The 144179-nt window shown below is 41.5% G+C and overlaps 2 protein-coding genes, 1 long non-coding RNA gene and 1 pseudogene across 3 annotated transcripts; 3 read left to right on the top strand and 1 right to left on the bottom strand.

The window, feature by feature from the left end:
- The first annotated feature begins 8456 nt into the window (after window positions 1-8456).
- Window positions 8457-22483, top strand: LOC119618252 (pregnancy-specific beta-1-glycoprotein 7-like; annotated as a pseudogene).
- On the bottom strand, window positions 15576-96627 carry LOC103247067 (uncharacterized). The gene is made up of 5 exons (XR_012093153.1): window positions 96571-96627; window positions 94231-94494; window positions 91965-92152; window positions 37282-37426; window positions 15576-15775 (listed from the first exon to the last, which is right to left on the bottom strand). It is a non-coding gene; the product is annotated as an uncharacterized lncRNA (long non-coding RNA).
- LOC103247065 (pregnancy-specific beta-1-glycoprotein 5-like) lies at window positions 53468-74959 on the top strand. The gene is made up of 5 exons (XM_073016367.1): window positions 53468-54016; window positions 55228-55587; window positions 65802-66056; window positions 71037-71120; window positions 72991-74959. The coding sequence occupies exons 1-4, from the start codon at window positions 53953-53955 to the stop codon at window positions 71078-71080; spliced, it is 723 nt and encodes a 240-aa protein (XP_072872468.1). The 5' UTR covers window positions 53468-53952; the 3' UTR covers window positions 71081-71120; window positions 72991-74959.
- Window positions 96628-98697: 2070 nt separating the features above from the next.
- On the top strand, window positions 98698-111756 carry LOC140711845 (pregnancy-specific beta-1-glycoprotein 2-like). The gene is made up of 4 exons (XM_073016370.1): window positions 98698-98895; window positions 100136-100495; window positions 106136-106414; window positions 111324-111756. Exons 1-4 carry the CDS (start codon window positions 98832-98834, stop codon window positions 111614-111616), a joined length of 996 nt encoding a protein of 331 aa, XP_072872471.1. The 5' UTR covers window positions 98698-98831; the 3' UTR covers window positions 111617-111756.
- The last annotated feature ends 32423 nt before the right edge of the window (window positions 111757-144179 follow it).

The raw sequence follows: 144179 nt of genomic DNA on the forward strand, positions 1-144179 counted from the left end.
CTGTAAAATGAATGCCTGTACAGACCTTATCCAAATCCCCTCTATGTTCTGACTAATGTTCTTTTTCTGGGCCAGGATCCAATCTAGTATCACATATTGCTCTTCATTGTACTGTTCTTTCAGTCTTCTTTAATCTGGGGAAGTTAGGATTTACCTTTAAGAGCTTCACAATTTTGAAGAGTATTGGTTACTTATTTTGTAGCAGACCCTCATTTTGGACTTTTCTAATATTTTCTCACAATTAAACTCAGGTTATACAGTTTGTAGAAGAATACCACAGGGATGATGCTGCACCTTCTCCATCCATTATATTAGAATGCCCTAATATGTCGTTATCTTTGACTACTGGAGACGTTAACTTTGATCACTGGGTTAAAGTTCCTCCACTGCAAAATGACCCTTTTCCTTGAAAGCATTTTTAAACAACCAATTCCTGGGTGTTGATCACTGGGTTAAAGTTCCTCCACTGCAAAATGACCTTTTCCTTGAAAGCATTTTTAAACAACCAATTCCTGGGCTACACCACACATCAGCCAAATCAGATAGACTTGAGGGATGGTACAGGCATTGATAGGGTTTAAATGCTCTAAAAGTGACTGTAATCAATATCTGGAAATGCAAACATATGGCTTGGACAGTGAAGATTAGAATCCTGAAAATCAGCAAGGAGACCATTCCTAAGGCTTCTCTTAAAAAAAAAAAAAATCTAATTCTAAACAAAAGCAAATCCATCTGGATTTTGGCATGGACATATGGTTCAGACATTGAGAAAAAATAGAAATCACCTGATGGGGAAAGAGATGCGTGAGTAGACTGCAGTCCAATTAAAAAAAGAAAAGGCAGAATCAGATGTGGTGACACTTGCTTGTAATTCCAGCATTTTGGGAGTGAAAGTGGGCAGATAGATCACTTGGGCCCAGAAGTTTGAGAAAAGCCTGGGATTTCACTAGCCTGGGTGAAACCCCATCTCTACAGAAACAATCACAAAAATTAGCTAAGCATGGGGGCACGTGCCTGTGATTCCAGCTACTCAGGAGGCTGAGGCAGGATGATCGCTTGAGCTCACAAGGATGAGGCTGCAGTCAATTATGATCTTGTCACTGCACTTCAGCCTGTGTGTGAGAGTGAGACACTCTTTAAATTTAAAAACAAACAAACAAACAAAAACCAGTAAAAATAATGTTCTAAGGTGAGATCTAGTACAAAAACTGCGTCTTATTCTGTGATGTTTAGATGCTATAATTAAAATAGAACATGGAGGTGTTTCCATATGAATAGCTGACAGATTCTATACTTTTTATGCAGCTGAATCATATTCTATTGTGTAGATATAAGGTAATCTGTTGAACTAGCATCCTGCTGGTGAAAGTCTAGGTTGTTCCCAACATTTTGCTGTTAAACAAACAATACAGTGAATAACCCTGATTAGGTGTCATTTTTCATGACTGGTAGTGTGATAAATTTTTCCCAGTAAAGTTTGGGAGGCAAAAATATGTATTTTCAAAATTTTGACATGCATTAAGAAATTTTTCTCTCCAAGGTTTGTACATATTTTTAAGTTCCAAGAAAAGTAGGGGAGGGTAATATCACCTCAGCTGCTCTCACACAAAAGTCCTGAGTGACAGGACCTTTAGGGACACAGGCACACGGTCATATCTCTGGTGCCCACACAGGGCAGGGGCATCTGGATCCTGGGAAGCTCCAGGAAAGGTGAAGATCCCCTCTAGAGGACACCCTACTAAGGATCAGAAAGGGGCCAGGGAGTCAAGAGATTACGGCACATCTTAAACTATGGGAAAGTTCAAGTGGAGGGTATTAAGGTTCAAGGAGAAAGCTGAGGTGAGACAGTGGTAGAGACTGATGGAGGGAGAAGGTAAAAAGCCTCAGGGAAGCTAGGGAAGGGACATGAGGGCTCTCCACTCCTCCTCAGCATTGAACTTTGTAGTGGTCATGCTGGTGGGGCTCTGTGAACTCTAGAATGTTCAACACTATCTGGGGACTCTACCCACTCAAGGCCAGCAGGACTCCCTCCCCCAGCTCTGACAACCAGCAATGTCTCCAAACTTTGCCAAATGCTTTTCCCAATGAAAAATTTGCCCCAGGCAGAAGCATTAAACTCCACTAATCTATAAAAGCAAATCACCACTAAAATCCATCACCTCTTGGTAGAAGAATTACAAGTGTGAGAGGGGTAAAATGGAGGTCTTCAATATCTACTGAAATGACTTTTATTAATCAGTAATTTGATGTCCCAGAAGGCATGTTTAGAGGTGATGCCACATGGCTGCCTGTACCTCACAGCAGAAAGGGTGTGGGTTTTCCAAGGGTTTTAACCATAAACTGTAAATGTCTGTAATTGTGAAAGGGAATGACACCCACTGGGTTACATTAAAAAATTGATGTAGGGAATTCTGTAGATATTGGGAGAAAAAAATACACAATGAAAACCCAAACCCCTTTCTGATTCTTTCACCATCTTAGGGCCATCTTGTCTATCTATGAATGGTAGCATAGAGATTTTTGTATATTTTCAAAATGGTATACTGTTGGATGATTTTTAAAATAGGAATAAATCCCAAAGTGGATGAGGTAACTGGACACTGCTGGAGTCTCACTTTTGACCAGGAGAGCTGACAACATCCTGCTCCCCCTGGCCTGGACACTGTCTGACTCAGGGGCATAAATGCTCTCTTATTATGGAGAAAGAAGATATTTTGAATATTCTCATCATTTAACCTTTCACCTCTCACACCCGTTGACCTCTGAAACCTCTTCCCCACTCCTGAATTTCATTCTCAATTTGCTGACCTGCATTTCTGTCCCTCATCCATTCCAACATGAGGTGGGTCCAGATGGTGGCTTCTGCCCATGGTTTTGAAAAAAAAAAAAACACAAAACAACAAACAAACAAAAACAATAAAAAAGACTTTCAAAATTGCTTTGCCTGAATCTTCCTTAAACGGACCTCTGCCTGCAGCACCATGATCATACCAGCAGAATTTAGACACATTTTCTGGTAATCAGATGCTTTCCATCTCTCATTAGGAAATGTGACTCTCTCCACCCTGCATAAAGATTTCCCAGTAGAAATCAACACAGAGAAACTGCCTGTGTGTTCCCAAAGGAAAAGGATTCTATAAGAACATGTGAAAGCTGCAATTATAGAAAAGACCACGTAAAACATACATTATGTAGATGATTCTCACCATTCCATTAAGAGATACATTGTAAAACATGACATTAATAATTATTCTAGAAGAATAAAGCATGCATACTGTTTTCTTAAGTTAATTTTAATAAGGTGGTTCCTCCCATGTGCCCAGGCTGGGTCTCTGAACAAAATTCTCCATCTTCAGGGGCAATGCCTGAGAGGATGACATGGACTTAGGCCTGATATGCAGGCATTTCTGTCCACCCTGTCCCTGCTTCAGGACAGTACCAGCCCAGGGCCTAAATCTCCTGCTAAAGAGTTGAGAGAGAAAATGGAATATCCAAAGTCTCTTACCTTTTTCCAGTCCACTTGAATGGGTACCAGTGCAGTCCACTTGCCCCTGAGGACACCTCCTGCTGGTTTTTGGCTTTTAAGAGTCAGACCTAACTGGTTTCTCTGGGTCCCAGCTGCTTTCACTCTGCTGAGCCCTGCTCTTTCCCATGGGGGTCGCTCCCCTTCTAGGCATGTCCTCCAGCTCAGCTGACAGGTCAGCCAAACCAGAACCAAGAGAATCAACAAAGATTTCAATATCTAGTGTGTCCAGCAGAAATCTAAACTGCACAAAAAAATAAAGAAGTAGAGAGGCACACAGCTCCCCTGACAACATTGTGTCCCAAAGCAATGTCTTCTGTGCCTCTCATTAAGGAGCTCACTCTCTCTCACCACATAAGCAAGTGCTTCCAGGGTCTCTCAATTCCTCAACGGGAGGCAACACACATTTCAACCCAGTACTTCAGCAAACGAAGTGGAGATAATTTTCCTACTTGTGATAAAGTTCCTGAAAAGATCCCTAGACTGCAAAATTCTCCTCCGAAATACAACAGAAAAAGCTTTTCAATTGCAAAACGTTGACTTCCTTGTTTTTAAAAAAGTACCCATGAAAAAGCCCAAACAATTTTGCGAAAATAAATTTCAGAACTTGAACTTTCTTATTTGAAATCTCACAAAACTTTATAAGTACTAAAAACAGAAGCTGCTGGCATGAGAATACAAATAGGGATCAAAGGGATAGAATTGAGAGTTCACAAATAAACCTTCACCCTTATTGTTCATTTCTCTTGAATAAGGGTGTCAAGATAATTTAATGGAGGAACAATCATCCTCTCAAATAATGGTGCAGAAACAACTAGATAACCACATACAAAGCAATAAACTTAGAGAACTATACTTCTAACCATATCAAACAATTATCTTAAAGTGGATGAGAGAGTTAATTATAACATCTATAACCACAAAAACGTCTTAGAAAAAGACATAGGGGTAAAAGTTAATGACCTCAAATGTGCAATGGATTCTCAGGTATGACCCAAATGCATGAGAAAAAAAAAGGAAAAATAGATAAATCAGGCTAAAGACGCAAGCCTTTTGTGCATCAAAGTATATTATCAAGAAAATAAAAAGACCAATCACAGAATGACACATAACAGTTGCAAATCACATAGACAATGGTTTCATGCCCAGAATATATAAAGAACTGCTACAACTCAATAACAAAGAGACAAACCTCCCAATTTATATAAATGGGCAAAGGACGCAAATAGACATTTCTTCAAAGAAGATATGCAAATCATCAAGAGGGACACGAAAAGAAACTCAACATCATTAGTCATTAGGAAAATACAAAGTCAAAGCCACAATGGAATCCCACACTAAACCTACAAATATGGCTACCATTCATTTCAAACGTTAAATAACAAGTGAAAGCCTTATGTAGAATTTGGAATCCTCATACATTGCTGGTGAGATTATAAAAATGTGCAGCCACTAGGAGAAATAGTTGTGCTGTTCCTCAAGAAGCTAATCATAGAATTCTCATGTGAAACAGCATCCATTCCTAGGTATATACCCAAAGAATTGAATCCAGGGACTGAAACTGGTACTCGCATGGGAATGTTGATTGTAGCATTACTCACAAAAGAGAAAATATGAAAACAATCCAAGTGTTCATCAGCACATGAATAAACAAATGTGGTCACACATACAACAGAATGTTAATCTGCCATAAACAGGAATGAAGCTCTGACATCCACTGGAAGATGCATGGACTTTGGAAACATTATGCTAAGTGAAATATGTGAGAAACTAAATAACATATATATAATTCCATTTATATGAAACATCAAGAATAGGCATATTCACAGAGAGTAGAGATGATCAAGGTCTAGGGTGGAAAATACAGGGAGTTATTATAGTTTCAAAGATACAAAGTTTCAGTTTAAAATGATAAAAATTTTCTAGGAAAAATAGTGGTGATGGTAACTTAACACTGTGTATGTGGTTAATTGCATTTGATTGCACATTTTAAGGTGGTTAAAATAGCACATTATTCACAGAACTGTGAAAAATAGATTTCTATTATTTAATTCACCCAGGCTAAGGTCTTTGTTATGGCAGCTGAAGCCCATGAATACATTATCTGACCCAGTGTTTTCCATGAAACATATCACTTTTTCAGTCAAGTTAGCTGGAAGCTCCGGTTCCCAGAAGAACTGCAGGTCCCAAAACAAGAGCTCCAGCAGGGGTTCAACGAGCACAGGTCCCACAGGGCAGCCTCGATGTCAGGCCCTGGATGGCGTGTGAGGCTATAATGATACAACCACAACGTGAAAATGTAAGTGATTTTACTACTTGCAGACACTGGGGAGCACTGGGCACACCTGGAGACCACAGATACACAGGTCAGCGAGCCCAGGCAGGGAGGAGAGAAGAGAATGGTAAGCCAATGTCTTTAGTAAGTCCAGGTGTTATCTGACAGGTTACCAGCAGGGAGCTTTAATGGATGTGTTTCAAACAAGCAGCAAACACTGGGACCAGGAGATCACGCTGTGATTGAGAAGTGGTCACTTTAAATGTAAGGGCAAATGTCAGAATATCAGTTTAAAGAAAGTAGATGGAGAGAGAGGAGCCCAGCACACCAAGCAGGAGAGATGCCTCTTAGATTTTATCGCTGGCCACCAACTGCAGTCACTTGAACCAGATACAGTATTGAAAAGTGCCATGGTGAGCAAGGCCTGCCTCTGATGTGAGACAAATAAATTTACACCTTAAAAAGTGAATGCCAAGGCAACATGACACTATGAGCCTTCATGATATCTAGGGACACCAGCAGGGTGTGGTACTGCGCCCTGGAGTCGGAATCCTGGGTTCTGGTCCCTAGGAGTGAGAAAATGAAAATGACTTGTCCCTACTCCCCTGGCATTGATCCTCCCGCCCTGCTGCTCCGTCTTCTGTTCCCAAGCCCATGTGCAGTGCTCAGCCCCAGACATCACTGCCCCCAGGGCATACACAGTGCCGCCTACTGCACACACACACAAACTCACAGAAGGTGACAAAAATCTGCGTTCGGGACATCCGATCGTGAAAGAGGGAGAACGGTGAACGTAGAGCCACAGAGACTGGGACTCACAGGACTGGAAGGTGATGGAGCCATAACATAGTATATGTGTGACCTCCTTTGAAATGTGCAGAACCTTGCTGAATAAAACACGCAGCCTGGCCTGGGATTTGGCCACCCACACTTCCCTTCCAGTCCACCAGAGGGCGGCAGAGTCCCTCCAGCCTGGACCCTTCCCAGGGGATGCCGACCTCCCTCAGCAGAACCTGTAGCCAAGCAGGGTCCACCTTCACCAGGGTCACCTCGGCCCAAGTCCTCAACGTCCTCCATGTTCCCCACACGGATTCTGTCAGCTCCTCCCTGACCTGGCGGCCACCAACCTAACACCACTCCCTCTGCAGGCAGCTCCTGCCCCACACACCTGCTCCTTCCCTGGGCTCAGGTAAAAAGACATCTCCCAGGGCAGAGCTGGTGCACGCGACGCCACACTACGCGCTTTCCCCTCGTAACCTCTCTCCATCCTCATCAACTCTTTCTGTCACTGCTCCCTAAATGCCCGCCTCTGCTCCATCTGTCCTGTTCTGTGGGGCATCCTAGGCCAAACCTAGTGCTGACACAGAATAGCGGCTGCCTGAGGGCCCACAGCCTCCCCGGGAATGAGTCAGACACCCTGTGACCTGCCTGCCCGCTGCACTCCGTGGGGCTCAGAGCGCGTGTGACGGTCACACACAGGCACTACATAGGATGTGTCCACCTACCCCCGGCTGTCCCTTGGGAAGCAGACCTCTCCTGTGTCCCTGGTGGGAGAAGTGGGTATTATTGCTCTTTGCTCCCAGAATACAACTCACCCCCACCCGCCTTCTCAGGTGTGAGCGACGTCCCTCCAGAGAGGCTCTCTGGTGACTGCCTGCTCCTCCTCTACAGAGAGTATCTTGGCCAGGTCAAAACCCTCAGGACAGACCCCTGGGTATGTCAGCACATGGAGGGCTGAGCCCATCACGAGCACGGAGTAAGTTGGGATGAATCTCTCCAACTCTGAACCCCTGCTCTGTCCCAGTCTCCCCTTCCCGTATCTCATTGAGCCATGTGCCACGGGGTTCCTGGGTAACTCCCCACTTCCTCCTGCACCAACATGGGGAAGGTGTGGTGACCACAGGACAATCAGATGGCCAGGGAAGAGAGGACACCAAAAATGGTCAGGAAGAGATGAGAAACCCATCCACCAGTCCCCAGGGTGCAATAGAGTGACTGAGAACTGTCCCTTTGACCATGGGAGTCACAGCCCCCACTAAGCAACCAGCACAGGCCTCTCCTCCCAAGAGGCATGAGAGATTCACCCTGCACACCTCCAGGAAGGACAGTTTCCTCTGGGACACCCAGGTCATGAATGTCCATCCTTGGAAGTTGCAGCCAAGCTAGACACAATTATAGAAAGGAAGGGTCCCTGTCACCAGGCAACACAGAGCTTACCCACAGCACAATGGGGTGTCCCTATAACAGGGACCTGGTGCAGCTCCAGCCTCCTGCACTGAAGGGGAGAGCCAGATGGAGATGAAAAGAGGGCAAGGGGTGCAAATGTGCACCCCGACGCAGAGCCACTGGGACAGCAGGAGGCTGAGGCCCAGAACTGTGCTTGCCCAACCTACAGGGTATGTGTGTGACTGTGTGTGTCTGTGTGCGTCTCTTTTTTGTGTATGTTTGTGGTTTTGCACATAGTGTGAAGCGAGGTTTGGTGACAAAATCACTGCTGAAAAATACAGAGGCCTCCACAATTCCCATGGACCTGACACACAGACAAAAGGAAAAAGAGAAGAAGGGACAAAGAGGCAGGACTGAGAGGGGAGGGGATAGAGAGGTGTCCTGGTCACAGACCCCGCCCATAAGCCTGAGAAGTGCTCCTGCCCCGGGAAGAGGCTCAGCACAGAAGGGGGAAGGACAGTACAACTGACAGCCCTGCTCGGAAAGATTCTGGATCACAGGTTCATCTCCACAGAGGAGAACACGCAGGCAGTACAGGCCATGGGGCCCCTCTCAGCGCCTCCCTACACACTGCACATCACCTGGAAGGAGCTTCTACTCACAGGTGAGGAGAGAACTTCGTGGGAGAGGACAGGAGGAGGAAGCAGAATGATTGGATGGGGTCTCCTGGAGAGGATGGGGTTCTAAAAAATAAAATAAGCCAGCACTTTGGGAGGCTGAGGTGGATGGATCATGAGGTCAGAAGTTCAAGACCAGTCTGGTCAACACAGTAAAGCCCTGTCTCTACTAAAAACAGAAAAAATTAACGAGTTGTGGTGGTGAGCTCCTGTAATGCTAGCTACTCAGGTGGCTGAAGCAGGAGAATTGCATGAATCTGGGAGGCAGAGGTTGCAGTGAGCCGAGATGGCGCCACTGCATGCCGGTCTGGGAGACAGTATGAGACTCCATCTCAAAAAGAAAAAAAATAAAATAAATAAAGGAAAGAAGGCTCTGTTGGAGCCTGGATTGGGGAAAATATACCAGAGAGGGACAGGGTCACAACAGAAAAATCACATTGAACTGGAATTGGTAATAGGTAGGAAAATCTCAAGTGTTCTGTTCTCCTGGTTTAGCATCACTGGCCACCATATTTTGAAAAATGATAATAATAACTATTATCGGATGACACTTCAAATGAAAATATAAGCAGGACATGAAACACTGTCCTCAGCAAAAAACCTCAATAATTGGGGAAAGAAAAAAAAAATAGCCCTGGCTGGGAGGTCCCTGGGAACCCTCACATCTGCAGGAGTCTGCAGCCTGTCCCAGGCACTGGGGTGCAACCAAGATCACTAACGTCCCTGTCCTCATAGAGCTCTTGCTCTCATGGGCAGGAAGACAAACATGCAAAGAGATCTGGAATGTGAGATTAGGTGTTGACAAGAGCTCCGGAGGGAGCAGAGCATGGAAAGGTCAGAAACGGAAGATCCAGGGTCTCTGAAGGAGGTGTCAGGAAAGAAGTTTAAGGATGCCCTGATGTGAGCAGGACCTGAGGGCAGTGTGGAGGGAGCCATGCAGACCCCTGGGGAAGAGGATTTCAAAGAGAAAAATGCCGAGGTCAGAAGGGTTGAAGAAATGGGGGTCATGCCACTGACTTTGACCCAGTAGGACATTAGGACAAAAACACAACACACACACATACAACACAAAGAGGGGTGTGTGTGTGTGTGTGTGTGTGTGTCTACAAGGCTGATGATTGAAGAGATCTTCTCAGGACCCAAGGCCCCATCTTTTTACCCCAATACATAGGTCTCAATATTGACTGATGCTCTCTCCACCTCCTAGCATCACTTTTTATCTTCTGGAACCCGCCCACCACTGCCCAAGTCACGATCGAAGCCCAGCCAACCAAAGTTTCTAAGGGGAAGGATGTTCTTCTACTTGTCCACAATTTGCCCCAGAATCTTACTGGCTACAGCTGGTACAAAGGGCAAATAATGGACCTCCAGCATTACATTGCAGCATATACAATAGACACTGAAATGATTATATTTGGGCCTGCATACAGTGGACGAGAAACAGTATATTCCAATGCATCCCTGCTGATCCAGAATGTCACCAAGAATGACACAGGATCCTACACCATTCAAATCAGAAAGCGAGGTGATAAGACTAAAGGAGTAACTGGACATTTCACCTTATACCGTGAGTGATTCCACATGATTCCTGGGTGTTGAGGGGTGGAGGTCACTTTTACTTTTCACACACAGGATGGTCAGGCCTGGACTGCCTGTGTCACTCTCTGCATTATGTCCCATGTTGGGGTTTCAGCATTTAGTGCAGGACACACACAGAGGAGACAAACTACAACAGACCAGAATTCCTTTCCTGCCTCCAGACCCTGCAGACACTTGCTGCACAGGAAGGACACTCTGATGGCGGGGGGGGGGGGGGGGGGGGGGGCGGGGAGGCTGTTCAGCAGGCGGAGATCAGTCTCAGCCAAGCACCTCATGTCCTCTTCATAAACTTGACCCTGAGAAAGACCCTGGAGAACTGAGCAGGGCTTTGCCTAAGAGGCCCCATGAGATACTCTAAGAAAAGCTCAGCCCTAGAAACCTCAACCCCAGACCCCTGTCCCTAAATCCTTACTCCAGATAAAGCTGAGGAGCCTGTGCCAGGCCTGGGTTGTGGCAGGGCTTACTGGGACCAAGGATTTACCAGCTGTCTGAGGACTGTGTCTCCTGGAGCTGCTCACCAGCCAGGGCTCAGCCCTCAGAGCCTCATTTGGGCAAGGACAAAGCTTTCTTCACCTGAGACTCAGAGTGGAGAGGACAGAAAGACAAGCTTTGTAGGCCATCAGTCAACTGCCTTGTGAGGCTTTGGACACTCCATAGAAAGTCTAATGTCCCCAGAAGCAGAAACAGAAGAGAGAAAAGGTACCTGGCAGCAGCTTGTCCACAGGGATGTGACCTAAAGGTGCTCCCTCATGGAAGTGAAAGTGAATAATAATAAATGTTGTTTGTGTGAACACCTCCACTGTGCCAAGCATTAGGTCAGATGACTGTGAAGAATTTACAATTTATTCACAGATAGCATGAAAAGCCATAGTCCATTCGCCATTTAGCTTATTTGACTGAGAGAAAACTGAGGCACAGGAAGGCACAGTCACTGAACCAGAGTCACACAAACACAAAAGGCAGATCAGGGTCACATGAGGTCTGTCTGCAGCCACAGGCCCATCCTCTCCTCCACCAGAAGTGAGGAATTACTGGGATCCAAGAGTCCCATAGTCATTTATCGGCTCAAATCCTCTCATCTTCGGCATCCAAACCTCAGAGGAGTAAAAGCAAATGTTCAGCTGATTAGTCTGTACTCCGGAACTAAATCACCTGCCTCAACTGTCAGAGTCAGTGCAAAAAATGTTCAGGCCTCCCCCTCAGATCTTAACCCCTATCACTGAAACTGAAATCCTCTGTTTACCAAAGTGTCCATGTCACTGGCATAACAGGATAAAGGACAGGACCTTGTTTTCTTTCCCCACTCACACCCTGCACCATCACAGGCCCAGTGAGAGACACACACTCAGGTGCTCTCACATAACAAATGAAGGAATTGAATGAAGAAATGAATGATCCATAACCTCTTTAGACACTGGATCTCAGATGCAGAATCCTAGGAGGTCTAGGCCACACCTTTCCCTTGTCCTTCAAAGGCTGACACCCATCTTTCATCCCCCACTACCTCTTGCCCCTAAAGACACCCCACCTCATGTAAGTCGAAATCCTTTGGCCACTGGAGGGTTTCAGGGCTCCCTGGTTCTGGACTGTGGAAATGGTGACACCTATTCCCTGGGGTCTCTGAAGTCACTGTAGCCCCCACTGTTCACTGCCATGCTGTCTCTGCCTCTCTCTGCTTCTCTGTGTCCCTCATCTTCCTCCCACTTCATTCTAACTGGCAAGCCCTGCCCTGCACAGCTTCTTCCTCCACCCCTAGCCCTTCCCCAGACAATCCCTCTAACTAGGCTGACTTGTATTCCCTTCCTGCTAACACTGTGGAATGGTCCACCTCCCAGGTAATAGGAAAGGTATAGAAATGACCTGGAGTTTCCACTCCTGCCAGGCTTCATCTCGAACCAATGTCCACAAGTCACTAAGAGAATGAGCTTCCACTGTATCCCCATCCAGGGCTGTTTCCTGTTGTGAGGCTGATCTGTGCACAAGACCGTGGGACAGGGATAGGCAGCTCCTCCATCCATTCTTATAATTCCCAGACATGTTCTTCTGGCCTCCTGCACAAACAAAACCAATTTATCCAGATGGTGATTTGCAGTAAAGAAAGATTTTAATGACTCCAAGTCTGCCAAATAGGAGGACGGAGGTATATTATTACTCAAATCAGCCTCCCTAGTGGATCAGGGGTTAGAGACTTTTTTTTTTTTAATTTTAAAATCTTTTTTTAAAATATACTTTAAGTTCTAGGGTACATGTGCACAACGTGCAGGTTTGTTACATATGTGTTTATTTGCCATGTTAGTGTGCTGCACCCATCAACTCGTCATTTACATCAGGTATAACTCTCATTGCAACCCGACCCCCAACCCCTCCCCATAATAGGCCGCCGTGTGTGATGTTCCCCTTCCCGTGTCCAAGCGATCTTATTGTTCAATTCCCACCTATGAGTGAGAACGCACGGTATTTGGTTTTCTGTTCTTGTGATAGTTTGCTGAGAATGATGGTTTCCAGTTGCATCCATGTTCCTACAAAGGACACGAACTCATCCTTTTTTATGGCTACATAGTATTCCATGGTGTATATATGTGAAATTTTCTTAATCCAGTCTGTCACTGATGGACATTTGGGTTGATTCCAAGTCTTTGCTATTGTGAATAGTGCCACAATAAGCATATGTGTGCATGTGTCTTTATAGTAGCATGATTTATAATCCTTTGGGCATATACCCAGTAATGGGATGGCTGGTTCATATGGTATTTCTAGTTCTAGATCCTTGAGGAATCGCCATGTTGTTTTCCACAATGGTTGAACTAGTTTACAATCCCACCAACTGTGTAAAAATGTTCCTATTTCCCCACATCCTCTCCAGCACCTGTTGTTTCCTGACTTTTTAATGATTGCCATTCTAACTGATGTGAGATGGTATCTCATTGTGGTTTTCATTTGCATTTCTCTGATGGCCAGTGTTGATGAGCATTTTTTCATGTGTCTGTTGGCTGTATGAATGTCTTCTTTTGAGAAATGTCTGTTTATATCATTTGCCCACTTTTTGATGGGGTTATTTGTTTTTTTCTTGTAAATTTGTTTGAGTTCTTTGTAGGTTCTGGATATTAGCTCTTTGTCAAATGAGTAGATTGTGAAAATTTTTTCCCAATCTGTAGGTTACCTGTTCACTCTGATAATAGTTTCTCTTGCTGTGCAGAAGCTCTTTAGTATAATTAGATCCCATTTGTCAGTTTTGGCTTTTGTTGCCTTTGCTTTTGGTGTTTTAGACATGAAGTCCTTGCCCATGCCTATGTCCTGAATGGCATTACCTAGGTTTTCTTCCAGGGTTTTTACGGTATTAGGTCTAACATTTAAGTCTCTAATCCATCTTGAATTAATTATTGTACAAGGAGTAAGGAAAGGATCCAGTTTCAGCTTTCTTCTTATGGCTAGCCAATTTTCCCAGCACCATTTATTAATTAGGGAATCCTTTCCCCATTTCTTGCTTTTGTCAGGTTTGTCAAAATTCAGATGGCTGTAGATCTGTGGTAGTATTTCTGAGGGATCTCTTCTGTTCCATTGCTCTATATCTCTGTTTTGGGACCAGTACCATGCTGTTTTGGTTACTGTAGCCTTGCAGTATAGTTTGAAGTCAGGTAGCGTGATGCCTCCAGCTTTGTTCTTTTGACTTAGGATTGTCTTGGCAATGCAGGCTCTTTTTGGATCCATATGAACTTTAAAGTAGTTTTTTCCAATTCTGTGAAGAAAGTCATTGGTAGCTTGATGGGGATGGCATTGAATCTATAAATGACCTTGGGCAGTATGGCCATTTTCATGATGTTGATTCTTCCTATCCATGAGCATGGTATGTTCTTCCAGTTGTTTGTGTCCTCTTTTATTTCACTGAGCAGTGGTTTGTAGTTCTCTTTGAAGAGGTCCTTTATATCTCTGGTAAGTTGGATTCCTACGTATTTTATTCTCTTGAAGCAATTGTGAATGGAAGTTCATTCATGATTTGGCTCTGTTTGTCTGTTACTGGTGTATAAGAATGCTTGTGATTTTTGCACATTAATTTTGTGTCCAGAGACTTTGCTGAAGTTGCTTATCAGCTTAAGGAGATTTTTTGCTGAGATGATGGGGTTTTCTAAATATACAATCATGTCATCTGCAAACAGAAACAATTTGACTTCTTCCTTTCCTAACTGAATACCCTTTATTTCTTTCTCTTGCCTGATTGCCCTAGCCAGAACTTCCAACACTATGTTGAATAGGAGTGGTGAGAGAGGGCATCCCTGTCTTGTGCCGGTTTTCAAAGGGAATGCTTCTAGTTTTTGCCCATTCAGTATGATATTGGCTGTGGGTTTGTCACAAATAGCACTTATTATTTTGAGATGCGTTCCATCAGTACAGAATTTATTGAGAGTTTTTAGCATGAAAAACTTTTGAATTTTGTCTAAGGCCTTCTCTGCATCTATTGAGATAATCATGTGGTTTTTTTCTTTGGTTCTGTTTATATGCTGGATTACGTTTATTGATTTGTGTAGGTTGAAGCAGCCTTGCATCCTAGTGATGAAGCCCACTTGAACAAGGTGGATAAGCTTTTTGATGTACTACTCGATTTGGTTTGCCAGTATTTTATTGAGGATTTTTGCATCGATGTTCATCAGGGATATTGGTCTAAAATTCTCTTTCTTTGTTGTGTCGCTGCCAGGCTTTGGTATCAGGATGATACTGGCCTCATAAAATGACTCAGGGAGGATTCCCTCTTTCTATTGATTGGAATAGTTTCGGAAGGAATGGTACCAGCTGTCAACATTAGACAGAGATTTTCAAGGATAGTTTCAGAGGCACAGGACTAAAAAAATCGGCACTGCTGATTGTTTGGGGATGGAATCATGGGGGAGAGGGAAATGATCTGTTTGTGCTTCAATTCGCCTCTTGGTGGGGACCACGTGACTTGCTGAGCCATTAGTCATGGGTATGGATGAGGTCAGTGGGTTGACAGAATGCAAAGAATGAGAAACATCTCAAAAGACCAATCTCAGGTTCTACAATGGTGATGTTATCTATGGCAGCAATTAGTTACAAATTCTGTACACTCTGGTCAAATGACATTTGACCAGTAAGGGACTATAGAAACTGTGCCTACATTTTAGCAGAATTCAGTTCCCTCCAATAATCTTAGTCTCATGATCTTTCACCAGTTTTACAAAGGCAATCCCTGGGCAAAAGAAGGGTATTAGTGTTATGGAGGAACTATTATCATTCTTGCTTCAAAGTTAAACCATAAACTAAATTCCTCCCATGGTTACCCTGGCCTATGTCCAGGAGTGAGTGAGGACAGCCAGCCTGAGACAAGATGCCAGATGGAATCAGCCATGCTAGTTTGCTGTCACTGTTGTAATCTTTGCACTGACTCACCAGGGTGTCAGAGGCTGGACAGGTCTGCAGTCTCCAAAGCCCATGGGCTGATTTCACCCATTTCACTCGTGACTCCATCCTCAACCTACTATGAAGCTCATATTCTCCAGTTATTTCCTAGAGACTTCTGGTTTCCTGTCAGGCATATAACAAGCTTGAAATTTGTCACTTGATTCTATCAGTAAGTAAACAGCTGAACAAACTCAAAAGTGGACAACTCATTAAAATCCCTCAGAGATGGCCAGTCACAGTGGCTCATGCCTGTAATCCCAGCACTTTGGGAGTCTGGGGTGGGTGGATTATGAGGTCAGGAGATCAAGAACATCCTGACAAACACGGTGAAACCTTGTCTCTACTAAAAATACAAACAAATTAGCCAGGCATGGTGGTGGGCGCCTGTAGTCCCAACTACACGGGAGGCTGAGGCAGGAGAATAGCATGAACCCAGGAGGTGTAGCTTACAGTGAGCCAAGATCGTGCCAGTGCACTCCAGCCTGGGCAACAGAGCGAGACTGTCTCAGAAAAATAAAACAAAATAAAAACACACAACAAAAAGCTGTTAGAGAAATGAAGAATGCTTTTGATGCTTTCTGGTAGACTGCACACAGCAGAGGAAAGAATCCCTAGCTAGAGGATATGTCAATAGAAACTTCCAAAACTGAAACAGGAAAGTTCAAAAAGAGTGGGGGGTGGGGGGAAAGTGGAACAACATATTCTACTTCATATTTAATATTTTGTATTGACTATAGCAATTTTTTAAATTTTGTAGTTGTGGGATGACTACCAAGGCTGTAACATACACGTAATGGGAATACTAGTGGTTTCGGGGACCTGTTAGAGGTGGCCAGGGGGTGCTCTCTGATGGTTTTACTGCCTGTGCCACGTACAGTTGTTTCCTCCTGATGATGCCATTTTCATAAGTTGGGGTTCTTCGTATGGGGGACACATGAGCCATTGGCGTCTCACTTAGACTCTTCCTAATTCACAGAAACCTAAACTCTAGTTGTATTTCCTGAGGTTAAGAGAAAATGAAGAAAGCATTTCACATACCTGTTTTGGGCTCTTCCCCATTTTTCCTAACTCTGCAGAGAAGTTAGAAACAGGGAATTCTTTCTATATTTACTAACATAACCCTCATCACTTCTTTTAATTCTGCATCATTCCTCCCTTTATGTAATTGACACACTGACCAGTTCTGTCCTTTTAACGACACTCTCCCTACTTAAGGACTTGCGAATTTCAAATCAGGTTTGGCATCTTTCTTTGAGCATAATGTGATTCTGCTGGAATTCACCCCACACCTAAGCCTTAATTGGGTATCAAGAGAAATACTACTAACAGCAATTGATCTTAGATGTTTGGACCATCCGTAAAAATTTCCACTTATGACAACATTTTAATGTGTCCTCCAAATTTCTTTTGGTTTTGTTACTACAGTAAGAACATAACATGATGTCTAAACTCCTGACAACTTTTTATGGGAAAATTACAGTATTACAAATTGAGCATCCCGAAACCGGAAATTCAAAATCTGAAATGCTCCCAAATCCAACACTTCTGACCACTGATGTGATGCTAAAAAGAAGTGCTCTCTGGAGCATTTTGGATTTTAAATTTCTCAGATTTGGGATGCTAACCCAGTACATCTACTGCAAATATTCCAAAAAAAAAAAAAAAAAAAAGTTAGAAATCCAAAACACCTGGTTTTAAGCTTTCTGCATAAGGAACACTTTGTCTGCATGAACTATAGGCATGAAGCTGTACAGGAGATCTCTAGATCCTCCTCATCCTGCATAACTGAAAGTGCACACCTCCAGAACAATGCCCTATTCTCCCAAACACAGCTCCTGGAAACCACTATTCTACTCTCTGATTCACTCTGGAATCCACTGAGATGAGATGTATAGAGTAGTTCAACTCATAGAATCAGAGAGAATGTCTAATGAGAGAAAGTACCTGCAAGACTTTTTCCCAAATATTGGTCTAATAGTCACCAAACACAAATGGTCCGTGAGGGCCAGACTTCCATCATCTGTTCATGTTCGCCCTTTCCATCAGTCAGTTCTGCATTTGCAAACATCCACATGTAGTTCTAGAAAGATATACGTGATCCTCCCCTGCCCTCTACAGGGGGAAGGGAACATCATGAACACAAAATAGGGAACATGGTCTTGGTCCAAATCTATCAGCTCTTGCTTGTCCCCTTCACTCTTTGTAGGTCATTCCTTGGACTCTGCTCTATCTTTAGAGGTCACTGGTTCAAGTCAGTCACTATGAGACCGCTGGGAAAACTGCCCCACCTTGTGGCTCCACTGCCTGATGACTGAACTGACCCCCAGGCTTGACTCTGGTCACCCCAGTGTTATTTCTACTGAAGTACGCAGTCCCAGGCCAGGCTTCCCAGTACACAAATGGTTTAAGGACAATGGGAAGTTCCATTATCCATCTCTAGGATGTCCTTGAAAGGGAAGCTGCAGAGAAAATATACCTTGGGGGGCAAAGAAAACTGAAACTAAGAAGATTCCAGCACTGCATTCTCCAGGTGAGGACCACAGGGCGGGCCAGGCAGGCAGTTGGAGAGGGAGGGACTCAGAGAGGCACCAGGGGCTGTGACATCTGGTCCCATGTCTTTCCATGACCCAATGCTGCTGCTCAATTCACACTTGAGAAAGTCTGTGCTTCTCCCACATACAGAAGGCAGCCTCACAATCTCTGAGCCCTCAGATTGCCATGCATCTGTCTTGTAACACACACACCTACCATGGGCTTTTAAGGACTTGGGTGGGCTGAGAAGTGGGAAATGCCATCTCTGATTGAAAAATGTCTTTGGAGGAATCAAAGGTGCCACACAGGGCAATCTTCTCTCTGTTATCTGCACAGTGGAGACTCCCAAGCCCTATATCTCCAGCAGCAGCTTAAACCCCAGGGAGGGCACGGAGACTGTGATCTTATCCTGTGATCCTGACACTCAGGACGTAAGCTACCTGTGGTGGATAAATGGTCAGAGCCTCCCTATCAGTCGCCCGTGGCAGCTGTGCGAAAACAACAGGATCCTCATGTTATATGGTGTCACAAAGGATATTGCAGGACCCTATGAATGTGAAATGAAGAACCCAGTGAGTTCCAGCCGCAGTGACCCAGTCACCCTGAATCTTCTCTGTGAGTATCTTCTGTTCCTCTGTGAGCCAGGCTGCCATCCCAAATACACATGACCAGAGACCAGGCCTCCCAGTCCCTCTCAGGTCCAAGTACAGAGACCTTTATCCCTGGACATCAAAGCTGGCCATGACTACTAAGAGTAGGCTTAGATTTGATCAAGAATTGGAGAGAAGAGGCTGCTTCTGTCAAGGGAGGCTCAGGGTCCACAGGTTATGTTGGGAGAAACAGGAGAATGTCTCAGGCTCCAGATCAGTGAACACAGCAGGGATTTGGCTGGGACTTCAGTGTTGTGACTTAGCTCACAGGGTTACTGTGGCCCTTCCACAGACCAGGATTTTCCCGTCCCTCTGACAACATCACCTGTGACTTTATTCTCTTTGCTCCAGATATCCTGGATGCCCCCACCATTTCTTCTTCATACACCTATTAGCACAGAGGGGAAGTCCTCAAGCTCTCCTGCCTCACAGACTCTCACCCACTGGCAGAGCATTTTTGGCTGATTGATGGAAAGTTCCAGCAATCAGCATAAGTGTTCATTATCCCCCAAATCACTAAAACTTATACAGGGGTCTATGTCTGTTTCATCCATAACTCAGCCACTTGTGGAACAAATCTCATAATCAAGAGTATCATAGTCCCTGGTAAGTGGATCCCTGGAGCTTTGGCAGCATGTTTTTCAGTGAAGTCTATCTGGCTATCAGGGAAGAGCCACCTGCCCTCTGCAAAGGGAGAGGGAAAATAAAAAACCCAGGACAGGGAATATGTTTCTGCTCCAAAACCAACAGCTTTTGCCTGCCCCCTTCACTCTTTCTAGTTCATTTTTTAGACTATACACTAACAGTGAACAATCTCAAAGGAAATTAAGAAAAGAATTTCCATTCACATTAGCATCAAAAGGAATAAAATATTTTGGAATAAGTTGAACCAAAAAGGTCAAAGGGTTATACCCTGAAAACTCCAAAACATTACTGAAAGAAACTAAAGACGACATCAATATATGGAAAGATTTCATTCTCACGGATTGGAAGAATCAATATTGTTAGGAAGACAATGCTAACCAAAGTGAGCTGCAGATTCAACGCAACCACTACCAGAATCCCAGTAACATTTTTTGCAGAATTACAAAAATCTGTCCTAAATCTGACCTGACAGGCTCTTATTAATGACTGCCACAACAGACACACTGAGAAAAAGATGCAACCACGAAAAGGTGGAAAATTTTGATAACATAGAAAATAGCAATCAGCCTCTCTCACATCCCGAAGCCCTCAAAAATATACAAGCACAGCGTGGCCAGTATGGAATTGACCAAAAACTAATCACCAACCTGGAAACGTGGTGAGAGAGAAAAAAAAGGTGGGGGGCAAGAATGTATTTGGCCTATCACCTCCCACTTTGACGTACGAATCTGATGCTGATAAGAAATGCACACTGGAGCATTTTAGATTTTGAATCTTTCGGATTTGGGATGCTAAACCAGTAAGTATATGACAAATAGTTCAGAATGAAAAAATGTCAGAAATCCAAAACACTTTTTATCCTAAGTCTTACGCATAAGAAATACTCAATCTGTGTGAACTATAGGCATCCAGCTCTACAGCAGATCTCTAGAACCTCCCCATCTGGCATAACTGAAACTGCACAAACATGAACAACTTCTGATTCTCCCCACTCCCAGCTCCTGGAAACCAGCAGTCTCTTCTCAGATTCACTCTGGAATCCACTTACATGAGGTCCCTAGAGTAGTCAAACCCATGGGATCAGAGAGTAGAGTGTCCAGTGAAACACAATATTTGCAAAACTTCTCCCCAAATTTGTCTCATATCCATCAAACACACATGGTCCATGAGGACCAGATTTCCTGCAGTTAATTCCCACCCTTTCCACCAGTCAGTTCTGCATTTGCAAATGTCCACATGTATTTCTGGAAAGATCCACATAGTCCTCACCTGCCCTCTGCAGAAGGAGAGGAAACTTAAAGGACCCAGAACAGGGAATATGGTTCTGTTCCAAAGACACCAGCTCTTTCCTGTCCCCTTCACTCTTTCTAGATCATTCCTTGCACTCTGCTCTATCTTTGGAGGTCACTGGCTCAAGTAAGTCATCATGAAACACCTGCAAAAAAACTGCCCCACCTTGTGTCTCCACTGCCTGATGACTGAACTGACCTCCAGGTTTGACTCTGGTCTCCCCTGTCCTCTTTCTGCTGAAACATCCAGTCTCAGGCCAGGCTGCTCAGCATCTTTAGGGTTTCAGGACAATGGGAAGTCCCATTATTACTCATCTCTAGAATGTCCTTGGAAATGGAAGCTGCAGAGAAATCACATCTAGGGGGCAAAGTAGGATGGAATTTGGAAGGGGCCCAGCAGTTGCACATTCCAGGTAAGAAACCCAAGGTGAACCAGCCAGTCAGCTGATTAGAGAGGGACTGGGAGGGGTACCGGGGCTGTGACTCCCACTCACGTGTCTGTCCATGACCCAACACTGCTGATCAATTCACACTTGAGAAAGTCTGTGCTTCCCTAAAACAGAGCAGGTGGCCTCACAGTCTTTGAGCCCTTAGATAATCATGCATCTGTCTTGTGATACACACACCAGCTATTGACTTTCAAGGACTCGGGTGGGCTGAGAGGTGGGAGATGCCAACTCTGATTGAAGGATGCCTGTGGAGGAATCAAAGGTGCCACACAGGACAAACTTCTCTCTGTTATCCACACAGCGGAGCTGCCCAGACCTTACATCACCAGCAACAACTTCAACCCCATGGAGAATAAGAATGTTGTAGCCTTAACCTGTGAACCTAAGACTCAGGGCTACACCTACGTGTGGAGGGTAAATGGTTAGAGCCTCCCGGTCAGTCCCAGGCTAAAGCAACCCGGTAAAACCAGGATCGTCATTCTACCCAATGTCACAAGAAATGACACAGGACCCTATGAATGTGAAATATGGGACTGAGTTGGTAGCATCTGCAGTGACCCAGTCACCCTGGATGTCCTTTGTATCTTTGGTTCCTCTGTGGGCCAGGCCACCAGCTAAAATCCAAACAACCAGAGCCCAGGCATCTCAGTCTCTCAGATCCAAGTACAGACATTTTATTTCTGGACACCCGAGCTGGCCATGACTCCCTGCCCTGGGGAAACCTGAGTAGGCACAGCCTTAACCAAGAATATAAGGGGAGGGGCTGCTCTTGCCATGGGAGACTTGGGGTCTACAACCTCTGATGGCAGGAATAGGTGAATACCTCAGGCCTCGTTTCAGTGAACACAGAAGGGGTTTGGCTGGGCCTTGAAGGTGTGTCTTGACTCAGAGGGACACTGTGTCCCTTTAAGAGACCAGGAGCATCCCCTTCCCTCGGATGACATCACCTGTGGATTTATTCTCTTTACTCCAGATGGTCCACAAGTCCCCAGGATTTTCTCTCCATTGACCTATTACCGTTCAGGAAAAACCCTCCAGTTGTCCTGCTTCGCGGACTCTAACCCACCGGCAGAGTATTCTTGGACGTTTAATGGGAAGTTTCTGCAATCAGGACAAAAGCTCTCTATCCCCCAAGTTACTACAAAGCATAGCGGGCTCTATGGTTGCTCTGCTCGTAACTCAGCCACTGGCAGCGAACGTTCCACATTCAAGAGGATCACAGTCGTGAGTAAGTGGATCCCTGCATCATTGTCAACAGGGTTTTAGGTGGAGTCTATCTGGCTATCAGAGAAGTCAGGAAAACATTTTTATTCCCAGCCTGTGCCCCATGGGCAGAAGCAAATCCTAAATTCTCCTCCTGAACCCTCTCAATTTGTCTCTACAGACTCTCTTCTCCTAGTTTTTCTGTTTTCTCATGGTTGACCTTGTGTCCAGCCTGAGAAACGTAGGGAGGGGGCTTTGTCATCCTTGAGCCCTATGCGGTGGAAGAGGCTTCACAGGGACAAGAAGGAGGGGCCTCAAGATCAAGTTGTTTCTTGCTGTCACTAACATATCCCTGTCCGCCACATCTTTGTTTTCTTTTACCTACTCCATGAGCTACAAGGAACATCCGAGGTTTTGAAACAAGCTCACATTTTTCCCCCAAATGAGAGGAGGAAGCCCCTTGAATGAGGGAGGAGCAGCTCAGACCGCTCCCTTCTCTGCTTCGGGCTTCTCTGGTGACTGGCCCTGCCTGACTCCACCTGGGGTGAGACCAGCATGTATGGAGAAAGAGCCCTGGTGGCCTGTCCTGAATTCGGCTAAATCGAGCTGCCAGTTGAAGTGAAGCCTAGGCTGCAGGGAGATAAGAAGAGAGGGAGCCTCGGGGCAGACTCTCGAGCTGTGTCCTGGCTCTGAAGTCACCGGCTCTATGAGGCTGTGGGCACTGCATGTAGGACACAACACAGAGGACAGTAAGTGATGCACACTTGAATAAATAGGGAGATTCACCCTGGGGCTCTGCATGGCAGGAAAGGGGCAATGAAAAAAGTGTGTATTTATAGAGTGTAAGACTACCAGGACACTTTATATATATCTAATATAAGACTTATCATTAACTATTTCTACGTGTGCCATTTAGTGTTGTGCAACCATCACACTATCCATTTCCAGAACTGTTTCCTTTTACCATATTAAACCTCTATACCCTATAAACAGTAACTCTCACTCCTTCTCCCCCTATCCCTTAGCACATACCATTCTACTTTCTGTCTCTATGTAACTGGCTATTCTATCTTTTATAAATGGAATTATAGAATAATTATCCTTTCATGTCTGGCTTATTTCAGTTAGCATAATGTCTTCAAGGTTCATCCACTTTGCACGATGTATTGGAATTTTATTCTTTGTTAAGGTTGAATAACATTTTGATATATAGATATACCTCATTGGCCTACCCACTTACCTTTTAATGGACTTTTCTGTTGTTTCCTTTTTTTGGCTATTGTGAGTAATGCTTCTCTGAACATCAATGTACAAATATTTGTTCAAATTTCCTTCCATTCTATAGGCAGTATGTCCAAAAGTGGAATTGCTGGATCGAATGGTAATTTATTGTTTAATTTTTTGAGAAACAGCCACACCACCTTTTACAGTGGCTATAACATTTCCCATTCCCATCAGTAATGCACTAGAGCTCCAATTTTTCCATCTATTTGAAAACACTTGTTGTTTTATGTTGCTGTCATTGTTGTTTATCAAAGCCATCCTAAAGTGTGTGAGGTGATGTCACATTGTGGTTTTGATTTGCATATCTCTACGTATTCATGACTCTGAGGAACTCTGCATGGGCTTATTGGATATTTGCATATATTCCTTGGAGAAAACTCTATTTTAATCCTTCGTTCGTTTTTTAATTGGGTTTTTGGATGTTTGCTGTTGTTGACTTGTAGTTTTTCATGTATTCTGGAAATTAATTTCTTATCACACTTATAATTTGCAAATATTTTTCTCATTTCATGGGTTGCCTTTTTACTTTCTTGATAATGTTCTTCAATGTATAAAAGGTTTTGATTTTTATGAAGTCCAATATATCCATTTTATTTGTTGCCTATGCTTTTGTTGTTAAAACCAAGAAATCATTGTGAAATCCAGTATCATGAAGTTTTTCTCCTGTTTTCTTCTAAGAGTTGTGTAGATTTTGCTCTTACATTTAGATCTTTGATCTATTGTGCGTTAATTTTTTTATATGATGTTAGGTAAAGGTTCCACTCATTCTTTCCCTGGGATATCCAGCTTTTCCAATATCATTTGGTGAGAACACTGTCCTTTCCCCATTGAATGATCTTGGCACACTGGATGAAAATCATTTGGCCCTATATGCAAGTATTTCTTTCTGGGCTCTCTGTCCTATCTTATTAATTTCTAAGTCCTCCGTTATGCCAGTACCACCCTGCATTGGTTACTGGGGCTTTGTAGTAAATGCTGACATCAGGAAGTGTGAGTCCTCCAGCCTCATTGTTCCTCTTCAATGTTGTTTGTCTCTTAGAGTCATAAGATTCAATATAAATTTTAGGACGGATTTTTCTTTTACTGCAAAAATGTCACTGAGATTCTGATAGGAATTGTATTGAATCTGCAGCTCATTTTGGGTGGCATTGTCCTACTGACAATAGTGAGTCTTCTAATTCATGAAATCAAAATGTCTCTCATTTTATTGATATCAACATTAAGCAATATTTTATGGATTTCAGGTATAAACATTTCACCTCTTTGGTTAAACTTATTCCTAAATATTTTATTCTTTTTGATATGAATACAAATTAAAATTTTTTTCTTAATTGCCCTTCAGATTGTTCATGGTTAGTGTGTTGAAATACGACTGATGTTTGAATGTTGATTTTGTATTGTGCAACATTACTGAATTCATTTAATTCTAATAGGTTTGTTCCATCTTTAGGATTTTCTACATATAAGTTCAAGTTATCTGCAAACAGAAATAATTTTACTCCTTTCTTCCAATTTGAATGTCTTTTTAAAAATTCTTGCCTAATTTTTCTGACTGGACCTTTCAATACTATATTGAATAGAAGTGTCAAAAGCAGCATCTTTGTCTTCTTCCTGCTCATACAGGGAAAGTTTTCAGTCTTTCTCTGTTGAGTATGATGTTTGCATTGGGTTTCTTACATATTGTCTTTATGTTGAGGTGGTTTCCTTCCATTCTTAGTTAGAATGTTTTTATTATGAAAAAAATACTGAATTTCATCAAATGCTTTTATTGATTCAATCTTATTACTCATTATAGTTCTATTCATATATTTGTGTTTTTCTAGGAATTTGTCCATTTCATCTAGGCTATCCAATTTATTGGCATACAATTCTTTACAGTACTTTCATAATCATCATTTTATTAGAAATGGTAGTAATCAGTTCACTTCATTTTCTTTTTTCTTTTTCTTTTTTTTTTTTAAGAGAGAGAGAAAGGCTCTCACTTTGTAGGCCAGCCCTGGCTGAAATACAGTGGCGTGATTATGGCTTACTGCAGCCTCAACCTCCTGGGCTCAAGCAATTCTCTTTCATCAGCCTCCCAAGATACTAGGACTACAGATGCATGCCTCCATGCCCAGCTAATTGGTTTTTAAATTTTTTTGCAGAGGGAGGGTCTCCCCAGGTTACCTATGCTGGTCAAAACACCATGCCTCAAGAAATCCTCCCTTTGTGACCTTCCAAGGTGCTAGGATTAAAAGATGACCCACCATGCTCGGACTCCATTTTCATTTCTGATTTTAGTAATTTTAATCTTCTCTCTTTTTTTCTTAGTCAGTCTAGTTAATGGTCATTAATTTTGTTGATTTTACTTTGAAGAATCAACTTTGGTTTCATTAATTTCCTCTATTCTTTTTCCATTCACCATTTTATTTTTATCCACTGTAACCCGTATTGTGTCCTTCAATCACTGTGCTTGGGTTTAGTTTGTTCTTCTTTCATATCCTGAGTATGAGAGAGCTTGTTCATACCATTCTTTTAAAGGTTTCATGCAGTCAATGAAACAAGATGCCACACACAGATGAACCAATGTCAGCTGCTATATTACTACCAGCATCATTAGCCTTGAGGTCAAATAGTTCTAGAATCAAATCTCAGATCCACCTATTACTAGCCATATGACACCAGGAGAGATTTTACACTACTCTAACCTTGTGTCTTTTCATTGGCAAAATGGAAATAATGTCTACGTGACAGGGTTACTCTGTGAATTAAATGAGGTACAGGTAAAGTATTTAGCACAGGACTTGGCACATAGGACGTGTCCCTCAACAGTACCTAGTTCCATATATATATAGAAAAAGAGGTACCACATAAAACACTAGGACATGGTTACTGACTACTTGTGGGAGAGAAAGGAGAAAAGCTAAGTGCAAAGAATCAAGACTGGTATGTTACTTTTTATCAACTGAGATGTATCCATTTCGGGATTGGACATATGAGATAATTTATCATGGAAGACACCTGTGAGGGAATGTGGGGCAGGCATAAAGGCAGTATGGGAGAACCCACAGACCCCTATGCAAAGCTGACTCCTGTGTAAAAGAAAGAGAAAGAAGTTTTAGGTATCAATGCAGTTCTAAGAGAATTTTTGAAAGGCTGATGGGGAATCCTCCAACCAGTCACCCATTAAAGTTATAGAGAGCCTGAGAGAACTAGATTTGCTCTCATGCCCTTGCTGGGAGCCTGTGGGAAGGAAGCTTTCTGTGCAAAGGAGGTGGTGAATTTGAAATGCACTGACCTGGGCCTTCTGTCAGTCAGGTCCCTGCCATAGAGACCTGGCAGAATCTCATTCATAGCTGCCACCGCAGAGACACTGAGAAAAAGATGCAATCATGAAAAGGTGAAAAGGTGGAAAGTTCTAATGACATAGAAAATAGCAATCAGCGTTTCTCACATCTGAAAATTTTCTGAAATATCTGAGTGCAGTAGAGAATTGACAGAGGACTGATCACCAACCTAGAAACATGGTAAGGGGGAAAAAAAACTGCAAGAATATAATCATCTCCCATCAACTTTCCAACAGAAATAATGTATTCCTTGAAGAAACAGTTATAGAGTACCTCATGTTACATGCTTCTTCCTGAGGCTCCCCACCCTGTAAAATAACATCACTTCCATTCCTTCTTTTCTTTTCTTTCCATGACAGCTCATTCACCAATAGGACGTCCATAATGGTGTTAGTCCAATATAGCAGCCATGATGTCATTTCTGTATTTCAGGAAGACTGACAGGTATGACGGCCTTTTCTCTTGTCCTGTTTCCTGCAGTGCTGACTGCCATGCTTGGGAGAGAGAAGAGACTTATTTGCCTGTATCTGGGACTGGATCTCCTCCTTCCTCCACCAAACTCCTGCTTCTCAGCACTAATTCCTGCAGTTCCCTTTCTCCCTGGCCTTTATACTCCCTGTACCCCACTGTCTTTTAGACGTAATTATCTCCAGCCTCTGCTCATTTGTTTCTCAGATTTAAATGAGAAACACAATTTCACATTGTGGAACCCTCTTCATTATTTTTCACATCTCTCAATAGTGTAATTCTCTACATTCCCATAAAGCTCAACCACTTCTCAAAGTGCTGCTTGACTTCTTGTCTCCAGACTTTGAAACCTTCCTTGCATAGGACTGCCTCATTACCTTTCTAAAATCTAGTTAATTCACTTAATCAGGAATCTCCAGGCATCTACTCTAGCCTATTTGGTAAGTTCACATTTCTTCTATTTACTAATCCTTCTCACTTCCTTTACCTCTACTTCCTAGTATAATTCCTTCATCCTAATTAGAACTGTCTTCCTACACATCCCTGCCCCTTCACCCACATAGACATAAAATTCTTAGTTCCAATGCTATGCCTAAAAACAGGATGAACTCCCTACCACCATCTGCACTACAGACTTAACCACATCCTTCATCACAAGCAATCTCTGACCTCCTGGAGAACAAAGACTTTACAATTAGTCTGTGAACCTGAGACTCAGAACACAAAGTATGTGTGATTGAGACCTTTCCTGATGACCAATTCATGTGTTCAAAAAAGATACAGAAATGAGGAAGTCAAAGTCCCTACCCCAGGGGACATAAAGCCTAAGACGGGAAATGAGACCTGAAAATAATCATGATACCAAAATAGAAAAAAAGTGAAGGCCACAAGAAATCAGAGAAATCTGATGGGAAATATAGTTACACATTGGAATCACTGGAAAACATTTTTAAAAGTGGATGCTCAAGCCCCACGCATTAGTTCCAGTTTAAAGGTCTGGAGAGGAACCCAGGCACTGGTAATTTTTAATTCTTCCCTGACCCTATAAACATGTAAAGAGGATGGAGAACTCTTGTTGTAATAGGTAGAACTTAAAACTAAATCAATGATTTTCAAGTAGAAGTACCTGAAACTACTTCTAAAGGAAGTAATGAAAAGTAATGAAAAATACTTAAAAAGGAATTACCTAAGGACCTTTTCAACGTATATAAGACTGTATTTTTGGCCCTAATTATTAATGGGATACAGGAAGAACTCAGTGATCCAGTTGGAAAACAGAAGCTGAATGGAAAAGCCACCTTATTTGATATGTTAAAATATATAGAAAGCATTTTCAAATGTGTGATAAGTGATGCTAAACCTTCTCTAAATAGTATTTATGGGAACGTTAATAATATGAATATTCTAGGCTGGGCGCGGTGGCTCACGCCTGTAATCCCAGCACTTTGGGAGGCTAAGACGGCAGATCATGAGGTCAGGAGATCAAGACCATCCTGGCTAACATGGTGAAACCCCGGCTCTACTAAATATACAAAAACGAAATTAGCCGGGCGTAGTGGAAGGCGCTTGTAGTCCCAGCTACTCCGGAGGTTGGGGCAGGAAATGGCATGAACCTGGGAGTCGGAGCTTGCAGTGAGCAGACATCGTGCCACTGCACTCCAGCCTGGGTGACAGGTCAAGACTCCATCTCAAAAAAATAAAAATAAAAATGAAAAAATTTTAAAAAATTAGTATTCTAAAATCTATATGAAATTTCTGGAAATCGAATATGTTATCAGTCATAGTGTCATATGCCACAGAAGTAACTAGATTTCTATGTGAGCTGTGTCTTTACCATAATCAACCTAATAAAAACGTCGTTAGATTTTTAACCATAGTCATTTTAAATCTTTGTCATTCCCAGACAGTTGCTTTGATTCTTCCTTGAAGTATTTGTAATCAGCTGCAGTCCAAAATTGCTTTTTCTTTGAGGACATATATGGAAAAGACTCTGACAACAACTCTTGAATACAAGTTTTGATAACTTCAAGGTCATACCACTGGACTCTCTGAGAACTTTCAAAATTTTAATGAACAGTCTGATACCTTCATGAAATTCAAGACAAAGAAGAAAAAAACCCTCAGTTCTATTGCACTAAATAATCAAAACGATAATGTTTTCATGATATTTTATTGGAGAATGTGCTGATTCTTTGAATGTTTTAATCTCCAGATTTGTGAACTTTCTCTTTTAAGCTATTTATACTTTACAGCAATTTGGTAAAGTATACTTTTGGAAACAAAAATGGAAACATTTGCTTTTGCTCCGAATCTGAGTGCCCCAGAATTGGGAAACTATTCATGAGTATTCACATGCTTATGCTAATGAAGTTATTTGCACAAGTTCAGTAAGCATCTACTCTCTTTATAACAGGACACATTTGAAAACATTGGTTATGTTACTAAGGCTTTGACTGGGAAGTTCTATTTGAGAATATACATAGAATAAACCCATAGGGAATGCAGGGAAAGTCTGAAGTTGGCCTTTGTTTGGTTTCCTAGTCTCAAGAGGTTTTTGAAAGTTTAATCTGAGAGACTTATAAAACTTCTAGCAAAGTAAAGTTTAAAAAGAGCCTCCATGGTCCCTTGCTACTCTTGCTGCATTTAGGTAAAAAATCTAGGCAAGTTCGGTGAGACTCAACCTATTTTGCAAACAAATTCATCCTACTGGGATTATCCTTGGTGAAAATAGAGACCCCTATATAGAGACACATTATTTTGAAAAGAAAAACTGTAGAACACCTGTTACCATATTGACACACTGTCCATTATCTTTGAGTATTTATAATCCATTGGTAGACTGGACTGGACCCTGAATTCTTTTAGTTCTTCCAATTCATTTTTCTTCAATGAAATCATTAAGAACAAGAACAGCTCTGTTCCTGAAGCCATATAAGCTAGAGGTGGACAACTCAATGTAAATTTCATGGGAAAACCCTCGTGTCTGAGGTGTGGACCCTTCAGAGTTCACCAAATGTTCAACACCGTAACTTAGAGACACTTAAACTGCAAACCACAACAAGTTAATGACTGTACACTGTGGACAGCTTTTCTCAATATGTCAGAACAAGACTATCAATCATGATGAGACTCTTACCTCTCTTAATTTTTCCTTGCTTATGCCTGTCTCCTTTGCTTCCCAGAATAATGCTGTACTTAGGATTTCACAAGAAGTAGCTTCTAAGAGTAAGTTAACAGTGTCAGATATATCATGTCAAAAACACTTTTTTTTTAAAGATAGAGTTCCACTCCTATTGCCCACACTGGAGTGCAATGGCACAAACTTGGCTCACCTCAACCTCCGCCTCCTGGGTTCAAGTGATTCTCCTGCTTCAGCCTCTCTAGTAGCTGGGATTATAGGCATGTGCCATGACACCAGGCTAATTGTGTATTTTTAGTAGAAACAGGGTTTCTACATGTTGGTCTGGCTGGTCTCGAACTCCCGACCTCAGGTGATCCACACGCCTTGGCTTCCCAAAGTGCTGGGATTACAGGCGTGAGCCACCACACCTGGCCAACATATTTTTACATAACAAGAGATCCTTCAGTCCACCCAAAAACTGCCCTTAGCTGCGTCTTTAACTCAACTTTTTCCTCAAATGTATGGAGTTTCTTTTTAGGCTTCTACTTCTATACTTGCCTATTCTTCTCACTCCCTGTTTTAATTTAACATAGACATGCAATGCTAGAAAATAGAATTGCTCTCTACCAGCTAAACAAGTGGGAGCCTGTGCAGTTTCTGACACTTCTTCTTGCACATGGCTAAATACATCGGGTATTATAGAGACTCAGTTGTAAAAATCAACAAATGTGCTGCCAGGTTAAAATGACAAGACTCTTCTGGTTTCTTCTTTGATCTATTCTATTGTAGTTGGTTTACATCTTGCCTAAGGTGCATATTCCAAACTCTTGATATTTTCATCCTGATAGTCATACTGGTAGTCTCCCTCATGTGGTGCAACCTACAAACATTTTTATTTGCGTGCAAATATTTGTGTGCAGCCATCCTTCAAATATCAAATTATTTCTCTAGGACTGGAATTCAAAAACTCAAGGAAATGTGTGGTTTGTGGGCCGGGCGCAGTGGCTCACATCTGTAATCCCAGCACTTTGGGAGGAAAAGGCAGGTGGATCACAAGGTCAAGAGGTCGAGACCAGCCTCGTCAATATGATGAAACCCTGTCTCTACTAAAAATACAAAAATTATCCGGGTGTGGTGGCGCACACCTGTAGTCCTGTAGGGAGACCCCCGAAACCATTGCTACGTAATGAAAGATGAAATGCTCCTATTATTGTAAATACAAAATTGCATGCAGGATTGTGTAAAGACAATGCCAGGATGGGCTGCCAGAATGAGCCAACAGCGCGTGATGGACTTCCCCCTGCAGAGAGCCTATAAATGGACGTATAGTCAGGGAGGTTTCACATTGCCAAGATTCCTATCCCAGAAAAGCAGATGGTCATAGCTCTGGGAATGGAATGCAACTCTTGTGGAGAGACTATTAATGAACACATGAGGGGTACCTGTTCATATGGATAAGATAGGGTTACAAACGCACTTATGTTGCCACGGCTCTTCTAGGTCTCTTTAGGGTTTAGGCATACTCCCTTCTGAGAATTTTTGGGTTTAACCGGTTGTCTAGCTACACGTCCTGTTTCTATTGATTGTTTGCAACCAGCTTTTCCTGCAACTGTTACTGCTGATTAATATCTTGCTAATCATAGGATACAGAGAGACTGTGTTTCTGTTTTACAGCTGTATTAGAAATTGCTGATGCCCACACTATGTTGTAAATTCTCATCTCTGTATACTGTACTTCTGCATACCGATGTTATGTTAAAGAATTACTTCATCCCCATGTGACCATCTCACCTCATAATCAAACGACCCTAACTCCCTCACTAACCTACCCCTGACCTCACTAAATTTAATAATAAATGCTGGCATGTCCAGTGTATTGGTGGCATCACAGGACCAGAAAGCAATGACCCCCCTGGACCCAGCTTTCACTATCATGTGTGCATGTTTTATTTCTTGACCTGCCAATCCGCCTGGGAACAAAGAAAGAGGCCTGTTGCATTGTGGGCTGCTGGCCAGATCTAACAATATAATCCCAGCTACTTTGGATGCTAAGGTGGGAGAATCACTTGAACCTGGAAGACAGAGGCTGCAGTGAGCCAAGATCGTGCCACTGCAATGCAGCTTGTGCCACAGAGTGAGATGCCATTAAAAAAAAAGAAAAGTGGGGGGGGGGGTGTGGCGCCAACATGGCCAAATAGGAACGGCACCAGCCTCCAGATCCCAGCGTCAGCAACACAGAAGATGGATGATTTCTGCATTTCCAGCAGTGGTACCAGGTTCATCTCACTGGGGAATCTTGGACAGTGGGTGCAGGATAGTAGGTGCAGCCCAACAAATGAGAGTGGAACCATGGTGAGGCATCGCCTCACATGGGAAGTACAAGGAGGAAAGGAATTCCCTTTCCTAGCCAAGGGAAATCATGACACACAACACCTGGAAAATCAGGTCACTCCCATCCTAGTACTGTACTTTACCAAGGGCCTTAGTAAATGGCACACCAGGAGATCATATCCCGCACCTGGCGTGGAGGGTCCCATGCCCATGGAGGCTCCCTCATTGCTAGCACAGCAGTCTGAGATCTAACTGCAAGGTGGCAGCAAGGCTGGGGTAGGGGCACCTGCCATTGCTGAGGTTTAAGTAGGTAAACAAAGTGGCCAGGAAGCTTGAATTTGTTAGAGCCCACTGCAGCTCAGTGAGGCCTGCGTGCCTCTGTAGACTCCACCTCTGGGGACAGGGCATAGTCAAACAAAAGGCAGCATATACCTCTGCAGATGTAAACGTCCCTGTCTGACAGCTTTGAAGAGAGTAGTGGTTCTCCCAATATGGAGTTTGGGATCTGAGAACGGACAGACTGCCTGCTCAAGTGGGTCCCTGACTCCTGAGTAGCCTAATTGGGAGACATCTCCACTAGGGTCAGACTAACACCCCACACCTCACATGGCCGGATACACCTCTGAGATGAAGCTTCCAGAGGAATGATCAGACAGCAACATTGGCTGTTCAGCAATATTCACTCTTCTGTAGCTTCCGCTGCTGATACCCAGGCAAAAAGGGTCTGAAGTGGACCTCACACAAATTCCAACAGAACTGCAGCTGAGGATCCTGACTGTTAGAAGGGAAACTAACAAAAACAAAAAGGACATCCACACCAAAACCCCATCTGTACGTCAAGACCCATCGGCATGCTGTATTCAGAAGACCTAGCTGATGTGCAGAGACACACATATTTATAATCCCAAAGGATTATAAATCATGCTGCTACAAAGACACACGCACACATATGTTTATTGCGGCAGTATTCACAATAGCAAAGACTTGGAACCCACCCAAATGTCTATCAATGACAGACTGGATTAAGAAAATGTGGCACATATACACCATGGAATACTATGCAGCCTTAAAACAGCATGAGTTCTTGTCCTTTGTAAGGACATGGATGCAGTTGGAAACCATCATTCTCAGTAAACTATCATAAGAATAGAAAACCAAATACCACATGTTCTTACTCATAGGTGGGAATTGAACAATGAGAACACTTGGACACATGATGGGGATCATCACACACTGGGGTCTGTTGTGGGGTGGGTGGAGGGGAAGGGATAGCATTAGTAGATATACCTAATATAAATGACGAGTTAACGGATGCAGCACACCAACATGGCACACGTGTACATATGTAACAAACCTGCACGTTGTGCACATGTACCCTAGAACATAAAATATAAAAAAAAATTTAAAAAGCCAAAGAAAATTAAAAAGAAAAGAAGTGATGGAAGCCCAAAATTACGGTTTTTGAGACTAATGATAATTCTTTAAGTTTTCATCATATTCTCACCTAAGTGAGAGTACAGACACTCCAAAATAGAACCACACATGCTAGATATTACACACTGCCTCTGAAAATTTAAGGAAGTAGATTGTTCTCAAAACAGATCATATTTTTCTGTAAAAAAGATTCCAGTCTACCTGAGTGAGCATAATCAGGAAGTCCCCTCTGCTTTAACGTTTACCAAAAAAAGTGACCTGAAGTACTCTTATGTTAACCAATCAATTTATTTCTATGGCTTTGTTTACTGATCCGCATTTGACAAAACCCACTGTTATGTTATTGTATTGCCCAGGGGGAGTCATCACTGTATCTGTAGAGGGAGAACTGTCCCAAATCATAATTGACAAATAAAAGCGAATTCCATATATAACTAAATTAGTTGTAATTTTGTCTTGTCACACATGTTCACAGCAAGCAATGGCCAGTGGAGTCTCTCAGGCTGTATCATTCTCACCCTGACCTTCCTGCCTCTGTCTTTCACTTACAAGGACCTTTATGATGACACTGGGTGCTACCCAGATAATCCAGAATAAGCTTTCCATCTGAAGATAATCAACTGCATCACCGTTGAACAGTGCTTTTTCCAAGAAAATAAATGCGTGTGTTCCAAGTCTTAGCATGTGGATTTTTTTTTTTTTTTTTTTGAAACAGAGTTTCACTCATGTTGCCCCAGCTGTTGTGCAGTGGGGTGATCTCAGCTCACTGTAACCTCCACTTCCCAGGTTCAAATGATTGTCCTGCCTCAGCCTCCCAAGTAGCTGAGATTACAGGTGCCCGCCACCATGCCCAGCTAATTTTTGCATTTTTAGTAGAAACAGGGTTTCACCATGTTGACAAGGTTGGCCTCGAATTCCTGACCTCATGATTTGCCCATCTAATCTTCCCAAAGTGCTGGGATTACAGGTGTAAGCCACCGCACCCTGCCCGGATGTGGACATTTTTAAGAGGCCATTATTCTGTCTCATACAGGTCACTTTCATAAACATTATCCGCAACAAAAATACGTTTTGCCTTCCTTCCATGTCTCACTTTTCTGTCTGCACAAACCACAGTGAAACATACTAGCTCTGCTATGAAGTGGCAGGAGGACCCTAGGCCCCTCATTTGACCACCCTCAGGCTCTTTCCTCATCTGCAGTGTAAGGCTGACTCTTACTACATCAGAAAATGACAGTGGAAGAGTAAATTAACATGTGTAAGACATTAGTCACAGAGCCTGGTACCTGATAATCCCTCCGTAAACATTCCTTTTAGTCCTTTCCTTTCACCATCCCATTTTTCTTGCCCTCAACCATCTTCTTCTTCAACTCCTTTCTCTTCAGTAACTTTCTCAGTCTAAACTGCTAATTAAAGAAGCCACACTACTCATTCTCTCATGACTTTGATGGCGTGTTCTTGTGATAGAGTCTGCTATCCACTCAAGGCAATGAGCATGGTTTTTATGGAGAGGTCTGCTTGCAACAAGAAATCCTTTTTATGTTCGTACAAAATGTATACACGATTTCTCTTAACTTACACATACCAGTCTCAATTCAACCTGTTATTTCATACATGCACTTCATTATTTTATTCTTCAGTCTTTCTCCTTACACCTTAAAAATTAGGATAGTACAAAAACAAAAATAATGGTCTGGGCCGAAAGAAGGTATTCCTTTAGCAAGATGAATGTTTTCTTTTTCAAGATGATTGCTATCTGCTAGGCAGCTCTGAAGCCCATTTCTGGGTTTGGTTTACATCCAAGTCATTCAACTCTAATACACATTCTTAGATTCCCAGGAGATAATGATTGTCACGGAAGCCACACCCACTCTGAGCATTCCTACTGTTGGGTAAAGGAAAGTTTACAGAATGTTGTGCATGAGTTACTCCTCCTACATTCTTCTACTCCTGGAAATTAAGCTTCCCCACTAACCAGCTTTATCTCCAGCTGGCCTGCCTGACTGGAAAGTATCTCCACACTCTGGATGGCCATGGTGGTACTTTTGCCTATTCCCATAATTATAATAGCTCACACACTGATGCAGCACTCACTATGCACCAGGCACTATCCTAAGAGCTTTTCAGGTAGCTACAGTCCTGACAAAAAAATCCTACGTGCCATCGTCCCCATTTTTACAGATTAAAAAAAAAAAACAAAAAACTGTGACAGAGAAATATGTGCCCACTGTCACCTAACTCCATAATTTAACCTCATCCTCCACTTCATCTGGTAAGAGGACACTCTAAGATTTACAAGATCTCCTGAGTGACATCTACCTTCAAAAATGATTTTTGTCCCATTTACTTTTAGGATTTGACAGCCAGCGTTTTGTTTTCTGTCTCATCCTTCACTTATGCACCTGTTCCCTAACACTACACTCACAACTGCACAGCCCTGCATAAAAGCTAGCTTTTAGAAACCTCAATCTTTTTTGGAAAAAAGAAAGGCCCGGTACCAACTCTCACAAAAGGCCATTTTATATTCTATTGTCAACTATTTGTATGGCCATTCTCTGGACATAAACAAGTGCACTAGAAACAGAAAATGTAAAGAGAAGAAAGTAGGAGGAGGGTGAGTTTCTAGATAGACACACAGGGAAAGGATTCCAAATCCAGAAGAATTCATAAAATGCACCCAGGGAGTGTGGCTTTGAGCGATGACAGCCCCACTTGCCACGTTCCATGGCTGTTGACCTCTTACTTCCTTTTCAACCTGCCCTTCCTGGTCTTGCTTTCTTAGACCAATACAAACAACCTGGGAGCTGGGGTCAGATCAGAGCACACAGCATTGAGTGGTAGGGTTGGGAAAGGCAGAAATGGAAGAAGAGAGTTTGACTCATGAAGACCAGACTCACCTGACTCACCTAGGTAGACATCAAGTAGGCAGGCAACAGATTACTGAAGGGCTTTCCAGGACTCATGGTGGTTATCCAGAATGACTGACTGAGGCAAGGGTCTTGAACAATAGAGTTTTGTTGAGTCAGAGTTTGACGCTGCACCCTGGGAAAACATGAGTTTCAAAAAACCTCAGTGGCTTGTGTTCTCTCTGAAGAGGTTGCAGGAGGTTTAGTATTTATACATTTGATTAAAAGAGAGAAGGCAGGTAGGAAGAGATGGAGTGGGCAGCAAAACAATTGATCTGATATTATCTTTCTTCTGTGCCTCAAAAAATAAATGTTTTCAGAATGAGAGTTAAAATACTTCAGTTTAAGGGCTAGATTTTGATTGTTCACCTAAAGTTACAATCAGGATGTCTTTCTTTTACAAAGAAATATACATCTTGAAAGGTTTGAAGCCAAGAAAAAACAATTTGTTCAGGCAATCATCCAGAGATGCCTGAGATCTTTGACTGTCCTGTTTACCCATTCTTTTTTCCCTCCCTCTTCTTTTTTTTTTTTTTTTTTTTTTTTTTTTTTTAGAGATACAATCTTGCTGTTACCTAGCCTAGAGTGTACTCACTGCAGCCTTGAACTCCTGGACTGAAGCGGTCCTCCCACTTTAGCCTCCAAAGTGTCTGAGATTATAGGCATGCACCACTGCACCTGGCTAATTTGATTTATTTTGTTTTGTAAGGATTTGTTTTCCTTTTGTTGCTTAGGCTGGTCTTAAACTCCTGGTTTCAATTGGTCTTCCTGCCTTGGCCTCTCAGGCTGGGATTACAGGCCTGTGCAAGCACACCTGGTGCCACAATTCTTCAAAAGTTCTCAGAGAAATCATTGTAGAAGACCTCTGAGGCTGTACGTTTCATCTGATCCTACATGACTAGGAAGGCTCATTCTTAAGAAATCATGTCTTATGGATAAGGGATGAAGACAAATCAGAAAAAGGGAAAGGGAAGTCACAGTAACAAAGGGACAGTATAGTCTTGGAACCTTATTAAAGTCACACAACTGCTGCTTCAATTAGAGCAATTTGTTTGGCAAACATCGCTCTAACTCTCAGTTGTATGTTGACTCACCTGTAATATCTAGAGCAGTCTATAGACTAGGTTTCCTAGAGTTTCTGAAGCATCTTCCAATTGCAATGGCAATCTGACACAATTTTCTGAATTGCAGTCTGAACCCAGTGTTCATGTGTACCTTTTGTGTAGTCTAGTCATCAGCAGGCACAAAGGTTGTTTATGTATAAATTGCTATGATTTCTCCAGAGGTTTACATAAGTCGTCTAGTTTCAGCTTGCAAGGTTTAATCTACACATCTGACAAAAGGTTAATATCCAGAATCTACAAGAAACTTAAATGAATTTACAAGAAAAAAAAACCCCATCAAAAAGTGGGCGAAGCAGATGAACAGACACTTCTCAAAATAAGACGTTTATGTGACCAACAAACATATGAAAAAAACGTCATCATCACTGGTCATTAGAGACATGCAAATCAAAACCACAATGAGATACCATTTCACATCAGTTAGAGTGGTGATCATTAAAAGGTCAGGAAACAACAGATGCAGGAGAGGATATGGAGAAATAGGAATGCTTTTACACTGCTGGTGGGAGTGTAAATTAGTTCAACCATTGTGGAAGACAGTGTGGCGATTCCTCAAGGATCTAGAAGAAGAAATACCATTTGACCCAGTAATCCTATTACTGGGTATATATCCAAAAGATTAAAGATCATTCTACTATAAAGACACATGCACACATATGTTTATTGTGACACTCTTCACAACAGCAATGAATTGGAACCAACCGAACTGCCTATCAACGATAGACTGAATAATGGAAACGTGGTACATATACACCATGGAATTTGATGCAGCCATAATAAATGACGAGTTCATGTCCTTTGCAGAGACATGAATGAAGCTGGAAGCCATCATTCTCAGCAAACTAATACAGAAACAGAAAATCAAACACCGCATGTTCTCACTCATAAGTGGGAGATGAACAATGAGAACATGTGGACACAACGAGGGGAACATCATACACTGGGGCCTGTTGAGGGGTGGGGGGCTAGGGGAGGGATAGCTTTAGGAGAAATACCTAATGTAGATGATGGGCTAATGGGTGCAGCAAAACACAATGGCACTTGTATACATATGTAACAAACCTGCAGGTTCTGCGCATGTATCCCAGAACTTAAAAGTGCAATCTTAAAAAAAGATACAAATTTTAAAACCAATCCCAATGATCTTGTCCCCCACCTCAACAAAATAAAATATGTACTGTCAGGAATCGGCTTAGGCAAGCAAAAGGCTCTTTTTGCACTGCCCTATCCAAGCAATAAGACTTGGGTTGACAAAAGGCCATGATGGATGGGACTTCTTATGACAAGCCCTCCTGGGAGCTTAACACATTTGGAAAACAAAAGAAAAAATAAAAAACCCTCAGGTTCTCAGCCATGTTAAGGCTGGTCACCTAATGTGACTCAAAAATGATTCCTCCTCCTGATGGTGGAGACCAAGAGTGAGTGCTCTGTCTCGGTCACAAATCAAGCCCTCAAGGACATATGACAAGATGAGAGAAAAGTTTATCCAGTACCTCCCTTTATGAACAACACTGAAAGAAAGAGATAAAGGAAAAGACTATTCCTGGGAGGAAATAGATTAAGCAATCAAAATATTCATACCTCAACATCGCTAAAAAGTACACCAGAATTAATACACCAAGACTAGTCCAACACAAATCTTCTCCCATTGATCAAATTTTGGTGAAGGAAACAGTGATTTTTATCCTCCAACTGGAAAGAATGCACAGAGAGAAGCCAGGAAACTTGAGACGAATACATTTTTACCCTTTAACTGGCTGATTATTTTTCTGCATTTCTGCATGTCCAAAATGAAGTTATGGCAGTAAATCAGGTTTTAGTGGTAATACAGGTCAAGGGAGAAAGAAAGGAAGTTGAGTGTGCAAAGCTGGTCTTGTGTCAATGAAACCTTGCAGGTAGCAGCCCTCAGAGAAAAATCAATGCTAATTTTTTTTATCTTTAAAGTATCAGATTCAGTCCATTTCTCTCAGATCCAGATAAGGGAAGACATGCCTGAATTACTAATGATTCTCTATGATGTAGATTTTTTTCCACAAAAGGTAACTCTGCAGGGCCACTTCTATTTGCTGGCCCTCTGACAGACACGTCAAAATTTATCAAAGCAATATATCGTGGGTTACAAATATTCTTATTTTCTTCAACTAACAGGTGTTTCTAGAGGTGGAATTGGATGTTCTGCAGTTACAGAACTTTAGCCAATTTAAAGGCCTGCTTCACCATAATGTAGAGCTCCTGTTAGATTTGGATTTGACCAAGGGAAAGGGTTTTGGACATTAGACAGGGTGAAGAATTGGTCAAATCCAAAAGAAGAATGATTAAAACCAAAAACCACAAATAGCAATTGCACTATTTACAAACTGTTGAACACTGTAAGCATAAGGAGAGGTTACAATGAAGTCGTAATAAGCCTTATCCTGCAGCTACCAAATTCTAAAACAAAACCCCAAACCAGCTCCTTAGTTGAGCAGGCCAAGCTGTAGTCTGCTCTCCATTGTCACAGGAACAGGAAACTCATGTTCCTTTTAGGAAGTGAGCAAAGCCCCATGAGGAGAGGAGTTCCATGAAAAAACAAAACTCAGATCTCAAACAAAAAAAAAAAATCAGAGAAAGCAGGGACCTCAAGAAAAAGTAGGATCCAATTCTCAGAAAGTCACACAATTGTTCAGAACTAAAGCTCTATAGATGGTACTTAGCATGAACAATAGAAGAAGCCCTGCAGGTCAAAGTTTGTAAACTCCATTAAGAGGACCCCTTCATGGTTGGCAAAATGTTAACTAAATTGAGTGCCTGATTCAAGTTTCTGAATCAATTGAGGTTTATTGGACCAGAGCTTGAGGGCAAACCCTGGAAAAACACAAGTTATAAAAACACTCTATGGCTTGTTATGTCTTTGAGGAGGTTTTCAGGAGGCCTGGAATTTATACATGTTCTTAAAGGAGGGAAGACAGGTAGGAAGAGACAAGTAGGGGGATGAATATTTGGTCTCATCTTGTCTTTATTCTGTACATAAAAGAAAAAGCATCATCAGTGTGAAATCTAACAGACTTTAGTTTTAGGAGCTAGACTTAGATTGCACACCTCAAGTTATAATTGATGTGACCTTGTTTTATGAGAGAATATACATCTTAAGATGAAGATGAAAATGAAGAGGAAAAAACCTGCTATGCCCTGGGGACCTATACGTTTGCACCTCATATAATGCTCACAATGACCCTTTAATCAGTTACTATTATCCCTCTATCCCAAAATATCAATGAAATTGTCCCTTATCTCAAAGTCCATTAAAGGTGGAACCAGGATTCAGACTCACATATTTCTGAATCTAAAACTCACACTTCCAGCAAAAGAAACTATCAACAGAGTGAACAGGCAACCCAAGAAATGAGAGAAAATATTTAGAAACTATGCATCTGACAAAGGTCAGATATCCAGCATCTATACGAAACTTAAATAAATTTACAAAAAAAAAAAAAAACATTAAAATGTGGGCAAAGGACATGGAGAGACACTTTTTAAAAGAAGTTATACATGTGGCCAAGAGCACATGAAAAAGTTCAATATCACTGATCATTAGAGAAATATAAGTCAAAACCACAACAAGACACCATCTCACGCCAATCAGAATGGCTAGTATAAAAAAAAAAAAGATAACATGCTGGCAAAGTTGCAGAGAAACTGGAATGCTTATACACTGTTGGTGGCAGTGTCAATTAGTTCAACAATTGTGGAAAGCAGTGTGACAATTCCTCAAAGAGCTAAAAACAGAACTACCATTTGACCCAGCAATCTCATTACTGGTTATATACCCAGAGGAATATAAACCATTCTACCCTAAAGACACATGCACACAAATTTTCATTGCAGCATTATTTGCTATAGAAAAGACATAGATTCAACCTAAATGCCAATCAATGGAACCTGGATTTTTTTTAATGTGGTATATATATACCATGGAATGCTATGCATCCATAAAAAAAAAAAAAAAAAAGAGATCTTGACTATTGCAGGAACATCAATGAAGCTAGAGGATAATATCCTTAGCAAACTAATGCAAGAACCAGAAAATGAAATATTGCATGTAAAAGTTGGCACTAAATAATGAGAACACATGGACGAGATGGGAGCAACACACACCAGGACCTACTTGAGGGTGGAGGGTGGGAGGCAAAACAAGAGAAGAAAAAATAATCATTGAATATTAGGCTTAGTACCTAATTGATGATATAATCTGTACATCAAACCCCCGTGACATGGGTTTACCTACATAACAGACCTCCACCTGACCTCTGAAACTAAAATAGGCATTTAAAAAAAAAATACAATGAATTTCAAACATCAACAATTTATTCTCTAATCCTTCCAATCAAAATTTTAAGATTTGTTCTGACAAGAAAACTTTTAATGAGCAGAATAAATTAGTTTCTTTTTTCTAAAATAATAATAAAATAAAACTCATATTTCACTCAACACAATTGTACCTACCAGAATTCAAAGAAAGGAAAGTTGGCTGCTTCTAACAGAAATAACTATACAGATGTCAATAAAGAGACAGGGTCGGAAATGGGCCTTAGGAAACAAACAATTAAGGAGGTTGAGTGTCTGAGTCTGACCAGCAGACCCTGACCCAGTGACGGATGAAAAAATATACTCAGACACAAATATCCCGGGCTGGGCCTGGAGCCACTCACCCATACCCAGAAAGTTCCTGAAAAGAGTTAGCAGCAGTGGCCCCAATCAGCCAGCTAAGTTTGCATGTATTTACTACAGATTAAATGACAAACGTCTTAAGTAAACACCACTAGAGGGTAATTGACATTACCGACCTCCTGAAGATAATCAAAGGTTGTTCTTAAGACCACTTGAATAAACTCCTCTACAATTCTAAGTATCTACACCTTTTAAGAGAATTCAGCTGCCTTCAGCCAAATCTTTTTTTTTTTTTTTGCATTTTTTAAAATTATTATTATTATGCTTTAAGATCTAGGGTACATGTGCATAACGTGCAAGTTTGTTACATATGTATACTTGTGCCATGTTGCTGTGCTGCACCCATCAACTCGTCAGCACCCATCAACTTGTCATTTACATCAAGTATAACTCCCAATGCAATCCCTCCACCCTCCCCCCTCCCCGTGATAGGCCCCGGTGTGTGATATTCCCCTTCCCGAGTCCAAGCGATCTCATTGTTCACTTCCCACCTATGAGTGAGAAGATGTGGTGTTTGGTTTTCTGTTCTTGCGATAGTTTGCTGAGAATGATGGTTTCCAGCTGCATCTATGTCCCTACAAAGGACACGAACTCATCCTTTTTTATGGCTGCATAGTATTCCATGGTGTATATGTGCCACATTTTCTTAATCCAGTCTGTCACTGGTGGACATTTGGGTTGATTCCAAGTCTCCAAGTCTTTGCTATTGTGAATAGTGCCGCAATAAACATACGTGTGCATGTGTCTTTATAGCAGCATGATTTATAATCCTTTGGGTATATACCCAGTAATGGGATCAGCCAAATCTTTTACTGAAGCTATGCAACCTCCCTGGACTTCCAAGAAGGTTTGTGACTATTTCCTATAACTATCTTTATAATTTTTCCTCTAAAATCATTTCCACCAACCTGACTGAACTCCCACATCTCCACCTTTCCCGTTTCTTGTATCTGTCTCAAACAACAACAAAAACAAAAAAGATTTCTACCCACTTGTTCCCAAAGCTCTAAGTCTGGTTTACCTTCTTTCGGGAACCATGGGTTAAGTGATACAATTTGCATTAGGTCCCTTAATTGAGCCTTCAAAACCGAGGTTCCAGTGGCTTTAAGCAGCTGTTTGAATACTTTTAGATAGTGCTCCTGTTGTGCTGATAACAGTTGTCCTGTGATAAAAAGCCTACCCTGAACAATTTCCTCAAAATTGGACATCCCAAGCAGGCACTGATGACCTACTGACTTACTGACTTATCGACTTACGGGCTTACCAACTGCACAGTCTTCTTAGTTTTAAAAGGTTCTGTCATGATTATTTGCAGGTATACCTCAGACCTGGGCACCAACATGCCAAGTCCTCACATGGGGCACCAACTGTCTGGGTCCAACCGGCAGACTCTGACCCAGCAATGGATGAACAAATACACTCAGACACTAATATCCAGTGAAAGAGCAGGCTAGCTGGCCGAGTCACTCATGGATACCTAGAAGGGTCAGGTAAAGAGTTAACAGCAGCGGCCCTGATCAGCCAGTGAAGTTTGCATTTATTTAGTATAGATTAAATGACAAAGGTCTTGAGTAAACACCACTACAAGGTAACTGACATTGCCAACCTCTCCAAGAGTAGTTCCCCCAGCATAAGATTAAGTGTTGGTTTTAGGACCCCTGAGTAAACAAGCTATTTAGATAAACTCCTCTACATTCCTGTGTATCAATGCCCTAAGCTTTTAAGATAATTCAGCTGCCTTCAGCCAAACCTTTTACTGAACCAATGCAAACCCCCAGACATCCAAGAAGGTTTGTGACTATTTGCTATAACTATCTTTATAATTTTTCTTCTGAAATATTTCCCACCACCTTGACTGAAGTCTCACAGTTGAGAAGACAGGGAAGGGCTTCAGACAAGCAAGAAAAATTTGAACAAGTTTTGCCATAAGAAAGTAAAATGTTGGTCAGGAGTTTCAACACAGATCAAAAAAAAAGGGAGATTAGGGCCATGCTATGAGGACACTGAATGGCAGCCTACGTAATGGGAACTTCATCCTACAGATAAGAGAAGTCACTGGAAAGCTTTGAGTAGGTCACAAACATGACAAACAGCATTTCCAGGAAGATTACTCTGACCAGTATTAGGCAAGAGAAGTTGGGAAATGATCTTCAACTTTGGAAACTTAATAGAAATACCTAAAAGATCTATATTTCTTTTCTTTCCTTATTTTGAAATAATTTCAGACTTTCTAAAGTGTTCCAAAAATATGCAAAGTCCTCATACGCTTTTCATTCAACTTCCCCAAATATTAACGTTATAGATATGCACCTAATAATGAAAATCAATAAATGATTATTAACACTGTAAAATGAATGTCTGTACAGACCTTATCCAAATCCCCTCTATCTTCTGACTAACATCTTTTTCTGGACCAGGAGCCAATCTAGTATCACATATTGCTCTTCATTGTAATGTTTTCTCAGTCTCCTTTAATATGGGAAAGTTAGGATTTACCTTTAAGAGCTTCACAATTTTGAAGAGTATTGGTTACTTATTTTGTAGCAAGACCCTCAGTTTGGACTTTTCTAATATTTTCTCATGATTAAATTCAGGTTATACAGTTTGTAGAAGAATACCACAGAGATGATGCTGCACCTTCTCCATCCATTATATTAGAATGCCCTAGATGTCATTATCGCTGATTACTGGGGACGTTAACTTTGATCACTGGGCTAAAGTTCCTCCACTGCAAAATAACCCTTTCCCTTGAAAGCATTTTTAAACAACCAATCCCTGCGATACACCACACATCAGCTAAATCAGATACACTTGAGGGATGGTTCCGGCATTGGTAGGCTTTAAATGTCCTGCAAATGACTGCAATCAATATCTGGAAATGCAAACATACGTCTTAGACAGTGAAGATTAGAATCCTGAAAATCAGCTAGGAGACAATTCGTAAGCCTTCCCTTTAAAAAAAAAAAAATCTAATTCTAAACAAAGGCAAATACATCTGGATTTTGGCATAGACATATGGTAGAGAAATTGAGGAAAAAGTAGAAATCCCCTGATGGGTAAAGAGATGCATGAGTAGACTGCAGTCCAATTTGAAAAAAAAAAGAAAAGGGCAGAATCAGGTGGGGTGACACTTGATTGTAATTCAAGTATCATTTTGGGAGTGAAAGTGGGTAGATCCCTTGAGCCCAGAAGTTTGAAAAAAGCCTGGGATTTCAACAGCCTGGGTGAAACCCCATCTCTACAGAAACAAACACAAAAAATTAGCTAGGCAAGGGGGCATGTGCCTGTGATTCCAGCTACTCAGGAGGCTGAGGCAGGAGGATCGCTTGAGCTCACAAGGTTGCGGCTGCAGTCAATTATGATGTCGCCACTGCACTTCAGCCTGGGTATGGGAGTGAGACACTCGTTCTTTAAATTAAACAAACAAACAAAAAAAGCAGTAAAAATAATGTTCTAAGGTGAGATCTAGTACAAAAACTGCATCTTATTCTGTGATGTTTAGATGCTATAATTAAAATAGAACATGGAGGTGTTTTCATATGAATAGCTAACAGATTGTATACTTTTTATACAGCTGCATCATATTCTATTGTGTAGATATAAGGTAATCTGTTGAATTAGCATCGTACCGGTGAAAGTCTAGGTTGTTCCCAATATTTTGCTGTTAAACAATAATACAGTGAATAACCCTGATTAGGTGGCATTTTTCATGACTGGTAGTGTGATAAATTTTTCCCAGTAAAGTTTGGGAGGCCAAAATATATATATTTTAAATTTTGACATGCATTAAGAAATTTTACTGTCCAAGGTTTGTACATATTTTTATATTCCAAGAAATGTAGGGGAGGGTAATATCACCACAGCTGCTCTCACACAAAAGTCCTGAGTGACAGGACCTTTAGGGACACAGGCACATGGCCATATCCCTGGTGCCCACACAGGGCAGGGGTATTTGGATCCTGGGAAGCTCCAGGAAAGCTGAGGATCCCCTCTAGAGGACACCCTGCTAAGGATCAGAAAGGGGCCAAGGAAGTTGAGAGATTATAGCAGGTCTTAAACTAAGGGAAAGTTCAAGCAGAGGGCACTAAGGTTCAAGGAGCAAGCTGAGGTGAGAAAGTGGTAGAGACTGATGAAAGGAGAAGGTAGAAAGGTCCAGGGAAGCTAGAGGAGGCACATCAGGGCTCTCCACTGCTCCTTAGCTTTGAACTTTGTAGTGGTCATGCTGGTGGGGCTCTGTGAGTTCTAGAATGTTCAACACTATCTAGGGACTCTACCCACTCAAGGCCAGCAGGACCCCCTCCCCCAGCTCTAACAACCAGCAATGTCTCCAGACTTTGCCAAATGCTTTTCCCAATGAAAAATTTATCCCTGGCAGAAGTATTAATCTACGTTAGTCTGTAAAAGCAAATCACCACTAAAATCCATCACCTCTTGGTAGAAGAATTACAAGTGTGAGAGGGGTAAAATGGAGGTCTTCAATATCTACTGAAATGAATTTTACTTAATCAGCAATTTGATGTCCCAGAAGGCATGTTTAGAGGTGATGCCACATGGCTGCCTGTACCTCACAGCAGAAAGGGTGTGGGTTTTCCAAGGGCCTGTAACCGTGAACTGGAAATCTCTATAACTGTGAAAGGGAATGACACCCACTGGGTTATGTTAAAAAATTGATGTAGGGAATTCTGTAGATATTGGGAGAAAAAAATACACAATGTAAACACAAACCCCATTCTGATTCTCTCACCATCTTAGGGCCATCTTGTCTATCTATGAATGGTAGCATAGAGATTTTTGTATATTTTCAAAATTGTATACTGTTAGATCATTTTTTAAATAGGAATAAATCCCAAACTGGATGAGGTAACTGAACACTGCTGGAGTCTCACTTTTGCCCAGGAGAACTGACAACATCCTGCTCCCCCTGGCCTGGACACTGTCTGACTCTGGGGTCTAAATGCTCTCTTATTATGGAGAAAGAAGATGTTTTGAACATTCTCATCATTCACCCATTCACCTCTCACACCCGTTGACCTCTCAAACCTCTTCCCCACACCTGGATTTCATTCTCAATTTATTGAGCTCCATTTCTGTCTCTCATCCATTCCAACGTGTGGTGGGTCCAGGTGGTGGCTTCTACCCATGGTTTTGTAAAAAACAAACAAACAAAACAAACAAACAAACAAAAAACAATAAAAACAACTTTCAAAATTCCTTTGCCTGACACCTCCTTAAACTGACCTCCACCTGCAGCACCATGATCATAGCAACAGAATTTGGACACTTTTTCTGGTAATCAGATGCTTTCCATCTCTCATTAGGAAATGTGACTCTCTCCACCCTGTATAAAGATTTCCTAGTAGAAATGAACACAGAGATTCTGTTTGTATGTTCCCAAAGGAAATGACTTCGATAAGAGCATGTGAAAGCTGCAATTATAGAAAAGACCACGTAAAACCTACATTATGTAGATGATTCTCACCATTCCTGTAAGAGACACATTGTAAAACATGATATTAATAATTATTCCAGAAGAATAAAGCATGCATACTGTTTTCTTAAATTAATTTTCATAAGGTTTTTCCTCCCATGTGCCCAGGCTGGGCCTCTGAACAAAATTCTCCATCTTCAGTGGCAATGTCTAAGGGGATGACATGGACTTAGGCCTGATATGCAGCCATTCTTGTCCAACCTGCGTCTGCTGCAGGACAGTACCAGCCCAGGGCCCAAATCTCCTGCTGAAGAGCTGAGAGAGAAAACGGAATATCCAAAGCCTCTTACCTTTCTCCAGTCCACTGGAATGGGTACCAGTGCAGTCCATTTGCCCCTGAGGACACCCACCTGCTGATCTTTGGCTTCTAAGAGTCAGACCTCACTGGCTTCTCTGGGTCTCAGCTGCTTCCACTCTACTGCGCCCTGCTCTTTCCCATGGGGGTTACTCACCTGCCACGCATGTCCTCCAGCTCCAGCTGACAGGTCAACCAAACCAGAGCCAAGAGAATGAACAAATATTTCACTATCTAGTGTGTCCAGCAGAGATCTAAACCATACAAAAAATAAAGAAGTAGAGGCACACAGCTCCCCTGACAACATCGTATCCCAAAGCAATGTCTTCTGTGCCCCTCATTAAGGAGCTCACTGTCCCTCACCACATAAGCAAGTGCTTCCAGGGTCTCTCAATTCCTCAACGGGAGGCAACACACATTTTTACCCAGTATCTCAGCAAAGGAAGTGGTGATAATTTACCTACTTGTGATAAAGTTCCTGAAAAGATCCCTAGACTGCAAAATTCCCCTCTGAAAGACGACAGAAAAGGCTTTCCAATTGTAAAACACTGGCCTCCTTGCTTTTAAAAGTACCCCTGAAAGAGCCAAAACAATTTTCCCAAAATAAATTGCAGAACTTGAAATTTCTTATTTGAAATCTCACAAAACGTTACAAGTACTAAAAACAGAAGCTGCTGGCATAAGAATACAAATAGGGACCAAAGGGATAGAATTGAGAGTCCAGAAATAAACCTTCACCCTTATAGTTCATTGCTCTTGTATAAGGGTGTCAAAATAATTTAATGGAGGAACAATCCTCCTCTCAAATAATGGTGCAGAAACAACTAACTAACCACATGCAAAACAATAAACTTAGAGAACTATACTTCCATCCATATCAAACAATTATCTAAAAATGGATGAGTGAGTTAATTATAAGATCTATAACCACCAAAACATCTTAGAAAAAGACATAAGGGTTAAACTTAATGACCTCAAATGTGCAATGGATTCTCAGGTGTGACCCAAATGCATGAGAAAGAAAAAGGAAAAAGAGATAAATTGGGCTAAAGATGCAAGCCTTTTGTGCATCAAAGGATATTATCAAGAAAATAAAAAGACCAAACACAGAATGAGACATAACAGTTGCAAATCACAGAGACAATGGTTTCATGCCCAGAATATATAAAGAACTGCTACATCTCAATAACAAAGAGATAAACCACCCAATTTATATAAATGGGCAAAGGACGCAAATAGACATTTCTTCAAAGAAGATATGCAAATCATCAAGAGGGACATGAAAAGAAACTCAACATCATTAGTCATTAGGAAAATACAAAGTCAAAGCCACAATGGGATCCCACACTAAACCTACAAATATGGCTACCATTCTTTTCAAATGCTAAATAACAAGTGAAAGCCTTATGTAGAATTTGGAATCCTCATACATTGCTGGTGAGATTATAAAAATGTGCAGCCACTAGGAGAAACAGTTGTATTGTTCCTCAAGAAGCTAATCATAGAATTCTCATGTGAAACAGCATCCATTCTTAGGTATATACCCAAAGAATTGAATCCAGAGACTCATATAGGTACTCGCATGGGAATGTTGATTGCAGCATTAATCACAAAAGATAAACTATGAAAACAATCCAAGTGTTCATCAACACATGAACAAACAAATGTAGTCACACATACAACAGAATGTTAATCTGCCATAAAGAGAAATGAAGCTCTGACATCCACTGGAAGATGCATGGACTTTGAAAACATTATGCTAAGTGAAATATGTCAGAAACTAAATAACATATATATATATATATATATAAAATTCCATTTATATGAAACATCAATAATAGGCAAATTCACAGAGAGTAGAGATGATTAAGGTCTAGGGTGGAAAATACAGGGAGTTATTATAGCTTCAAAGATACAAAGTTTCAGTTTAAAATGATAAAAATTTTCTAGGAAAAATAGTGGTGATGGTAACTTAACACTGTGTATGTGGTTAATTCCACTTATTGCACATTTTAAAGTGGTTAAAATAGCACATTATTCACAGAACTGTGAAAAATCGATTTCTAGTATTTAATTCACCCAGGCTAAGGTGTTTGTTATGGCAGCTGAAGCCCATGAATACGCCATCTGACCCAGTTTTTCCATGAAACTTATCACTCTTTCAATCAAGTTAGCTGGAAGTTCCTCTCTCCAGAAGAACTGCAGGTCCCAAAACAAGAGCTCCAACAGGGGTTCAATGAGGACAGATCCCATAGGGCAGCCTCGATGTCAGGCCCTGGATGGCGTGTGAGGCTATAGTGATACAACCACAACGTGAAAGTGTAAGTGTTTTTACTACTTACAGACACTGGAGAGCACTCGGCACACATGGAGACCACAGATACAGAGGTCAGCAAGCCCAGGCAGCAGGAGAGAAGAGAAATGTAAGCCAATGTCTTTAGTAAGTCCAGGTGTTATCTGACAGGTTTCCAGCAGGGAGTTTTAACGGATGGGTTTAAAGCAAGCAGCAAACACTGGGACCAGGAAATCACGCTGTGATTGAGAAGTGGTCACTTTAAATGTAAGGCCAAATGTCAGAATATCAGTTTAAAGAAAGTAGATGGAGAGAGAGGAAACCAGCACACCAAGCAAGAGAGATGCCTCTTAGATTTTATCGCTGGCCACCAACTGCAGTCACTTGAACCAGATACAGTATGGAAAACTGCCATGGTGAGTAAGGCTTGCCTCTGATATGAGGTAAATAAATTTACACCTTAAAAAATGAATGCCAAGGCAACATGACACTATGAGCACTCCTTACATCCAGGGACACCAGCAGCGTGTGGTACTGCGCCCTGGAGTCAGAAACCTGGGTTCTGGTCCCTAGGAGTGAGAAAACAAAAATGACTTGTCCCTGCTCCCCTGGCATTGATCCTCCCGCCCTGCTGCTCCGTCTTCTGTTCCCAAGCCCATGTGCAGTGCTCAGCCCCAGACATCACTGCCCCCAGGGCATACACAGTGCCGCCTACTGCACACACACACAAACTCACAGAAGGTGACAAAAATCTGCGTTTGGGACATCCGATCGTGAAAGAGGGATAACAGTGAACGTAGAGCCACAGAGATGGGACTCACAGGGCTGGAAGGTGATGGAGCTGTAACATAGCATATGTGTGACCTCGTTTGAAACGTGCAGATCCTTATGGAATAAAACAGGCAGCCTGGCCTGGGACTTCAGCCACCCACACTTCCCTTCCAGTCCACCAGAGGGCGACAGAGTCCCTCCAGCCTGGAGCCTTCCCAGGAGATGCCGACCTCCCTCAGTAGAACGCATAGCCAAGCAGGGTCCACCCTCACCAGGGTCACCTCGGCCCAAGTCCTCAACGTCCTCCATGCTCCCAACACGGACTGTGTCAGCTCCTCCCTGACGTGGCAGCCGCCAACCTAACACCACTCCCTCTGCAGGCAGCTCCTGCCCCACACACCTACTCCTTCCCTGGGCTCAGTTAAACAGACATCTCCCAGGGCAGCGCTGGTGCACGCGACGCCACACTGCGCGCTTTGCCCTCGTGACCTCCCTCCATCCTCATCAACTCTTCCTGTCACTGGTCCCTAAATGCCCGCCTCTGCTCCATCTGTCCTGTTCTGTGGGGCATCCTAGGCCAAGCCTAGCGCTGACACAGAACAGCGGCTCCCTGAGGGCCCACAGACTCCCCGGGAATCAGTGAAGCACCCTGTGACCTGCCTGCCTGCTGCACCCCGTGGGGCTCAGAGCGCGTGTGATGGTCACACACAGGCACCACATAGGATGTGGCCACCTACCCCCCGGTGTCCCTTGGGAAGACAGATCTCTCCTGTGTCCCTGCCGGTAGAAGGGGGTATTATTGCTCTTTCATCCAAGAACACAACTCACCCCCACCTGCCTTCTCAGGTGTGAGCAAGGTCCCTCCAGACAGGCTCTCTGGTGACTGCCTGTTCCTCCTCTACAGAGAGCAACTTGGCCACGTCAAAACCCTCAGGACAGACCCCTGGGTATGTCAGCACGTGGGGGGCTGAGCCCATCACGACCACGGAGTAAGTCAGGATGAATCTCTCCAGCTCTGAACCCCTGCTCTGTCCCAGGCTCCCCTTCCTGTATCTCAACGAGCCATGTTCCACGGGGTTCCTGGGTAACTCCCCCACTTCCTCCTGCACCACCACGGGGAAGGTGTGGTGACCACAGGACAATCAGCTGGGCAGAGAAGAAAGGACACCAAAGATGGTCAGGAAGAGATGAGAAACCCATCCACCAGTCCCAAGGGAGCACTGGAGTGATTGAGAACTGTCCCTTTGACCGTGGGACTCACAGCCCCCTCTGAGCAACCAGCACAGGCCTCTCCTCCCAAGAGGCATGAGAGATTCATTCTGCACACCTCCAGGAAGGACAGTTTTCTCTGGGACACCCAGGTCCTGAATGTCCATCTTTGGGAGTTGCAGTCAAACTAGACACAATTAGAGAAAGGAAGGGTCCCTGTCACCAGGCAACACACAGCTCACCCACAGCACAATGGGGTGTCCCTGTGACAGGGACCTGCTGCAGCTCCAGCCTCCTGCACTGAAGGGGAGAGCCAGATGGGGATGAAAGAGGGCAAGGGGTGTGAATGTGCACCCTGACCCAGAGCCATTGGGACAGCAGGAGGCTGAGGCCCAGAACTGTGCTTGCTGAACCTACAGGGTATGTGTGTGACTGTGTGAGTCTGCATGCATCTCTTTTTTGTGTGTGTTTGTGTTTCTGCACATAGTGTGTGCCGAGGTTTGGTGACAGAATCACTGCTGAAAAAGGCAGAGGCCAGGTCCCATATTTCCCAGGGACCTGACACAAAGACAAAAGGAAAAAGAGACGGAGGGACAAGGAGGCAGGACTGAGAGGTGTCCTGGGCAGAGACCCCGCCCATGAGCCTTAGAAGTGCTCCTGCCCCGGGAAGAGGCTCAGCACAGAAGGAGGAAGGACAGCACAGCTGACAGCCGTTCTCAGAAAGTTTCTGGATCCCAGGCTTATCTCCACAGAGAACACGCAGGCAGCACAGGCCATGGGGCCCCTCTCAGCGCCTCCCTGCACACTGGACATCACCTGGAAGGAGCTTCTACTCACAGGTAAGGAGAGAACTTCCTGGGGGAGGACAGGAGGAGGAAGCAGAATGATTGGATGGGGTCTCCTGGAGAGGATGGAGTTCTAAAAAATAATATAAGCCAGCACTTTGGGAGGCTGACGTGGATGATTCATGAGATCAGGAGTTCAAGACCAGTCTGGTCAACACAGTGAAGCCCTGTCTCTACTAAAAACAGAAAAAATTAACCAGGTGTGGTGGTGAGCTCCTGTAATCCTAGCTACTCAGGTGGCTGAGGCAGGAGAATGGCAGCAACCTGGGAGGCAGAGGTTGCAGTAAGCCGAGATGGCGCCACTGCAGGCCAGCCTGGGAGACAGTACCAGACTCCATCTCAAAAAGAAAAAGAAAAAAATACAGGAAAGAAGGCTCTGTGGGAGCCTGGATCGGGGAAAATATACCAGAGAGGGACAGAGTCACAACAGGAAAATCACATTGAACTGGAATTGGTAAGAGGTAGGAAAATCTCAAGTGTTCTGTTCTCCTGGTTAATCATCACTGGCCAAAACATTTTGAAAAATGATAATAGTAACTATTATCGGATGACACTTCAAATGAAAATATAAGCAGGGCATGAAACACTGTCCTTAGCAAAAAACCTCAACAATTGGGGAAAGAAAAAAAATAGCCCTGGCATAGAGGTCCCTGGGAACCCTCACATCTTCAGGAGTCTGCAGCCTGTCCCAGGCACTGGGGTGCAACCAAGATCACTAACGTCTCTGTCCTCACAGAGCTCGTGCTCTCATGGGCAGGAAGACAGACATGCAAAGAGATCTAGAATGTGAGGTCAGGTGCTGACAAGAGCTCCAGAGGGAGCAGAGCACAGAAAGGTCAAAAATAGAAGACCCAGGGTCTCTGAAGGAGGTGTCAGGAAAGAAGTCTGAGGATGCTCTGATGTGAGCAGGACCTGAGGGCAGTGTGGAGGGAGCCATGCAGATCAATGGGGAAGATGATTTCAAAGAGAAAAATGCCAAGGTCAGAAGTGTTGAAGGAATGGGGGTCGTGCCGCTGACCTTGACCCAGCAGGACAGTAGGACAAAAACACACACACACACACACACAAAAAAGGGGTGTGTGTCTTTGTGTGTGTGTGTGTCTTCAAGGCTGATGATTGAAGAGATCTTCTCAGGACCCAGGGCCCCATCTTTTTACCCCAATACATAGGTTTCAATATTGACTGATGCTCTCTCCACCTCCTAGCATCATTTTTAATCTTCTGGAACCCGCCCACCACTGCCCAAGTCACGATTGAAGCACAGCCAACCAAAGTTTCTGAGGGGAAGGATGTTCTTCTACTTGTCCACAATTTGCCCCAGAATGTTGCTGGCTACAGCTGGTACAAAGGGCAAATAATGGACCTCCACCATTACATTACAGCATATACAATAGACACTGAAATGATTATACTTGGGCCCGCATACAGTGGACGAGAAACTGTATATTCCAATGCATCCCTGCTGATCCAGAATGTCACCCAGAAGGACACAGGATCCTACACCATTCAAATCACAAAGCGAGGTGATGGGACTAAAAGAGTAACTGGACATTTCACTTTATACCGTGAGTGAGTCCACATGATCCCTGGGTGTTGGGGGGTGGGGGTCACTTCTACTTTGCACACACAGGATTGTCAGGCCCGGACTGTGCCTGTGTCCCTCTCTGCATTATGTCCCATGTTGGGGTTTCGGCATTTAGTGCAGGACACACACAGAGGAGACAAACTACAACAGATCAGAATTCCTTTCCTGCCTCCAGACCCTGCAGACACTTGCTGCACAGTAAGGACAGTCTGATGGGGGGGTGCTCAGCAGAAGGAGATCAGTCTCAGCCAAGCACCTCATGTCCTCTTCATAAACTTGACCCTGAGAAAGACCCTGGAGAACTGAGTAGGGTTTTGCCTAAGAGGACCCTTGAGATACTCTCAGAAAAGCTCAGCCCTCGAGGCCTCAACGCCAGACGCCTGTCCCTAAATCCTTACTCCAGATAAAGCTGAGGAGCCTGTGCCAGGCCTGGGTTGTGGCAGGGCTTACTGGGATGAGGGATTCACCAGCTGTCTGAGGACTGTGTCTCCTGGAGCTGCTCACCAGCCAGGGCTCAGCCCTCAGAGCCTCATCTGGGCAAGGACAGAGCTTTCTTCACCTGAGACTCAGAGTGGAGAGGACAGAAAGACAAGCTTTGTAGGCCATCAACCAACTGCCTTGTGAGGTTTAGGACACTCCATAGAAAGTCTCATGTCCCCAGAAGCAGAAACAGAAGAGAGAAAATGTATCTGGCAGCAGCTTGTCCACAGGGATCTGACCTAAAGGTGTTCTCTCATGAGAGTGAATAATAATAAATGCTGTTTGTGTGAACACCTCCACTGAACCAAGCATTAGATCAGAATTTACATTTACAAGCAATAGACTGTGAAGAATTTACAATTTATTCACAGATAGCATGAAAAGCCACAGTCCATTCGCCATTCAGCTTATTTGACTGAGAGAAAACTGAGGCACAGGAAGGCACAGTCACTGAACCAGAATCACACAAACACAAAAGGCAGATCAGGGTCACATGAGGTCTGTCTGCAGTCAGAGGTCCATCCTCTCCTCCACCAGAAGTGAGTAATTACTGGGTTCCAAGGGCCCCGCAGCCATTTATTGGCTCAAATCCTCTCTTCTTAGGCATCCAAACCTCAGAGGAGTGAGAACAAATGATCAGCTGATTAGTCTGTACTCCAGAACCAAACTACCTGTCTCAACCATCAGAGTCAATGCAAAAAATGTCCAGGCCTCCCCCTCAGATCTTAATCCCTATCACTGAACCTGAAATCCTGTGTTTCCCAAAGTGTCCATGTCACTGTCATGACAGGATAAAGGAGAGGACCTTGTATTCTTTCCCCACTCACGCCTTGCACCAGCACGGGCCCAGTGAGAGACACACACTCAGGTGCTCTCACATAAGAAATGAAGGAATTGAATGAAGAAATGAATGATCCATAACCTCTTTAGAGACTGGATCTCAGTTGCAGAATCCTAGGATGTCTAGCCACAGCTTTCCCTTGTCTTTCAGAGGCTGACACCCATCTTTCATCCCCCCACTACCTCTTGCCCCTAAAGACACCCCACCTCATGTAAGTCAAAACACTTTGGCCACTGCAGGGTTTTCAGGACTCCTTGGTCCTGGACTGTTGAACTGGGGCACCTAGTCCCTGGGGTTTCTGAAGTCACTGTAGCCCTCACTGTTCACTGCCATGCTGTCTCTGCCTCTCTCTGCTTCTCTGTGTCCCTCATCTACCTCCCACTTCATTCTAACTGGCAAGTCCTGTCCTGCACAGCTTCTTCCTCCACCCCTAGGCCTTCCCCAGACACTCCCTCTAACTAGGGAGTTCCTTCCTGCTAACACTGTGGAATGGAAAGGCACAGAAATGACCTGGAGTTTCCACTCCTGCTACGCTTAATCTCGAGCCAATATCCCCAAGTCACTAAGAGAATAAGCTTCCACTGTATTCCCATCCAGGGCTCTTTCCTGTTTTGAGGCTGATCTGTGAACAAGACCATGGAACACGGATAGGCAGCTCCTCCATCCATTCTTATAATTCCCAATCCAGTCTGTCACTGATGGACATTTGGGTTGATTCCAAGTCTTTGCTATTGTGAATAGTGCCACAGTAAGCATATCTGTCCATGTGTCTTTATAGCAGCATGGTTTATTATCCTTTGGGTATATACCCAGAAATGGGATGGCTGAGTCATATGGTATTATTAGTTCTAGATCCTTGAGGAATCGCCATACTGTTTTCCACAATGGTTGAACTACTTTACAGTCCCACCAACAGTGTAAAAATATTCCTATCCTCTCCAGCACCTGCTGTTTCCTGACTTTTTAATGATTGCCATTCTAACTGGTGTGAGATGGTATCTCACTGTGGTTTTCATTTGCATTTCTCTGATGGCCAGTAATGACGAGCATTTTTTCATGTGTCTGTTGGCTGTATGAATGTCTTCTTTTGAGAAATGTCTGTTCATATCCTTTGCCCACTTTTTGATGGGGTTGTTTGTTTTTTTCTTGTAAATTTGTTTGAGTTCTTTGTAGGTTCTGGATATTAGCCCTTTGTCACATGAGTAGATTGCAAAATTTTGCTCCCATTCTTTAGGTTGCCTGTTCACTCTGATGGTAGTTTCTTTTGCTGTGCAGAAGCTCTTTAGTTTAATGAGATCCCATTTGTCAATTTTGGCTTTTGCTGCCGTTGCTTTTGGTGTTTTAGACATGAAGTCTTTGTCCATGCCTATGTCCTGAATGGTACTACCTAGGTTTTCCTCTAGGGTTTTTATGGTATTAGGTCTAACATTTAAGTCTCTAATCCATCTTGAATTAATTTTCGTATAAGGAGTAAGGAAAGGATCCAGTTTCAGCTTTCTACTTATGGCTAGCCAATTTTCCCAGCACCATTTATTAAATAGGGAATCCTTTCCCCTTTTCTTGTTTCTCTCAGGTTTGTCAAAGATCAGATGGCTGTAGATGTGTGGTATTATTTCTGAGGACTCTGTTCTGTTCCATTGGTCTATATCTCTGTTTTGGTACCAGTACCATGCTGTTTTGGTTAGTGTAGCCTTGTAGTATAGTTTGAAGTCAGGTAGCGTGATGCCTCCGGCTTTGTTCTTTTGACTTAGGATTGTCTTGGCAATGCAGGCTCTTTTTTGGTTCCATATGAACTTTAAAGCAGTTTTTTCCAATTTTGTGAAGAAAGTCATTGGTAGCTTGATGGGGATGGCATTGAATCTATAAATTACCTTGGGCAGTATGGCCATTTTCACGATATTGATTCTTCCTATCTATGAGCATTGTATGTTCTTCCTTTTGTTTGTGTCCTCTTTGATTTCACTGAGCAGTGGTTTGTAGTTCTCCTTGAAGAGGTCCTTTACATCCTTTGTAAGTTGTATTTTATTCTCTTTGAAGCAATTGTGAATGGAAATTCATTCATTATTTGACTCTCTGTTTGTGTGTTACTGGTGTATAAGAATGCTTGTGATTTTTGCACATTAATTTTGTGTCCAGAGACTTTGCTGAAGGGGCTTATCAGCTTAAGGAGATTTTGGGCTGAGATGATGGGGTTTTCTAAATATACAATCATGTCATCTGCAAACAGGAACAATTTGACTTCTTCCTTTCCTAACTGAATGCCCTTGATTTCTTTCTCTTGCCTGATTGCCCTAGCCAGAACTTCCAACACTATGTTGAATAGGAGTGGTGAGAGAGGACATCCCTGTCTTGTGCCAGTTTTCAAAGAGAATGCTTCCAGTTTTTGCCCATTCAGTATGATATTGGCTGTGGGTTTGTTACACATAGCTCTTATTATTTTGAGATACGTTCCATCAATACAGAATTCATTGAGAGTTTTTAGCATGAAGAACTTTTGAATTTTGTCCAAGGCATTATCTACATCTATTGAGATAATCATGTGGTTTTTGTCTTTGGTTCTGTTTATATACTGGATTACATTTATTGAATTGTATAAGCTGAACCAGCCTTGCATCCCAGGGATGAAGCCCACTTGATCATGGTGGATAAGCTTTTTGATGTGCTGCTGGATTCGGTTTGCCAGTATTTTATTGAGGATTTTTGCATCGATGTTCATCAGGGATATTGGTCTAAAATTCTCTTTTTTTGTTGTGTCTCTGCCAGGCTTTGGTATCAAGATGATGCTGGCCTCATAAAATGAGTTAGAGAGGATTCCCTCTTTCTACTGATTGGAATACTTTCAGAAAGAATGATACCATCTGCCAACATTAGATAGAGATTTTCAAGGATAGTTCCAGGAGCACAGGACTAAAAAATCGGTACTGCTGATTGTTTGGGGATGGAATCATGGGGGCAGAGGGAAATGATCTGTTTGTGCTTGAATCCGCCTCTAGGTGGGGACCACGTGACTGACTGAGCCATTAGTCATGGGTATGGATGATGTCAGCTGGTTGCCAGAATGCAAAGAATGAGAAACATCTCAAAAGACCAATCTCAGGTTCTAAGATAGTGATGTTTTCTATAGGAGAAATTAGTTATGAATTTTGTAAACTCTGGGCAAATGACATTTGAGCAGTAAAGGATTATAGAAACTGTGCCTACATTTTAGCAGAATTCGCTGCCCTCCTATAATCTTACTCTCAGGGTCTTTCACCAGTTTTACAAAGGCAATCCCTGAGCAAAATAAGGGTATTAGTGTTATGGAGGAACTGTTAGCATTCTTGCTTCAAAGTTAAACCATAAACTAAATTCCTCTCATGGTTAGCCTGGCCTACGTCCAGGAATGAGTGAGGACAGCCAACCTGAGACTAGATGCCAGATGGAGTCAGCCATGCTAGTTTGCTGTCACTGTTGTAATGTTTGCACTGACTCACCGGGGTGTCAGAGCCTTGACAGGCTTGTAGTCTCCAAAGCCCATGGGCTAATTTCACCCATTTCACTCGTGACTCCACCCTCAGCCTACTATGGAGCTCGCATTCTCCAGTCACTTCCTAGAGACTTCTGGTTTCCTGTCAGGCATATAAGAAGCTTGAAATTTGTCACTCGGTTAACAGTAAGTAAACAGTTGAACAAACTCAAAAGTCGACAACTCGTTAAAATCCCTCAGAGATGGCCAGGCACAGTGGCTCACGCCTGTAATCCCAGCACTTTGGGAGGCCGAGGAGGGCGGATCACAAGGTCAGGAGATCAAGACCATCCTGGCGAACACAGTGAAACATCATCTCTACTAAAAATACAAACAAATGAGCTGGGCGTGCTGGCGGGTGCCTGTAGTCCCAGCTACAGGCGAGGCTGAGGCAGGAGAATGACGTGAGCCCGGGAGGCAGAGCTTGCCGTGAGCCAAGATTGTACCACTACACTCCAGCCTGGGTAATAGAGCGAGATTCCATGTCAGAAAAAAAAAAAACAAAAACGTGCTGTTAGAGAAATGAAGAATGCTTTTGGTGCTTACCAGTAGAAGATCGTGCCACTACACTCCAGCCTTGGCAATAGAGCAAGATTCCATCTCAGAAAAAAAAATAAACAAAAAACGTGCTGTTAGAGAAATGAAGAATGCTTTTGATGCTTACCAGTAGAATGCACACAGCTGAGGAAAGAATCCCTAGCTTGAGGATGTGTCAATAGAAACTTCCAAAAAGGAAACAAGAAAGTTCAAGAAGAGTAGGGGAAAAAAAAGAAGCAATATATTCAACTTCATATTTACCATTTTGTATTGACAATAGCAATTTTTAAATTTTGTAGTTATGGTACAACTACCAAGGCCGTAACATTCACGTAATAGGAATACTGGTGGGTTCGGGGACCTGTTGGAGGTGGCCCGTGGGTGCTATTTGATGGTTTTCCTGCCTGGACCACATTCGATTGTTTCCTTATGATGATGCCATTTTCATAAGTTGGGATTCTTCGTGTGGGGGACACATGACCCATTGGCATCTCACTTAGACTCTTCTTAATTCACACAAACTTAAACTCGAGTTGTATTTCCTGAGGTTGAGAGAAAATGAAGAAAGCACTTCACATACCTGTTTTGGGCTCCTCCCCATTTTTCCTAACTCTGCACAGAAATTAGAAACAGGGAGTTCTTTCTATATTTACTAACATAACACACATCACTTCTTTTAATTCGGCATCATTCCTCCCTTTATGTAATTGACACACTGACCAGTTCTGTCCTTTTAACGGGACTCTCTCTACTTAAGGACTTGCTAATTTCAAATCAGCTTTGGCATCTTTCTTTGAGCATAATGTGATCCTGCTGAATTCACCCCACACCTAAACCTTAATTAGATATCAAGAGAAATACTACTATCAGCAATTCATCTTAGATGTTTGGACTATCAGTAAAAATTTCCACTTATGACAACATTTTAATGTTTCCCCCAATTTTCGTTTTGTTTTGTTTTGTTACTAGAGTCAGATCATAACATGAGGTCTAAACTCCTGACAACTTTTTATGGGAAAATTACAGTATTACAAATTGAGCATCCCAAATCCAGAAATCCAAAATCTGAAATGCACTAAAATCCAACACTTCTGACCTCTGATGTGATGCTAAAAAGAAGTGCTCACTGGAGCATTTTGGATTTTAAATTTTTCAGATTTGGGATGCTAACCCAATACATCTACTGCAAATATCCCAAAATAAAAAAAGTTAGAACTCCAAAACACCTGGTTTTAAGCTTTCTGCATAAAGAACACTTTATCTTATGAACTATAGGCATGAAGCTGTACAGGAGATCTCTATAGCCTCCTCATCCTGCATAACTGAAACCACACACCCACGGAACAATGCCCTATTCCCCCGACTCCAGCTCCTGGAAACTGCTAATCTACTCTCTGATTCTCTCTGGAATCCACTGAGATGAGGTACATAGAGTAGTCAAACTCACAGAACATTCACAGAGTAGAATGTCTAATGAGAAAAAGTATATGCAGGACTTCTTCCCAAATATTAGTCTAATAGCCACCAAACACATACGGTCCATGAGGGCCAGACTTCCATCATCAGTTCATGCTCGCCTTTTCCACCAGTCAGTTCTGCATTTGCAAACATCCACATGTATTTCTAGAAAGATCCACATGGTCCTCACCTGCCCACTACAATGGGAAGGGAGCATCATGGATACAGAACAGGGAACATGGTCTTGGTCCAAAACTGTCAGCTCTTGCCTGTCCCCTTCACTGTTTGTAGGTCATTCCTTGGACTCTACTCTATCTTTAGAGGTCACTGGCTCAAGTCAGTCACTATAAGACAGCTGGGAAAGCTGCCTCACCTTGTGGCTCCATTCCCTGATGACTGAACTGAGCTCCAGGCTTGACTCTGGTCTCCCCTGTGTTATTTCTGCTGAAGTACCCAGTCCAGGCCAGGCTTCCCAGTACTCAAAGAGTTTAAGGACAATGGGAAGTTCCATCATCCATATCTAGGATGCCCTTGGAAAGGGAAGCTGCAGAGTAAACATACCTTGGGGGGCAAAGTAAGACTGAAACTAAGAAGATTCCAGCACTGCATGCTCCAAGTGAGGACCACAAGGTGGGCCACGCATGCAGTTGGAGAGGGAGGGACTCAGAGAGGCACCAGGGGCTGTGACTGCTGGTCTCATGTGTTTCCATGACATAATGCTGCTGCTCAATTCACACTTGAGAAAAAGTGTGCTTCTCCCACATACAGAAGGCAGCCTCACAATCTATGAGCCCTCAGATTGCTATGCATCTGTCTTGTAACACACACATCTGCCGTGGGCTTTTAAGGACTTGGGTGGGCTGAGAAGTGGGAAATGCCATCTCTGATTGAAAAATGTCTTTGGAGGAATCAAAGGTGCCACACAGGGCAATCTTCTCTCTGTTATCTGCACAGTGGAGACTCCCAAGCCCTATATCTCCAGCAGCAACTTAAACCCCAGGGAGGGCACGGAGACTGTGATCTTATCCTGTGATCCTGACACTCAGGACGTAAGCTACCTGTGGTGGATAAATGGTCAGAGCCTCCCTATCAGTCGCCCGTGGCAGCTGTGCGAAAACAACAGGATCCTCATGCTATATGGTGTCACAAAGGATATTGCAGGACCCTATGAATGTGAAATGAAGAACCCAGTGAGTTCCAGCCGCAGTGACCCAGTCACCCTGAATCTTCTCTGTGAGTATCTTCTGTTCCTCTGTGAGCCAGGCTGCCATCCCAAATACACATGGCCTCTCACTCCCTCTCAGGTGCAAGTACAGAGACCTTTACCCCTGGACATCAAAGCTGGCCATGACTACTAAGAGTAGGTTTAGGCTTGATCGACAGTGGGAGTGAAGAGGCTGCTCCAGTCATGGGAGACTCAGGGTCCACAGATTATGATGGGAGAAACAGGTGAATGTCTCAAGCTGCAGATCAGTGAACACAGCAGGGATTTGGCTGGGACTTCAGTGTTGTGACTTAGCTCAGAGGGTCACTGTAGCCCTTCCACAGACCAGGATTTTCCCTTCCCTGTAACAACATCACCTGTGACTTTATTCTCTTTGCTCCAGATATCCTGGATGCCTCCACCATTTCTTCTTCATACACCTATTACCATCCAGGGGAAGTTCCCAAGCTCTCCTGCCTCACAGACTCTCACCCACTGGCAGAGCATCCTTAGCTGATTGATGGGAAGTTCCAGAAATCAGCACAAGTGTTCTTTATCCCCCAAATCACCAAAATATATAGAGGGGTCTATATCTGTTTCATCCATAGCTCAGCCACTGATGGAACAAATCTCATAATCAAGAGGGTCATAGTCCCTGGTAAGTGGATCCCTGAAGCATTGGCAATATGTTTTCCAGTGAAGTCTATCTGGCTATCAGGGAAGAGCCACCTGCCCTCTGCAAAGGGAGAGGGAAAATCAAAAACCCAGGACAGGGAATGTGTTTCTGCTCCAAAACAACCAGCTTTTGCCTGTCCCCTTCACTCTTTCTAGATCATTCCTTGCACTCTGCTCTATCTTTCGAGGTCACTGGCTCAAGTCATCATGAAACACCTGCAAAAATCTGCCCCACCTTGTGCCACCACAGCCTGATGATTGAACTGACCTCCAGGTTTGACTCTGGTCTCTCCTGTCTTCTTTCTGTTGAAACACCCAGTCCCAGGCCAGGCTGCCCAGTATCTTCAGGGTTTCAGGACAATGGGAAGTCCCATTATTACTCATCTCTAGAATGTCTTTGGAAATGGAAGCTGCAGAGAAATCACATCTAGCGGGGCAAAGTAGGATGGCATTTGGAAGGGGCCCAGCAGTTGCATGTTCCAGGTAAGGAACCCAAGGTGAGCCAGTCAGTCAGTTGATTAGAGAGGGATTGGGAGGTGTAACAGGGGCTGTGGCTCCCACTGACGTGTCTGTCCATGAGCCAACACTGCTGTTCATTTCACACTTGAGAAAGTCTGTGCTTCCCTAAGACAGAACAGGCAGCCTCATAGTCTTTGAGCCATTAGATCATCATGCATCTGTCTTGTGACACACACACCAGCTATTGACTTTCAAGGACTCAGGTGGGCTTAGTTGTGGGAGATGCCAACTCTGACTGAAGGATGCCTGTGGAGGAATCAAAGGTGCCACAGAGGACAAACTTCTCTCTGTTATCCACACAGTGGAGCTGCCCAAGCCCTACATCACCAGCAACAATTTCAACCCCATGGAGAATAAGAATGTTGTAGCTTTAACCTGTGAACCTAAGACTCAGGGCTATACCTATGTGTGGAGGGTAAATTGTCACAGCCTCCTGGTCAGTCCCAGGCTAAAGCAACTTGGTAAAAACAGGATCCTCATTCTAACCAGTGTCACAAGAAATGACACAGGACCCTATGAATGTGAAATATGGGACCGAGTTGGTAGCATCTGCAGTGAACCAGTCACCCTGGATGTCCTTTGTATCTTTAGTTCCTCTCTGGGCCAGGCCACCAGCTAAAATCCAAATGACCAGAGATCAGGCATCTCAGTCTCTCTCAGGTACAAGTACGGACACTTTTATTTCTGGACACCCGAGATGGCCATGACTCCCTGCCCTGGGAAAACCTGGGTAAGCACAGTCTCAATAAGAATATAAGGGGAGGGGATGCTTTTGTCATGGGAGACTTGGCATCTATGCCCTGTGATGGGAGAAACAGGTGAATACCTCAGGCCTCGTCTCAGTGAACACACAAGGGTTTGGCTGGGCCTTGAGGGTGTGTCTTGGCTCAAAGGGACACTGTGTCCCTTTAAGAGACCAGGAGCATCCCCTTCCCTTGGATGACATCACCTGTGGCTTTATTCTCTTTACTCCAGATGGTCCAGACGTCCCCAGCATTTTTCCTTCACGCACCGATTACCATTCAGGAGAAAATCTCTACTTGTCCTGCTTCGCGGATTCTAACCCACCGACAGAGTATACTTGGTCGATGCATGGGAAGTTTCTGCAATCAGGACAAAAGCTCTCTATCCCCAAAATTACTACAAAGCATACCGGGATCTATGGTTGCTCTGCTCGTAACTCAGCCACTGGCAGGGAAAGTTCCACATTCAAGATGATCGTAGTCTCTGGTAAGTGGATCCCTGCATCACTGGCAATAGAGTTTTAGGTGGAGTCTATCTGGCTTTCAGAGAAGAGTCAGGAAAACATTTTTATTCCCAGCCTGTGTCCCATGGGCAGAAGCAAATCCTAAATTCTCCTCCTGAACCCTCTCAATTTGTCTCTACAGATTCTGTTCTTGTTTTTCTGTTTTCTCACGGCTGACCTTGTGTCCAGCCTGAGAAAGGTTGGGAGGGAACTTTGTCAGTCCCGAGCCCTATGTAGTGGAAGAGTCTTCATAGAGGGACAAGAAGGAGAGTCCTCAAGATCAAGTTGCTTCTTGCTGTCACCGACACATCCCTTTCGGCCACGTCTTTATTTTCTTTTACTTACTCCATGAGCTACAAGGAACATCTGAGGCTTTGAAACAAGCTCACATTTTTCCCCCAAATGAGAGGAGGAAGCCCCTTGGATGAGAGAGGAGCAGCCCAGACTGCTGCCTGCTCCACTCTGGGCTTCTCCAGTGACTGGCCCTTCCTGACTCCACGTGGTGTGGGACCAGCATGTGTGGAGAAAGAGCCCTGGTGGCCTCTCCTGAATTCGACTAAATCGAACTGCCAGTTGAAGTGAAGGCTAGGCTGCAGGGAAATTAGAAGAGAGGGAGCCTTGGGGCAGACTCTTGAGCTGCGTCATAGCTCTGAAGTCACCGGCTGTATGAGACTGTTGACACAGCACGTGGGACACAGCAGAGAGGACAGTGAGTGATGCACACTTGTAGAAATAGGGATATTCACCTCTGGGGCTCTGCATGGCAGGAAAGAGGCAATGCCAAAAAGTGTGTATTTATAGACTGTAAGACTACCAGGACACTTTATATATATATCTAATATAAGACTTATCTTTAACTATTTCTAAGTGTGCAATTTAGTATTGTGTAACCATCATATTATCCATTTTCAGAACTTTTTCCTTTTATCATATTAAACCTCTGCACAAAAGAAATGGTAATTCTCAATCCTTCTCCCACTAACCCTTAGTACCCACCATTCTACTTTCTGTCTCTATGTAACTGGCTATTCTATCTTTCATAAATGGAATTATATAATAAATATCCTTTTGAGTCTGGCTTATTTCAGTTAGCATAATGTCTTCAAGGTTCATCCACTTTGCACGATGTATTGGAATTCTATTCCTTGTTAAGGTTGAATAACATTTCAATGTATAGATATACCTCATTTGCCTACCCACTTATCTTTCAATGGACTTTTCCGTTGCTTCCATTTTTGGCTATTGTGAGTAATGCTTCTCTGAACATCAATGTGCAAATATTTGTTCAAATTTCTTTCAATTCTATAGGGAGTATGTCCAGAAGTGGAATTGCTGGATCAAATGGTAATTTATTGTTTGATTTTTTGAGAAACAGCCACACCACTTTTTACAGTGGCTATAACGTTTTCTATTCCCATCAGCAATGCACTAGAGCTCCAATTTTTCCATCTATTTGAAAACACTTGTTGTTTTGTGTTGTTGTCGTTGTTGTTGTTTATCAAAGCCATCCTAAGCTATGTGAAGTGGTGTCACATTGTGGTTTTGATTTGCATATCTCTAAGTATTCGTGACGCTGAGGAACTTTCTGTGGGCTTACTGGATATTTGTATATCTTCCTTGGAGAAAACTCAGTTTTAATCCTTTGTTCATTTTTTAATTGGGTTTTTAGATGTTTGCTCTTGTTGACTTGTAGTTTTTCATGTATTCTGGAAATTAATTTTGTATCCCACATGTAATTTGCAAATATATTTCTCATTTCATGGGTTGCCTTTTTACTTTCTTGATAATATTCTTTGATATATAAAAGGTTTTGATTTTTAAGAAGTCCAATTTATCCATTTTATTTGTTGCCTATGCTTTTGTTGTTACAACCAAGTGATCATTGTGAAATCCAATATCATGAAGCTTTTCTCCTATGTTTTATTCTAAGAGTTGTATAGATTTTGCTCTTACATTTAGATCTTTGATCTATTGTGGGTTAATTTTTGTATGTGTTGTTAGGTAAAAGTTCCACTCATTCTTGCCCTTGGATATCCAGCTTTTCCAATATCATTTGGTGAAAGCACTGTCCTTTCCCCATTGAATGATCTTGGCACACTCGATGAAAATCATTTGGACATATATGCAAGTATTTCTTTTTGGACTCTCTGTTCCATTGCACTAATTTCTATGTCCTCCTTTATGCCAGTATCACATTGTATTGGCTACTGGGGCTTTGTAGTAAATGCTGAAATCGGGAAGTGTGAGTCCTGCAGCTTCTTTCTTCCTCTTCAAGGTTGTTTGTCTTTTTAGAGTCATGAGATTCAATATAAATTTTAGGACAGATTTTTCTTTTACTGCAAAAATGTCACTGAGATTCTGATAGCAAGTGTATTGAATCTGTAGCTCACTTTGGGTGGCTTTGTCCTCCTAAAAATACTGAGTTTTCTAGTTCATGAAAACAGAATGTCTTTCATTTTATTGATGTCATCATTAGGCAATATTTTATGGATTTCAAGTATAATCATTTCACCTCCTTGGTTCAACTTATTCCTAAATAGTTTATTCTTTTTGATATTAATACAAATTAAAATTTTTTTCTTAATTTCCCTTCAGATTGTTCATGGTTAGTGTATTGAAATACGACTGATGTTTGAATGTTGATTTTGTATTGTGCAATATTACTGAATTCATTTATTAATTCTAATAGGCTTGTTCCATCTTTAGGATTTTCTATATATAAGTTCAAGTTATCTGCAAACAGAAATAATTTTACTCCTCTCTTTCAATTTGAATGTCTTTTCTTAAATTCTCACCTAGTTTTTCTGACTAGACCTTTCAAAGCTACATTGAATAGAAGTGTCAAAAGCAGTATCCTTGTCTTGTTCCTCCTTACACAGGGAAAGCTTTCAGTCTTTCTCCACTATGATATCTCCAGTATGATATTAATATTGGGTTTCTCACATATTGCCTTTATGTTGAGGTGGTTTCCTTCCATTCTTAGTTAGAACGTTTTTATTAAGAAAAAACATTGAGTTTCATCAAATGCTATTATTGATTCAATCTTATTACTGATTATAGTTCTATTCATATTTTTGTGTTTTCCAGAAATTTGTCTATTCCATCTAGGTTATACAATTTATTGGCATACAATTATTTACAGTAATTTCATAATCATTTTATTAGAATTGGTAATAATCACTTCATTTTCTTTTCTCTTTTTCTTTTCTTTCTTTCTTTCTTTTTTTTTTTTTTTTTTTTTAAGAGAGAGGGACAGGCTCTTACTCTGTAAGCCAGCCAAGAATGAAATATAGTGGCATGACTATGACTTACCGCAGCCTCAACCTCCTGGGCTCAAGCAATTCTCATTCTTCAACCTCCCAAGATACTAGGACTACAGATGCATGCCAATATGCCCAGCTAACTGGTTTTTAATTTTTTTTTTGTAGAGACAGGGTCTCCCCAGGTTACCTATGCTGGTCCAAACACCTGGCCTCAAGAAATCCTCCCATTGTGACCTCCCAAAGTGCTACTATTAAAATATGACAAACCATACTCCATTTTCATTTCTGATTTTAGTAATTTTAATCTTCTCTCTTTTCTTCGTAGTCAGTCTAGTTAATGGTCATCAATTTTCTTGATTTTATTTTGAAGAATCAACTTTTCATTTCATTAATTTCCTCTATTATTTTTCCTTTCTCCATTTTATTTTTATCCACTCTAATCCTTATTCTTTCTCTAATTCATTGTGCTTGGGTTTAGTTTCTACTTCTTTCATACCCTGAAGTATGAGAGAGCTTGCTTCATACCATTCTTTTAAAGGTTTAATGTAGTCAGTGAAACAAGATGCCACATACGGACAAACCAATGTCAGCTGCTACATTACTACCATCGTCATTACCGTTGAGGACAAATACTCCTAGAATGAATTCTCAGATCCACCTATTATTAGCCATATGACACCAGGAAAGATTTCACACTATATAAGCTTGTGTCTTTTCATTGGCAAAATGGAAATAATGTCTACCTGACAGGGTTAGTGTGAGAATTAAATGAAGTACAGGTAAAGTATTTAGCACAGGGTCTGGCACATAGGACATGCCCCTCAACAGTACCTATTTACATATATATATATAGAACAAGGGGTAACACATAAAACTCTAGGACATGGTTACTGACAACTTGTAGGAGAGAAAGGAAAAAACCTAAGTGCAAAGAATCAAGCCTGGTATGTTAGTTTTTACCAACTGAGACGCATCCAGGATGGGATTAGACATATAAGATAACGTATCAGGGAAGACACCTGTGAGGGAATGTGGGGCAGGCATGAAGGTAGTGTGGGAGAACTCAAAGACCACTATGCAAAGCTGACTCCTGTGAAAAAGAAAGAGAAAGAAATTTTAGTTATCAATGCAGTCCTAAGAGAGTTTTTGCAAGGCTGATGGGGAGTCCTCCACTAGTTACCCATTAAAGTAAAAGACAGCCCCAGAGAACTAGGCTTGCTTTCATGCCCTTGCTGGGAACCTGTGGGAAGGAAGATTTCTGTGCAAAGGAGGTGGTGAATTTGAAATGCACTGACCTGGGCCTTCTGTCAATCATGTCCCTGCCATGAAAACCTGGCAGGGTCTCATTCATGGCTGCCACCACAGAGACACTGAGAAAAATATGCAACCATGAAAAGGTGGAAAAGTGGAAAGTTCCAATGACATAGAAAACAGCAATCAGCCTTTCTCACATCTGAAAGCTTTCTGAAATGTCTGAACACAGTAGAGAATTGACAGAGGACTGATCACCAACTGAGAAACATGATGAGAGGGGAAATCAACTGCAAGAATATAATCATCTACCATCAACTTTCCAACAGAAAAAATATATTCCTTGAAGAAACCATTATACAGCACCTCATGTTGCATGCTTGCAACTGAGGTTTCCCCCAGTAAAATGACGTCACCTCCATTCCTTCTTTTCCATTCTTTCCATGACAGCTCCTTTAAGAAGAGGACGTCTACCCTGGGATATTCCGACATAGCAACTGTGATGTCATTTCTGTATTTCAGGAAGACTGGCAGGTATGATGGGCTTTTCTCTTGTCCTGTTTCCTCCAGGGCTGACTACCATGCTTGGGAGAGGGAAAAAACTTATTGGCCTGTATCTGGGACTGGATCTCCTCCTTCCTCCACCAAACTCCTGCTTCTCAGCACAAATTCCTGCAGTTCCCTTTCTCCCTGGCCTTTATACTCCCTGTACCCCACTGTCTTTTAGACATAATTATCTCCAGTCTCTGCTCATTTGTTTCTCATATTCAAATGAGAAACATAATTTCACATTGTGAAACCGTGTTCATTATATTTAACATCTCTCAATAGTGTAATTCTCTCCATTCCATAAAGCTGAACCACTTCTCAAAGTGTTGCTTGACTTCTTGTCTCCAGACTTTGAAACCTTCCTTGCATATGACTGCCTCATTAACTTTCTAAAATCTAGTTAATTCACTTAATCGAGAATCTCTAGGGGTCTACTCTAGCCTATTTGGTAAGTTCACATTTTTTCTATTTACTAATCCTTCTCACTCCCTTTACCTCTACTTCCTAGTATAATTCCTCCATCCTAACTAGATTTGTTTTCCTACACATCCTGCCCCTTCATCTATATAGACAAAAAATTCTTTGTTCCAATGCTATGCCTAAAAACAGAGTGAACTCCCCTCCACCATCTGCACTACAGACTTAACCACACCCTTCATCACAAGCAATCTCTGACCTTGTGGAGAACAAAGACTTTAGGATTACCCTGTGAATCTGAGACTCAGAATATAACCTGTGTGTGGTTAAGACACTTTCCTGATGACCAGTTCACGTGTTCAGAAAAGATACAGAAATGAACATGGCAAGGTCCCTACCTCAGGGGACATAAAGCATAAGACAGGAAATGAGACCTGAGAATAATCATGATACCAAAATAGGAAAAAAAGTGGAGACCACAAGACATCAGAGAAATCTGATGGGGAATATAGCTACACATTGGAATCACTGGAAAACATTTTTAAAAGTGGCTGCTCAAGCCTCACCCATGAGTTCCAGTTTAAAGGTCTGGAGAGGGACAGAGGCACTGGTAATTTCTAAGTCTTCCCTGATACTACAAACATGTAACGAAAATGGAGAACTCTTGTTGTAATAGGTAGAACTTAAAACGAAATCAATGATTTTCAGGTACAAGTACTGGAATTACCTAAGGACCGTTTTCAACATATGTAAGACTATACGTTTTTGGCCCTAATTGTTAATGGGCTACACCAAGAACTCAGTAATCCAATTGGGAAACAGAAGCTGAATAGAAAAGTCACTTTATTTGATATATTAAAATATATATAAAGCACTTTCAAATGAGGGATAAGTGATGCTAAACCTTCTCTAAATAATATTTATGGGAATGTTAAAAATATGAGTATTCTAGGCTGGGAGTGTTGGCTCACATCTGTAATCCCAGCACTTTGGGAGGCCAAGGCGGGCAGATCATGAGGTCAGGAGATCAAGACCATCCTGGCTAACACGGTGAAACCCCGCCTCTACTAAAAATAGAAAAACAAACTTAGCCGTGGGTGGTGGCAGTCGCCTGTAGTCCCAGCTACTCTGGAGGCTGAGGCAAGATGACAGTGTGAACCTAGAGGTGAGGGTGGCAGTGAGCAGAGATTATGCCACTGCACTCCAGCCTGGGCGACAGAGTCAGACTCCATGTCAAAAATAAATAAATAAATTTTAAAAAATGAGTATTCTAAAAACTATATAACATTTCTGGAAATCGAATACGTTATCAGTCATAGTACCATATGCTACACAAGTAACTAGATTTCTATGTGAGCTGTGTCTTTGCCATAATAAACCTAATAAAAATCTCATTAGATTTTTAACCATAGTCATTTTAAATCTTTGTCATTCCCAGACAGTTGCTTTGATTCTTCCTTGAAGTACTTAAAATCAGCTACAGTTCAAAATTGCTTTTTCTTCAAGGAGATATATGGAAAAGACTCTGACAACGACTCTTGAATACAAGTTTCTGATAACTTCAAGATCATACCACTGGACTCTCTGAGAACTTTCAAAATTTTAATGAACAGGCTGATACCTTCATGAAATTCAAAACAAAGAAGAAGACAAGAAACTCAGTTTTATTGGACTAAACAATCAAAAGGATAATGTTTTCATAATTTTTTATTTGAAAATGTGCTGATTCTTTGACTGTTTTATTCTCCAGATTTATGAACTTTTTCTTTTAAGCTATTTATACTTACAGCAATTTGGTAAAGTATACTTTTGTAAACAAAAATAGAAACATTTGCTCTTGCTCCCAATATGAGTGACTCAGAATTGAAAAACTATTCATGAGTATTCATATACTTACAGTAATAAAGTTATTTGCACAAGTTCAGTAAGAATCTTCTCTTTTTATAACAGGACACATTGAAAACATTGGTTATATTACCAAGGTTCTGACTGGATGTTCTATTTGAGAATATATGTAGAATAAACCCATAGGGAATGCAGGCAAACTCTGAAGTTGGCCTTGGTTTGGCTTCCTACTCTCAAGAGGTTTTTGACTCACATAGGCTCAAAATAAAGGGATGGAGGAAGATCTACCAAGGAAATGGAGAAAAAAAAAAAGCAGGGGTTGAAATACTAGTCTCTGATAAAACAGACTTTAAACCATCAAAGATCAGAAGAGACAGAGAAAGTCATTACATAATGGTAAAGGGATCAATTCAACAGGGAGCGCTAACTATTCTAAATATATATGCACCCAAAACAGGAGCACCCAGATTCATAAAGCAAGTCCTTAGAGACTTACAAAGAGACTTAGACTCCCATACAATAATAATGGGAGACTTCAACACCCCACTGTCAACATTAGACAGATCAACTAGACAGAAAGTTAACAAGGCTATCCAGGAATTGAACTAAACTCTGCACCAAGTGGACTTAATACACATCTACAGAACTCTCCACACCAAATCAACAGAATATACATTCTTCTCAGCACCACATTACACGTAATCCAAAATTGACCACATAGTTGGAAGTAAAGCACTCCTCAGCAAATGTACAAGAACAGAAATTATAACAAACTATCTCTCAGACCACAGTGGAATCACACTACAACTCAGGACTAAGAAACTCAATCAAAACCGCTCAACTACACGGAAACTGAACAAACTGCTCCTGAATTACTACTGGGTACATAACAAAATGAAGGCAGAAACAAAGATGTTCTTTGAAACCAATGAGAACAAACATACAACATACCAGAATCTCTGGGGCACATTTAAAGCAGTGTGTAGAGGGAAATTTATAGCACTAAATACCCACAAGAGAAAGCTGGAAAGATCTAAATTTGACACCCTAACATCACAATTAAAAGAACTAGAGAAACAAGAGCAAACATATTCAAAAGCTAGCAAAAGGCAAAAAATAACTAAGATCAGAGCAGAACTGAAGGAGATAGAGACACGAAAAACCCTCCAAAAAAATCAAAGAATCCAGGAGATAGTGTTTTGAAAAGATCAACAAAATTGATAGACTGCTAGCAAGACTAATAAAGAAGAAAAGAAAGAAGAATCAAATAGACGCAATAAAAAACAAAAAAGGGGATATCACCACCAACCCCACAGAAATAAAACTACCATCAGAGAATACTATAAACACCTCTACGCAAATAAACTAGAAAACCTAGAAGAAATAGATAATTTCCTGGACACTTACACTCTCCCAAGGCTAAACCAGGAAGAAGTTGAATCCCTGAATAGACCAATAGCAGGCTCTGAAATGGAGGCAATAATTCACAGCCTACCAACCAAAAACAGTCCAGGACCAGACGGATTCACGGTCGAATTCTACCAGAGGTACAAGGAGGAGCTGGTACCATTCCTTCTGAAACTATTCCAATCAATAGAAAAAGAGGGAATCCTCCCTAACTCATTTTATGAGGCCAACATCATCCTGATACCAAAGCCTGGCAGAAACACAACAAAAAGAGAGAGAATTTTAGACCAATATCCCTGATAAACATCGATGCAAAAATCCTCAATAAAATACTGGCAAACCGGATCCAGCAGCACATCAAAAAGCTTATCCACCATGATCAAGTGGGCTTCATCCCTGGGATGCAAAGCTGGTTCAACATACGCAAATCAATACATATAATACAGCATATAAAGAGAACCAAAGACAAAATCTACATGATTATCTCAATAGACGCAGAAAAGGCCTTTGAGAAAATTCAGTAGCCCTTCATGCTAAAAATTCTCAATAAATTCTGTATTGATGGAACGTATCTCAAAATAATAACAGCTATTTATGACAAACCCACAGCCAATATCATACTGAATGGACAAAAACTGGAAGCATTCCCTTTGAAAATTGGCACAAGACAAGGATGCCCTCTCTCACCACTACTATTCAACATAGTGTTGGAAGTTCTGGCTAAAGCAATCAGGGAAGAGAAAGAAATAAAGGATATTCAGTTAGGAAAAGAAGAAGTCAAATTGTCCCTGTTTGCAAATAACATGATTGTATATTTAGAAAATCGTATCATCTCAGCCAAAAATCTCCTTAAGCCGATAAGCCCCTTCAGCAAATTCTCAGGATACAAAATTAACGTACAACAATCACAAGCATTCTTATACACCAGTAACAGACAAACAGAGAGCCAAATCATGAATGAAATTCCATTCACAATTGCTTCAAAGAGAATAAATACCTAGGAATCCAACTTACAAGGGATGTAAAGGACCTCTTCTAGGAGAACTACAAACCACTGCTCAGTGAAATCAAAGAGGACACAAACAAATGGAAGAACATACCATGCTCATGGATAGGAAGAATCAATATCGTGAAAATGGCCATACTGCCCAAGGTCATTTATAGATTCAATGCCATCCCCATCAAGCTACCAATGACTTTCTTCACAGAATTGGAAAAAACTGCTTTAAAGTTCATATGGAACCAAGAAAGAGCCCGCATTGCCAAGACAATCCTAAAGCAAAAGAACAAAGCTGGAGGCATCACGCTACCTGCCTTCAAACTATAGTACAAGGCTACAGTAACCAAAACAGCATAGCACTGGTACCAAAATAGAGATATAGACCAATAGAACAGAACAGAGCCCTCAGAAATAATACCACATATCTGCAACCATCAGAACTTTGACAAACCTGACAAAAACAAGAAATGGGGAAAGGATTCCCTTTTTAATGAATGGTGCTGGGAAAATTGCTAGCCATAAGTAGAAAGCTGAAACTGGATCCTTTCCTTACTCCTTATACAAAAATTAATTCAAGATGTATTAGAGACTTAAATATTGAACCTAAAACCATAAAAACCCTAGAAGAAAACCTAGGTAATACTGATCAGGACATACACATGGACAAGGACTTCATGTCTAAAACACCAAAAGCAATGGCAACAAAAGCCAAAATTGACAAATGGGATCTAATTAAACTAAAGAGCTTCTTCACAGCAAAAGAAACTACCATCAGAGTGAACAGGCAACCTACAGAATGGGAGAACATTTTTACAATCTATTCACCTGACAAAGGGCTAATATCCAGAACCTATAAAGAACTCAATCAAAATTACAAGAAAAAAAGAAACAACCCCATCAAAAAGTGGGCAAAGGATATGAACAGACACTTCTCAAAAGAAGACATTCATACAGCCAACAGACACATGAAAAAATTCTCATCATCACTCACCATTAGAGAAATGCAAATCAAAAGGACAATGAGATACCTTCTCACACCAGTTAGAATGGTGATCATGAAAAAGTCAGGAAACAACAGGTGCTGGAGAAGATGTGGAGAAATAGGAACACTTTTACACTGTTGGTGAGACTCTAAACTAGTTCAACCATTGTGGAAAACAGTGTGGCGATTCCTCAAGGATCTAGAACTAGAATAACCATTTGATCCAGAGATCCTATTACTGCGGGTATACCCAAAATATTATAAGTCATACTGTTATAAAGACACATGCACACATATGTTTATTGCAGCACTATTCATAATAGCAAAGACTTGGAATCAACCCAAATGTCCATCAGCAACAGACTGGATTAAGAAAATGTGGCACATATACACCATGGAATACTATGCAACCATAAAAAAGGATGAGATAGTGTCTTTTGTAGGGACATGGATGCAGCTGGAAACCATCATTCTCAGCAAACTATCGCAAGAAAAGAAAACCAAATACCGTATGTTCTTACTTATAAGTGGGAATTGAACAACGGGATTTGGACACAGGAAGTGGATTATCACACACAGAGTCCTATTGTGGGGAGGGGGTGGGGGGAGGAATGGCATTAGGAGATATACCTAATGTAAATGACGAGTTAATGGGTCAGCACACCAACATGGCACATGTATACATATGTAACAAACCTGCATGTTGTGCACATGTACACTAGAACTTATAGTATAATAAAAAAAAAGGGGGGGATGAGCTCATGTCCTTTGTAGGGACATGGATGCAGCTGGAAACCATCATTCTCAGCAAACTGTCAGAAGAACAGGAAACCACACACTGCATGTTCTCATTCATAGGTGGGAATTGAACAATGAGAACACCTGGACACAGGACAGGGAACATCACACACCAGGGTCTGTTGTGGGATGGGGGAGTAAGGGGATAGCATTAGAAGATATACCTAAAGTAAATGGCGAGTTAACAGGTGCAGCACACCAACATGGCACATGTATACATATGTAACAAACCTGCACATTGTGCACATGTACCCTAGAACATAAAGTATGAAAAAAATTTTATAAAGACAAAGGAAATTAAAAAGAAAAGAAGAGAAATAATGGAAGCCCAAAACTATGGTTATTGAGACTAATGCTAATTCTTTAATTTTTGATCATATTCTCACCTAAGTGAGAGTACAGACACTTCAAAATAGAGCCTCACACGCTGGATGTTATACACTCCCGCTGAAATTTTAAGGAAGCAGATAGCTCTCAAAGCAGATCATATTAACCTGTAAATAGAAGATTCCAGTCTACATGAGTAAGCATAATAAGGAAGTCCCCTCTGCTTTAACTTTTACCAAAATAAGTGACCTGAAGTACTCTGATGTTAACCAATCAATTTATTTCTATGGCATTGTTTACTAATTCACATTTGACAAAACCCACTGTTTTGTTATTGTATTGCACAGGGAGAGTTATCACTGTATCTGTAGAGGGAGAGCTGCCCCAAATCATAAATCACAAATTAAACCCAATTACATCTATAACTAAATTAATTGAAATTTTGTCTTCTCACACATGTTCACAGAAAACAATGGCCAATGGAGTCTCTCAGGCTGCATCATTCTCACTCTGAGCCTCCTGTCTTTCTCTTTCACTTACAAGGACCTTTATGATGACACTGGGAGACACCCAGATAATCCAGAATAAACTTCCCATCTCAAGATACTCAACTGTATCACCGCTGAACAGTGTTTTTTCCAAGAAAAGTAAATGCGTGTGTTCCAAGGGTTAGGATGGGAATTTTTTTTTTTTTTTTTTGAGACAGACTTTCACTCATGTGTCCCCAGCTAGAATGCAGTGGGGTGATCTCAGCTCACTGCAACCTCCACCTCCCAGGTTCAAATGATTCTCCTGCCTCAGCCTAACAAGTTGCTGGGATTACAGGTGCTCACCACCGTGTCCAGCTAATTTTTGCATTTTTAGTAGAAACAGGGTTTCACCATATTGGCCAAGCTGGTCTCGAACTCCTGACCTCGTGATTTGCCCATCTTGACCTCCCAAAGTGCTAGGATTACAAGCGTGAGCCACCGCACCCAGCCCGGATGTGGACATTTTTAAGAGGCTATTATTCGGCCTCATAGAGGTCACTTTCATCAACATTACCCACAACAAAAATATGTTTTGCCTTCCTTCCATGTCTCACTTTTTTGTCTACACAAACCACAGTGAAACATACTAGCTCTGCTATGAAGTGGCTGGATGACCCTAGGTCCCTCATTTGATCTCCCTCAGCCTCTTTCCTCATCTGCAGTTTAAGGCTGACTCTTACTACATCAGAAAATGGCAATGGAAGAGTAAATTAACATGTGTAAGACATTAGTCACCGAGCCTGGTACCTGATGCGCCCACGGTGAACATTCCTTTCAGTCCTTTCCTTTCACCATCCCATTTTTCTTGCCCTCACTCATCTCTTCCTTCAACTCCTTTCTCTTCAATAACTTTCTCAGTCTATCCTGCCAATTAAAGAAGCCACACTACCCATTCTCTCATGACTCCGATGTTGTGTTCTTGTGACAGAGACCGTTATCCACTCAACGTAATGGTATTATGTGTATGAAGAGGTCTGTTTGCAACAAGAAATTCTTTTTATGTTCACACAAAATTTATACACGATTTGTTTTAACTTACACATACCAGTGTCAGTTCTACCCTGTTATTTCATACATGCACTTCATTATTTTATTCTTCAGTCTTTCTCCCTACACCTTAAAAATTAGGATAGTACAAAAACAAAAGTAATGGCCTGGGGCAGAATAGGGTATTCCTTTAGCAAGATGAAAGCTTTCCTTTCTCCAGGTGAATGATATCTGTAAGGCAGCCCTGAAGCCCATTTCTGGGTTTGGCTTACATCACAGCCACTCCACTCTAGGACACATTCTTAGATTCCCAGGAGATAATGATTGTCACAGAAGCCACACCCACTCTGAGCATTCCTACTGTTAGGTAAAAGAATCTTTACAGAATGTTGTGCATGAGTTACCCCTCCTAAATTCTTCTACTCCTGGAAGTTAAGCTTCCCCACTAACCAGCTTCATCTCCAGCTGGTCTGCCTGGACCCTGAGTGGAAAGTACCTCCACACTCTGGATGGCCAGGGTGGCACTTTTGCATATTCCCATAATTATAATAGCTCACACACTGATGCAGCCCTCACTATGCACCAGGCACTATCCTAAGAGCTTTTCATGTAGCTACAGTCCTAACAAAAATATCCTAAGTGCCACCACCCCATTTTTAGAGATTAAAAAAAAAAAAAAACTGTGGTAAAGAAGTGTGTGCCCATTGTCACCTAACTCCATAATTTAACCTCATCCTCCACTTCATCTGCTAAGATGACACTCTAAAATTAACAAGGTCTCCTGAATGACATCCACCTTCAAAAATGATTTTTGTCCCATTTGCTTTCAGGATTTGACAGCCAGAATTTTGTTTTCTGTCTCATCCTTCACTTATGCACCTGTTCCCTAACACTATACTCACAACTGCACAGTCCTGCATAAAAGCTAGCTTTTAGAAACCTCAATCTCTTTTGGAAAAAAGAAAGCCCATGTTCCAAGTCACACAAAAAGTCATTTTTTATTCTATTGCCAACTATTTGAATGGCCGTTCTCTGGCCATAAACAAGTGCACTAGAAACACAAAGTGTAATGAGAAAAAAGTAGGAGGAAGGTGAGTTTCTAGATAGACACACAGGGAAAAGATGCCAAATCCAGAAAAAATCACAAAATTCACCCTGTGAGTGTGGCGTTGAGCAATGACAGCCTCACCTGCCACGTTCCACGGTGTTGGCCTCTTACTTCCTTCTCAACCTGCCCTTCCTGGTCTTGCTTTCTTAGACCAATACAAACAACCTGGGAACTGGGGTCAGATCAGAGCACACAGCACTGAGTGGTAGGGTTGGGAAAGGCAGAAAAGGAAGAAGAGTGTTTGACACGTGAAGAACTCACTCCCCTAGGTACATATCACCTAGGCAGGTAATAGATTACTGAAGGGCTTTGCAGGACTCGTGGTTGTTATCCAGAATGACTGACTGAGGCAAGGGTCTTGAAAAATTGAGTTTTATTGAGCCATAGCTTGAAGGTGCACCCTGGGAAAACATGAGTTGCAAAAAACCTCGGTGCTTGCGTTCTCTCTGAAGAGGTTTCAGGAGGCTTAGTATTTATACATTTCATTAAAGGAGAAAAGGCACATAGGAAGAGATGGAGTTGGCAGAAAAATAATTGATCTAATCTTCTTTTCCTTCTGTGCCTCAGAAAATAATAAAGTTATAATCAGCATGTCTTTCTTTCACAAAGAAATATACATCTTGAAAGTTTTGAAGTCAAGAAAAAACAATTTGTTCAGGCAATCATCCAGAGATGCCTCAGATCTTTGGCTTTCCTGTTTACTCCGTTCTTTATCTTTTCTTTTTTTTTTTTTTTTAAGAGAGAGAATCTTGCTCTGTCACCTAGACCAGAGTGTACTCACTGCAGCCTTGAACTCCTGGGCTGAAGCGGTCCTCCCACGTTAGCCTTCCAAGTATCTGAGACTATAAGCATGCACCACTGAACCTGGGTAACTTGATTTATTTTGTTTTGTAAAGACGTGGTCTCTCTTTGTTGCTTAGGCTGGTCTTAAACTCCTGGGTTCAAGTGATCCTCCTGCCTTGGACTCTAAAAGTGCTGAGATGACAGGCCTGTGACAGCACACCTGCCATCCCAATTCTTCAAAAGCTTTCAGAGAAAGCATTGTAGAAGACCTTTGTGGCTGTATGTTAAATCTGATCCTACATGACTAGGAAAGCTCATTCTTAAGAAGTCACGTCCCATGGTAAAGGGGATGAAGTCAAATCAGAAAGGGCAAAGGGAAATCACAGCAAAAAGGTGACAGTATAATCCTGGAACCTTATTAAAGTCACACAATTGCTGCTTCAATTATAGCAATTTGTTTGGCACACATGGCTCTAACCCTTTCAGTTGTATGTTGGCTCAACTGTAATGTCTGGAGCAGTCTATAGACTAGGTTTTCTAGAGTTTCTGAAGCATCTTCCAATTGCAATTACAATCTGACACAATTCTCTGAATTGCACTCTGAACCCAGTGTTCATGTGTACCTTTTGTGTAGTCTACACATCAGCAGGCATAAAGGTTGTTTACATATAAGTTGCTATGATTTCTCCAGAATTTTATATAAGTCGTCTAGTTTCAACTTGCAAGGTTTAGTCTATCCATCTGACAAAAGGTTAATATCCAGAATCTACAAGAAACTTAAATGAATTTGCAAGAAAAAAAAAGAAGAACCCCATCAAAAAGTGGGCAAAGCATATGAACAGACAATTTTCAAAATAAGATATTTATGTGATCAACAAATATATGATAAAAAACTCATCATCACTGGTGATTAGAGACATGCAAATCAAAATCACAGTGAGATACCATCTCATGCTAGTTAGAATGGTGATCATTAAAAGGTGAGGAAACAACAGATGCTGGAGAGAATGTGGAGAAATACGAACGATTTTACACTGTGGGTGGGAGTGTAAATTAGTTCAGCCATTGTGGAAGACAGTGTGGTGATTCCTCAAGGATCTAGATCAAGAAATACCATTTGACCTAGTAATCCCATTACTGGGTATATACCCAAAGGGTTATAGATCATTCTATTATAAAGACACATACACACATATGTATATTGCGGCACTATTCACAATAGCAAAGACTTGGAACCAACCCAAATGCCTATCAATGATAGATGAATAAAGAAAATGTGGTACATATACACCATGGAATTCGATGCAGCCATAATAAAGGATGAGTTCATGTCCTTTGCAGGGACATGGATGAAGCTGGAAACCATCATTCTCCTCAAACTAACACAGGAACAGAAAACCAAACACCACATTTTCTCACTCATAAGTGGTAGTTGAACAATGAGAACACGTGGACACAGGGAGGGGAACATCAAACACTGGGGCCTGTTGAGGGGTGGGGGGCTAGGGGAGGGATAGCATTAGGAGAAATACCTAGTGTAGATGATGGGCTAATGGGTGCAGCAAAACACCATGGCACGTGTATACCTATGTAACAAACCTGCAGGTTCTGCACATGTGTCCCAGAACTTAAAAGTGCAATTTTAAAAAATGATACAAATTTTAAAAGCACAGTTTTAAGGTATAATATACCAAAATGGAAGAAAAATGGAAGAAAATTCTGAAACCATTAGTTTTGAAACTTGTAGCCAGGAAAAAATTTAGGATTCAGTTCAAATTGTAGGTAAATAACAAAATTCAAAAAAAAAAATGAGCACGTCTAAAATTCCATAATTGTTGTTCTGTTGTTTTCTTCTGAAAAATAAGATTATTTTTCCCCTCCTGTTTCCCATTTTTATGAAACAGAAATCATATGGGACCAATGTATTTCCAAAATAAGTTTTAGTCTTATACCTGCATTGTTTACATAAAGTGCAGCAAGAATGTAGATTCAAGGCTTCTATTAGTACATATATGTTATATATATATATATTTTTTTTACGTATATGTTATATATATTTATATATAAATATAAGAATATATACATATATTCTATCACGTAGAATGGCATTAAAGTATATTAGCAAATCTGTACAAGTTTTCAGCAGCCTCAATTCTTGTTTCTTCAGAAGAAAGGATTCAACTAAGGGTCTAAAGCAAAAGAAGAGACTGAGGCAAGTTTTACAGCAAGAGTGAAAGTTTATTTAAAAGCTTTAGAGCAGAAATTAAAGAAAGTAAAGTACACTTAAAACAGGGTCAAACAGGCGATGAGATTTCACACATGTGGTTTGACCTTGGACTTAGGCTTTTGTATGTTGGAATAATTCTGGAGTCTGCATCTCTTCTCCCCTGATTTTTCCCTTAAAGTGGGCTGTCTGCATGTGTAGTGGCCAACCAGCACTTAAGAAGGGAGCCTGTGTAGTGTGTTTCTTGGAGTACAGTTGGAAAACAGAGACCAAAATAAAAGCTATGTATGTCAATAAAATTGGTCTCCTTATAAAATCCTGTTATAAATTTCTATCATTTTTGTGTTACCTTGGCATCTATTTTTAATCTTCTTTGAACACACCGAAATTCCTTCTCTCTCACTCTCTCTCTGCTTTGAGATGTAAATTTACTACCTATTTTCTCTAAAATTCAGCAAGGGCTTCCTAAGATAAATGTTAACTTTTTCTATTTACAAAAGCACTATTTAAATACAACTTTTGTTTTTTAATAGTGAGTTTTATGGGATCCATGCATAAAGTTTTAAAATCAAAAATCTAAAGTGCTTCTGTCTCCCTCTATCTTTATGTGCACATGTATATGTTCTATGTGGTATCACAGATATGTATATGTCTGTACCTATAGATATATATATTGTTTATACATGGTATCAAATTAATATAAAAATAAATGAGTACTCATCAATTAAGTAAATAATCCCAAAAGCTTTTCAACACATGTGATATTAGTAACCTTCAATAATGGAAGAACACCTCAAATGAGAATGCATACCTATCTGCAGCCTCCTTAAAAGAAATTATCAGCCAAGAATTTTATATCCAGCAAAACTAAACTTCATAAGTAAAGGAAAGATAACAGTCTTTTCTAGACAAATAAATGCTGAGAGAATTTGCCAGTACTAAGCCAGCACTACAGTAACTGCTAAAAGGAGCTCCAAATTTTGAAAAAAATCCTGGAAACACATCAACACAGAACCCCTTTAAGCATGAATCTCACAGGAACTATACAACACAAATACAATAAATAAATGAATAAAACCAAGGTATCCAGGTAACAAATAGCAGGATGAATGGAACAGTACCTGACATCTCAATACTAACATTGAATGTAAGTGGTGTAAATGCTCCACTTAAAAGATACAGAATTGCAGAATTGATAATAATGCACCAAGCAAGTATCTGCTGCCCTCAAGGGACTCCCCTAACCATAAAGGGTCATATAAACTCAAGGTAAAAGGGTAGAAAAAGATACACCGTGCAAATGGTCATGAAAGTGAGCAGGAGTAACTATTCTTATATCAGAAAAAACTAACTTTAAAGCAACAACAGTTAAAAAAGACAAAGAAGGACATTAAATAATAATAAAAGGACTTGTCCAACAGAAAAATATCACGGTCCTAAATATATATGCACCTAACACTGGAGCTCCCAAATTTATATAACTACTACAACTAGACCTAAGAAATGAGATAGACAGTAACACAATAATAGTGAGGGACTTCAGTACTCCACTGACAGCACTAGACAGGTCATCAAGACAGAAAGTCAAAAAAGAAACAGTGGATTTAAACTATGCCCTAGAGCAAAGAGACTTAAGAAATATTTACAGAATATTCTACCCAACAACCCAGAATGTGCATTCTATTGATCAGAACATGGATCTTTCTTCAAGATAGGCCATATGATAGGCCACAACACAAGTCTCAATAAATTTAAGAAAATTGAAATTATATGAAGTACTCTCTCAGACAACAGTAGAATTAAACTGGAAATCAACTCCAAAAGGAACCTTCAAAACCATGCAAACACATGGAAATTAAATAACTTCCTCCTGAATGATCACTGGATCAAATATGAAATCAAGATGGAAATTTAAAAACTCTTTGAACTGAACAATACTGACGCATCCTATCAAAACATCTGGAATTCTGCAAAGAGTATGCGAAAAGTTCATAGCTTTAAATGCCTACATCAAAAAGATGAAAGAGTACAAATAGACAATCTAAGGTTACATTTCTAGAATATCAAGAAACAAGAACACACCAAACCCAAACCCAGCAGAAGAAAGAAAATAACCAAGATCAGAGCAGAACTAAATGAAGTTGAAACAAAATAATACAAAATATAAATAAAATGTAAAGTTGGCTTTTTGGAAAAACAAATATAATTGGTGACCATTGGCAAGATTAACCAAGAAACGAAGAGAGAAAAGCCAAATAAGCTGAATTAGAAATGAAATGGGAGCTATTACCATCAACGCCACAGAAATACAAAAGATCATTCAAAGGTACTACGAACACATTTATGTGCATAAACTAGAAAACCTAGAGGGGATGAATAAATTCCTGGAAATATAAAACCCTCCTAGATTAAATCAGAAAGAATTCAAAACCCTGAACAGAACAACAAAAAGCAGCAAGATGGAAAAGATAAATTAAAAATTAACAACAAAGCAAATTCCAGAACCAGACAGATTCACAGCTGAATTCTACCGGACATTCAAATAAGAGTTGGTAGCAATTCATTTGACACTATTCCACATGCTAGGGAAAGATGGAATTCTCCCTAAATCATTCTATGAAGCCAGTATCACCCTAATACCAAAACCAGAAAAAGACATAACAAACATAACTGTAGACCAAAATCCCTGATGCACACAGATGCAGAAATTCTTAACAAAATACTAGCTAACTGAATCCAACAGCACATCAAAAACATAATCCACCATGATCAAGTAGGTTTCATATTAGGGATGCAGGAATGGTTCTACATACACAAGTCAATAAATGTGTTACACCACATGAACAGAATTTAAAAATCACACGATCCTCTCAATAGACACTGAAAAGGTACCCGACAACATCCAGCGTCGTTTTATGATTAAAACTCTCAGCAAAATTGGCACACAAACCCACAGCCAACATAATACTGAATGAGAAAAAGTTGAAAGCATTCACTCTCAGCAGGGGAACAAGACAAGGATGGCTGCTCACTCTCACAACTTTTATGCAACAGAGTATTGAAAGTCCTAGCCAAATCAATCAAACAAGGGAAATAAATAAAGGGCATCCAAATTGATAAAGAGGAAGTAAAACTGTCGCTATTTGCTGATGATATAATCATATACCTAGAAGACCCTAAAGACTCCTCCAGAAAGCTGCTAGAACACGTAAATGAATTCAGCAAAGTTTTTCAGTATACAAAATTAATGTGCACAAATCAGTAGCTCTACTATACACCAACAGTGACCAAGCCGAGAATCAAATCAAGAACAGAACCCCTGTTACGACAGCAGTTATATATCGTGGGTTAAAAATATTTTTATTTTCTTCAACTAACAGGTGTTTCTAGAGGTGGAATTGGATGTTCTGCAGTTACAGAACTTTAGCCAATTTAAAGGCCTGCTTCACCATAATGTAGAGCTCCTGTTAGATCTGGATTTGACCAAGTGAAAGGGTTTTGGACATTACACAGGGTGAAGAGTTGGTCAAATCCAAAGGAAGAATGATAAAAACCAAAACCACAAATAGCGATTTCACTATTTACATACTATTGAACACTCTAAGCATAAGCAGAGGTTAGAATGAAGTAGTAACAAGCTTTATCCTGCAGCTACCAAATTCTAAAACAAAAGCCCAAACCAGCTCCTTAGTTGAGCAGGGACCAAGCTGAAGTCTGCTCTCCATTGTCACAGGAGCAGGAAACTCATGTTCCTTTTAGGAAGTGAGCAAGACTCCATGAGAAGAGGAGTTCCATGAAAAAAACAAAACTCGGATCTCAAACCAAAGAAAAAAATCTGAGAAAGCAGGGACCTCAAGAGCAAGTAGGATCCAGTTCTCAGAAAGTCACATGATTGGTCAGAACCGAAGCTCTATAATTGGTACTGAACATGAAAAAAAAAGAACCACTGCAGGTCAAAGATTCTAAACTCCATTAAGAGGACCCCTTCATGGTTGGCAAAATGTTAACCAAATTGAGTGCCTGATTCAAGTTTCTGAATCAATTAAGGTTTATTGGACCAGAGCTTGAGGGCAAACTCTGGAAAAATACAAGTTGTAGAAACCTCTGTTGCTTGTTATGTCTTTGAGGAGGTTTTCAGGAGGTCTGACATTTATACACTATCTTAAAGGAGGGAAGACAGGTATGAAGAGACAAGTAGGGGGAAGAATATTGGATCTCATCTTGTCCTTATTCTATATAGAGAAAAAAAACATTATCAGTGTAAAGTCTAACAGACTTTAGTTTTAGGAGCTAGACTTAGATTGCGCACTTAAAGTTACAATTGATGAGATCTTGTTTTATGAGAGAAAATATAGCTTAAGATGAAGATGAAAATGAAGAGGAAAAACCTTGCTATACACTGGGGACCTTTATGTTTGCACCTCATATAATGCTCACAATGACCCTTTAATCAGTTACTATTATCCCTCTATCCCAAAACATCGATAAACTTGTCCCTTATCTCAGAGCCCATTAAAGGTGGAACCAGGACTCAGACTCACATTTCTAAATCTAAAACTCATGCTTCCAGCAAAAGAAACTGTCAACCGAGGGAACAGACAACCTAAGAAATGAGAGAAAATATTTAGAAACTACACATTGGACAAAGGTCTGATATCCAACATCTATACAAAACTTAAATAAATTTACAAGAAAATAAACCATTAAAAAGTGGGCAAAGGATATGGAGAGACACGTTTCAAAAGAAGTTATGCATGTGGCCTACAGCACATGAAAAAGCCCAATATGACTTATCATTAGAGAAATATAAATCGCAACCACAACAAGACACCATCTCACACCAGTCAGAATGGCTATTATCAAAAAATAAAAAGATAACATGCTGGCAAAGTTGCAGAGAAAAGGGAATGTTTATACACTGTTGGTGGCAGTATCAATTAGTTCAACCATTGTGGAAAGCAGTGTGACAATTCCTCAAAGAGCTAAAAACAGAACTACCATTTGACCCAGCAATCTCATTACAGGTTATATACCCAGGGGAATATAAATCACTCTACCATAAAGACACATGCACACAAATTTTCATTGCAGCACTATTTGCTACAGAAAAGACATGGAATCAACCTAAATGCCAGTCAATGGAACCTGGATTTTTAAAAACGTGATACATATACACCATGGAATACTATGCATCCATGAAAAAAAGAATGAGATCTTGTCTATTGCAGGAACATAAATGGAACTAGAGAATAATATACTTAGCAACTAATGCAGGAACCAGAAAATGAAATATTGCATGTATAAGTGGGCACTAAATAGAGAGAATACATGGACGCAACGGGAGCAGCACACACCAGGACCTACTTGAGGGTGGAGGGTTGGAGGCAAAGGAAGAGAAGAAAAAGTATTTATTGAGTATTAGACTTACTACCTAATTGATGATATAATCTGTACATCAAACCCCCGTGACATGGGTTTACCTACATATCAGACCGACACATGTACCCCTGAAACTAAAACAAACATTTTTTAAAAAACCACGATGAAATTCAAACATCAACAATTTTATCTCTAATCCTTCTCCAATCAAAATTTTAAGATTTGTTTTAAAAAGAAAATTTTTATTGAGCAGAAAAAATTAGCTTCTTTTTTCTAAATAATAATAAAACTCTTATTTCACTCTACACAATTATACCTACCAGAATTCAAAGAAAGGAAAGTTGGCTGCCTCTAACAGAAATAACCATACAGATATCAATGAAGAGACAGGGTCTGAAATGGGCCTTAGGACAAAAAGCAATTAAGGAGATTGAGTGTCTGAGTTGGATTGGCAGACCCTGAAACAGGGACAGATGAACAAATATACTCAGACACAGATATCCACCTAAAGAATGGGCTGGGCTGCAGAGCCACTCACCCATACCAAGAAAGTTCTGGAAAAGAGGTAGCAGCAGTGGCCCCAATCAGCCAGCTAATTTCGCATTTATTTAGTACAGATTAAATTACAAACATCTTGAGTAAACATCACTAGAGGGTGATTGACATTACCGACCTCCTGCAGATAATCAAAAGTTGTTCTTAAGACCACCTGAGTAAACTCCTCTACAATCCTATGTATCTACACCTTTAAAGAGAATTCAGCTGCCTTCAGCTAAATCTCTTACTGAAGCTATGCAACTTCCCTGGCCTTCCAAGAAGGTTTGTGACTGTTTCCTGTAACTATTTTTATAATTTTTCCTGTAAACTCATCTCCACCACCCTGACTGAACTCCCACATCTCCACCTTTTCTGTTTCTTGTATCTGTCTCAAACAACAACAACAACAACAAAAATATTTCTTCGCACTTGTTCCCAAAGCTCTATGTCTAGCTTACCTTCTTTCAGGAACCATGGGTTAAGTGATACAATTTGCATTAGGTCCCTTCGTTGATCCTGCAAAACCAAGGCTCCAGTGGCTTTAAGCAGCTGTTTGAATACTTTTAGATACTGCTCCTGTTGTGCTGATAACTGTTGTCCCGTGATAAAAGCCTACCCTGAACAATTCCCTCAAAATTGGAGATCCCAAGCGGGCATTTATGACCTACTGACTTACTGACTTATCGACTTACTGGCTTACCAACCTCACAGTCTTCTCCTTAGTTTTCAGAGGTTCTGTCACAATTATTTGTAGGTGTACCTCAGACCTGGGCACCAATATTCCAGGTCCTCAAATGGGGCATCAACTGTCTGGGTCCAACTGGCAGACCCTGATGCAGCAATGGATGAACAAATACACTCAGACACACATATCCAGTGAAAGAGCAGGCTACATGCTGGAATCACTCAGGGATACCTAGAAGGGTCCCAAAAAGAGTTAACAGCACAGGCACTTATCAGCCAGTGAAGTTTGCACTTATTTAGTACAGATTAAATGACAAAGGTCTTGAGTAAACACCACTTGAAGGTAATTAACATTGCAGACCTCCCCAAGAGTAGTCCCCCCAGCATAAGATTAAATGTTGGCTTTAGGACCACCTGAGTAAACAAGCTCTTTACATAAATTCCTCTACATTCCTGTGTGTCTATGCCCTAAGCTTTTAAGATAATTGAGCTGCCTTCAGCCACGCCTTTTACTGAAGCTATGCAAACCCTCAGACTTCCAAGAAGGTTTGTGACTATTTCCTATAACAATCTTTATAATTTTTCTTCTAAAATATTGCCCACCACCTTGGCTGAAGTCCCACTGTTGAGAAGACAGGGAAGGGCATCAGACAAGCAAGAAAAAACTAGAACAAGTTTGGCCATAAGAAACTAAAATATTGGTCATGTCTCTCAACACAGATCAAAAAAAAAAAAAAAAAAAGGAGATTAGGGCCATGCTATGAGGACACTGAATGGCAGCTTATGTAAAGGGAACTTCATCCTACAGATAAGAGAAGTCACTGGAGAGTTTTGATAAGATCACAAACATGACAAACAGCATTTCCAGGAAGATTGCTCTGACCAACATTAGGCAAGATAAGTTGGGTAATGATTTTCAACTTTGGTAACTTAATAGAAATATGTAAAAGATCTATATTTCTTTTCTTTTCATGTTTAATTTTGAAATAATTTCAGACTTTCTAAAATCTTCCAAAAATAGGCAAAGTCCTCATATGCTTTTCATTCAGCTTCCCCAAATATTAACATTATAGATATGCACCTAATAATCAAAATCAATAAATGACTATTTACACTGTAAAATGAATGCCTGTACAGACCTTATCCAAATCCCCTCTATGTTCTGACTAATGTCCTTTTTCTGGAACAGGAGCCAATCTAGTACCACATATTGCTCTTCATGGTACTGTTCTCTCCGTCTCCTTTAATCTGGGGAAGTTAGGATATACCTTTAAGTGCTTCACAATTTTGAAGAGTATTGGCTACTTATTTTGTAGCATGACCCTCAGTTTGGACTTTTCTAATATTTTCTCACAATTAATCTCAGGTTATACAGTTTGTACAAGAATACCACAGGGATGATGCTGCACCTTCTCCATCCATTATATTAGAATGCCCTAAGATGTCGTTATCTCTGATTACTGGGGATGTTAACTTTGATCACTGGGTTAAAGTTCCTCCACCACAAAATGACCCTTATCCTTGAAAGCATTTTTAAACAACCAGTTCCGGGGCTACACCACACATCAGCCAAATCAGATACGCTTGAGGGATGGTACAGGCATTGGTAGGCTTTAAATGCCCTACAAGTGACTGTAATCATTATCTGGAATTGCAAACATATGGCTTAGACAGTGAAGATTAGAATCCTGTAAATCAGCTAGGAGACCATTCGTAAGACTTCTCATTAAAGAAAAAAAAATCTAATTCTACACAAAAGCAAATACATCTGGATTTTGGCATGGACATATGGTAGAGAAATTGAGGAGAAATAGAAATCACCTGATGGGGAAAGAGATGAGTGAGTAGACTTCAGTCCAATTTGGAAAAAAAAAAAAAAAAAAATGCAGAATCAGGTGTCGTGACACTTTCTTGTAATTCCAGGACTTTGGGAGTGAAAGTGGGCCGATCACTTGAGCCCAGAAGTTTGAGAAAAGGCTGGGATTTCTCCAGCCTGCGTGAAACACCATCTGTACAGAAACAAACACAAATAATTAGCTAGGCATGGGGGCACGTGCCTGTGATTCCAGCTACTCAGGAGGCTGAAGCAGGAGAATCGCTTGAGCTCACAAGGTTGGGGCTGCAGTCAATTATGATCTCATCACTGCACTTCAGCCTGTGTATGAGAGTAAGACATTCTCTCCATGAATTTAAAAAAAGAAACATTAAAAATAATGTTCTAAGGTCAGATCTAGTACAAAAACTGCATCTTATTCTGTGATGTTTAGATGCTATAATTAAAGTAGAACATGGAGGTGTTTCCATATGAATAGCTGAAAGATGCTCTACTTTTAATGCAGCTGCATCATATTCTACTGTGTAGATACAAGGTAATCTGTTTAGCAAGCATCGTGCTGGTGAAAGTCTAGCTTTTCCCAATATTTTGCTGTTAAACAAATAATACAGTGAATAGCCCTGATTAGGTGTCATTTTTCATGACGGGTAGTGTGATACATTTTTCCCAGTAAAGTTTGGGAGGATAAATATGTAATTTTTAAACTTTGACATGCATTAAAAAATTTTACTCTTCAAGGTTTGTACATATTTTTATGCTCCAAGAAAAGTAGGGGAGGGTAATATCACCTCAGTTGCTCTCACACAAATGTCCTGAGTTACAGGACCTTTAGGGACACAGGCACACGGTCATATCTCTGGTGCCACACAGGGCAGTGGCATCTGGATCCTAGGAAGCTCCAGGAAATGTTAGGATGCTCTCTAGAGGACACCCTGCTAAGGATCAGAAAGGGGTCAAGGACGTCCAGAGATTACAGCAGGTCTTAAACTAAGGGAAAGTTCAAGCGGAGGTCACTAATGTTCAAGGAGCAAGCTGAGGTGAGAAAGTGGTAGAGACTGATGGAAGGAGAAGGTAAAAAGCTCCAGGGAAGCTAGGGGAGGCACACCAGGGCTCTCAACTCAACCTCAGCATTGAACTTTGTAGTGGTCATGCTGGTGGGGCTCTGTGAACTCTAGAATGTTCAGAACTATCTGGGGACTCTACCCATTCAAGGCCAGCAGGACTCCTTCCCCCAGCTCTGACAACCAGCAATGTCTCCAGACTTTGCCAAATGCTTTTCTGAACAAGTATACATACGTAACAAACCTGCACTTTATGCACATGTACCCTAGAACTTAAAGTATAATAATAATAATAAATAAATAAATAAATAAATAAAAAGAAAAAAAAAAGAAAAAATTGTCCCTGGTGGAAGCATTTATCTACACTAATCTATAAAAACAAATCACCACTAAAATCCATCACCTCTTGACTTTTACTTAATCAGCAATTTGATGTCCCAGAAGGCATGTTTAGAGGTGATGCCACATGGCTGCCTGTACCTCAGAGTAGAAAGGGTGTGGGTTTTCCAAGGGTCTGTAACCGTGAACTGGAAATGTCTGTAACTGTGAAAGGGAATGACATCCACTGGGTTACATTAAAAAATTGATGTAGGGAATTCTGTAGATATTGGGAGAAAAAAATACACAACGTATACCCAAACCCCATTCTGATTCTCTCACCATCTTAGGGCCATCTTGTCTATCTATGAATGGTAGCATAGGGATTTTTGTATGTTTTCAAAATTGTATACTGTTGGATCATTTTTTAAATAGGAATAAATCCCAAACTGGACCAAGTAACTGGACACTGCTGGAGTCTCACTTTTGACCAGGAGAGCTGACAACATCCTGCTCCCACTGGCCTGGACACTGTCTAGCTCAGGGGCATAAATGCTCTCCTATTATGGAGAAAGAAGATATTTTGAACATTCTCATCATTCACCCATTTGCCTCTCACACCCGCTGATCTCTCAAACCTCTTCCGCACTCCTGGATTTCATTCTCAATTTACTGAGCACCATTTCTGTCCCTCATCCATTCCAACATGTGCTGGGTCCAGGTGGTGGATTCTGTCCACGATTTTGACATGGAGTTAGGCCTAATATGCAGCCATCTGGGTCCACCCGGCCCCTGCTGCAGGACAGTAGCAGCTCAGAGCCCAAATCTCTTGGTAAGAGCTGAGAGAGAAAACGGGATATCCAAAGCCTCTTACCTTTCTCCAGTCCACTTGAATGGATACCAGTGCAGTCCATTTGCCCCTGAGGACAACCACCTGCTGGTCTTTGGCTTCTAAGAGTCAGACCTCACTGGCTTCTCTGGGTCTCAGCTACTTTCACTCTGCTGAGCCCTGCTCTTTCCCATGGGGGTCACTGCACTGCCAGGCATGTCCTCCAGCTCCAGCTGACAGGTCAGCCAAACCAGAGCCAAGAGAATGAACAAAGATTTCAATATCTAGTATGTCCAGCAGAGATCCAAACTGTACAAAAAATAAAGAAGTAGAGATGAACACAGCTCTCCTGACAACATTGTGTTCCAAAGCAATATCTTCTGTGCCCCTCATTAAGGAGCTCACTGCCCCTCACCACATGGGCAAGTGCTTCCAGGGTCTCTCAATTCCTCAACAGGAGGCAACACACATTTTAACCCAGTACCTCAGGAAAGGAAGTGGTGATATTTTACCTACTTGTGATAAAGTTCCTGAAAAGATCCCTAGACTGCAAAATTCCCCTCCGAAAGACGACAGAAAAGCTTTCCAATGGCAAAATATTGGCCTCCTTGCTTTTAAAACAGTACCCCTGGAAGAGCCAAAACAATTTTGCCAAAATAAATTGCAGTACTTGAACTTTCTTATTTGAAATCTTACAAAACATTGCAAGTACTAAAAATAGAAGTTGCTGGAATAAGAATACAAATAGGGACCAAAGGGATAGAATTGAGAGTTCAGAAATAAACCCTCACCCTCATAGTTCATTGCTCTTGCATAAGGGTGTCAAGATAATTTAGTGGAGGAACAGTCATCCTCTCAAATAACGGTGCAGAAACAACTAGATAACCACATGCAAAACAATAAACTTAGAGAACTATACTTCCAACCACATCAAACAATTATCTAAAAATGGATCAGTGAGTTAATTATAAGATCTATAACCATTAAAAACATCTTAGAAACAGACATAGGGGTAAAACTTAATGACCTCAAATATGCAATGGATTCTCAGGTATGACCCAAATGCATGAGAAACAAAAAGGAAAAATAGATAAATTGGGCTGAAGTTTTGTGCATCAAAGGATATTATCAAGAAAATAAAAAGACCAAACACAGAAAGAGATATAAAAGTTGCAAATCGCATAGACAATGGTTTCATGCCCAGAATATATAAAGAACGGCTACAACTCAATAACAACAAGGAAAACCACCAATTTATATAAATGGGTAAAGGATGCAAATAGACATTTCTTTAAAGAAGATATACAAATCATCAAGAGGGACATGAAAAGAAACTCAACATCATTAGTCATTAGGAAAATACAAAGTCAAAGCCACAGGGAGATACCACACTACACCTACAAATATGGCTACCGTTCTTTTCACATGTTAAATAACAAGTGAAAGCCTTACGTAGAATTTGGAATCCTCATACATTGCTGGTGAGATTATAAAAATGTACAGCCACTAGCAGAAACAGTTGTGCTGTTCCTCAAGAAGATAATCACAGAATTCTCATATAAAAGAGCATCCATTCCTAGGTATATACCCAAAGAATTGAATCCAGGGACTCAAATAGGTACTCGCATGGGAATGTTGATTGCAGCATTACTCACGAAAGATAAAATATGAAAACAATCCAAGTGTTCCCCAACTCATGAAAAAAAAAATGTGGTGATACATGCAGCAGAATGTTAACCTGCCATAGAAAGGAAGGAAGCTCTGACATCCGCTGGAACACACATGGACTTTGGAAACATTATGCCAAGGGAAGTATGTCAGAAATTGATAACATGTATATATATATATAATTCCATTTATATGAAACATCAAGAATACACAAATTCATAGAGACAGAGTAGGGATGATCAAGGTCTAGGGTGGAAAATACAGGGAGTTATTATTGTTTCAAAGATACAAAGTTTCAGTTTAAAATGATAAAAATTTTCTCGGAAAAATAGTGGTGATGGTAACTGAACACTCTGTATGTGGTTAATTCCACTCGATTGCACATTTTAAAGTGGTTAGTATAGCACATTATTCACAGAACTGTGAAAAATTGATTTCCATTATTTAATTCACCCAGGCTAAGGTGTTTGTTATGGCAGCTGAAGCCCTTGAATACATCATCTGAACCAGTGTTTTCAATGAAACATATCACTCTTTCAATCAAGTTAGCTGGAAGCTCCTGTGCCCAGAAGAAGCAGAGGTCCCAAAACAAGAGATCCAGCAGGGGTTCAACTAGCACAGGTCCCATAGGGCAGCCTCGATGTCAGGCCCTGGATGGCATGTGAGGCTATAGTGATACAACCACAACGTGAAAGTGTAAGTGATTTTACTACTTACAGACACTGGGGAGCACTCGGCACAACTGGAGACCACAGATACAGAGTTCAGTGAGCCCAGGCAGAGAAGAGAGAAGAGACCGGTAACCCAATGGCTTTAGTAAGTCCAGGTGTTATCTGACAGGTTTCCAGCAGGGAGCTTTAATGGATATGTTTGAAGCAAGCAGCAAACACTGAGAACAGGAGATGATGCTGTGACTGAGAAGTGGTCACTTTAAATGTGAGGGCAAAAGTCAGAATTATCCGTTTAAAGAAAGCAGCTGGAGAGAGGGGAGCCCAGCACACCAAGCAGGAGAGATGCCTCTAAGATTTTATCTCTGGCCACCAACTGGACCCACTTGAACCAGATACAGTATTGAAAACTGCCATGGTGAGCAAGGCCTGCCTCTGATGTGAGGCAAATAAATTGACACCTTAAAAAATGAATGCCAAGGCAGCATGACACTATGAGCACTCATGACATCCAGGGACACCAGAAGAGTGTATTATTGCTCTTTGATCCCAGAACAGAACTCACCCGCACCCACTTTCTCAGGTGTGAGCAACGTCCATGGAGTAAGTGGGGATGAATCTCTCCAGCTCTGAACCCCTGCTGTGTCCCAGGCACGCGACGCCACACTGTGCGCTTTCCCCTCGTGAACTCCCTCCATCCTCATCAACTCTTTCTGTCACTGCTCCCTAAATGCCCACCCCTGCTCCATCTGTCCTGTTCTCTGGGACATCCCAGGCCAAGACTAGCGCTACACAGAACAGGGGCTGCCTGAGGGCTCACAGCCTCCCCGGGAATCAGTCAGGCACCCTGTGACCTGCCTGCCCACTGTACCCCGTGGGACTCAGAGCCCATGTGATGGTCAGACACAGGCACCATCCAGGATGTGGCAGCCTACACCCGGCTGTTCCTTGGGAAGACAGACCTCTCCTGTGTCCTTGCCGGGAGAAGGGGGTATTATTACTTGTTGATCCCAGAACACAACACACCTCCTAACCGCCCTCTCAGGTGTGAGCAATGTCCCTCCAGACAGGCTCTCTGGCGACTGCCTGCTCCTCCTCTACAGAGAGCAGCTTGGCCAGGTCAAAAACCTCAGGACAGACCCCTGGGTATGTCAGCACATGGAGGGCTGAGCCCATCATGACCACGGAGTAAGTCGGAATGAATCTCTCCAGCTCTGAACCCCTGCTCTGTCCCAGGCTCTCCTTCCGTTGTCTCAATGAGCCATGTTCCACGGGGTTCCTGATAACTCCCCACTTCCTCCTGGACCACCACAAGGAAGGTGTGGTACTCACAGGACAGTCAGATAGGCAGAGAAGAGAGGACACCAAAGATGGTCAAGAAGAAATGAGAAACCCTGAACCCTAGCTCAGCCACCAGACCCCAGGGAGCAATAGAGTGACTGAGAACTGTCCTTTTGACCATGGGACTCACAGCCCCTACCGAGCAACCAGCACAGGCCTCTCCTCACAAGAGGCATGAGAGATTCACCCTGCACACCTTCAGGAAGGACAGTTTCCTCTGGGACACCCAGGTCCTGAATGTCCATCCTTGGAAGCTGCAGCGAAGCTAGACACAATTAGAGAAAGAAGGGTCCCTGTCACCAGGCAACACACAGCTCACCCACAGCACAATAGGGTGTCCCTGTGACAGGGATCTGGGGCAGCTCCAGCCTCCTGTACTGAAGGGGAGAGCCAGATGAGGATGAAAGAGGGCAAAGGGCAAGAAAGTGCACCCTGACCCAGAACCATGGGGACAGTAGGAGGCTGAGGCCCAGACCTGTGCTTGCCTAACCTACAGGGTATGTGTGTTACTGTGTGTGTCCATGTGCACTCTTTTGTGTGTGTGTTTGTGTTTCTTTTTTTTTTTTTAATTTATTTATTATTATTAAACTTCAAGTTGTAGGGTACATGTGCACAACGTGCAGGTTTGCTACATATGTATACTTATGTTTGTGTTTCTGCACATAGTGTGTGCCAAGGTTTGGTGACAGAATCACTGCTGAAAAAGGTGGAGGCCTCCACAATTCCCAGGAACCTGACACACAGACAAAAGGTAAAAGAGAAGGAGGGACAAGGAGGCAGGAGTGAGAAGGGAGGGGACAGAGAGGTGCCTTGGGCACAGACCCCGCCCATGAGCCAGAGAAGTGCTCCTGCCCTGGGAAGAGGCTCAGCACAGAAGGAGGAAGGACAGCACAGCTGACAGTCGTGCTTAGAAAGTTTCTGGATCCCCGGCTCATCTCCACAGAGGAGAATACGCAAGCAGCAAAGGCCATGGGGCCCCTCTCAGTCCGTCCCTGCACACTGCACATCACCTGGAAGGAGCTCCTGCTCACAGGTAAGGAGAGAACTTCCTGGGAAAGAACAGGAGGAGGAAGCAGAATGATTGGATGGGGTCTCTTGGAAGGATGGGGTTCTAAAAAATAAAAAGATTCAGCACTTTGGGAGGCTGAGGTGGGTGGATCATGAGGTCAGGAGTTCAAGAGCAGTCTGCTCAATACAGTGAAGTCCGGTCTCTACTAAAAATACAAAAAAATCAACCAGGTGTGGTGGTGTGCTCCTGTAATCCTAGCTACTTGGGAGGCTGAGGCAGGAGATTTGCATGAACCCGGGAGGCAGAGGTTACAGTGAGTGTAGATTGCGCCATTGCATGCCAGCCTGGGTGACCATATGAGACTCCGTCTCACAAAAAAAAAGAAAAGAAAAGAAAAGAAAAAATACAGGAAAGAAGGCTCTGTTGGAGCCTGCATAGCGGAAAATATAACAGAGAGGAACAGAGGTCAAACAGGAAAATCACATTGAACTGGAAATGGTAAGAGGTGGGAAAATGTCAAGTGTTCTGTTTTCCTGGTTAATTATCACTGGCCACCACTTTTTGAAAAATGATAATAATAACTATTATCAGATGAAACTTCAAATGAAAATATAAGCAGGGCATGAAACACTGTCCTCAGTCAAAAACCTCAACAATTGGGGAAAGAGAAAAAAAAAAAAAACACCAGGCATGGAGGACCCTGGGAACTCTCACATGTACAGGAGTCTGCCTCCTGTCCGAGGCACTGGGGTGCAACCCAGATCAAAAGTCCTTGTCCTCAGGAAACTCATGCTCTCATGGGAAGCAAGATAGACAGACAAAGAGATCTAGAATGTGAGGTCAGATGTTGACAAGAGCTCTGGAGGGAGCAGAGCAGAAAAAGATCAGAAAGGGAAGACCCAGTGTCTCTGAAGGAAGTGTTAGGAAAGAAGTCTAAGGATGCCCTCATGTGAGTAGGACCTGAGGGCAGTGTGGAGGGAGCCGTGCAGACCCCCAGGGAAGAGGATTCCAAACAGAAAAATGCCAAGGTCGGAAGTGTTGAAGGAATGAGGGTCGTATGCTGACTTTGACCCAGTAGGACAGTTTGAAACACACACACACACACACACACCCCTTTTCTGTGTGTGTGTGTGTGTGTGTGTGTGTGTGTGTGTGTGTGTTTTCAAGGCTGTTGATTGAAGAGATCTTCTCAGGTCCCAGGGCCCCATCTTATCACCCCAATACATAGGTCTCAATATTGACTGACACTCTCTCCACCTCCTAGCATTACTTTTCATCTTCTGGAACCCACCTACCACGGCCCAAGTCACGATTGAAGCTCAGCCAATTGAAATTTCTGAGGGGAAGGATGTTCTTCTACTTGTCCACAATTTGCCCCAGAATCCTACTGGCTACATCTGGTACAAAGGGCATATAATGGAGAGCCACAATTACTTTACATCATATGTAATAGACACTGAAATGATTATATTTGGGTCTGCATACAGTGGACGAGAAACAGTATATTCCAATGCATCCCTGCTGATCCAGAATGTCACCCAGAAGGACACAGGATCCTACACCATACAAATCATAAAGCGAGGTGATAGCACTAAAGGAGTAACTGGACATTTCACCTTATACCGTGATTGATTCCACATGATCCCTGGGTGTTGGGGGTTGGAGGTCACTTCTATTTTGCACACACAGGATGGTCAGGCCTAGACTGTTCCTGTGTCCCTCTCTGCATTATGTCCCATGTTGGGGTTTTGGCATTTAGTGCAGGACACACACAGAGGAGACAAACTTCAACAGATCAGAATTCCTTTCCTGCCTCCAGACCCTGCAGACACTTGCTGCACAGGAAGGACAGTCTGATGGGGTGGGGGGTGCTCAGCAGGAGATCAGTCTCAGCCAAGCACCTCATGTCCTCTTCATAAACTTGACCCTGAGAAAGACCCTGGAGAACTGAGTAGGGCTTTGCCTAAGAGGCCCCATGAGATACTCTCACAGAAACTTAGCTCTAGAGGCCTCAACCCCAGACCCCTGTCCCTAAATCCTTACTCCAGATAAAGCTGAGGAGCCTGTGCCAGGGCTGGGTTGTGGCAGAGCTTACTGGGACCAAGGATTCACCAGGTGTCTAAGGACTGTGTCTCCTGGAGCTGCTCACTGCCAGGGCTCAGCCCTCAGAGCCTCATCTGGGCAAGGACAGAGCTTTCTTCACCTGACACTCAGAGTGGAGAGGACAGAAAGACGAGCTTTGTAGGCCATCAGCCAATGGCTTTGTGAGGCTTAGGACACTCCATAGAAAGTCTAATGTCCCCAGAAGCAGAAACAGAAGAGAGAAAATGTACCTGGCAGCAGCTTGTCCACAGGGATCTGACCTAAAGGTGCCCTCTCATGAAAGTGAATAATAATAAATGCTGTTTGTGTGAACACCTCCACTGTGCCAAGCATTAGGTCAGGTGACTGTGAAAAATCTACAATTTATTCACAGATAGCATGAAAAGCACAGTCCATTTCCCATTTAGCTTATTTGAGTGAGAAAAAACCGAGGCACAAGAAGTCAGTCACTGAACCAGAGTCACACAAACACAAAAGGCAGATCAGGGTCACATGAGGTCTATCTGCAGCCACAGGCCCATCCTCTTCTCCACTAGAAGTGAGGAATTATTGGGTTCCAAGGACTCATAGTAATTTATTGGCTCATATCCTCTCTTCTTAGGCATCCAAACCTCAGAGGAGTGAGAGCAAATGGTTAGCTGATTAGTCTGCGCTTCAGAGCTAAATCACCTGGCTCAACCGTCAGAGTCAGTGCAAAAAATGTCCAGGCCTCCCCCGCATATATTAACCCCTATCCCTGAACCTGAAATCCTGTGTTTCCCAAAGTGTCCATGTCACTGGCATGACAAGATAAAGGAGAGGACCTTGTTTTCGTTCCCCACTCACACACTGCACCAGCAGAGGCCCAGTGAGAGACACACACTCAGGTGCTCTCACATAACAAATGAAGGAATTGAATGAAGAAATGAATGATCCATAACCTCTTTAGAGACTGGATCTTGGATGCAGAATCCTACGGAGTTCTAGCCACACCTGTCCCTTGTCCTTCAGAGGCTGACAAGCATGTTTCATCCCCCCACTACCTCTTGCCCCTTATGCCACCCCACCTAATATAACTCTGAAGCTCCTTGGCCACTGGAGGGTTTTCAGGGCTCCCTTGTCCTGGACTGTTGAGCTGGGACACCTGGTCCCTGGGGTCTCTGAAGTCACTGGAGGCCCCATTGTTCACTGCAATGCTACCTCTGCCGTCTCTCTGCTTCTCTGTGTCCCTCATCTTCCTCCCACTTCATTCTAACTGGCAAGCCCTGTCCTGCACAGCTTCTTCCTCCACTCCTTGGCTTTCCTCAGACACTCCTTCTAACTAGGCTGACTGCTCTGTTCCCTTCCTGCTAACTCTGTGGCCATGCCCACCTCCCAGGAAATAGGAAAGGCACAGAAATCACCTGGAGTTTCCACTCCTGCCAGGCTTCATCTCAAGCCAATGTCCCCAGGTCACTAAGAGAATGAGCTTCCACTGTATCCACATCCAGGGCTCTTTCCTTTGTGAGGCTGTTCTGTGGCCAAGACCGTGGGACAGGGATAGGCAGCTCCTCCATCCACTCTTATATTTCCCAGACAAGTTCTTCTGACCTCCTGCATAAAGAAAACCAATGTATCCCGATGGTGATTTGCAGTAAAGAAAGATTTTAATGACTCCAAGTCTGCTAAACAGGAGGATGGAGGTTTATTATTACTCAAATCAGCCTTCCTAGTGGATCAGGGGTTAGAGATTTTCAAGGATAGTTTCAGGGGCACAGGACTAAAAAAAAGGGTACTGCTGACTGTTTCAGGATGAAATCATGCAGGCGGAGGGAAATGATCTGTTTCTGCTTGAATCTGCCTCTAGGTGGGGACCACATGACTGGTTGAGCCATTAGTCATGGGTATGGATGAGGTCAGCTCTTTGCCAGAATGCAAAGAATGAGAAACATCTCAAAAGACCAACCTCAGGTTATACAATAGTGATGTTATCTATAGGAGTAATTAGTTACAAATTTTGAAAACTCTGGCCAAATGACATTTGAGCAGTGTTTATAGAAACTATGCCTCCATTTTAACAGAATTCACTTCCCTCCTATAATCTTACTCTCATGGTCTTTCACCAGTTTTACAAAGGCAATCTCTGGGCAAAAAAGGGTATTAGTGTTATGGAGGAACTATTATTATTCTTGCTTCAAAGTTAAGATATAAACTAAATTCCTCCCATGGTTAGCCTGGCCTATGTCCAGGAATGAGTGAGGACAGCCAGCCTGAGACTAGATGCCAAATGTATTCAGCCATGCTAGTTTGCTGTCACTGTTGTAAACTTTGCACTGACTCACCAGGGTGTCAGTTGTTGGACAGGCCTGCAGTGCCCAAAGCCCATGGGCTCATTTCACCCATTTCACTCATGACTCCATCCTCAATCTACCATGGAGTTCACATTCTCCAGTCACTTCCTAGAGATTTCTGGTTTCTTTTCAGGCATATAACAAGCTTAAAATTTGTCACTCGGTTCTAACAGTAAGTAAAAAGCTGACCAAACTCAAAAGTCAACAGCTCGTTAAAATCCCTAAGAGATTAGCCTGGCACAGTGGCTCATGACAGTAATCCCAGCACTTTGGGAGGCTGAGGTGGGCAGATCATGAGACCAGGAGATAGAGACCATCCTGGCTAACACAATGAAATCCAGTCTCTACTAAAAATACAAAAAATTAGCCAGGCGTGGTGGCGGGCGACTATAGTACCAGCTGCTCAGGAGGCTGAGGCAGGAGAATGGGGTGAACCCGGGAGGCGGAGCTTACAGTAAGCCAAGATCGTCCCAGTGCACTCCAGCCTCAGCAACAGAGCGAGATTCCGTCTCAGAAAAAAAAAAGGGGGGGGCTGTTAGAGAAATGAAGAATGCTTTTGATGTTTCCTGGTAGAATGCACACAGCTCAGGAAGGAATCCCTAGCTTGAGGATGTGACAATAGAAACTTCCAAAACTGAAACAGGAAAGTTCAAAAAGAATGGGGGGGAAAAAAGTGGAACAACATATTCAACTTCATATTTAATATTATGTATTGACAATAGCAATTTTTCAATTTTGTAGTTGTGGGACAACTACCAAGGCTGTAACATACACATAATGGGAATACTGGTGGTTTCGGGGACCTGTTGGAGGTGGTCAGGTGGCTGCTACCTGATGGTTTTATGGCCTGTGCTACAAACAATTGTTTCATCCTTATGATGCCATTTTCATAAGTTGGGGTTCTTCATGTGGGGGACACACGAGCTATTGGCTTCTCACTTAGACTCTTCCTAATTCACACAAACTTAAACTCTAGTTGTATTTCCTGAGGTTAACAGAAAATGAAAAAAGCATTTCACATACCTGTTTTGAGCTCCTTCAAATTTTTCCTAACTCTGCACAGAAATTAGAAACAGGGAGTTCTTTCTATATTTACCAACATAACACACATCACTTCTTTCAATTTGGCATCATTCCTCTCTTTACGTAATTGACACACTGACCAGTTCTGTCCTTTTAACGGGACTCTCTCTACTTAAGGACTTGCTAATTTCAAATCACCTTTGGCATCTTTCTTTCAGCATAATGTGATTCTGCTGAATTCACCCCACACCTAAACCTTAATTGGGTACCAAGAGAAATACTACTACCAGCAATTGATCTTAGATGTTTGTACCATTCATAAAAATTTCCACTTATGACAACCTTTAATGTTTCCTCCAAATTTTGCTGTTGTTGTTGTTACTGGAGTCAGAACATAGCATGAGGTCTAAATTCCTGAGAACTTTTTATGGGAAAATTACAGTATTACAAATTGAGCATCCCAAATCCAGAAATCCAAAATCTGAAATGCTCCAAAATCTGACACTTCTGACCACTGATGTGATGCTAAAAAGAAGTGTTCACTGGAGCATTTTGGATTTTAAATTTTTCAGATGTGGGATGCTAAACCAGTACATCTACTGCAAATATTCCAAAATTAAAAAGAAGTTAGAAATCCAAAACACTTGGTTTTAAGCTTTCTACATAAGGAACACTTTATCTGTATGAACTATAGGCATGAAGCTGCACAGGAGATATCTAGAACCTCCTCATCCTGCATAACTGAAATCGCACAGCCACGGAACAATGACCTATTGCCCTGACCCCAGCTCCTGGAAACTACTATTCTACTCTCTGACTCACTCTGGAATCCACTGAGATGAGGGACATAGAGTAGTAAAACTCGCAGAATCAGAGAGTAGAATGTCTAATGAGAGAAAGTATCTGCAAGACTTCTTCCCAAATATTGGTCTAATAGTCATCAAAGACATACGGACCCATGAAGGTCAGACTTCCATCATCAGTTCATGCTCGCTCTTTCAACCAGTCAGTTCTGCATTTGCAAATATCCACATGTATTTCTAGAAAGATCCACATGGTCCTTACCTGCCCCCTACAGGGGGAAGGGAGCATCATGGACCCAGAACATGGAACATGGTCTTAGTATAAAGCTATCAGCTCTTGCCTGTCCCCTTCACTGTTTGTAGGTCATTCCTTGGACTCTGCTCTATCTTTAGAGGTCACTGGCTCAAGTCAGTCACTATGAGACAGCTGGGAAAACCGCCCCATCTTGTAGCTCCACTCCCTGATGACTGAACTGACCTCCAGGCTTGACTCTGGTCTCCCCTGTGTTATTTCTGCTGAAGTACCCAGACCCAGGCCAGTCTTCCCAACCCAAAGGGTTTAAGGACATTGGAAGTTCCATCATCCATCTCTAGGATGTCCTTGGAAGGGGAAGCTGCAGAGAAAGCATACCTTGGGGTGCAAAGTAAGACTGAAACTAAGAAGATCCCAGCACTGCATGCTCCAGGTGAGGACCACAGGGTGGGTCAGGCAGGCAGTTGGAGAGGGAGGGACTCAGAGAGGCACCAGCGGCTGTGACTGCTGGTCCTATGTTTTTTCATGACCCAATGCTGCTGCTCAATTCACACTTGGGAAAGTCTGTGCTTCTACCACATAAAGCAGGCAGCCTCACAATCTCTGAGCCCTCAGATTGCCATGCATCTGTCTTGTAACACACACAACTGCCATGGGCTTTTAGGGACTTGGACGTGGGCTGAGTGGTGGGAAATGCCAACTCTGATTGAAAAATGTTTTAGGAGGAATCAAAGGTGCCACACAGGGCAATCTTCTCTCTGTTATCTGCACAGTGGAGACTCCCAAGCCCTCCATCAACAGCAGCAACTTAAACCCCAGGGAGGCCACGGAGACTGTGATCTCATCCGGTGACCCTGACACTCAGAACGCAAGCTACCTGTGGTGGATAAACGGTCAGAGCCTCCCTATCAGTCTCAGGTTGCAGCTGTCTGAAAACAACAGGAACCTCGTTCTATTTGGTGTCACAAAGTATACTACAGGACCCTATGAATGTGAAATGAAGAGCCCAGTGATTTCCAGCCGCAGTGACCCTGTCACCCTGAATCTCATCTGTGAGTATCTTCTGTTCCTCTGTGAGCCAGGCTGCCATCCCAAATACACATGGCATGAGGCCAGGCCTCCCAGTCCCTCAGGTGCAAGTACAGAGACCTTTACCCCTGGACATCAAAGTTGTCCATGACTACTAAGGGTAGGCTTAGGCTTGATCAACAATGGGAGAGAAGAGGCTGCTCCTGTCACGGTAGACTCAGGGTCCACAGCTTATGATGGGGGAAACAGGTCAATGTCTCAGGGTCCAGATCAGTGCATACAGCAGGGATTTGACTGGGACTTCAGTGTTGTGACTTAGCTCACAGGGTCACTCTGGTCCTTCCACAGACCCGGATTTTACCTTCCCTCTGACAACATCACCTGTGACTTTATTTTCTTTGCTCCAGATGGTCTGGATACCCCCACCATGTCTTCTTCATACACCTATTACCATTCAGGGAAAGTCCCCAAGCTATCCTGCCTCACAGACTCTCACCCACTGGCAGAGCTTTCTTGCCTGATTGATGGGAAGGTCCAGCAATCAGCACAAGTGTTCTTTATCCCCCAAATCACTAAAACATGTGGAGGGGTCTATGTCTGTTTCATGCATAACTCAGCCACTAGTGGAACGAATGTCATAATCAAGAGGATCATAGTCCCTGGTAAGTGGATCCCTGGAGCATTGCCAAAATGTTTTCCAGTGAAGTCTCTCTGGCTATTAGGGAAGAACCAACAGCCCTTTGCAAAGGGAGAGGGAAAATCAAAAACCCAGGACAGGGAATATGTTTCTACTCCAAAACCACCAGCTTTTGCCTGTACCCTTCACTCCTTGTACATCATTCTTTAGACTATACAGTAACAATGAACAATCTGAAAGGAAATTAAGAAAAGAATTTCCATTCACATTAACATCAAAAGGAATAAAATATTTTGGAATAAGTTTAACCTAAAAGGTCTACGGGTTATCCCCCCAAAACTACAAAACATTACTGTAAGAAATTAAAGACGATATCAATATATGGAAAGACAATTCATTCTCACTGATTGGAAGAATCAATATTGTTAGGAAGACAATATTACCCAAAGTGAGCTGCAGACTGAACGCAATCCCTACTGGAATCCCAGTAACATTTTTTGCAAAATTACAAAAATCTGTCCTAAATTTGATCTGACAGGCTCTTATTGATGACTGCCACAAGAGACACTGAGGAAAAGATGCAACCATGAAAAAGTGGAAAATTTTGATAACATAGAAAATAGCAATCATTATTTCTCACATCCCAAAGCCTTCAAAAATATACAAGTGCAGCATGGCCAGTATGCAATTGACCAAAAACTAATCACCAAGCTAGAAACATGGTGAGAAAAAAAAAAAAAAAAAGAGCAAGAATGTATTTGGCCTATCACCTCCCACTTTTGCATACTAATCTGATGCTGAAAAGAAATGCTCACTGGAGCATTTTAGATTTTGAATCTTTCAGATTTGGGATGCTAAATCAGTAAGTATGTGACAAATATTTCAGAATCAAAAAATGTCAGAAATCCAAAACACTTATTGCCCTAAGTCTTATGCATAAGAAATACTCAATCTGTGTGAACTGTAGGCATCAAGCTGTACAGCAGATCTCTAGAACCTCCCCGTCTTGCATAACTGAAACTGCACACACATGAACAACTTCTGATTCTCCCCACTCCCAGCTCCTGGCAACCAGCAGTCTCTTCTCAGATTCACTCTGGAATCCACTTCCATGAGGTCCCTAGAGTAGTCAAACCCATGGAATCGGAGCGTAGAGTGTACAATGAAAGAAAATATTTGCAAAACTTCCCCCCAAATTTGACTCATATCTATTAAACACACATGGTCCATGAGGACCAGATATCTAGGAGTTAACTCCCACCCTTTCCCTCCAGTCAGTTCTGCATTTGCAAATGTCCACATGTATTTCTGGAAGGATCCACATAGTCCTCACCTGTCCTCTGCAGAAGGAGAGGAAACATAAAGGACCCAGAACATGGAATATGGTTCTGCTCCAAAGCCACCAGCTCTTACCTATCCCATTCACTCTTTCTACATCATTCCTTGCACTCTGCTCTATCTTTCGAGGTCACTGGCTCAAGTAAGTCATCATGAAACACCTGCAGAAAACTGCCCCACCTTGTGCCTCCACTGCCTGATGACTGAACTGACCTCCAGGCTTGACTCTGGTCTCCCCTGTCTTATTTCTGCTGAAATATCCAGTCTCAGGCCAGGCTGCTCAGTATCTTCAGGGTTTCAGGACAATGGGAAGTCCCATTATTACTCATCTCTAGAATGTCCTTGGAAATTGAAGCTGCAGAGAAATCACATCTAGGAGGGCAAAGTAGGATGGAATTTAGAAGGGGCCCAGGAGTTGCACATTCCAGGTAAGGAACCCAAGGTGATCCAGTCAGTCAACTGATTAGGGAGAGTCTGGAAGGTGTAACAGGGGCTGTGGTTCCCACTTATGTGTCTGTCCATGACCCAACACTGCTGCTCAATTCACACTTGAGAAAGTCTGTGCTTCCCTAAGACAGAGCAGGCGGCCGCACAGTCTTTGACCGCTTAGATCATCATGCATCTGTCTTGTGACACACACACCAGCTATTGACTTTCAAGGACTCAGGTGGGCTGAGGGTTGGGAGATGCTAACTCTGATTGAAGGATGCCTGTGGAGGAATCAAAGGTGCCACACAGGACAATCTTCTCTCTGTTATCTTCCCAGCGTAGCTTCCCAAGCCTACATCACCAGCAACAACTTCAGCCCCATGGAGAATAGAGCCCGCATCTCCAAGACAATCCTAAGTCAAAAGAACAAAGCTGGAGGCATCACGCTACCTGACTTCAAACTATACTACAAGGCTATACTAACCAAAACAGCATGGTACTGGTACCAAAACAGAGATATAGACCAATGGAACAGAACAGAGACCTCAGAAATAATACCACACATCTACAGCCATCTGATCTTTGACAAACCTGAGAGAAACTAGAAATGGGGAAAGGATTCCCTATTTAATAAATGGTGCTGGGAAAATTGGCTAGCCAGAAGTAGAAAGCTGAAACTGGATCCTTTCCTTACTCCTTATACGAAAATTAATTCAAGATGGATTAGAGACTTAAATGTTAGACCTAATACCATAAAAACCCTAGAGGAAAACCTAGGTAGTACCATTCAGGACATAGGCATGGACAAAGACTTCATGTCTAAAACACCAAAAGCAACGGCAGCAAAAGCCAAAATTGACAAATGGGATCTCATTAAACTAAAGAGCTTCTGCACAGCAAAAGAAACTACCATCAGAGTGAACAGGCAACCTACAGAATGGGAGAAAAATTTTGCAATCTACTCATGTGACAAAGGGCTAATATCCAGAACCTACAAAGAACTCAAACAAATTTACAAGAAAGAAACAAACAACCCCATCAAAAAGTGGGCAAAGGATATGAACAGACATTTCTCAAAAGAAGACATTCATATAGCCAACAGACACATGAAAAAATGCTCATCATCACTGGCCATCAGAGAAATGCAAATCAAAACCACAATGAGATACTATCTCACTCCAGTTAGAATGACAATCATTAAAAAGTCAGGAAACAACAGGTGCTGGAGAGGATGTGGAGAAATAGGAACACTTTTACACTGTTGGTGGGATTGTAAACTAGTTCAACCATTATGCATAACAGTATGGCGATTCCTCAAGGATCTAGAACTAGATGTACCATATGACCCAGCCATCCCGTTACTGGGTATATACCCAAAGGATTATAAATCATGCTGCTATAAAGACACATGCACACGTATGTTTATTGCGGCACTATTCACAATAGCAAAGACTTGGAATCAACCCAAATGTCCATCAGTGACAGACTGGATTAAGAAAATGTGGCACATATACACCATGGAATACTATGCAGCCATAAAAAAGGATGAGTTTGTGTCCTTTGTAGGGACATGGATGCAGCTGGAAACCATCATTCTCAGCAAACTATCACAAGAACAGAAAACCAAACACCGCATGTTCTCACTCATAGGTGGGAACTGAACAATGAGATCACTTGAACTCGGGAAGGGGAACATCACACACCGGGGCCTATCATGGGGAGGGGGGAGAGGGGAGGGATTGCATTGGGAGTTATACCTGATGTATATGACGAGTTGATGGGTGCTGATGAGTTGATGGGTGCAGCACAGCAACATGGCACAAGTATATATATGTAACAAACCTGCACGTTATGCACATGTACCCTAGAACTTAAAGTATAATAATAATAATAATAATAATAATAAAGAATGTTGTAGCCTTAACCTGTGAACCTAAGACTCAGGGCTTCATCTACGTGTAGTGGCTAAATAGTCAGAGACTCCCGGTCAGTCCCAGGCTAAAGCAACCCGGTAAAAACAGGATCCTCATTCTAGCCAATGTCACGAGAAATGACACAGGTCCCTATGAATTTGAAATATGGGACCAAGTTCGTAGCATCTGCAGTGACCCAGTCACCCTGGGTGTCCTTTTTATCTTTGGTTCCTCTGTGGACCAGGCCACCAGCAAAAATCCAAACGACCAGAGGCCAGGCATCTCAGTTTCTCTCAGGTCCAAGTACAGACACTTTTATTTCTGGACACCAGGGCTAGCCATGACTCCCTGCCCTGGGAACACTTGGCTAGACACAGCCTTAAGAAAGAATATAAAGGGAGGGGCTGCTCTTGCCATGGGAGACTTGGGGTCTACAGCCTGTGATGGGAGAAACACGTGAATACCTCAGGCCTCGGCTCAGTGAAGACAGAAGGGGTTTGGCTGGGCCTTGAGGGTGTGTCTTGGCTCAGAGGGACACTGGAGTCCCTTTAAGAGACCAGGAGTATCCCCTTTCCTCAGACGACATCACCTGTGGCTTTGTTCTCTTTACACCAGATGATCCACACGACCCCAGCATTTTCTCTCCATTCACCAATTACCGTTCAGGAGAAAACCTCTTCTTGTCCTGCTTCGCGGACTTTAACCCACCGGCAGAGTATACTTGGACGATTAATGAGAAGTTTCTGCAATCAGGACAAGAGCTCTCTATCCCCAAAATTACTACAAAGCATAGCAGGATCTGTGGTTGCTCTGCTCGTAACTCAGTCACTGACAGCGAACGTTCCACATTACAGAGGATCAAAGTCTCTCGTAAGTGGATCCCTGCATCATTGGCAATAGGGTTTTAGGTTTTACTAGCCATAGGACACCAGGAAAGTTGTTACACTACTCTAAGCTTCTGTCTTTTCATCGGCAAAATGGAAATAATGTCTACCTGACAGGATTATTTTGTGAATTAAATGATGTACAGGTAAAGTATTTAGCACAGGGCCTGGCACATAGGACATGCCCCTCAACAGTACCTATTTCCATATATATATATATAGATATAGAAAAAGAGGTAACACATAAAACACTAGGACATGGTTACTGACTACTTGTGGGAGAGAAAGAAAAAAATACTAAGTGCAAACAATCAATCCTGGTATGTTAGTTTTTACCAACTGAGATGCATCCAGGATGGGATTAGACATATAATTTTCAGGGAGGACACCTGTGAGGGAATGTAGGGCAGGCATGAAGGTAGTATGGGAGAACCCACAGACCCCTATGCAAAGCTGACTCTTGTGAAAAAGAAAGAGAAAGAAATTTTAGGTATCAATGCAGTTCTAAGAGAGTTTTTGCAAGGCTGATGTGCAGTCCTCCAACCAGTCACCCATTAAAGTTAAAGAGAGCCTGAGAGAACTAGGCTTGCTTTCATGCCCTTGCTGGGAGCCTGTGGGAAGGAAGCTTTCTGTGCAAAGGAGGTGGTGAATTTGAAATGCACTGACCTGGGCCTTCTGTCAATCATGTCAATCATGGAGACCTGGCAGGGTCTCATTCATGGTTGCCACCTCAGAGACACTGAGAAAAAGATGCAACCATGAAAAGGTGGAAAGGTGGAAAGTTCTACTGACATAGAAAATAGCAACTAGCCATTCTCCCATCTGAAAGCTTTTGGAAATATCTGAGTGCAGTAGAGATTTGACAGAGGACTGATCAAAAACCTAGAAACATGGTGAGAGGGGATAAAAACTGCAAGAATATAATCATCTCCCATCAACTTTCCAACAGAAATAATACATTTCTTGAAGAAACAACTATAGAGTACCTCATGTTACATGCTGGTTCCTGAGGTTCCCCCCTGTAAAATAACATCATCTCCATTCCTTCTTTTCTTTTCTTTCCATGACAGCTCCTTTAAGAAGAGGACATCTATCCTGGTATTATTCGACATAGCAGTCGTGATGTCATTTCTGTATTTCAGGAAATCTGGCAGGTATGATGGCCTTTTCTCTTGTCCTGTTTCCTGCAGGGCTGACTGCCATGCTTGGGAGAGGGAAAAGACTTATTTGCCTGTATCTGGACTGGATCTTCTCCTTACTCCACCGAACTCCTGCTTCTCAACACTAATTCCTGCAGTTCCCTTTCTCCCTGGCCTTTATGCTGCCTGTACTACAATGCCTTTCAGACTTAATTATCTTCGGCTTCTGCTTGTTTGTTGCTCAGATTCAAATGAGAAACATAATTTCATATTGTGAAACCCTTTTCATTATTTTTAACATCTCTCAGCAGTGTAATTCTTTCCATTCCCATAAAGCTCAACCACTTCTCAAAGTGTTGCTTGACTTCTTGTCTCCAGACTTTGAAACCTTCCTTGCATATGACTCTCTCATTACGTTTCTAAAATGTAGTTAATTCACTTAATCAAGAATCTCCAGTATCTACTCTAGCCTATTTGGTAAGCTCAAATTGCTTCTATTTACCAATTCTTCTCACTTCCTTTACCTCTACTTCCTAGTATAATTCCTCCATCCTAATTAGAACTGTCTTCCTACCCATCCCTGCCACTTCACCTATATAGACATAAAATTCTTAGTTTCAAAGCTATGCCTAATAAAAAAGGTGAACTCCCCTCCACCATCTTCACTACAGATGTAACCACACCCTTCATCACAAACAATCTCTGACTTCCTGGAGAACAAAGACTTTAGAATTAGTCTGTGAACCTGAGACTCAGAACAAAACCTATGTGTGCTTGAGACTTTTTTCTGATGACCAATTCACAAGTTCAGAAAAGATACAGAAATGAAGAAGGCAACGTCCCTACCCCAGGGGACATAAAGCCTAAGACTGAAAGTGACACCTGAAAATAATCATGATACCAAAATAGAAAAAAAGTGAAGGCCACAAGAAATCAGAGAAATCTGATGGGAAATATAGCTACACATTGGAATCAATGGAAAACATTTTTAAATGTGAATGCTCAAGCCCCACCCATGAGTTCCAGTTTAAAGGTCTGGAGAGGGACCCAGGCACTGGTCATTTTTAAGTCTTCCCTGATACTACTAACATGTAATGAGGATGGAGAACTCTTGTTGTAATAGGTAGAATTTAAAACTAAATCAATGATTTTAGGTAGAAGAACTAGAATTACCTAAGGACCTTTTTGAACATACATGAGACTATATGTTTTTGGCCCTAACTATTAATGGGCTACACCAAGAACTCAGTAATCCTGTTGGGAAACAGAAGATGAATGGACAAGTCACCTTATTGGATATATTAAAATATATATAAAGCATTTTCAAATGAGTGATAAGTGATACTAAACCTTCTCTAAATAATATTTATGGGAATGTTAATAATATGAGTATTCTAGGCTGGGCACAATGGCTCAGGTCTGTAATCCCAGCACTTTGGGAGGCCGAGGCCGGCAGATCATGAGGTCAGGAGATCGAGACGATCCTGGCCAACACGGTGAAACACCGTCTTTACTAAAAACACAAAAACAAAATTAGCCAGGTGTGATGGCAGGCGCCTGAAATCCCAGGTACTCCAGAGACTGAGGTAGGAGAATGGCGTGAAGGCGGGAGTTGGAGCTTGCAGTGAGCAGAGATTCTGCCACTGCACTCCAGTCTAGTCGACAGAGTGAGATTCCATCTCAAAAAAAAAAAAAATATTAAAATATTTTTTTAAAAATGAGTTCTAAAAACTATATGAAATTTCTGGAAATCGAATATGTTATCAGTCATAGTGTCGTATGCCACAGAAGTAACTAGATTTCTCTGTGAGCTGTGTCTTTACCATAATCAACCTAATAAAAATCTCAGATTTTTAACCATGGTCTTTTTAAATCTTTGTCATTCCCAGACAGTTGCTTTGATTCTTCCTCGAGGTATTTACAGTCAGCTACAGTACAAAATTGCTTTTTCTTCAAGGAGATATATGGAAAAGGCTCTGACAACGACTCTTGAGTACAAGTTTCTGACAACTTCAAGATCATACCACTGGACTCTCTGAGAACTTTCAAAATTTTAATGAACAGTCTGATACCTTCATGAAATTCAAGACAAAGAAGAAAAAACACCTCAGTTTTATTGCACTAAATAATCAAAAGGAAAATGTTTTCATAATTTTTTCTTTGAAAATATGCTGATTCTTTGAATGTTTTAATCTCCAGATTTATGAACTTTCTCTTTTAAGCTATTTATACCTTACAGCAATTTGGTAAAGTATACTTTTGTAAACAAAAATTGAAACATTTGTTTTCACTCCCAATCTGAGTGCTTCAGAATTGGGAAACTACTCATAAGTATTCATACGCTTAGGGTAATAAAGTTATTTGCACAAGTTCAGTAAGAATCTACTCTCTTGGACACATTTGAAAACATTGGTTATGTTACCAAGACTTTGACTGGGATGTTCTATTTGACAATATACATAGAATAAACCCATAGGGAATGCAGGGAAAGTCTGAAGTTGGCCTTTGTTTAGCTTCCTAGTCTCAAGAGGTTTTTGAAAGTTTAATCTGAGAGTCTTATAAAACTTCTAACAAAACAAAGTTTAAAAAGATCCTCTATGGTCGATTGCTACTCTTGCTGTACTTAGGTAAAAAAATCTAGGCAAGTTCGGTGAGACTCAACCTATTTTGCAAACAAATTCATCCTATTGGAATTATCATTGACAAAAATAGAGAGTCCTATATAGAGAAAAATTATGTTGAAAAGAAAAACTGTAGTACACCTGTTACCATATTGAACCACTGTTCATTATCTTTGAGTATTTATAATCCACTGGTAGACTGGACTGGACCCTGAATTCTTTTAGTTCTTCCAATTCAATTTTCTCCAATGAAATCATTAAGAACAAGAACAGCTCTGTTCCTGAAGCCATACAAACTAGAGGTGGACAACTCAGTGTAAATTTCATGGTAAAACCCTCGTGTCTGAGGTGTGGGCCACTCAGAGCTCACCAAATATTCAACACCATCACTTAGAGACACTTAAACTGCAAACCACAACAAGTTAATGACTGTACACTGTGGACAGCTTTTCTCAAGATGTCAGAACAAGACTGTCAATCATGATGAGACTCTTACCTCTCTTAATTTCTTCTTGCTTATGCCTGTCTCCTTTGCTTCCCAGAATAATGCTGTACTTAGGATTTCACAAGAAGTAGCTTCTGAGAGTAAGCTAACAGTGTCAGATAGATCACATCAACCACACTTTTTTTTTGTTGTTTTTTTAAGATGGAGTTTCTCTCTTGTTGCCCACACTGCAGTGCAATGGCACAATCTTGGCCCACTACAACCTCCGCCTCCTGGGTTCAAGTGATTCTCCTGCTTCAGCCTCCCTAGGAGCTGGAATTATAGGCATGTGCAACCACATCAGGCTGAGTATTTTTAGTAGAGACGGGGTTTCTACGTGTTGGTCAGGCTGGTCTCAAACTTCCGACCTCAGGTGATCCACACGCCTCGGCTTCCCACAATACTGGGATTACAGGTGTGAGCCACTGCAAGTGGCTCACACATTTTTACATAACAAGAGATCCTTTAGTCCACCCAAAGGCTGAAGTTAGCTGCATCTTTAACACAACTTTTTCATCAAATGTATGGAGTTTTTTTAGGCTTCTACTTCTATACTTGCCTATTCTTCTCACTCCCTGTTTTAATTCAACATAGATATGCAATGCTAGAAAATAGAATTGCACTCTACCAGCTAAACAGAGGGGAGCCTGTGCAGTTTCTGACACTTCTTATTGTACATGGATAAATACATTGGGTATTATAGAGACTCAGTTGTAAAAATCAACAAATGTGCTGCCTGGTTAAAATGACTAGACTCTTCTGGCTTCTTCTTTGACCTATTCTATTGTAGTTGGTTTGCATCTTCCTTAAGGTGAATATTCCAGCCTCATGATATTTTTGTCCTGATAGTCATACTGGTACTCTCCCTCATGTGGTGCAATTTACAAATATTTTTATTTGTGTGCAAATATTTGTGTGCAGCCATCCTTCAAATATCAAACTGTTTCTCTTGGACTGGAATTCAAAAACTCAAAGAAATGTGTGGTTTGTGGACCAGAGGCAGTGGCTCACATCTGTAATCCCAGCACTTTGGGAGGAAAAGGCAGGCAGATCACAAGGTCAGGAGTTCGAGACCAGCCTGGTCAATATGGTGAAACCCTGTCTCTACTAAAATTACAAAAATTAGCCTAGTGTGGTGCTGCACATCTGTAGTCCTGTAGGGAGACCCCCTGAAACCATTGCTATGGAATAAAACATGAAATGCTCCTGATTATCGTAAATACAAAATTGCATGCAGGATTGTGTAAAGACAATGCCAGGTTGGGCTGCCACAATGAGCCAACAGTGCGTGATGTGCTTCCCCATGCAGAGAGCCTATTAATGGATGTGTAGTCAGGGAGATTTTACATCACCAAGATTCCTATCCCAGAAAAGCAGATGTTCATAGCTCTGGGAATGGAATGCAACCCTTGTGGAGAGCCTATAAATGGACACATGAGGGGCACCTGTTCATACGGATAAGATAGGGTTATAAATGCCCTTATCTTGCCATGGCTCTTCTAGGTCTCTTTAGGGTTAAGGCATACTCCCTTCAGAGAATATTTTGGTTTAACCGGTTGTCTAGCTTCATATCCTGTTTCTATTGATTGTTTGCAACCAGCTTCTCTGCAACTGTTACTGCTGATTAATATCTTGCTAATCATAGGTTATGGATAGACTGTGTTTCTGTTTTAAGGCTCCATTATAAATTGTTGATGCACACACTAGGTTGCAAATTCTCATCTCTGTATACTGTACTTCTGCATACTGATGTTATGTTAAAGAATTACCTTATGCCCATGTGACCATCTCACCTCATAATCAAACTTATGTTAAAGAATTACTTCATCCCCGTGTGACCATCTCGCCTCATCATCAAACGACCCTAAATCCCTCACCAACCTACTCCCGCCCTCACTAAACTTAATAATAAATGCTGGTATATCCAGTGCGTTGGCGGCATCGCAGGACCAGAAGGCATTGATCCCCCGGACCCAGCTATCACTATCTTGTGTATGTCTGTTATTTCTTGACCTGCCAATTCACCTGGGAACAAAGAAAGGGCCCTGTTGCATTGTGGGCTGCTGACCAGATCCCACAATATAATCCCAGCTACTTGTGATGCTGAGGCAGGAGAATCGCTTGAACCCGAAGGCGGAGGCTGCAGTGAGCCGAGATCCCGCCACTGCAATCCAGCCTGGGCCACAGAGAAATACTCCATCTAAAAATAAAAAAAAAGTGGGGGGGGGGGTGGTGCCAAGATAGCTGAATAGGAACAGCACCAGCCTCCAACTCCCAGCGTGAGCAACACAGAAGACGGGTGATTTCTACATTTGCAACTCAGGTATCTGGTTCATCTCACTGGGGTGTCTTGGACAGTGGGTGCAGGACAGTGGGTGCAGCCAAACGATTGAGAGCGGAAACAGGGTGAGGCATCACCTCACTCAGGAAGTGCAAGAGGGAAGGGAATTCCCTTTCCTAGCCAAGGGAAACCGTGACACACAACATCCGGAAAATCTGGTCACTCCCACGCTAATACTGTGCTTTACCAAGGGTGTTAGCAAAGGACACACCAGGAGATCATGTCCTGCGCCTGGCTCAGAGCAAACTCCAACAGACCTGCAGCCGAGGGTCCTGACTGTTAGAAGGAAAACTAACAAACAGAAAGGACATCCACAACAAAACCCCATCTGTACGTCACCATCATCAAAGACCAAAAGTAGATAAAACCTCAAAGATGAGGAAAAAGCAGTGCAGAAAAGTTGAAAATTCTAAAAATCAGAGCGCCTCCCCCTTCAAAGGAACACAGGTCCTCGCCAGCAATGGAACAAAGCTGGACAGAGAATGACTTTGACCAGTTGAGAGAAGAAGACTTCTGACAATCAAACTTCTCCGAGGTAAAGGAGGAAGTACGAACCCAGCGCAAAGAAACTAAAAACCTTGAAAAAAAGATTTGAAAAATAGCTAACTAGAATAATCAATGTAGAGAAGTCCTTAAACGACCTGATAGAAATGAAAACCATGAAATGAAAACTACATGACAAATGTACAAGCTTTAGTAACCAACTCGATCAACTGGAAGAAAGGGTAGCAGTCATTGAAGATCAAAAGAATGAAAAGAAGGGAGAAGAGAAGTTCAGAGAAAAAAGAGTAAAAAGAACTGAACAAAGCCTCAAGAAAATTTGGGACTATGACAAGTACAAATCTACATCTGATTGGTGTACCTGAAAGTGACGGGGAGAATGGTACCAAGTTGGAAAACACTCTGCAGGATATCATCCAGGAGAAATTCCCCAACCTAGGAAGGCAGGCCAACATTCAAATTCAGGAAATACAAAGAACTCCACAAAGATACTCCTCGAGAAGAACAACTCCAAGACACATAATTGTCAGATTCCCCAAAGTTGAAATGAAAGAAAAAATGTTAAGGGCAGTCAGAGAGAAAGGTCGGATAACCCACAAAGAGAAGCCATCAGACTAAGAGCGGATCTCTCGGCAGAAACTCTACAAGCCAGAAGAGAGTGGGGGCCAATATTCAACATTCTTAAAGAAAAGAATTTTAAACCCAGAATTTCATATTCAGCCAAACTAAGCTTCATAAGTGAAGGAGAAATAAAATCCTTTACAGACAAGCAAATGCTGAGAGATTTTTCCACCACCAGGCCTGCCCTACAAGAGACCCTGAAGGAAGCACTACACACAGAAAGGCACAACCGGTACCAGCCACTGCAAAAACATGCCAAAATGTAAAGACCATCGATGCTAGGAAGAAACTGCATCAACTAACGAGTAAAATAACCATAAAAACATCATAATGACAGGATCAAGTTCACACATAACAATATTAAACTTAAATGTAGATGGGCTAAATGGTCCAATTAAAAGACACAGACTGGCAAATTACATAAAGAGTCAAGAATCATCAGACTGCTCTATTCAGGAGACCCATCTGACGTACAGAGACACACATAGGCTCAGAAAAAAAGGGATGGGGGAAGATCTACCAAGCAAATGGAAAACAAAAAAAGGCAGGGGTTGCAATCCTAGTCTCTGATAAAGCAGACTTGAACCAACAAAGATCAAAAGAGATAAAAAAGGCCATTATATAATAGTAAAGGGATCAATTCAACAACAAGAGCTAACTATCCTAAATACATATGCACCCAATACAGGAGCACCCAGATGCATACAGCAAGCCCTTAGAGACTTACAAAAAGACTTAGACTCTCACACAATAATAATGGGAGATTTTAACACCCCACTGTCTACATTACACAGACCAATGAGACAGAAAGTTAACAAGGATATCCAGGAATTGAACTCAACTCTGCACCAAGCGGACCTAATAGACATCTACAGAACTCTCCAACACAAATCAACAGAATATACATTCTTCTCAGCACCACATCACACTTACTCAAAAATTGACCACATAATTGGAAGTAAAGCACTCCTCAGCAAATGTAAAAGAAGAGAAATTATAACAAACTCTCTCTCAAACCACAGTACAATCAAACTAGATCTCCAGATTATGAAACTCACTCAAAACCACAACACTACATGGAAACTGAATAACCTGCTCCTGAATGACTACAGGGTACATAATGAAATGAAGACAGAAATAAAGATGTTCTTTGAAACCAGTGAGAACAAAGACACAACATGCCAGAATCTCTGGCACACATTTAAAGAAGTGAGTAGAGGGAAATTTCTAGCACTAAATGCCCATAAGAGAAAGCAGGAAAGATCTAAAATTGACACCCTAACAACACATCACAATTAAAAGAACTAGAGAAAAAAGAGCAAACACTTTCTTTTGTTTGTTTGTTTGTTTGTTTATTATTATTATACTTTAAGTTGTAGGGTACATGTGCATAACGTGCAGGTTTGTTACATATGTACACTTGTACGATGTTGGAGTGCTGCACCCATCAACTCGTCAGCACCCATCAACTTGTCATTTACATCAGATATAACTCCCAATGCAATCCCTCCCCCGTTCCACCTCCCCATGATAGGCCCCAGTGTGTGATGTTCCCCTTCCCGAGTCCAAGTGATCTCATTGTTCAGTTCCCACCTATGAGTGAGAACATGCGGTGTTTGGTTTTCTGTTCTTGTGATAGTTTGCTAAGAATGATGGTTTCCAGCTGCATCCATGTCCTTACAAAGGACATAAACTCATCCTTTTTTATGGCTGCATAGTATTCCATGGTGTATATGTGCCACATTTTCTTAATCCAGTCTGTCACTGGTGGACATTTGGGTTGATTCCAAGTCTTTGCTATTGTGAATAGTGCCGCAATAAACACACGTGTGCATGTGTCTTTATAGCAGTATGATTTATAATCCTTTGGGTATATACCCAGTAACAGGATGGCTGGGTAATATGGTACATCTAATTCTAGATCCTTGAGGAATCGCCATACTGTTATCCATAATGGTTGAACCAGTTTACAATCCCACCAACAGTGTAAAAGTGTTCTTGTTTCTCCACATCCTCTCCAGCACCTGTTGTTTCCTGACTTTTTAATGATTGCCATTCTAACTGGTGTGAGATAGTATCTCCTTGCGGTTTTCATTTGCATTTCTCTGATGGCCAGTGATGATGAGCATTTTTTCAGTGCCTGTTGGCTGTATATATGTCTTCTTTTGAGAAATGTCTGTTCATATCCTTTGCCCACTTTTTGATGGGGTTGTTTGTTTTTTTCTTGTAAATTTGTTTGAGTTCTTTGTAGGTTCTGGATATTAGCCCTTTGTCAGATGAGTAGATTGCAAAAATTTTCTCCCAGTCTGTAGGTTGCCTGTTCACTCTGATGGTAGTTTCTTTTGCTGTGCAGAAGCTCTTTAGTTTAATGAGATCCCATTTGTCAATTTTGGCTTTTGCTGCCGTTGCTTTTGGTGTTTTAGACATGAAATCTTTCCCATACCTATGTCCTGAATGGTACTACCTAGGTTTTCCTCTAGGGTTTTTATGGTATTAGGTCTAACATTTAAGTCTCTAATCCATCTTGAATTAATTTTCGTATAAGGAGTAAGGAAAGGATCCAGTTTCAGCTTTCTACTTCTGGCTAGCCAATTTTCCCAGCACCATTTATTAAATAGGGAATCCTTTCCCCATTTCTAGTTTCTCTCAGGTTTGTCAAAGATCAGATGGCTGTAGATGTGTGGTATTATTTCTGAGGATTCTGTTCTGTTCCATTGGTCTATATCTCTCTTTTGGTACCAGTACCATGCTGTTTTGGTTACTGTAGCCTTGTAGTATAGTTTGAAGTCAGGTAGCGTGATGCCTCCAGCTTTGTTCTTTTGACTTAGTATTGTCTTGGCATGAGGGCTCTTTTTTGGTTCCATATGAACTTTAAAGCAGTTTTTTTCCAATTCTGTGAAGAAACTCATTGGTAGCTTGATGGGGATGGCATTGAACCTATAAATTACCTTGGGCAAGACACATTGGTCTACCGTATTCAGGAGACCCATGTCACATGCAGAGACATACATAGGCTCAAAATAAAGGTGTGGAGGAAGATCTACCAAGCAAATGGAGAACAAAAAAAAGCAGGGGTTGAAATACTAGTCTCTGATAAAACAGACTTTAAACCATCAAAGATCAAAAGAGACAAAGAAGGCCATTACATAATGGTAAAGGGATCAATTCAAGAAGAAGAGCTAACTATCCTAAATATATATGCACCCAATACAGGAGCACCCAGATTCATAAAGCAAGTCCTTAGAGACTTACAAAGAGACTTAGACTCCCATACAATAATAATGGGAGACTTCAACACTCCACTGTCAACATTAGACAGATCAACGAGACAGAAAGTTAACAAGGATATCCAGGAATTGAACTCCTCTCTGCAGCAAGCAGACCTAATAGACATCTATACAACTCTCCACCCCAAATCAACAGAATATACATTCTTCTCAGTACCACATAGCACTTATTCCAAAATTGACCACATACTTGGAAGTAAAGCACTCCTCAGCAAATGTACAAGAACAGAAATTATAACAAACTGTCTCTTAGACCACAGTGCAATCAAACTAGAACTCAGGACTAAGAAACTCAATCAACACCGCTCAACTACATGGAAACTGAACAACCTGCTCCTGAATAACTACTGGGTACATAACGAAATGAAGGTAGATATAAAGATGTTCTTTGAAACCAATGAGAACAAAGATACAACATACCAGAATCTCTGGGACACATTTAAAGCAGTGTGTAGAGGGAAATTTATAGCACTAAATGCCCACAAGAGAAAGCAGGAAAGGTCTAACATTCACACTCTAACATCACAATTAAAAGAACTAGAGAAGCAAGAGCAAACACATTCAAAAGCTAGCAGAAGGCAAGAAATAACTAAGATCAGAGCAGAACTGAAGGAGATAGAGACACAAAAAACCCTCCAAAAAATCAATGAATCCAGGAGTTGGTTTTTTGAAAAGATCAACAAAATTGACAGACCGCTAGCAAGACTAATAAAGAAGAAAAGAGAGAAGAATCAAATGGACGCAATAAAAAATGATAAAGGGGGTATCACCTCCCACCCAACAGAAATACAAACTACCATCAGAGAATACTATAAACAGCTCTACGCAAATAAACTAGAAAATTTAGAAGAAATGGATAATTTCCTGGACGCTTACACTCTTCCAAGACTAAACCAGGAAGAAGTTGAATCCCTGAATAGACCAACAGCAGGCTCTGAAATTGAGGCAATAATTAATAGACTACCAACCAAAAAAACTCCAGTCCAGTACTAGATGGATTCACAGCTGAATTCTACCAGAGGTACAAGGAGGAGCTGGTACCATTCCTTCTGAAACTATTCCAATCAATAGAAAAAGAGGGAATCCTCCCTGACTCATTTTATGAGGCCAACATCATCCTGATACCAAAGCCTGGCAGAGACACAACAAAAAAAAAGAGAATTTTAGACCAATATCCCTGATGAACATCGATGCAAAAATCCTCAATAAAATACTGGCAAACCGGATTCAGCAGCACATCAAAGAGGTTATCCACCATGATCAATGGGCTTCATCCCTGGGATGCAAGGCTGGTTCAACATTCGCAAATCAATAAACGTAATCCAGCATATAAACAGAACCAAAGACAAGAACCACATGATTATCTCAATAGATGCAGAAAAGGCTTTTGACAAAAATTCAACAGCCCTTCAAGCTAAAAACGCTCAATAAATTCGGTATTGATGGAATGTACCTCAAAATAATAAGAGCTATTTATGACAAACCCACAGCCAATATCATACTGAATGGGCAAAAACTGGAAAAATTCCCTTTGAAAACTGGCACAAGACAGGGATGCCCTCTCTCACCACTCCTATTCAACATAGTGTTGAAAGTTCTGGCTAGGGCAATCAGGCAAGAGAAAGAAATCAAGGGTATTCAGTTAGGAAAAGAAGAAGTCAAACTGTCCCTGTTTGCAGATGACATGATTGTATATTTAGAAAACCCCATTGTCTCAGCCCAAAATCTCCTTAAGCTGATAAGGAACTTCAGCAATGTCTCAGGGTACAAAATTAATGTGCAAAAATCACAAGCATTCGTATACACCAGTAACAGACAAACAGAGAGCCCAATCATGAATGAACTTCCATTCACAATTGCTTCAAAGAGAATAAAATACCTAGGAATCCAACTTACAAGGGATGTAAAGGACCTCTTCAAGGAGAACTACAAACCACTGCTCAGTGAAATAAAAGAGGACACAAACAAATGGAAGAACATACCATGCTCATGGATAGGAAGAATCAATATCGAGCAAACACTTTCAAAAGCTAGCAGAAGGCAAGATATAACTAAGATCAGAGCAGAACTGAAGGAGATAGAGACACAAAAACCCCTTCAAAGAAATCAACGAATCCAGGACCTAGTTTTTTGAAAAGATCAGCAAAATTGATACACCACTAGCAAGACTAATAAAGAAGAAAAGAGATAATTATCAAATAGAAACAATAAAAAATGATAAAGGGGATATCACCACCAACCCCACAGAAATACAAACTACCATCAGAAAATACTACAAACAACTCTACGCAAATAAACTAGAAAAACTAGAAGAAATAGATACATTCCTGGATACATACACTCTCCCAAGACTAAACCAGGAAGAAGTTGGATCTCTGAATAGACCAATAACAGGTTCTGAAATTGAGGTAATAATTCATAGCTTACCAACTAAAACAAGTCCAGGACCAGACGGATTCACAGCCAAATTCTACCAGAGTTACAAGGAGGAGCTGGTACCATTCCTTCTGAAACTATCCCAAGCACTAGAAAAAGAGGGAATCCTCCCTAACTCATTTGGGAGGCCAACATGATCCTGATAACAAAGGCTGGCAGAGATACAACAAAAAAAGAGAATTTTAGACCAATATCCCTGACGAACATCAATGCAAACATCCGCAATAAAATACTGGCAAACAGAATCCAGCAGCACATCAAAAATCTTATCCACCATGATCAAGTGGGTTTCATCCCTAGGGCGTAAGGCTGGTTCAACATATGCAAATCAATAAATGTAATCCAGCATATAAACAGAACAAAAGAAAAAACCACATGATTATCTCAATAGATGCAGAAAAGGCCTTTGACAAAATTCAACAGCCCTTCATGCTAAAAAATTCTCAATAAATTCGTTAATGATGGAATGTATCTCAAAATAGTAAGAGCTCTTTATCACAACCCACAGCCAATATCATACTGAATGGGCAAAAACTGGAAGCATTCCCCTTGAAAACTGGAACAACACAGGGATGCACTGTCTCACCACTCCCATTCAACATAGTGTTGGGAGTTCTGGCCAGGACAATCAGGCAAGAGAAAGAAATAAAGGGTATTCAGTCAGGAGAAGAAGAAGTCAAATTGTCCCTGTTTGCAGATGACATGATTGTATATTTAGAAAACCTCATCGTCTCAGCCCAAAATCTACTTAAGCTGATAAGAAACTTCAGCAGTCTCAGGATACAAAATCAATGTGCCAAAATCACAGGCATTCTTATACACTAATAATAGACAAACAGAGAGCCAAATCATGAATGAACTATCATTCACAATTACTTCAAAGACAATAAAATACCTAGGAATCCAACTTACAAGGGATGTGAAGGACCTCTTCAAGGAGAACTACAAACCACTGCTCAGTGAAATAAAAGAGGACACAAACAAATGGAAGAACATTCCATGCTCATGGATAGGAAGAATCAATATCATGAAAATGGCCATTCTGTCGAAGGTAATTGATAGGTTCATTGCCATCCCCATTAAGCTATCAATGACTTTCTCCCCAGAATTGGAAAAAACTACTTTAAAGTTCATATGGAACCAAAAAGAAGCCTGCATTGCCAAGACTATCCTAAGCCAAAAAAACAAAGCTGGAGGCATCACGCTACCTTACTTCAAACTGTACTACAAGGCTACAGTAACCAAAACAGCATGGTACTGGTATCTAAACAGAGAGATAGACCAATGGAGCAGAACAGAGCCCGCAGAAGTAATACGACACATCTACAACCATCTGACCTTTGACAAACCTGACAAAAACAAGAAATGAGGAAAGGATTCTTACACCTTATACAAAAATTAATTCGAGATGGATTAAAGATTTAAATGTTAGATGTAAAGCCGTAAAAAAACCCTAGAAGAAAACCTAGGCCGACAAAAGCCAGAATGACAAATGGGACCTAACTAAACTAAAGAGCTTCTGCATAGCAAAAGAAACTACCATCAGAGGCAACAGGCAACCTACAGAATGGGAGAAAAATTTTGCAATCTACTCATCTGACAAAGGGCAAATATCCAGAACCTACAAAGAACTCAAACAAATTTACAAGGAAAAGCAAACAACCTCATCAAAAAGTGGGCAAAGGATATGAACAGACACTTCTCAAAAGAAGACATTTATGCAGCCAACAGACACATGAAGAAATGCTCATCACCACTGGCCATCAGAGAAATGCAAATCAAAACCACAATGAGATACCATCTCACACCAGTTAAAGTGGTGATCAATAAAAGGTCAGGAAACAACAGGTGCTGGAGAGGGTGTGGAGAAATACGAACACTTTTACACTGTTGGTGGGATTGTAAACTAGTTCAACCATTGTGGAAGACAGTGCGGCCATTCCTCAAGGATCTAGAACTAGAAATACCATTGGACCCAGCCAACCCATTACTTGAGATATACCCAAAGGATTCTAAATCATGCTGCTATAAACACACGTGAACATATATGTTTATTGCAGCACTATTCACAAGAGCAAAGACTTGGAACCAACCCAAATCTCCAATAATGACAGACTGGATTCAGAAAATGTGGCACAAATACACCATGGAATACTATGCAGCCATAAAAAAGGATGAGTTCATGTCCTAGGTAGGGACATGGATGCAGCTGGAAACCATCACTCTCAGCAAACTATGGCAGAAAGAGAAAACCAAACACAGCATGTTATCACTCATAGGTCGGAACTGAACAATGAGAACACTTGGACACAGGACGGGGAACATCACACACTGGGGTCTGTTGTAGGGTGGGTGAAGTGGGGAGAGATAGCATTAGTAGATATACCTAAATGACGAGTTAACGGGTGCGGCACACCAACATGGCACATGTATACATATGTAACAAACCTCCACGTTGTGCACATGTACCCTAGAACATAAAGTATATAAAAAAAAATTTAAAGACAAAGGAAATTAAAAAAAGAAAAGAAGAGAAATGATGGAAGCCCAAAACTGCAGTTATTGAGACTAATGTTAATTCTTTAAGTTTTAATCATATTCTCACCTAAGTGAGAGTACAGACACTTCAAAATAGAGCCAACACGCTGGATATTATATACTCCCACTGAAATTTTAAGGAAGCAGATAGCTCTCAAAACAGATCATATTTTTCTGTAAAAAGAAGATTCCAGTCTACCTGAGCGATCATAATAAGGAAGTCCCCTCTGCTTTAACTTTTACCAAAATAACTGACCTGAAGTACTCTGATGTTAACCAATCAATTTATTTCTATGGCTTTGTTTACTGATTCGCATTTGACAAAACCCACTGTTTTGTTTATGTTATTTGTTATTACCGAGGTGGAGTTATCACTGTATCTGTAGAGGGAGAGTTGCCCCAAATCATAAATCACAGAAAAAAGTCAATTACATCTATAACTAAATTTGTTGAAATTTTGTCTTCTCACACATGTTCACAGAAAGCAATGGCCAGTGGAGTCTCTCAGGTTGCATCATTCTCACTCTGACTCTCCTGACTTTTTCTTTCACTTAAAGGACTTTTATGATGACACTGGGAGAAACCCAGATAATCCAGAATAAGCTTTTTTGTCAAGATACTCAACTTCTTCACTGTTGAAGTGTTTTTTCCAAGAAAAGTAAATGCATGTGTTCCAAGGGTTAGGATGGGAATTTTTTTTTTTTTTTTTTTTTTTTTTGAGACACAGTTTCACTCATGTGTCCCCAGCTGGAATGCAGTGGGGTGATCTCAGCTCACTGTAACATCCACCTCCCAGGTGCAAATGATTCTCCTGCCTCAGCCTCCAAGCAGCTGGGATTATAGGTGCCTGCCACCACACCCAGTTAATTTTTGGATTTTCAGTAGAAACAGTGTTTCACCATGTTGGCAAGGCTGGTCTCGAACTCCTGACCTCGTGATTTGCCCGTCTCGGCCTCCCGAAGTGCTCCGATTACATACATGAGCCACTGCACTCAGCCCAGATGTGGACATTTTTAAGAGGCCATTACTCTGCCTCATACAGGTCACTTTCATAAACATTACCCACAACAAAAATACGTTTTGCTTTCCTACCATGTCTCACTTTTCTGTCTGCACAAACCACCGTGAAACATAGTAGCTCTGCTACGAAGTGGCTGCATGACCTTAGGCCCCTCATTTGACCTCCCTCAGCCTCTTTCCGCATCTGCAGTGAAAGGCTGACTCTTACTACATCAGAAAATGACAGTGGAAGAGTAAATTAACATGTGTAAGACATTAGTCACAGAGCCTGGTACCTGATGAGCCCTCGGTAAACATTCCTTTCAGTCCTTTCCTTTCACCATCCCATTGTTCTTGCCCTCACCCATCTTTTCCTTCAACTCCTTTCTCTTTAGTAACTTTCTCAGTCTAATCTGTCAATTAAGAAAGCCACGGTACCCATTCTCTCATGACTCTGATGGTATGTTCTTGTGAAAGAGTCTGCTATCCACTCAAGGCAGTGGTATCATGCATATGGAGAGGTCTGTTTGCCACAAGAAATCCTGTTTATGTTCACACAAAATTTATACATGATTTCTCTTAACTTACACATACCAGTCTCAATTCTACCCTGTTATTTCATACATGTACTTCATTATTTTATTCTTCAGTCTTTCTCCTTACACCTTAAAAATTAGGATAGCACAAAAACAAAAATAATGGCCTGGGCCAGAAGAGGGTATTCCTTTAGCAAGAGGAATGCTTTCCTTTTTCAAGATGAATGCTATCTGCAAGGCAGCCCTGAAGCCCATTTCTGGGTTTGGCTTACATCAAAGCCATTCTACTATAGGACACACTCTTAGATTCCCAGGAGATAATGATTGTCACAGATGTCAACCCACGTGAGTATTCCTACTGTTGGGTTAAGGAATGTTTGCAGAATGTTGTGTATGAGTTACTTCTCCTAAATTCTTCTACTTCTGGAAGTCAAGCTTCCCAAGTAACCAGTTTTATCTCCAGCTGGCCGGCCTGGACCCTGACTGGAAAATACCTCCCCACTATGGATGGCCAGGGTGGCACTTTTGCCTATTCCCAAAATTATAAGAGCTCACACACTGATGTAGCACTCACTATGCACCAGGCACTATCCTAAGAGCTTTACATGTAGCTACAGTCATGACAAAAAAATACTAACTGCCACCATCCCCATTTTTACAGATTAAAAAAAAACTACGGCAGAGAAGTATGTGCCCACTGTCACCTAACTCTATAATTTAACCTCATCTTCCACTTCATCTGGTGAAGGGCACTCTAAGATTTACAAAGTCTCCTGAATGACATCCACCTTCAAAAATGATTTTTGTCCCATTTGCTTTCAGGATATGACAGCCAGCATTTTGTTTTCTGTCTCATGCTTCACTTATGCACCTGTTCCCTAACACTACACTCACAACTGCACAGCCCTGCATAAAAGCTAGCTTTTAGAAACTTCAATCTTTTTCGGAAAAAAGAAAGGCCAGGTTGCAAGTCTCAAAAAAGTCATTTTTTATTCTATTGTCAACTATTTGCATGATCATTCTCTGTCCATAAACAAGTGCACTAGAAACAGAAAGTGTAATGAGAAGAAAGTAGAAGGAGGGTGAGTTTCTATATAGACACACAGGGAAAATATTCCAAATCCAGAAAAATTCACAAAATGCACCCAGGGAGTGTGGCTTTGAGCAATGGCAGCTTCACCTGCCACGTTCCATGGGTGTTGGCCTCTTACTTCCTTCTTAACCTGCCCTTCCTGGTCTTGCTTTCTTAGACCAATACAAACAACCTGGGAGCTGGGGTCAGATGAGAGCACACAGCACTGAGTGGTAGGGTTGGGAAAGGCAGAAAAGGAAGAAGAGTGTTTGACTCATGAACACCTCACTCACCTAGGTACACATCACATAGACAGACAACAAATTACTGAAGAGCTTTGCAGGACTCATGGTGGTTATCCAGAATGACTGACTGAGGCAAGGGTCTTGAAAAAATTGAGTTTTATTGAGCCATAGCTTGATGGTGCACCCTGGGAAAACATGAGTTGCAAAAAACCTCGGCGGCTTGTGTTCTCTCTGAAGATGTTTCAGGAGGCTTAGCATTTATACATTTGATTAAAGGATAGAAGGCAGGTAGGAAGAGATGGAGTTGGCAGAAAAGCAACTGATCTAATCTTCTCTTTCTTCAGTGCCTCAGAAAATAATAAAGTTACAATTGGCATGTCTTTCTTTTGCAAAGAAATATACATCTTGAAATGTTTTCAAGCCAAGAAAAAACAGTCTCTTCAGGCAATCATCTGGAGATGCCTGAGATCTTTGGCTTTCCTGTTTACGCCATTCTTTTTCTTTTCTTTTTCTTTTTTTCTTTTTTTTTTCTTTTTAAGAGACACACTCTTGTTCTTTCACCTAGACTAGAGTGTACTCACTGCAGCCTTGAACTCCTGGACTGAAGCAGTCCTCCTACCTTAGCCCCCCAAGTATCTGAGCCTATAAGCATGCACCACTGCACCTAGCTAATTTGATTTATTTTGTTTAGTAAAGATGTGGTCTCCCTTTGTTGCTTAGGCTGGTCTTAAACTCCTGGTTTCAAGTGATCCCCCTGCCTTGGACTCTCAAAATACTGGGATTACAGGCCTGTCACAGCACACATGGCACCGCAATTCTTCAAAAGCTCTCAGAGAAAGCATTGTAGAAGACCTTTGTGGCTGTATGTTTCATCTGATCCTACCTGACTAGGAAGACTCATTCTGGAGAAGTCACATCCCATGGAAAAGGGGATGAAGTCAATTCAGAAAAGGGCAAAGGGAAATCACAGCAAAAAGCGGACAGTATAATCCTGGAACCTTATTAAAGTCACACAACTGCTGCTTCAATTAGAGCAATTTGTTTGGCAAACATCGCTCTAAACCTTTCAGTTGTATGTTGGCTCACCTGTCATGTCTGGAGCAGTCTATAAACTAGTTTTTCTAGAGTTTCTGCAGCACCTCCCAATTGCGATGGCAATCTGACACAATTCTCTGAATTGCAGTCTGAGCCCAGTGTCTATGTGTACCTTTTGTGTAGTCTACACATCAGCAGGCATAAAGGTTGTTTATATATTAAGTTGCTATGATTTCTCCAGAAGTTTACATAAGTCATCTAGTTTCAGCTTGTAAGGTTTAATCTATCCATCTGACAAAAGGCTAATATCCAGAATCCACAAGAAACTTAAACAAATTCACAAGAAAAAAAAGAACAACCCCATCAAAAAGTGGGCGAAGCACCTGAACAGACACTTCTCAAAAGAAGACATTTATGTGACCAATAAACATATGAAAAAATGCTCATCATCACTAGCCATTAGAGACATGCGAATCAAAACCACAATGAGATACCATCTCACGCCAGTTAGAATGGTTATCATTAAAAGGTCAGGAAAACACAGATGCTGGAGAGAATGTGGAGAAATATGAACGATTTTACACTGTTGGTGGGAGTGTAAATTAGTTCAACCACTGTGGAAGACAGTGTGGCAATTCCTCAAGGATCTAGAACAAAAAATACCATATGACCCAGTAATTCCATTACTGGGTATATACCCAAAGGATTATAGAACATTCTACTATAAAGACACACGCACACATATGTTTATTGTGGCACTATTCACAATAGTACAGACTTGGAACCAATCCAAATGCCTATCAATGACAGACTAGATAAAGAAAATGTGATACATATACATCATGGAATTCGATGCAGCCGTAATAAAGGATGAGTTCACGTCGTTTGCAAGGAAATGGATGAAGCTGGAAACCACCACTCTCAGCAAACTAACACAGGAAGAGAAAACCAAACACTGCATGTTCTCACTCATAAGTGGGAGTTGAACAATGAGAACACATGGACAGAGGGGGGGAATATCATACACCGGGGCCTGTTAGGGGTTGGGGGGCTAGGGGAAGGAGAGCATTAGGAGAAACACCTAATGTAGATGATGGCTTAGTGGGTCCAGCAAAACACCATGGCACGTGCATACCTATGTAACAAACCTGCAGATTCTGCACATGTATCCCAGAACTTTAAAGTGTAATATAAAAAAAGATAAAAAATTTAAAAGCACAGTTTTAATTTACAATATACCAAAATGGAAAATAAATGGAAGAAAATTCTGAAACGATTAGTTTTGAAACTTGTACCCAGGAAAAAATTTAGGATTCAGTCCAAATTGTAGGTAAATAACAAAATTAAAAAAAAAAAAAAATGAACACATCTAAAATTTAACAACTGTTGTGCTGTTGTTTTCTTCTGCAAAACAATTTTCCCCTCCTGTTTCCCATTTTTATGAAATGGAAATCATATGGGACCAACGTAATTGCAAAATAAGTTTTAGTCTTATACCTGAATTGTTTACACAAAGTGCAGCAAGAGTGTAGCTTCAAGGCCTCTATGAATACATACATGTTGTGTGTATATATATATGTATAAATATAAGAATATATACATATTCTATCATGTAGAATGGCACTAAAGTATATTAATGGCAGCAAATCTGTACAAGTCTGCAGCAGCCTCAATTCTTGCTTCTTCAGAAGAAAGAACTCAACTAAGGGTCATAAGGCAGAAGAAGAGACTGGGGCCAGTTTTACAACAAGAGTGAAAGTTTATTTAAAAGCTTTAGAGCAGAAATTAAAGAAAGTAAAGTATACTTAAAACAGGGCCAAACAGGTGATGAGATTTCAAGTGTGTGGTTTGACCTGTGACTTAGGTGTTTGTATGATGGAATAATTCTGGGGTCTGCATCTCTTCTCCCCTGATTCTTCCCTTAAAGTGGGCTCTCTGCATGTGCAGTGGCCCACCAGCACTTAAGAAGGGAGCCTGTGTAGTGTGTTTCCTGGAGTACAGCTGGAAAACAGAGACCAAAATAAAAGCTGTGTGTGTCAATAAAATTGGTCTCCTAATAAAATCCTCTTATAAATCTCTATCAATTTTATGTTACCTTGGCTTCTATTTTTAATCTCCTTGAACACACCCAAATTCCTTCTCTCTCTCTCTCTCTCTGCGTTGAGATGTAAATTTACTACCTACTTTCTCTAAAACTCGGCAAGGGCTTCCTCAGATAAATTTTAACTTTTTCTATTTACAAAACCACAATTCAAATCCAACAGTTTTTTAAAAGTGAGTTTTATGGGTTTCATACAAAAAGTTTTAAACTCAAAAATCTAAAGTATTTCTGTCATCCCTCTATCTTTATGTGCACATGTATATGTTCTATGTTGTATCACATATATGTATATGTTCATACCTGTGTTAATATACTGTTTATACATGGTATCAAATAAATATAAAAATAAATGCATACTAATCAATTAAGTAAATAACCCAAATGCTTTTTAACCCATGTGATTTTAGTAATCTTCAATAATGGAAGAACACCTCAAATGAGCATGCATACCTATCTGCAGCCTCCTTATAAAAACTATTAGCCATGAATTTTATATCCAGCAAAACTAAAGTTCATAAATAAATGAAAGATAACAGACTTTTGCAGACAAACAAATGCTGAGACAATTTGCCACTACCAAGTCAGCACTACAATAACCGCTCAAAGGAGCTCCAAATCTTGAAACAAATCCTAGAAACACATCAACACATAACCTATAAAACAAAAATACAATAAATAAATGAATAAAACCAAGGTATCCAGGCAACAAATAGCAGGATGAATGGAACAGTACCTCACGTCTCAATGCTAACATTGAATGTAAGTGGTCTAAATGCTCCACTTAAAAGATATAGAATTTCAGAATTGATAATAATTCACCAAGCAAGTGTCTGCTGCCCTCAAGAGATTCCCCTAACCATAAAGGGTCATATAAACTTAAGGTAAAAGGATAGAAGAAGATACCCCATGGAAATGGTGACAAAAGTGAGCAGGAGTAACTATTCTTATATCAGAAAAAACTAACTTTAAAGCAACAGCAGTTAAAAAAGACAAAGAGCGACATTATATAATAATAACTGGACTTGTCCCACAGGAAAATATCACAATCCTAAATATAAATGCACCTAACACTGGAATTCCCAAATTTATATAACTATTACTACTAGACCTAAGAAATGAGATAGACAGTAACACAATAATAGTGAGGCACTTCAGTACTCCACTGACAGCACTAGACAGGTCATCAAGACAGAAAGTCAAGAAACAAACAGTGGATTTAAACTATGCCCTACAGCAAAGAGACTTAAGACATATTTACAAAATATTCGACCCAACAACCCAGAATATACATTCTATTCATCAGTACATGGAACTTTCTTCAAGATAGGCCATATGAAGACCACCAAACAAGTCTCAATAAACTTAAGAAAACTGAAATTCTATGAAGTACTCTCTCAGACAACAGTAGAATAAAACTGAAAATCAACTCCAAAAGGAACCTTCAAAACCGTGCAAACACATGCATATTAAATAACTTGATCCTGAATGATCATTGGACCAAATATGAAACCAATATGGAAATTTGAAATTCTTTGAACTGAACAATAGTGACTCATCCTATCAAAACATCTGGAAATCTGCAGAGTGTACTAAAAGTTCATAGTTTTAAATGCCTACATCAAAAAGACTGAAAGAGCCCAAATAGATAATCTAAGGTTACATTTCTAGAAATTCAAGAAACAAGAACACACCAAACCCAAACCCAGCAGAAGAACGAAAATTACCAAGATCAGAGCAGAACTAAATGAAGTTGAAACAAAATAATACAAAATATAAATAAAATATAAAGTTGGCTTTCTGGAAAAATAAATGAAATTGATAGACCATTGGCAAGATTAACCAAGAAAAGAAGAGAGAAGAGCCAAATAAGCTCATTAAGAAATGAAATGGGAGCTATTACCACCAACGCCACAGAAATACAAAAGATCATTCAAAGGTAGTATGAACACATTTATGAGCATAAACTAGAAAACCTAGAGGGGATGAATAAATTCCTGGAAATATAAAACCCTCCTAGATTAAATCAGAAAGAATTCAAAACCCTGAACAGAACAACAAAAAGCAGCAAGATGGAAAAGATAATTTAAAAATTAACAACAAAACAAATTCCAGGACCAGACTGTTTCACAGCTGAATTCTACTAGATATTCAATGAAGAGTTGGTAGTAACTCATTTGACACTATTCCACATGCTAGAAAAAGATGAAATTCTTCCTAAATCATTCTATGAAGCCAGTATCACCCTAATATCAAAACCAGAAAAAAACATAACAAAGAAAACTACAGACCAGTATCCCTGATGCACACAGATGCAGAAATTCTTAACAAAATAGTAGCTAACTGAATCCAACAGTACATCAAAAACATAATCCACCATGATCAAGTAGGTTTCATATTAGGGATGCAGGAATGGTTCTACATACACAAGACAATAAATGTGGAACAGCACATAAACAGAATTTTTAAATCACATGATCCTCTCAATAGACACTGAAAAGGTACTTGACAACATCCAGCATCATTTTATGCTTAAAACGTTCATCAAAATTGGCACACAAACCCACAGCCAACATAATACTGAATGAGAAAAAGTTGAAATCATTCACTCTCAGCAGGGGAACAACACAAGGATGGCCGCTCACTCTCACCATTTTTATTCAACAGAGTACTGAGAGTCCTAGCCAAATCAATCAAACAAAGAGGAAGTAAAACTGATGCTGTTTGCTGATGATTTAATTGTATACCTAGAAGACCCTAAAGACTCCTCCAGAAAGCTGCTAAAATTGATAACTGAATTCAGCAAAGTTTCAGTATACAAAATTAATGTGTACAAATCAGTAGCTCTGCTACACACCAACAGTGACCAAGCAGAGAATCAAATCAAGAACTGAACCCCTTTTACGACAGCAGTTTTAAAGAAATAATAACTCAGCATATATCTAAACAAAGAGGTGAAAGACCTCAAGAAAAACTACAAAACACTGCTGAAAGAAATCATAGATGATGCAAAAAATGAAAATGGACCCCATCCTCATGGATGAATAGAATCATTGTTGTGAAAATGACTACACTGACAAAAGCAATCTACAAATTCAATTCAATTCCCATTAAAATGCCACCATCATTTTTCACAGAACTAGAAAAACAATTCTAAAATTCATATGGAACCAAACAAGAGACAACATACCCAAAGCGAGACTAAGCAAAAAGAACAAATCTGGTCGTGTCGCATCACCTGACTTCCAACAATACTCTAAGACCAAAGTCGCCAAAACAACTTGGTGCTGGTATAAAAATAGGCACATAGACTAATGGAACAGAATAAAAATCCCAGAAATAAACCTAAATACTTACAGCCAACTTATCTTTGACAAAGAAAACCAAAACGTAAAATAGTAAAGGACACCTTATTCAACAAATAGTGCTGAAATAATCGGCAAGCCAAAGCAGGAGAATAAAACTCGATCCTCATCTCTCACCTTATACAAAAATCAACTCAAGATGAATCAAGGACTTAAAACTAAGACCTGAAACTATAAAAATTCTAGAAGATGACATTGGAAAAATCCTTCTGAACATTGGCATAGGCGAAAAGTTAATGACCAAGATCCCAAAAGCAAACGCAACAAAAGCAAAAATAAATAGTTGAGACTTAAACTAAAGAGCTTCTGCACAGCAAAGCAACAGTCAGCAGACTAAACATATAACCCACAGAGTGAAAGAAAATCTTCACAATCTATACATCTGAAAGATAACCAATATCCAGAATCTACAAGAAACTCAAACAAATTAGTAAACAAACAATCCTATGAAAAGTGGGCTAAGTATGTGATTAAGAATTCTCAAAAGAAGATACACAAATGGTTATCAAACATATGAAAAAATGCTCAATATCACTAATGATCAGGGAAATGCAAATGAAAACCACAATGTGATACCACCTTACTCCTGCAAGAATGTTCATAATCAAAAAATGAAAAAATAACAGTTGCTGGGCAGGCACAGTGGCTGACACCTGTAATCCCAACACTTTGGGAGTCCGAGATTGGTAGATCACTTAAGGTCAGGGGTTTGACACCAGCGTGCACAGAATGGTGAAACCCTGTCTCCACTAAAAACTCAAACAAATTAGTAAACAAACAATCCTATGAAAAAGTGGATCACTTAAGGTCAGGGGTTTGACACCAGTTTGTACAGCAGGGTGAAACCCTGTCTCTACTAAAAATACAAGAAAATTACCCAGGTGAGGTGGTGCATGCCTGTAATCCCAGCTAGTCCAGAGGGTGAGGCAGAAGAATGGCTTGAACCTGGGAGGCAGAAGTTACAGTGAGACAAGGTCTTGTCACTCACTGCACTCTAACCTGGATGAAAGAGCAAGACTCCATCCATCTCAAAAATAAATAAATGAAAGTAATAGATGTCGATGTGGAAGCGGTGAAAAGGGAACACGTCTACACTGCTGGTGGGAACGTAAACTATAAATGAGCGGGTAAAGAAATTGTCATATATACATGACTGAGTACTACTCAGCCATAAAAGGAATGAATTAATGGCATTCCCAGCAACCTGGAAGAAACTGGAGACTCTTATTCTAAGTGAAGTAACTCAGGAATGGAAAACCAAACACTGTATGTTCTCACTCATAAGTGGGTGCTAAGCTATGAGGATGCAAAGGCGTAAGAATGATACCATAGACTCAGGGAAAAGAGTGGGAAGAGGGTGAACGATAAAAGACTACATATTGAGTTGAGTGTATACTGCTCTGGTGATGGGTGCACCAAAATCTCACAAATCACCACTAGAGAACTTATGTAATTAAATACCAAATCCCCAAAAACCTATGGAAAAATAGATTTAAAAATAAAATAAAACGGCAAAATTTTAAAAACAGTGTTCCTAAAAAATTCTAAAATTTAAAAAAAAAAGAAAAAAAAAAAAAGGCCCTGAAGGTCACATACCAGAAAACTCTATTATGTTGCCTCTTAGTGCATATGTTTGAGCCCACTGGCTCAACTTCTGAGAACTTATCAGGAAGCTGTTGATCACCTGTTTCCGCTCTTTTCTATCTATTGTGAGACTGTATCTCCCTGGCACTACCTGCAGCCAATTATTACTTTATAGAGACAGTTAACAAGCAACTGACTTGACCATCACCTGGTGATGATCACTTGCCATTTCTAATATGGGGGTGGTGGAAGGATCTCTCCTGCCCTGCTCATGTCTGACCAGCTACCTACTGTAACACTTTCAGATGTTTTTGTTGTTGTTGTTGAAGACAGAATCTCACTCTATCACCTAGGCTGGAGTGCAGTGGCACGGTCTCAGCTCACTGCAATCTCTGCCCCTTGAGTTCACACCATTCTCCTGCCTCAGCCTCCCGAGTAGCTGGGACTACAGGCGCACGCCACCATGCCCGGCTAATTTTTTGTATTTTTAGTAGAGTCGGGGTTTCACCGTGTTAGCTAGGATGGTCTCGATCTCCTGACCTCGCGATCCACCCGCCTCGGTCTCCCATAGTGCTGGGATTACAGGCGTGAGCCACAGCATCCGGCCAACTGTGAATTCTTTATGACACAGGCATATAAACTTAAACGTGCTGGCTCTCTTGGGGCTGCCAGTAATATATCATCCATACAATGAATAATCTTGCTATTACAAAATTCTTTTCCACTGGGGAGCAAGGCTGATCTACATGTTACTGATACATGACAGGACTATTCAGCATTCCCTGAGGAAGCACTTTCCAATAAAATCGGCTAGATGACCTTGCATTATTAATAGCTGATAATGTAAATGCAAATTTTTCTCTGCTCTGTTCTGTGAAAGGAATAGTATAAAAACAATCTTTTAAGTTAATCACAATTATAGGCCAGTCTTGACGAATTGCCATGCGGGAAGGGGTCCCATAGGCTGTAGATTAGCATTAATAGCACATAAGTCATGCAAAAGTTTCCATTTGCCAGACTTTTGGGAATGAGGAAATGGGTGAATTCCAAGGACTGTTAGATGGTTCTATATGGCTGGCTTTTAATTGTTCCTCAACTAATTCATGGGCTCTTTGTAATTTCTCTCCCTTCAGAGTTCCCTGTTCTACCCAATTAAAATTTTGAGAGAGCCACATCGGGGTAGTAGAGGAAAAAGAGTGGCCTTAATTATAATTTAAATTTAGCTTAAATTTTATCAGACAATTATAATTTGAGATGTTCCTTGTATACAAGGAACACATGAAATTTTACCATGAGCCGCCCGTGGAGCTGGAGGGCAGCGAAACAGGTACTGGGCAGTGGTCACACTGTGCTTGCATAGGCGCCACTTTTTGTCTGTGCTGCTTTTTGTCTGCCCTGCTCCCTCCTGCCACCACTGGGCGGAGGTTGCCATCCTGGGCGGACCCTGTCAGCTTGGACACTACAAGCGTTTTTCTCCCTGAGCCTTTCCTTACACCTGCCGCCCCCTGGGCTAGACTGCTTCCGCTTCTAATGCCTTTTCTTACCTCTTTATAAACATACACCTGATTGCCTTATTGATTTTGCACCACCGGGCAAGCTAAAAGCTCCCCTTCTAACGCTGCTTACTTAAGACAGGGTCCCATAGCTATAGTGTATGCCTTCTTTTCTCTTATTTGTTGGAGGAAGGGACTCAGGCAAAACCTCCCTTTCCTCTTTGTTATTTTGGCCCCGTGAGAGTGGGGTTGAGGGACTCAGAGGTGGTAAGGTAGGTGATGGTTCCTTCTCCTTCCCTTTTTTAGGCTCTTCTGTGTATAATGGGACCAGAGTCACCCTCATTAAAGCCCATAGCATTAAAGATTATACTGGGGCCCACTGCTCTTGCACATGAGGTCAGGAGATCGAGACAATCGTGGCTAACATGGTGAAACCCCATCTCTACTAAAAATACAAAAAAATTGGCCAGATGTGGTGGTGGGTGCCTGTAGTCCCGAGGCTGAGGCAGGAAGGAGAACAGCGTGAACCAAGCAGACGGAGCTTGCAGTGAGCCGAGACTGTGCCACTGCACTCCAGCCTGGGTGACAGAGCAAGACTCTGTCTCACAAAAAAAAAAAAAAAAAAAAAAAAAAAAAAAAAAAAAAAAAAAAAAAAAAAGAAAAAAGAAAAGAAAAGAAAAAACAACCGCAACAACAAAAAGATTTCTTCCCACTTGTTCCCAAAGCTCTATGTCTAGCTTACCTTCTTCCAGGAACCATGGGTTAAGTGATACAATTTGCATTAGGTCCCTTTATTGAGCCTGCAAAACCAAGGCTCCAGTGGCTTTAAGCAGCTGTTTGAATACTTTTAGATACTGCTTCTGTTGTGCTGATAACTGTTGTCCTGTGATAAAACCCTACCCTGAACAATTCCCTTGAACTTGGAGATCCCAAGCGGGCACCCATGACCTACTGACTTACTGACTTATCGACTTACTGACTTACCAACCGCATAGTCTTCACCTTAGTTTTGGAGGGTTCTGCCGCAATTATTTGCAACTATACCTCAGACTTGGGAACCAACATGCAAGGTCCTCACATGGGGCACCAACTGTCTGGGTCCGACCGGCAGACCCTGACCCAGCAATGGAGGAACAAATACACTCAGACACAAATATCCAGTGAAAGAGCAGGCTAGGTGGCCAAGTCACTCACCAATACCAAGAAGGGTCTGGTAAAGAGTTAATAGCCTTGGCCCTGATCAGCCAGGGAAGTTTGCATTTATTTAGTACAGATTAAATGACAAAGGTCTTGAGTAAACACCACTATAAGGTAATTGACATTGCCAACCTCCCCCAGAGTAGTTCCCCTGAGCATAAGATTAAATGTTGGTTTTAGGACCACCTGAGTAAACAAGCTATTTAGATAAATTCCTCTACATTCCTATGTACCCAAGTCCTAAGCTTTTAAGATAATTCAGTTGCCTTCAGCCAAACCTTTTACTGAAGCTATGAAAACCCCCAGACTTCCAAGAAGGTTTGTGACTATTTCCTATAACTATCTTTACAATTTTTCTTCTAAAACATTTCCCACCACCTTGACTGAAGTCCCACAGTTGAGAAGACAGGGAAGGACGTTATACAAGCAAGAAAGAACTAGAACAAGTTTGGTCATAAGAAAGTAAAATGTTGGACAGGTCTTTCAACACAGATCAAAAGAAAAAAGGGAGATTGGGGCCATGTTATGAGGACACTGCATGGCAGCCTACATAATGGGAACTGCATCCTACAGATAAGAGAAGTCACTGGAAAGCTTTGAGAAGGTGACAAGCATGACAAACAGCATTTCCAGGAAGATTACTCTGACCAGTATTAGGCAAGATAAGTTGGGAAATGATCTTCAACTTTGGCAACTTAATCGAAATATCTAAAAGATCTATATTTCTTTTCTTTTCTTCTCATGTTTAATTTTGAAATAATTTCAGACTTTCTAAAATGTTCCAAAGATAGGCAAAGTCGTCATATGCTTTTCATTCAACTTCCCCAAATACTAACATTATAGATATGCACCTAACAATAAACATCAATAAATGATTATTAACACTGTAAAATGCATGCCTGTACAGACCTTATCCAAATCCCCTCGATGTTCTGACTAATGTCCTTTTTCTGGGCCAGGATCCCATCTAGTATCACACATTGCTCTTCATTGTACTGTTCTCTCAGTCTCCTTTAATCTGGGAAAGTTAGGATTTACCTTTAAGAGCTTCACTTTTTTGAAGCGTATTGGTTACTTATTTTGTAACATGACCCTCAGTTTGGACATTTCTAATATTTTCTCATGATTAAACTCAGGTTATATACTTTGTACAAGAACACCACAGGGATGATTCTATACCTTCTCCATCAATTATATTAGAATGCCCTAAGATGTCATTATCTCTTATTACTGGGAATGTTAACTTTGATCACTGGGTTAAAGTTCCTCCACTGCAAAATGACCCTTTTCCTTGAAAGCATTTTTAAGCAACCAATCCCTGGGCTACACCACACATCAGACAAATCAGATATGCCTGAGGGATAATACAGGCATTGGTAGGCTTTAATGACCTACAAGTGACTCTAATCAGTATTCGAAGTTGAAAACTTATGGCTTAGACAGTGAAGATTAGAATCGTGAAAATCAGCTATGAGACCATTCCTAAGGTTTCTCTTTAAAAAAAAAAAAATCTAATTCTAAACAAAAGTAAATACATCTGGATTTTGGCATTGACATATGGTAGAGAAATAGAGGAAAAATAGAAATCACCTGATGGGGAAAGAGATGCATGAGTCGACTACTGTCCAATTTAAAAAAAGAAAAAGAAAAAGAAAAAAAAAAGCAGAATCAGCTGTGGTGACACTTGCTTGTAATTCCAGCATTTTGGGAGTGAAAGTGGGCAGATAACTTGAGCCCAGAAGTTTGAGACCAGCCTGGGATTTCTCCAGCCTGGATGAAACACCATCTCTACAGCAACAAACACAAAAAATTAGCTAGGCATGGTGGCACGTGCCTGTGATTCCAGCTACTCAGGAGGCTGAGGAAGGAGGATCACTTGAGCTCACAAGGTTGAGGCTGCACCACTGCACTTCGAGCTCGGTATGAGAGTGAGACACTCTCTCTTTAAATTAAAAAAATAAAAAATAAAAAAATAAAATAAAATAAAAATAATGTACTAAGGTCAGATCTACTACAAAAATTGCATCTTATTTCGTGATGTTTAAACGCTATAATTAAAATAGAACAACGAGGTGTTTCCATATGAATAGCTAAAAGATTCTGTACTCTTTATGCAGCTGCATCATATTCTATTGTGTAGATATAAGGTAACCTGTTGAATTAGCATCGTGCTGGTGAAATTCTAGGTTGTTCCCAATATTTTGCTGTTAAACAAACAATACAGTGAATAACCCTGATTAGGTTTCATTTTTTATGACTGGGACTGTGATACATTTTTCCCAGTAAAGTTTGGGAGGCAAAAATATATATATATTTTAAATTTTGACATGCATTAAGAAATTTTGCTCTACAAGATTTGTACAAATTTTTATGTTCCCAGAAAAGTAGGGGAGAGTAATATCACCTCAGTTGCTCTCACACAAATGTACTGAGTGACAGGACCTTTAGGGACACAGGCACACGGCCACATCCCTGGTGCCCAAACAGGGCAGGGGCATCTGGATCCTGGGAAACTCCAGGAAAGGTGAGGGCGCCCTCTAGGGGACACCCTGCTAAGGATCAGAAAGGGGCCAAGGAAGTCAAGAGATTACAGCAGGTCTTAAATTAAGGGCAAGTTCAAGTGGAGGGCGTTAAGGCTCAAAGAGCAAGCTGAGGTGAGAAAGCGGTGGAGACTGATGGAAGGAGAAGGTAAAAAGCTCCAGGGAAGCTAGGGGAGGCACATCAGGGTTCTCCACACCTCCTCAGCATTGAACTTTGTAGTGGTCATGCTGGGGGTGCTCTGTGAGCTCTAGAATGTTCAGCACTAGCTGGGGACTCTACCCACTCAAGGGCAGCAGGACTCTCTCTCCCAGCTCTGACAAAGAGCAGTGTTTCCAGACTTTGCCAAATCCTTTTCCCAATGAAAAATTTGCCCTTGGCAGAAGCAATAATCTACACTAATCTATAAAAGCAAATCACCACTAAAATCCATCACCTCTTGGTAGAAGAATTACAA

This window comes from Chlorocebus sabaeus, chromosome 6 (genome assembly GCF_047675955.1).
Source record: "Chlorocebus sabaeus isolate Y175 chromosome 6, mChlSab1.0.hap1, whole genome shotgun sequence".
Lineage (NCBI taxonomy): Eukaryota > Metazoa > Chordata > Mammalia > Primates > Cercopithecidae > Chlorocebus > Chlorocebus sabaeus.

Bases quoted from the DNA above. Each gene is read 5' to 3' on its own strand.
- LOC103247065 (XM_073016367.1), top strand. From the start codon at position 53,953: ATGGGGCCCCTCTCAGCGCCTCCCTGCACACTGGACATCACCTGGAAG. The intron at 54,017-55,227 runs GTAAGGAGAGAA...TCCACCTCCTAG, and splicing joins GAAGGAGCTTCTACTCACAG to CATCATTTTTAATCTTCTGG. The intron at 66,057-71,036 runs GTAAGTGGATCC...TTTCCATGACAG, and splicing joins CAAGATGATCGTAGTCTCTG to CTCCTTTAAGAAGAGGACGT.
- LOC140711845 (XM_073016370.1), top strand. From the start codon at position 98,832: ATGGGGCCCCTCTCAGTCCGTCCCTGCACACTGCACATCACCTGGAAG. The intron at 98,896-100,135 runs GTAAGGAGAGAA...TCCACCTCCTAG, and splicing joins GAAGGAGCTCCTGCTCACAG to CATTACTTTTCATCTTCTGG. The intron at 100,496-106,135 runs GTGATTGATTCC...TTATCTGCACAG, and splicing joins TGGACATTTCACCTTATACC to TGGAGACTCCCAAGCCCTCC.